General features: G+C 40.6%; 1 protein-coding gene across 8 annotated transcripts; it reads right to left on the bottom strand.

The window, feature by feature from the left end:
- Nucleotides 1-35,092: 35,092 nt before the first annotated feature.
- TBC1D1 (TBC1 domain family member 1) lies at nucleotides 35,093-142,994 on the bottom strand. Of its 8 annotated transcripts, none has more exons than XM_063401759.1 (22): nucleotides 142,715-142,994; nucleotides 134,428-134,950; nucleotides 87,786-88,319; nucleotides 84,641-84,730; nucleotides 83,547-83,651; nucleotides 82,789-82,921; nucleotides 81,288-81,379; nucleotides 79,582-79,692; nucleotides 77,791-77,919; nucleotides 75,654-75,740; nucleotides 74,274-74,563; nucleotides 72,430-72,558; nucleotides 69,951-70,070; nucleotides 68,666-68,805; nucleotides 58,179-58,364; nucleotides 54,268-54,429; nucleotides 52,284-52,442; nucleotides 47,570-47,814; nucleotides 46,965-47,124; nucleotides 42,637-42,806; nucleotides 39,821-39,991; nucleotides 35,093-36,873 (listed from the first exon to the last, which is right to left on the bottom strand). In XM_063401759.1, exons 2-22 carry the CDS (start codon nucleotides 134,842-134,844, stop codon nucleotides 36,676-36,678), a joined length of 3,828 nt encoding a protein of 1,275 aa, XP_063257829.1. In that variant the 5' UTR covers nucleotides 134,845-134,950; nucleotides 142,715-142,994; the 3' UTR covers nucleotides 35,093-36,675. The 8 variants fall into 8 exon arrangements, with proteins under 8 accessions (XP_063257829.1, XP_063257828.1, XP_063257827.1 ...); XM_063401758.1 differs by lacking the exon at nucleotides 142,715-142,994 and adding an exon at nucleotides 142,331-142,598; XM_063401757.1 differs by lacking the exon at nucleotides 142,715-142,994 and adding an exon at nucleotides 141,655-142,252.
- Between the last annotated feature and the right edge of the window lie 1,185 nt (nucleotides 142,995-144,179).

Here is a 144,179-nt window from a genome sequence, read left to right as displayed (position 1 = left end):
AGGGGTCACCGTGATGTTCCTTCCAGAAGGGGCCAGGAGCCATTCCAGTGGCTCTGGAGAAGAGGTTCTCTCTGTAAGCAGGCTGGGCTGAGGGTGAAGGGCAGACACATGGTGCTCCACTCCTTCAGGTGCTGAGAGTGGCTTCCCCTCCCTCCTGGCACCCAAGCATGCATGTGCCTCACAAGTGAGGAATCTGTGTCCTCGGGTAAGTCCCTGCCTTAGGCAGGGGCAGGGAGCAGTGGAGCGGGAGCAGTGCCCTGCAAAGGCACCCATACCTCAGCCCGGGGCTGCCTGGGAGTGAGGCAGCAGCAGGGCTGCCAGGAGGGGCCACGAATGGGAGAGGCAGGGAAATTCCAGAGGGTAAAAGTTATGTTGAGAAGATGTGGGGACACCTGAGGAAAAGACTTGGGAAAAGAGCATGGCTCTCCCAGAAATCATTATTACTATTTATTAGCTCAAGAGCAAAGAGCAAAGGCTCCTCTGTGCCTCTTTTCTTATTTCAATGTTAAGGAGCCACAAAAAGCCGAATTAATCTTTAACAAAGAACACTTCCTCCTATTTTTCCTGGTAACTATCATAATAATGGTGTGGCTGTGTGTCCCCTGAGCAAGTACAAAGAGGGAGGTGTAAGTCTTTCCTCACCAGCCCTAGATATACAGTCAGAATAGCCTTTGGACATAGAGCCTGCCATGCAATGTGGTAAGAGGAAACACTCCACTTTCCTGGACCCCCTGTGTTTGCAAGAGTTCAGATCTTGCCAGATAAGAGGAACTGATATTTCATAGACTCACAGAATGGTTTGGGTTGCAAGTGGCCTTAAAGATCATCTATCAACCCTCCTGCTATGGGCAGGGAACCTTCCACTAGGCTGGGTAGCTCAGAGCCCCATCCAGTCTAGTGTTGAACATCTCCGGGGGTGGGGAGTCCACAAACTCTCTGGGCAATATTTTACTTGAAAATGGAAGTGTAAAGCCTTTGCAGAGCTTTTAATTACAAAACAAAAGTTGCAGGCTTTTTGTCAGAAGTGGGCTCTAAACAATTTTCCCAATGTGAATGGCACAAAGCTCACCTCCTCAGAGTCCCCCTGAGGTTCTGCTTCTCTGCACACACTATAGCAGGATTTCTCTGTTTGAGATTTTGTAGTCTTCAACCTGGAGACAAGATTTTCATTTCTTTAAATACACTGGCAAATTTTATAATCAGAATAGGGAGGATGCTTAAAGTAAGGTTGGGAAAATCCTTATTTTATGTGCAAAAATATTATTATGCCATATACACATTATGCAGATACATATCTCCAGCTGTGGGGTGGTTCATTATTCCTTTGAGCATGTGGACCATGGTCTAGTACTATTGTTATTCTAACACCATATTAAGCATTAATTTAACTGGCAGCAATGGAAGTGAATGTAGTTTCGTGAAAGGCTGACTGCCTGGCATTCATACTGTCCTTGAAAAGCCCTTCATCAGCAGACAAAGGGTGGCAGGGCTGACAGAGCAGAGGAGGATTCCTTTACTACATTTGGGTGTGTGCCATGGAAAGCACCCATGTACCAGCAGGGAAGTACCAGTGCTGGCCCTGGGGCACACTAGAGAGAAAGTGCTCCAGGGAGAGCAGAGTCCAGGTATTGGTCACTGCAGATATGTGCAATAGTAAGATCTGGTAAGAATACGGCTGAACATGGGATTATGTGTTTTATCCTTAAATAGCTACATTAATAAAGATGTAGGCCTCATTAGAATGGGAAAACATGTGATAGATAATCAGATTATAATTTTCAAATAAATCTTATTCTGACTTCATGCACTGTGCCTTTTATATTCTGCACTGTATTTTATTTAGGTAATGTTTAAGAGCTCCTGTAAAAGGCTGGGCATCTCTTTTACACAAACATAAACTCACAAGATTACCTCCCTGGGCTCTGGGACATTTTTTCTCCTGCATATTTTCTACTCCAGTCTCCAGGAAGGATACACATGCAAAAGATGCTATTTGGTATGTAACAGGGTATGATAAGCGGTATAAGGTATAAGGTAATTGATAAGCGGTATGATGAAAATTCATGAAAATTTAGGTCTGAGATAATGTTAGAGTGTATATAGTTATTATCCACAGTGAATTTAAAAGTGTAAAGGCAAGGATTATCTGGCTTTATTGCAATTGCACTTCTGGCACGTTAATAATTTTGCATACATGATGGTGTAAATAGTGCATAGTAGCAGCAAGCATATAACCTGTGCTAGAAAGTAAATGATGGCACGGAAAGAGCAAAAAACCAGCAGGTAATTCCTCAGTTCACCATGGACACTGTCCTTCCCACACAGTGACAGTCCCTCAAACTTGGCTGAAGTGTAGCTCAAGCTTATTATTATAAAGATATAAAATCTTAATTGGAAGCAAATTTTGGTTCCTCATTTATTCTGCTGACAAAAAATAGTTGTAAAAGTCCATTATTCTTTTAACCATGGTCGATAAATACTTTTAATTACATCACCTTTCATGCTATGACCTTAATTACAGATATTTAAGTGCTGTACATGGCTCAGGCATCACAGAAAACAGTTTCTCCTGAAGTGTTATTAATAAAAGCATACATGATAGAGCTAAAGGTTTATGGCAAATAAATGCTAATTTTACTTTTGCTAGACATTATATTTTCCCTATTACTGTTATGGATAGTGCCCCACACACATGACCAGTGCTGGGCAGAAATATGTAAATCCATCTGAACTCTCTTGTATAATATAACTGTCTCTCCTTTCCTTGTAGATCAGGTTTAAACTGGGTATAATCAGGTTACCTGTGAGAAAATAAGAACCATCCGTACATGGCCATTTGGAGGAAGTAAAATACTGAAAGTGCTTTTCTTGCATGTTTGTGACAGTAAGATTATTCTAAGTCTAATTAATGATAAGGAATTATATCACGGGAATAATTTCTCGTAGTCACAACCGTCCTAAAATTAACATAAAAAATTATGAAAAATATCAAAATGATCCCTTCCAAGTAATATCCAGTAAGAATATTTTTGAGATTTCCCTTTTGCAATAGCTGTTTTGGCAACAGAAAACACTGGGTTTTGTGTTACAGTGCTTATAAAATGGGAAAAATTTTGATTTAATTGTTGTGCTGGTTTGAAAGCAAAACCAGTGAGACTCCAAGTCAGAAATACAATTTAATAGAGCAAGAACAAACAACAAGAAAGATAAAAATAAAATAAAAATAATATAAGATAAATGCAATAGTACAAAGGACCACTGACAGAGTCAGAATGCAAACCTGACACCCTGTTGGTCAGGGTGTTGGAAGCAGCCCGAAGTCCTCCCATAGTGACAGCTGTGGCTCCGTTGAAGTAGTGATGATCCTCAAGAAAGGATCCAGTCATCCTCTGGGAATCCAGGGGAAACAGGCTCCCTTGGTGTTTGGGATTGCAGGTTTTATCCTGGTGGAAAGGCTTTGGCTCCTCCCACTGGGTGGAGCATCTCCCAATGGAATGAGGTGATGTTATCAGTCATGTGAGAGGCCTTCAATGGCCCATTCACAGGGGATGTCCCTCGGAGGAGGATGGGTGGAGGAAGAGATAAGGAGGCACTGCCTTATCTGGTGTTATCAGATGTCCCATTAATAGAAGGCATCCACCCTTTTTCCACCCCTAGAGTTACAAGAGATAAGGAACAATATCTCTCAACAGATGAAAATAGAATACACATTTTTGGTCACATTTTTCAACCCAAGACAATTGTTCATTTAGAAGTGGTCTTGGAAGCAATTTTCAAGCAGCTGTATTCCTGTAGATTATTCCCTCAGAGTTGTTCATGACATACAGCATTACTAAATGTCACAAATCGTCCTGGGACACCACGTATTGTGCAGTGCAGGTTATTTATTTTGCCAAGTCCAGGTTTTTCTTTCTTAGATTTAGAATTTGGAAACAATTTCAAAGGTAATAGGGAAGTTTGAGAACCTTCTCTTAAATATGCCTCTTGGCTGGCTCCCTTTCCTGTTTTCTTCTCCTCTCCAGGGACACATAATCAGTGCTACTCATGCAGTCCTTATGAAGTTGCCTACAGGCCTTCTACACTTCTTGCATTTCAGAAAAAAAATAAAATTGAGCAGACTGTTTTGAAAACTAGGCTTTTTCTTTTAATTTCCAAAGTCTAGCTGCTTTGTGCAGCTAGTGCTGGATAATGAAGCTTCATGTGACTGCTCCCAGCTCTCTTACACCTGCAGTGTGAGGGGTTATAAATCAAATGCAGTAGTTTGCCTTGTTTTGCTTCTGACCGGGTCAACCTCCCCCAAAACAAAATTCCAGAAAGCAAAGAACCATAACAATTTGTTGCTGCACATAATGCTTCTCTATCATTACATAAAGAATGTAATGATAATTACATTATCTTCATACTAATCATAAAAAGCTGGACTGGTTAGTCAGGGATTTCACAACTGGAGATAACCTGAGGTATCTCAGTTTGTCTGCTCTTGGATGCTCCTTTCACATATTTACCTTTTATGATTTTGGTATAAAAAGGGTTGGTTTTTTTCATATCCCTTCATTTACTAAATCAAACTCAGGCCAAAAGGCATCCATGAAGTCCAGTATAAGATTTGGATTGATTTATTTGTTTATAGTCAAGAGAGAGAATGAAAGCTGAATTCCAGCAACAGCTATGTGTTTACGTGAATTTGAATCTAGCAAAATGAATGGCTGCCTTCCAATTTAAAAATTCACCTCTCTTAAATCTTCCAGGCTTAAAACTCATTTGTCAATAATCTTATTTTATTTATGAATATGTGTTATAAGAGAAGAACCGTCATTCTTTCTGTTTCTGGAGTTGTTTGGATTTCAAAATCTCACCTCTGTTGGTTTTACAGCTGAAATAAGCACCCTTTGCCTGGATGTCAGATGATGTCTTCCCTCACATCCTGCCTTTCACACCCTCTCCCCACTAATATTGTGCAATACCAATCTTGAAAAGAATCAGCTTTGCTTTGAATGGAGCAGAAACCCTCTTGAAAAGTAGTATGTGGTCAGGTAGTGAAAGTGTTATTACATGATATATGCCAAAGATGTGACTCAAAGACATTTAGGCCTTTTGCTAACTTATTAGACACCTCCTAAGCAAGGTTTGGGGCTTTGATCTTCCAGCCTTAGTTGCCTTTTACCACTGTTTAATCTAATTATATGAAACCTCCCTGGAGCCATCACTGTGAATGCCATGGTCACAGTTCTGGATATGTAGAAGTGTTACAGAATAACATAAAATTTAATAGAGGATGAGAGCCTCAGTCCAATCCTGCCAGATGAGCATCCTTCTGGTGACACCCTGCAGAGATACACGAGTTACTTAGGTAACTGCAAACAGGCAGTGCTTCTGGCCTCTGCAGAAGGACTCTCTATTCCTTCAGAGCTTGTATTGTGCTGTCAAGTGACTGTAAAGAAAGGAATTATCTCCCTGGGGCTTTGTTGCCAAATCATGTTCAGCTCTAACAAAAGAAAGCCATGAGGAGAGAAAGTCTGAGGTGCTGGAGTGCAGGGATGTGTGGGAGGTGCCTGGGAAGGATATCCTACAACCCAGGGAGATGTAGCAGGCTCAGACAAACATTAGCTTTGGTTTGGAAGGGGGTTGTTGTTATCCAGAGAAAAGGGCATTAGACATTGTCAGGAGGCCTGGATTACTCATGCTCTGCATTGCTGCCAAGTGCTGTTGCTGTCATACTGTGTATTTCCTTGGGTCATCCCTCACAATTCTGTTTCCCATCCCAAAGTCTGGCAACCTGATCTGGCTCTTAGGGCTCTCCTGATGCCCTGGTTGCCTTTGCACAGAGCAGTCCTGACCCCAGCCTATGCTTCCACAGCAAACAAGGGTGATTCATGCCCTTCTGAAGGTTGGAACTCACCTATGGTAAACGTGGGCATTTGCAATGCCTTTTCATTGCTGTTTTAAATCAATTTCTCTTCTAGGAATAGAAGTGTTTATCAAATAAAAGCAAAAATAGAAAGCAAAATAGAAAAAGTAATTAATTTTCTAGATTCATGGTGGAATTCATAGCCATCAGAGAAATGAGCACAATAACTAATAGATGTGTTTAAATTTTTTTAAGATTTTGAAGCTTTTAAGTAATTTTGCTGACACTATGTAGTAAGGAAATCTTCAGTGATTCAGGAATTCCTTTAAAATTCTTAAGCAATTGATAAGTTGAACTGAACTGATGAATCTGTTACACTCATAATATTGTTCATGGACACAGAAGAAGCATACCTTATGTAAGGAAATCCAAAAATTGTTAGTATAGTGGAGAATGTATCAATCTAATTCTAGAATTGTTATTAGTCTAGATCTATTTGTTGCTGAAATAGAATGATAATTCTTTTAGACAAAATCTCAGTTATAGCAATTGGTCCATCTCTTCTCTCAGCCAACCAGCAGTAGGACAAGAAGACTGTCTAAAGCTGCTCCAGGGGAGGTTTAGGGTGGACATTTAGGAAGAATTCTTCACAGGCAGGGTGACTGGGCCTTGGACTGGGCTGCCCAGGGAGGTGGTGGAGTCACCATCCGTGGAGGTGTTGAAGGAAAGACGGGATGTGGCACTCGGTGCCATGGTCTGGCTGACCAGGTGGTGTTGGGTCGTAGGTTGGACTCGATGATCTCAAAGGTTTTTTCCAACCTTGTAGTTTCTGTCATACAACTGAAAGCACAACACGTGCAGTTCTTAGTAGACATCCTTATTTCTCAGGGTTACAGAAATGGTCACCCTTGCACTGCAGCTTTGAGTCTTGAAGTCAGCAGCTCTGGGCTACTGAAGAGGGTGACACAGTAAGTCATCAGCCTCGGAAGTGCCTCTTTGGGAGGAGGGTTGTACTGATGCAATTGATTTCTTCTTGCTCCTTCTGGGATCCACCTGAGGTACTTTTGTTAGTTTGCTAACATTCTTATACACTTTTATTTTTCTTCTTTGGTCTATACTATCACATTACATCAGGATTTAATATCTATGATACCTTCTACATAGGTGAGTTACTGTTTCTTTGCTCTGCTTTCCCTAAATACAGGGAACTGTACTTTATCATCCCACATCTGTCTTTCTCTATGCCATCAACCTGTATCTCTGCTTCTCTGGGCTCTGCTATTGTATCAGACCTATGTTTCTCTCCATCATTGTATTAGAGTTGTTAATTAAGATTTTATTCTACAGGAAACAACTGCTTATCGTGGCTACCAATATAAAACTGAGATTATGCCCTGCAATGATAGACAAATAAATTATCTGTAGATACTGGGTTAGTTAGAAAAATTGCTGCAACAGTAAAACCCAGTAAAACAAAGCTTCAGGCAGATGAGGGAGAGAGCAACCTGACAAGGCTCAGGCCCAAGGCTGTGCAAACTCATTGCAAAAGTGGTCGCCTGTCTGTAGCAATGACATGGCCACATTATGGAGTTACAGGGTTACCAGGGCCCTAAAGTCTTTTGCTCACAGGTAGTAAGTCTGTCCATCTCACTGCAGCAGCAGTGCTTCTTATGCAGTTGTTTAGATCAAAAGGCACCTCTGGGCATCATCTGGTCCAACTCCCAGCTCAAAGCAGGGCCAGCTTCGGTGGCCTTCAGGAGAAGCAATGGCGCTGCTCTTCAGGGCTGTTCTTAACAGTGGCTTTTCTCACCAATTAAGATCCAAGGTGTGACACGGTTGTGATTTAACCCCAGCTAGCAACTAAGCACCACATAATCACTGACACCTGTCTCTTCTTCCCTGGCCAGATGGGGGAAGAAATAGGAAGGATGAAAGTGAGAAAACTCGTGGGTTGATATAAAAACAGTCTAATAATTAAAATAAAAATAATTGTAATAATAATTAATAGTAATGAAATCAATATTAATAAATGAGGGCCAGCAGGGCAGAGTGGGAGGATAACAAAGAGATAGAAAAGTAAAACCCGAGAAAGACGAGATAAAAATTAAAACATTCATTGGAGGTGAAATTCCTCACCACCAATCAAATTATGCCCAGCCCAGCCAGTCATCAAAGGGCAGTCCCCCCTCCTACATTATTGCTGAGCATGATGCCATAGGGTATGGAATATCCCTTTGGTCAGCTGTGTCCCCTCCCAAGTTTTTGTGCACTCCTAGCCTGCTTGCTGGTGTGGCGCTGTAAGAAGCAGAGAAGGCCTTGGCTCTGTGTCAGCACTGCTCAACAGGAACTAAAACTTCCCTCTGTTATCAGCACTTCTCAGCACAAATCCAAAACACAGCCCTATACCAGTTACTGTGAAGAAAATTAACTCTACCCCAGCCACAACCAGCACAGGTGCCATAAGGTAAAGAAGCCAGAGTCAATGGGCTTAATTTTCTATATGAAATAAAATAAACCCCTCAAGCGTCCCCAAACTATTACTCTCAAAACAGATCCTACTGAATAGTCATGACTTTAAAATAATCAATTTCAACTTTCACCTTTCTTTACGCTACATGGTTGGTCTAACATTATTTTAGTTGAGCAAGATGGTGAAATAAGAGCCTGGGCAAGGTATTGCTGGCACACCTCTCTAACTCAAGTTCATCCAGCAAGCTTGCCAATCAATAGAGAGGCCATATCTCTGATGACACCTATTCCTGTGCAGAGAAGGAATTCCTTGTGACATGGGGGGTTCCCAGAAGCTGGAGTGTGTCTGCCTGGGAGAAGTGTGGAGCCCAGCAGCCTGGGGGAGAGCAGGGTGGGGGAAGTGTACAAGGAAGGGGATACTGACCTTTTGCTCCCTAGGACCCTTGGTGAGCTGGGAAAAAATCTGTTGGTGAAAGGTGCTGTATGTCCAGGATCACCAGAAGCAGCTGTATTTATATGCTTATCTTGGAAGTACATGTTTTAAAAGAATTTTCTCAATGTGTCAATCTACTCAGATGGAAATAATCTGCAGGGGTAGTGTGTTTTATTTAAACGCTCTCCTTGGTTATATTTCATGGGGATTTATATCCTTAAATAAGTCATAGAGGGGTTACTTGAGTGAGCCAGCCAGTGGCTGATGCCAGAGCTGAAAAAGAGCAGAGACATCCTGCAACCCTGCATATTGAGCTGACACTAGGTCAGCGTGCCCTTCTCACTGTCCCAAGGAGAGTACTCTGTATTTCCAAAAGGAAAGTGAGTTCAATGTGGCAAAAGTAAGATAAAGTTCAAAGGCTGTGAGTTGTAGTAGAGCAAATACAGCCCAGAAATATATAAAGGGAGGGTGCCCAGGGGATGGAGCCAGGCTTTTATTTGTGGTGCCAAGCAATAGGACAAGAGGCAAAGGGCAGAAACTGAAGCACAGGAAGCTGTGCGGGAATATGAGGAAGAGTTTCTTTACTGTATGGCTGACCAAGCACTGGAACAGATTGGCCAGAGAGGCTGTGGAGTTCACTAGAGATATTCAAGAACCATCTGGACACAATCCTGTGCCCTGTGCTCTGGGATGACCCTGCTTGAGCAGGGAGCCTGGACCAGATGACCCACCATGATCCCTTCCAACCTTGCCCATTCTGTGAAATTAATTTCCAAGCAGCGATAGCAATTAATCATGGAAAGGATTTAGATGTCATAAGCTCTCCATCTCTCATTTCTAAATAAAATTCCCTGCTTAAAAACATAACCATTTGGAAAAGAAATCATTCAGGCAAAGCTTTGACCTGTCTTGTTTACAATGTAAAATGAAAACTTCCCTGATAAACAGTCTATAAATTGATTGATACATTTCCCTCTAGTGGCAAAGAGACACAGTAACTATTTGATCTCAGGCTAGGAATTACCTGATGTTGTTTTGACTCATGGCAGTTTTTCTTGTAATTTATCCCCATAATTGAAATTACCATGTTCCGGATCACTATTTATGATATTCTAGGAAGTGAAATTACTCCCTTTCTCATTCCTTTTTTTTTTTTTTTTTTTTTCAGTAAAGCATCAACCTTATTCACTTATTGTCCCTAATGACCTTGTTAAATTTTCCTATTTCAGATTTCCTGTAAGAAAAACAGTAAATGAATAAATGTTAGCTATCAGCTCTATGAATCTTAGCCAAAATTGAGTGTGTGGACAAAGTCCTGATTGATTTATGGTAATGAAGACATTTTTCATAATCCCAAATAAATCTAATCTTTCTTCTTAACAAAATTCTTTATTGTTGTATCCTTAAATAACCTGCTAGTAAATAATTATATGTTTGTCTATATAAAAAAGTTCTTAGTAAGATATTAGCCAGACATTTTTTTCTCAGCTTGCTCCTTAGCCAGTTTATTCTCAGTTATCCAGTGCTCTGCACTAGAGATGACTGACCAAAATGTTGATAATAGGCCAGACAACAGGTCCTAATGTTCCACCATTCAGTCGTGTTGCTTTTAAGAATTCGAGATTTTTGTTGAAAATTATGTAGATATTCTAATATTTTTGCTCCCCAAAGCCTTATCATTCCAACACTTTTTTTTTCTGATGTAAATAGCGACACATGCATTTTTCAAATACTCTTACTCAGTTTTGACTGGACCAGAATAGAACTAAGTGATTAGGGTTACTTGTGACTGTACCACTGGACTGGATATGGGTGGAACATGTGTGGACTGAACTGACAGGAAGCAAGAGTATGTAATGAGATTCAAACTAGGAAAACCAGGAATTCATTTGACTGGGTTGGGAACAAGGTAGAGAGTGGCCAGTTGATGGATGTTGATGGAGGGGGTATAGAAAGATGCAACTGGGCAACGTTAGCTCAGTGGGAGGGAGTAATGGGTCTCTTGCCCTCCAGGCTTGGGTCCAGATTTGCAAAGTCTCTTTTGTTTAATTCCCACCATTTCTTCTACACATACTTCTGAAAGCCTTTCCTTGTCATTGGAAGTGGTGATATATATCACACATTTGACTTGTGAAGTAATTATCCCCTTCTTTATGCCTGCCTTGCAGGGCTCCTCCAAGAACAAGCTCAGTCATATCTGCTGATGATCTATTTGAGAAAAAGGTTTCCCAGTCCCACCCTTCTGGGTGTTGATAGGGCAGCAAATTAAAAATTCAAAGCCTCTGGCGTAGGGGTGGCTGTTTCAGATACAGCAGAAACTGAGGATACCTCCTCCTATCTGTCTTTGATGTTAATCAGTTATCAAGACAAGAGTGCAGCTTCCAGCACTCTGTCTAAACCAATGATGTCATTTCTACAAGTAGGCTTGAAGCCCTTGGCAAACCAGCCCTGTTTGTTTCCCCATCCGTAAGAGCTCTGTTATTGCTATTCCTGGTTGAAATTCAAGGCCTTTGGAAATTCAGCTGATGCTAGAACCAAACTCAGAACTCTGAAGCTCTCCATTCCTGGCCACCTCTTGGGGCAGGGGCCTGAGCATACTTCCTGTGCTTAGAGCTGGCTTGCCTAAACACCACAGGCAGCATCTGAGTGATCAGAAACTTTTCCTGGAGGGTCACCTTGTCCTTGGCTAAACCATAAAATCTTTGTAAGAGATTATACAACAAAATGTGACTGTAGTTGAAATACCAAGAACAGGCATGATTAGTGGGTCAAGAATCTCTCACTTTTCTCCCTTTTCTTCTCTCACAAAATGCTCCTACATTTAGAAGTCCTAAAGCCACTTTCATCTGCTCTCCATGTGAAAGAGCTTCTCATTTCCTGCCTTGTCCAGTGCCACATAAATTTTTTCAGGCATATGATTTTATAAATGAACATTTATCAATCAATTAATCATCTCTATTATACAGTACCTTACCATGACCAGAGACACTGAAATGAAGAAAAACATGTCTAATTCATACTTGCTCAGAGACCCCACCTGCTCTTCAGTGACTCCCTCTATGCAGCTTTTTTTTTCATATGTGCTGTCAGTTTTGTACCCAAGGTAGTGAGAGGCATTCCTCTCCCAGGGCACAGTCACAGGAATTCCCAGGGTGCTCACTGCTCAGAAATGGCAGGCATGGCAGAGGCTTACACAAAAGACCAAGATGGAAGTAAATGGAAAACTTAACATAGCTATAAATAGGCAGAGCTCTTATTTAAGCTTCCACATATAGGAATTAGCTGCTTTAAGGAAGATCTTTGGTATGAAAATTCTCTAGAGAGGATAACTGGAGAGGCCCCAAATAATCTTATTTATGTTTGCCAAGTGACAAAAGCCAGTAGTTTGCTGTTTAAGATTACTGCTGAAGTACAGTTGCAGAGGAGGTTCTTGAGGCCTCCAACCTCCAGTTGGGCAGGAAAGGACAGGCTGGGTTGAGTTTCTCAAATATATGGGGACACTTAACTAGTAACATTGACTGCTGACTTTTACCATCAGATTATATATATTTGACTGAAGCTTTCATTCTTTGCCATTTTAAAGACAAGGGGAAGTTTAGCCATTCATTTCTGCAGAAATAAGGTTTGGCTCTTCAAATATGTGTAGAAATGGAAAACTGAGCTTGATCCTGCTTTCTCTGGCATTCCTTTAAGAGTAGGACTTTAGGCTCAGTAGAAAGGTTTCCTGGATAAAAAAAAAGTAAGAACCTGGTCCTGTGCTTTAGGTTCAGTTCTGAAACCATCATAACAGAAGTAAAAGCTGTACTATTTTCTGGGATTGGACAAAGACTGGGAAAGCAACCCCATCCAAAACAAACAATGTAATTACAAAGGCAGAAGAAGGCAGGTGAATAAAGCAAACTGGATCCACCAAATGAAAACACAGAGATGCTGTAACACTACCTTCCTTCACTGATGTCACCCTGTCCAATGTTCACATAAATCAGGCAGGGGTGTGCCTGAGAGCCTTAGTTCACTGAAGACATCTGACCCAGGTCAGAGACTGCACGATAAACTGGAGCATGGCTCCAGGCACTCGCCCTGGGATTGAGCAGCAAGCTGCACAAATATGCCCTGCTGAAATGCATCCAGGTGATCTGGTTCACCAGGTCAAAATGATCCCAGCTTCCCACCCCACCCTGTGTCCCACCTGGCTAATCCATAAGCAAGGCTCACCAATCCTGCAGGCTCCTGGTGGCACAGGGCTGAGGTGAGCTGGCAGAAGGCTGCTGGGCAGCTCTTTCACAGGCACACGCTCCATTTCACACAAGGCAGCAAAGTCCACACACCCGTGGCATTGTCAGGAAATCTGCTCCCTGGGTCAACACGAGAGTCCCGGCTGATGTCAACAGGGCAGGCGTAGGTCACTGCTCGGTGCTTTTGTGCTGTCCCCCGTCCTCGTGGGTGGCAGAGCAGGACACCCCGGCACACACACATTCATCGCTGTGACACTGGTGACACAGACATCAGTGCCAGCCCTCAGCTTTAGCAGTTCACCCCCAAAACAAAGCTATGGAACCAGAATCTGCCCAGCTGGGTACTGAGGGAAAGTGACCTCCAAAAGGTGCTAACAGCCTGGCCACACTGTCTTGATGGGAGGAGACTCTTCCTGGGAGATTCCCCAGGGACAAATGCCTCAGAAGAAGCTCAGGTCCTGAGCACTTAGAAAAATTGGGTGAAGATCCATTTGTCTTCATATAATGGACGGCTATTTTTACCAATAATTGAAATCCATTTTCATACATTTTCTAAATTAACACATACAGTGAGCAGAGCCTTTTCCTTGTGAACATCCCCTTACATTTCCTTGGCAGCCAGTCAATCCACATCCTTTAAATAAAAACATTAAAGTTGCAACCAGCAGTGTCTTTACATGTGTTTTCTCACAGGGCACAGACAAAAACCTCTGCTAGAGCTAGCTTGGGCTGTTTAGGATGGAAATAGTAGTTGGGATAGGTATATACCAGAGCTCTACCTTGCATTAGTCATGCTTTCTTCCTCACCTTTCTCATGCTCTGGGGAAGCCTCTCTGCTGCCTCCTCTGCTCCCACACCTCCCCCAAATCCTCACACTCCATCCCCTGACATGATGCCACATCCCACACCCATGCATGCTTCCCTCCCCTTACACAGCTGTGGGGAAGGAGCTGTGGTGTGGCTGCAGACATGCCAGGCTGGAAGTCTCTCTGCAGAGCAAGCTTAGCTTGAGATAAGCGCTGTAGCAATATCTCAGGTTGTCTTGCTTTGGAAAGACAGGTATCTGTCAGGGAAATACTGAAGTTTCCTTTGGAATGGAGAATGTGAAAACCCCACTCCCTCCAAATTATTATAATTTTGCAATTAGGAGCTTTCAGACAAAAATATGGGAATAGGAGTAACAGTTCTTTACTAGGAATATTTAAAAAAAAAGAAAAATACAAAATACAGTAGTACAAAAAACAAACAAAAGTCCTAGAAAACCTTGACAGAGTCAGAAATACGACCTGACACCCTGGTGTCAGGGTGTTGGAAGCAGTGCAAATAAGTCTTCCTGGAGTAACGTATCTTGTTCTGTGGAGTAGAGATGATCCGGTAGAACAAAGGGTCCAGTGCTGGCGAGATGGGTCTGGTCTTCCTCTGAGAATTCAATAGAAAACCAGCTGAATTAGTGTTTGGGATTGCAGGTTTTATGCTGGTGGAAAGGCTTTGGCTCCTCCTTTGGGTGGAGCACCTCACAATGGAATGAAGTCACGTTATCAGTCCTGTGAGAGGCCTTGAATGGCCCACTCACAGGTGATATCCCTTGGAGGAGGATGGGTAGAGGAAGAGGGATGGGATGGGTGCAAGAGGAGAGAAGAACAATATCTACCAACAAGTTTCAGCAGATGAAAATAGAATACAAATTTTTGGTTACATTTTTCAACCCAAGACACAGGTGAAATCTGCTCTTTGCTTGCAATGGTCCCTTGTGGTCACCTCTGAAAAGGAGATTCCTGTCTTTCTGAGGAACACCCACCAGATATTTGTGTAAAGATCTGGCTGCTCTTATCCACACTGAGAGATAGCTCAGGGAAGAGGTGGTTCTCCCAGCCAGTCTTCCTCATGCAGCTTCAGACTGTGATGAGGTGTGAAATCCAGTCCTGAGAGGGGCACTTAATGAGAAAAACCATGTGCTTAAAAATCTTTCAGACTTCACAAAAATAAGGGCAGTCACTTAAGTTATTGGCATAGATTAACTCTGCTGATGGTCCCTGGAAATTCCTGCATATCCATCTTGTCAGTGGAGAACACTCAAAGCAATTTCACCTGAAATCTCCCTCAGACTAAAAAGGAAAAATAAGACTCTGGCAAATGCATTGGCAGATGGATGGGGTGTGAGGAAGTTATCATAACTGTAGACACTGGAGCATAAGAAAACACCTTTGAACACAGTATTACAAAGAAATTTCAGCAAGGTATGTGATGCCAACCAGCATTGCCCAGAAGCTGTCATTGCAGCACCTGGTATGGTGCCTGGTGGGGAGCGCTGTGAGATGTTGGATTTCTCTAATAATTAAGAGCTTGCTCCTTCCAGCTCCAGAGCACTGCCCATCTTGTGTCCCTCTGGCTGAAGGTAAGGACAGTCAAAGCTGCATGACAAGGAGTTTTGGCAGGATAACAGGCTTTGAGGGCCAAAATTTTATCAATAAGATCACATTAAACATTTACATGGTAAAACAATAAAATCTGAACTAAAATAAAAAATCAACAGCTCTCTCTACCAATACACAAACCTCTTCATTTTCGTGCCTTTCTCTTGATTTGGGTTTAAAAACATGGTGAATTGTGGGAAGCTGTTCCAGACCTGCATAATGAAAATGCACTCTGTGGAACTGATGAATTGCAGCTTAGCTGTTAAATCCAGGACATCCAACCTTTACTGCTGCCACAAACAAACTTCTTGGCAAAATTTGGAGAAAATAGAAAATTGTACATGAGTAGAAGGATGTATCTTTATTAAATATCTGAAGGAGATAGCTTATCTCTATATCATGCATGTTCTTGTCAAGAACAGTCTGGAGAATTTGAGACAATCAATAGATTTCTAATTTTGAAATTATGTCAAATTCAGAATACAGAAATAGTAATAGGATGGTAAGATCATGTTATGGTCATCTACTGTACAGAGCATCCTGTGGTATTCAAATAAAGACATACATTTTATAATGCCTGAGAACACATTTGCTCTGTGGAGAGTTGGACAGTTTAAGGTTTTGTTAATAGCTCAGAATGTTTTTTATGCTGCAATTGAGAAAGCAGCTTTTAAGCAGAGACTACTTTGAGATAAGCAGGTTTTTGAACACTCTTCCTATTTCTTCCATTCATTGACTGAGGAATATCATTGGCAGGGATATGGTGAACTTCAGTCAAAATCCTGGAAGACCGAGGTTTCGCAGTGATATCTGAATCATTGACCAGACATGATGGCATGTTATTGCAGAGACCAACAATGGGAGGAAACTGAAACACACCAACCAACAGAGCAGGAAGCTGATAGAGCAGGGAAGATAAAAAGGATATTGAATAATGTGGCAAAACACACAGACTGCAGAAGTAGAGTCATTCAGGCCAAAAACTTTGTGAGTTTGATTCTATGACATAAAAGGAGATAATAGTACCGGGACTGGAGGGGAACCAGTTGTTTTTACTGTTTCAAAGTGATGTGTAAATTAAGATTAATGGAGAATAAACTTCAATTCTAAACAGAAATGTAAAGGAAATTTTATTGAAGAGGTCAGAGACACTGGGGACCACAAAGGAACTGAAGAGAATACTTCTAAACATTGCTATGCCTCCACATTTTAGACAGTAATGGATGGTTGGATGGATGACAAATGAGCGCATGGTACAAGGGAGACACATCAAAGCTACTATTAAAGAAAGTGGAAATGGATTAGCCACTGTCTGAAGAAATCAGATATCAGAGCTAGCAGTCAAACCATGGAGTGGAGTCTACAGGGAACAGAGAAAAAAGGAGGACCATAAAGCTTTGTGCTGAAGATTTGTCTGGCTTGGAAAGATATCAAACAGCACTCTAAGAAAAAGATGAGTTATGGATCCTCTCAGAGGCCCTAAGTGTCTCCTAGAAAAGTAATATTTAGAGGAGACTTGTCGAGTATGCCTTCAGACAAGTCTCTGTGTATTGCATTGGAAAATGGAGCTGTGTTAAACAGGTGGTTTACATGTATTCTCATGAGAGTGACACTTGACTGTGTCTTAGACTTAGCTGTTCTGGCAGTTTCCTGATGACACACTGGCTGCTTAATCGATATCTGGTTGAAAAGAAATGGCAACTGTAATTTAGGACATTAAAAAAAGACAATTTTTATTTTTTGTTCTGTACTACTACAGTGCTGATGGCTGCTAACGTCCAAAGCAGTTGTTGTGACAGAGACACATTTCAACTTTTACTTACCCTGCCACAGCAGTGACCTCACTCAGCTTTCTTCCCTTCTCTCCACTCAATGATTCTCCTGTTTCTCACTTAGTTCCACACCAGCCAGAATTTTTTCTCAGCCACTTGTTTCCCCTTTACCATAACCAATGTTTTCTCTCACTGCCTTTACATAAATTTTGTTGTGACAAAAAAAGCAAGAACCACAAAGTGGACTTCAAGTTATATGGAGGGGAGGAACAGACACAAGTGGGGACTAGACACAAGGGCCTGTATCTTCACACATGTTTTGTGGAAAATACAAGTCACTTTCCTTCATGGAGGGGCCAAGCTTCCCTCTTAGGAGTCTAGAGCAGAAATTGCTTTCAGAGGAAAAGAGAGAGAAATGTTTTGTGTTCCATATTGGCACAAAGTTAGCTAGTATTTAGGTGGGGTGAGCTAACCAAAACATCAAAAGGAACTGTACAGAGCCCACACACAGCTTTCATGTCAAGAACCTTGCAGAGTGATTGCCCTGTGCCTAGTGCTTATGAGGCCAGGAAACTATCCATCTAACCAAAATACAATCTTTCATCAGGCAGGCTACTGGAACTAGGCAGATTTGGAATTATTGACATTTAGAAACTCATTTTCAGAGACAGGCATCAGCCAACAAATGGGAAATACCTAAGCCAAAGAGACTATTGTAATGTGCAAAATAAATAATGCACACACTGAATTATTTATTAATTAATTAATGTTGTCATAAACAAACTTTTACTGCCTAGCCTTTCAAAAAGTGTAATCTCATCTAAGTAAAAGACAATTCAAGCTAAAAGGAAGGGAAAATTATTCTGGATAATGAAAGCAGTGAAGGTAAAAATCCTAAAGAACATTTTTTCTAAACTTCCTATCTTGGGGTTCACATAGACTGGAGCTACCAAAATACTAAAAGAGATGGTGTCTGTAGTGTATTGATTTATCAAAATGCTTCACAAAGTTCTAAACATACATTGTTAAAACCACAAATTCCTCAAAGTCATTTCAAACTAGTTATCCTAATATCCACTCATCTTTAATTGCCAGTGATTTCATTCAGGACCTGTCTCAAAAAGTAGCAGTGGCACAAATATTTGCTAATGCAAACCTTTTTTCATTTAAACACACCATTATTAAAACAAGTTTATATAGTGTACAGTTTTCTTAGCTTGGACTCTTAAAGAGAGTTAAGATCTTTATCTCCTTGTCTGCTAAACTCACAGTCCAAATGATTCCCAACCCAATCTCAAAGAGAAATATCCTTCAGCTCAATTTTTTGGAATCATGGGTTTTGGCTGAAAATGCTTTAGGGAATGCTATTCTATTACAAACTCACACAGTGATGCAGGCAAAATATGAAAAACCGTGAAGTGAAGTAGACCAAACCATTCCTTGACCCCACTAAAAATAAGCTTGACACAAGAAGACTTAGCTGGTTTGGCAGTTTCCTTGGCTGCTTCCTACCATATTTTCTGAGGAATAGTATCTGGTGGAAAATAGTTTTTTCCTCCCACAAAACTTCAAGACTTTGAAATCTTTCCTACTCCAAGTTGGACAAAACTCAAGACTTTTTGAAGCACTTTGTAGAAACCAGCCAAGAGCCTTGTCTGAGGTGTCCATCACTGACTGTCCTTCTCCCTGGGCTAGCAAACCTTTTGTTCCACCTGCCCCAAGGTGAGAGGAACCATTATTCAAGAAAAGAAACAATTATGTCTGCAAAATGAGCAATTTTCTATAACAAGCATAGGAGCTTTCAGAGAAACCACCAAAACACATTCCTTATCACTCCCCAACAGAGAAAACACTTGGGAAGGAAAACAGTGAATGTTCCCTTGGCCTGGAGCTGGCAGGTTATGTATCTAGCCTGGGGCTTTTTTCTCATTCCAGGAGAGGGCTGTAATCTCAACCAAATGGGATGTTATAACCAAATAGCCTGTTCTGTCCTTCCAAACACTCCTCTTTCTCTCCCTTAAAATAAAAATGAAGAAAAAGAAAGGGGGGAGAGGAGAGGAGAGGTTCGGAGAGGAGAGGTTCGGAGAGGAGAGGTTCGGAGAGGAGAGGTTCGGAGAGGAGAGGTTCGGAGAGGAGAGGTTCGGAGAGGAGAGGAGAGGAGAGGTTCGGAGAGGAGAGGAGAGGTTCGGAGAGGAGAGGTTCGGAGAGGAGAGGTTCGGAGAGGAGAGGAGAGGTTCGGAGAGGAGAGGAGAGGAGAGGAGAGGAGAGGATTTGTTTGATACATACGTATCCTAGTGAAAAATTGTCAAGCCTGACCAGAGCAGGCATTATCTGATCAAAAGCATTTGGCTGCAAAATTCATGACCAACTCTGTTTGAAAACTGCTATTCAGAGGCAGCTTTAACCATCACCACTGCTCTCTCCAGTATCCACCAAGTTTATTTTTCCACGTGCCCTGGTAAATTTGCACAAGGGTTCAAGGTCTGCTGCAGTGCGTGCACCCCTTGCCAGCCTTGTTTCTGTGCCGTGCGCGGGGAGCTGCGGGTGACCCTTGCAGGATGACCTCTGCAGGGTGACCTTTGCAGGGTGACCCTTGCAGGGTGACCTTTGCAGGGTGACCTTTGCAGGGTGTCCCTTGCAGGATGACCTCTGCAGGGTGACCTTTGCGGGGTGACCCTTGCAGGGTGACCCTTGTGGGGTGACCCTTGCAGCCCCCCTTCCGCAGCCCGGCCGGGGCAGCGGAGCAGGGTGCGGACGGTGCCAAGTGCCCGCCAGTCTCACGGAGCCATGCGGAGCCGCTGGGGCTGCCTGACACTCCGGGACAATTCCTGTCACTTGGCTGCCAGCACGCAGCTCTGGGCGGATACAGTTTCTTGGCTTTGTCCCCAGCGCGCCCTTCCTGCCAATTTCTCCGCATTTGCATTCTGCTGGTGCTCCCAATAGAAAAGGCGCTGCTGCCACCAGCGCCAGCCACACCTGCTGCTGGGTCACAGCGGCCCAATTTACAGCGCAAACCTTCCAAAACTTCAGCCTCCCCTGCTGCACCTTCTGCAGCTGCCTTGAGGAGTCCTGTGCGGTGATCTCTCCCAGAATAGGAGCCTATTCCCTTCGCCCCTCTCCCCACTGCACATTGCATAACCCAGCATGTCAGCAAAAAGCTCTCCAGAAGAATAATTTTAAAGTCTGCATTAGTTACTGTTCTAAATGTAAAGGGGACAGCAAAGGAAAAAAAATTCTACTTAACTTTCAGATCCTTGGTCAAAAACTTCGTTGAGTCTACAACTAAAATATTAGGGAAATACCATCAATAAATGAGATTTCTTTGGATGAGGAGGAAGCTCTGCAGCAAAAACCCAAATGAGACAAAATTAGAGTGGGGTAAAATCAAACAATCAGAGTGAGGTGAAAACCACAGTCGTTGGCAGTGACTAAATTAAGAAGACAGAGCTGAAGAAACATGATATTTTAGGCTTGATACAAGCAAGTATGCATGGAAAGTAATCCAAACTCATTGTGCATCAACTGCTCTGAGTAAGTGCAGTGAGGACAGCCCAGGCACTGGTACAAGTTGTACACAGCCCTAGGGCACAGTCTATCCACAAGCCACTTCTGGCTGCACTTCTTCACACCACAAAGGCAATGCAATTACATGTGCTCTTGCTTTTCCTCATCTCATTTTTGGTTTTGTGTCTCATTTTCCCTAAATTCTCAATCTATAACTTAAGAAAAGGATTACATAACTTAGTACAATGTAATTAGCCTAAACAAGGGAAATTGAGTATATTAGGAGGAAATCCTGGTTTTGCTCTAATGCTTCCTGCTTGTTCTGGATATTAGGCTCAAAAGGATCAGAGGGAGACTAACTGTTTCATCATCAATATGTTTTTCCTTAAAATCTCTGGACATCAAATGTGTGCATTTACTTTCCTAATCATCATAGGTATTTATTCATAGCCTTACTGACTGGCATCTAATGACATCAAAAAGTCAACTTACAGCACATGACATACGTGGTTTAGCGCTTTTCCGTTCATCTGCAGGAGGTTTGCCCCAATGGCCTACACCAATTTCAGCAGTGCTGCCCTGCTTCATTAGCCCCCCTTTTTCCCGTACAAGCTTTCTTCCCTCAGTGCTGCTCACATTTCAAAGCACAGGGGTGCTACAGGTGGGGTATTCAGCTCAGCTTCCCCTCCTTTACCAACTGCAGGGGTTCACCTTGCTGAAGAGGCTCAAAACAGGTGAAGCAAGGATGCACTGGGGATAAGAACTGAGGGAGCAATTTCTCAGCATCTTTTGTAGAAACATGTTGCATTGGGGTGCAGCTTGCAGCTGGCCGGCTGTGCTGCTTCAGTGACCCATGGGGACTTGGGATGTGCTTATCTATCTCACACCAGTGATGGGAGTGCAAGTAGACTCCCCTATGCTGTTTTTTTTTTAAGTTTATGTATGGGCAGCAAGGCAGAGAGCTCTGCTCCAGCTGCAGAGTTGTCCAGAAACAGGTGTTTAGCCTGTGGGAAGCCAAGACATGAGGTTGTGTTAGGCCATGGTTCCTTTGCCAATTCCATGAATGGCCCAAGTAACTTTGTTGGTGTCACCCTCTCCCTGAATGCTGCATGGTTGCTTGTAGAGAGGCAGCACAGGATCTCACCTCACTTGTTCTCAGGCAAAGGGATCTCAACTCTGTCAGTCTGCCTTTTCCAGAGGTGTTTCCTGCTTCACCTCACCTCATGTGTTTTGTTCTGCACAGACTGTGACAGGATGTATCCCATCACCCACTCAGTCTGTCACACTGTGCTCCAAGGCACTGTCCCACCAAGATGGACAGGCAGTGCCACAGGAGAATTGAAACAGCCTGTTTCAATCACTGTCAGCCAAGTCCCAGTGGTGACCAGTGGCTCCCACATGTTGATGCTTTTCTCAAGGTTCCCTTTTGTCTTATGATTCACTCTCCTCTGGATCTGTCCCCCTGCTCACACTGAATACAAAGCTAGGGAATTTTGGAGGGCACTGCTCAACAAAGTTGGGCTCCTGCCACACCTTGCTCCAGCCCTGCCCTGTTCACACACCCCTGGCCAGTCACAGTGGCCCCACAGCAGGCGAGGGGTGTTTGCTGTCCAGGGGTGCCCTGCCCAGCCTCTCATTGCTCGCTGGTGCTGCATATATTTCTCTTGTTGCATGGGAAAAAGCATTAGTCTTGGTGTCCTTGGGTGTTTTTTAATGGAAATACATTAATTTGGACAAAGGAAGTTAATCACCTTTCAGTAAAAATAGGGATGACTGCAGTGCAGATCTAGCAGCAATATAAATCTGTGGTGATTTAATATTAGGGCCCACTCTTGGAAGAACAGCTAAATATTCCAGCTTTCTAAAGGTTAAGATACATGTCTAATCATGACCTATTTAGAGAAAAGAGTTCAGACATCTAATACATAGCCAAAAGTGAAAGGTACTTCTTAAAGTCCTGGGTGGCAAGTAGACTGCTGCCTATCCCTATGTCCTAGCACTACTCACAGCCCCCCCAGCCCAGCAATAACTTTCAACATTTTCTGCCTCTACAGCTGAGGTTCTTTGTCCTGGCTCAGTGCCACCATGCTCTGCACTTTGACAAGTTTATGCCCAGGAAAGGCAGGGCTATTTCAGGGTGAGAGCGTCTGAGTGGGGCTAAGGACTCTCCAGCACCCATCTCCCTTCTGCCTCTGCTTTTGCAGAGCATGGTGAGCCCAAACACAGTTAAGCTCATTATGTTTCCACCACTGTGCTTACAAAGAGAGAAAAAATGGGACATCCTCTTCAAGGCACTTGAAAAATCTGCAGATGAAAAATTCTACAGAAGAGCAGAAAAATGGAATAATGCTTTCTAACTAGCTCTTTGGTACCAGAGATGTAAAATTGCTGGATTTTAATTTGAAGTGTTAAGTTGATAACATGAATTTTTTTTCTAGGTAAAATTTTTTAAAATTTGTTACATTACAATATGAAGTATTAAATTTCATAATATTGAAAGATTATGAGCATAATAAGATGCAATATGAGACAAACATGTTACTCATGTCAAATTAAACAAAAAAAATCTGTGTTTTCAGATCTTTTTCTCTGCATGTCTCTACAAACTGAGCAGTGACCTGGCAGCTATGCCATGTGTCAACAATGTGAAAGAGGTTCTGCCCCTCACACCTGATTCAGAAGAAGATTGTGAGGTCAAGTATTGCTTTACCTCTGGGAGTCTGGCATCCAAGACATTCTGATACCCAGAATTACATAGAACAGGTGCAAATTAGAAAAAAAAAGCAAGGGAAAAAAAAATATTTTCCAGCTCTCTTGTGTGTTTTCTCTGGAAAAAGCACATTTAGGTTGCTCTGCCAACAGTCAGACACGTGCATTGTGTAAGGCCTGTGTGGGTCTCACAGGTTGCTGTCATCAAGTATGGAAGGAAATTTGTATTGTGTATAGAAGATGGGCTGCCCAGGGATTTTCTTAAGGGCTTGTTCTGCAAAGCATGTCAGAGATGCTGCTCTCTTTCTGTGTCCACAAGATGACAACATGGAGAAATTTCTGCTCTGCATAGCTAGAGGCTCAAGAGGGTTGTAAAGTTCTTAACAATATAATGTGAATCTTAAATTATCTTGTTATGTTTCAGAGTAGCTGTTTGTGACAGAATATTGTGATAAAATCAGCATATATTCTGTGGTGTGGTACAGACTAAGCACAATGTACTCATCCTTATTCTTGGTCTTTAGACTTCAGAGGCAGTTTTGGCAGCCAGCACCATTTAGCATCTTTAGAAATAGCACCACCTTTGCCTTTTTAAACGGAGGTCTTTCTGACTTGTGTGAAAGTCCCCTCAGCTGGGGACTGAAACAGACACAGCCACAAGAAGGTGTCCTTGGTGGGTAAGCCGGCAAAAGCAACCAGAGTGGAACGCATGGGATGCCTAACCTCCTTTTAGTTCCGATGTTGCAGCTTCCTGCCTGGATAAATGAATACAGTCTGAGCCCGGAAGGAGATCAGATGTGTTAGCTCTGATTAAAACGATTACCTCTCTTTGTAAATGTTGCCTCTCCAGATAAGGCACAGGCACAGCAATGGGACAGTGCCCATAGAAGAGCCTGCAAAGCCTTCCCTGAGTGTGAGATTCATCTCATGTCTCTTGAGAGAGGGTTAAACTTGTTTCTCTGATTTAAAGCAAAACTGACAGTTATCCATTATTCCATCTAGAAAAGAATAAGGAATACAACCCCAAACTTGAAGTAGAGGCATTACATTTTTCTCTTCCAAACCAAATGGTGACTTTCCATAACTGTCTAACAGTCATAACATAGCCGAGGCTGGATTAATTTGTTAGCAACAATTAATGGAATCACATTGCAGAACTATCAAAATCCAAAACTGCTACTTTAAACTGAACCTCTCTTGAATTTTCCTGGGTGGTACCTTTCTTAATCTCTTGTTCCAAGTGAAAGGTGAAAAGTCTTTTTTTAAACTTCTCTTTATTACTAAAAATAAAACTAGCACAGATGAACTTTGAAGTATATGTGATTGAGTCTCATGTGATCAGAGGATCCAGTGTTGACAGGGATTCTTACTTTACGTAAGTTAAATGATGTTCTCAGCCAGTGCTAGTGGAGAGCAGGTTATTGTTTGCAAACAGCATAAACCTGCTTTTGATTTGTAACACCGGGGGGTCACCTCGAAGAAACAGACTGAGCTAATTTTAGGTTTGTGTTTGTCGTACATCAGTTTAGATCTGTCAGCATATTACAGTAAAATTTAATGTTAAGGATTTCACTGAATTTTGTGACAAATCTTAATACAGAAGCTGGAAACCTTGGGTTTCCAAGGTGGAAGTGGTGTTTAGCTTTAGTGCTTTGTGCTATTTAAAGACTATTAAACACATTTTCCAGAGCTGTAGTGGCCTGTGATATTGCCTGGGAGCGAGCCTGCAGCTGTTTACTTGCAGCACACACTGGAACTGTGTTTCTTCTTGTGGGGCAAGCTGGCGCCTTTTTGTGTCATAGTGGTTGTGTTTTGCTGAACGCAAATAAATCACGTTTGTGAGACAGGGGCCGCCTTTGGTCCTGAGTGCAGCCCGCGTTCTCCGTGCGGAGCCAGGACCCTGTCTGCTGACCCGCCGTGTGCTGCACTGGGCCGGCGCTGCGGGGAGCTCGGCCCGGACCTCTGCCCTGCCCTGCCCGGAGCTCTGCCCTGCCCGGAGCTCTGCCCTGCCCGGAGCTCTGCTCTGCCCGGAGCTCTGCCCTGCCCGGAGCTCTGCCCTGCCCGGAGCTCTGCCCTGCCTGGAGCTCTGCCCTGCCCTGCCCTGCCCTGCCCTGCCCGGAGCTCTGCCCTGCCCGGAGCTCTGCCCTGCCCGGAGCTCTGCTGTGCTCTGCCCTGCCCTGCCCGGAGCTCTGCCCTGCCTGGAGCTCTGCCCTGCCCTGCCCTGCCCTGCCCGGAGCTCTGCTCTGCCCTGCCCTGCCCGGAGCTCTGCTGTGCTCTGCCCTGCCCGGAGCTCTGCCCTGCCCGGAGCTCTGCCCTGCCCTGCCCGGAGCTCTGCTGTGCTCTGCCCTGCCCGGAGCTCTGCTGTGCTCTGCCCTGCCCTGCCCGGAGCTCTGCCCTGCCCTGCCCGGAGCTCTGCTGTGCTCTGCCCTGCCCTGCCCGGAGCTCTGCTGTGCTCTGCCCTGCCCTGCCCGGAGCTCTGCCCTGCCCAGAGCTCTGCCCTGCGCTCCCCTCTCACAGCGCCGGCTGTGCCCAGCTGTGCCCAGCTGCAGGGCTGCCCTCGGCCCTGCTGCAGCTGCACCGGGGCCTTCAGCCGGAGGTGCCAGCCTGCCAAAGCCAGCCCCGCGGAGCAGGTCAGAGCAGCACGGTGGCTGTTTTGCCCCACATCCCGATGGTGCAGAGAGGTTTTCTGGTACCATTGCAGAAGTGGGTTTTAGCTCCTCTGTCTCCATTGCCATAAAAGGAGGAGAAGAGCACTTTGCTACTCCCCAGAAAAACTGTGGCTAAAAACAAATGGAGGATTTTGAGTCACTCACTAACAACGATGGGTACGCTTGTCTCCTGTATTCTCTGTCAATTGATTCATTGCTTTCAGACCTTTTCCAACTTTTTTCATGAGCTAAGACTTCAATGATCCTAGTAATTACAGCACATACAAAGTTTTCATCAAAACCTTTTAAACACAAAAATTAATTATAATAACTAGAAACTTTTTTCTTCTTCAAGTCATCCGAAGATAATTTCTTGGACATATCTCATGGCTTCTACTTTCTTTTGGAGTTATTGGCAAGGAAGCTCCTTTAAATACAAACTATTTGAAACAACATTACCATCTAGTGGAGAATATCATCCAGCACTGATGTGAATTCCTTAATGCAGAAATATACACTGTATGACTGTTGCACAAATGCTGAATTGGGAAGTAAATTAAATATTCATTTTGAAAATCAATTCTTGAAGTTAGCTGACTGGTTTAACAGAGGAGTAAAAGGGTCTTTGAGTCATACTGTACATCAGTAGTATTAGAAATACAGGAAATCAGTATAAGAATCTCTAGGTTAGTTTTAATTCCCTAAGGTTTTAAGAAGAAAACTTTGATATTCATTCTGACAAAGCAGCAACATCTTTATCTGAAGAAGAGATAGCAAAATGTAATTACTCTCTCTAGAAAAAAAATTATGTAAAAATTAGAGCCTGAATTTAATCAATACAAATCAAACCCAAACTCTCATCTTTTGGGCTGGTGTAAATGGAAATCTTGGGGCAGACTCAGCCACATGGCTTGTTCTGGAAACTTCCTTAGGCCTGACCAGCTGTCCTTTCCCTGTGCATCCCCCTGTGTGCAGGCAGCTCAGTGTCTGTGGTGCTGAACGCTGTGCAGCACTTCCAGTGTGCAGGACAGGAGCTGGCAGAGGACAGCACTGCTGGTCACAGGGCTTTCAGTTCCTGCACCTCCACCCTGCCCTCCCTACACTTTCTCTCCGATGCTCAGTTTGTTTATTGGGTTTCTTCAATGTGTCCCACCAGTTGCTTTCCCTGCACAGGCTTTGGTAAAACAGCCAGCATTCAGTGGGGCCTCCACAGTGAAGCACAGCTCAAGGAGCGTGCAGGACATGGAACAAATCTCTTCAATCTGTCTGATCTCGTCTGTGTCGTTCCTGACCTACCACGCTTCTTCCCTCATTGCCACATTTACTTCAGCACTGTAGCTGAAACCAGTTTGCAGTTCTAGACTTGGCTAGCTTGTCAGTCCTCTGTGGCCCAAACCCCTCTGATTTAGGCAAAAGTTAACTGTTAGGAAAACATACCATCCTCTGGGGACACCAACTTTATACAGTGCTCAAATGCCAAAGCAGAAAGCTTTACAGAAAAATCAAGGCCAACGGGTGGTTTGAAACCCACCCAGGATGAGGGCCACACTTTCACTCGTAGAAAGTTGCCTAGAGCCACAGGCACATGTGTGAAAAGTCATACTAGGAGCTTGGTTCAGCTCCTCTACTTTCCCTGCCGCTCTGCACAAGCCCTGGTATCACTGAGGAAAGCTCATCTGGTGGGAGTTGCTGTCTGGAGCAGGCGGAAGCGCCCTGTGCAGCACGGCCGCAGGGGTTGCACAATGCGCAATAACAGTGTTACAGCACCTCCTTTGCTTGGGGTCACAGTCGCTGCTTTGCTTTGGAGATTACAGGCTTAGGTCTTAAACTCCAAGGGTAATAAACACATTAAAAAATAACCCAGCAGCAACAGAGCCCCTCCCCCAGAGGCAGTTTGTTGTCTGAGGTAGGAGTAATCAGGGTGTCATCCTGTTCCTGTTGGTATCGATGACCAAATTCCTCCCTAGGGGTAAATTTGGCTACTTTAATATCAGGCATTAAAAGGAAAGTAAAAAGAGACTAAAATATCTGCCAAAAGTTTTGTGAGTTTTCTTTTGAGAATCAAATTTCTTCCCTTCTGATAAGATGCAGCTGGGTAATACTTCACAATTGTTTGTGTTTCTTCACTTCCATAGCCAGAACATGCTAGATCTGAGAGACAGAAAGTCCTTAAAACTTGTAATTAAGAAGATCATTACAGTCTGGCCAGGGTAAGGCTATAGTGAAATCAGCCTGACTTTTGTGATGGGCCTTGGTATGAGACCTGTTTAATTTTTAAACCTTCTCCAGTAACAGCAATGGCTACATACTCAGGCTAATTGCCTGAAGCTTTACAATCCTTTTGCAAAAGATGGTTGGAGAGAGCTGGAAAAAGCTCTTTCATTACAGTCAGAAAATAGGAAAAATTAATTAAGGCAAAGGAATGAACTTGGCATTTTCTTTGTGGAATATGCAGTACATCTTTTCACAATTCTATCTAACCTCCAGTGAGACTCATAACTGCTTCTTTTTGCTTCCAAATTAGGCCAGTTTGGTATCCAGTGAGAGCATTAGACTGGATGTCCAGGGGCTTGGTAAACTAACACAGCTAACAATTCACGAGTGCTTGCTTTTAAATGTTGCTCCTATCTTCAAAAAATGCAACCACAATCTGGTCTCAGACTAGTGGGGACTGGAAACAGGGGAAGCTGAGTGGTCCTGAGGTACATAATTCCAGACTGGGAACTTCAGTGAAACTTGCAAACCTCCCTAGGGGAAAAAGAAATGCAGGTATAGAAGATTTTTTGCACAGATGATGTTTCAGAAGAACAAGTTTAGGAAAATGCACAGGACTGGTGTTAGTACAGAGCCGGTGACTCTCATGGACCTCACAGCTCACAGAGGAAAGTACCTTAGTCCTCAGTGATGTCATTTTTGCCTCATCAGGACAGGGTGTTCAAGTGACAGACAACAGAGCTAGCAGATATTTGGCTTATGTCTGTGTTGTGTGCATGTCCCACCTTTATGTTGCAAGATAGAGTAGCTGGTGGGAGGGGAATACAGAAGAGGAAAAGTATAGTATAACCTGCTCTCTGAGAGAATTTTTAGCCACTGCAGTAACTCAAAATTCCTAAAATTTGTAGCCCACAGCAGTGAGTTGCATGTTTTTTGCTGGGATCTCTCTGGGGGTCATACAAAGGGTTTGGGTAAATCCCTGCTGTCAGCTTTTTGCTTCTGAAACTCTCATTTCCTCCTTTTCTCACATACACTTATGTTCCTTTAATCATAGAACTTCCTACATCTTTTTTAAGCAAAAGCTGACAATGGAAGTTTTTATCTTTTGTTGAGGCATGAGGTTTTTTAAAAGGGGAAACAAGAATTTACTGTACTTGCAACACAAAACTCAGCAAATAATAATTAGCACAGATCCACTCAAATGTCCAAATATATATTCTTTAATTTAAGAATTACAATTTTAAGCGCCCATTGACTTAATCTGTACCTATTTAGTCATGTCTTTTAAACATTGGCCCCAGTTAATATGGTATTGCTTTCTGGAACTGAGATGCTGGAACAAATAAGGACAGCATGTGAAATGCCTTTTTCTTTTCAAACAAATGCTAATAATTTTGGATGCCTAAAATGCTCTGAGGATAGAAGACACTGTTTATGCCTGCTTGATTTAGGCTAAAACTGACTTATTTTTCCTACCCTATATAGAACTTGGCAGCTACCAGAGTATGGGTAGTGGCTTGCTATGGCACCTTTCATCCCAGCTTGTATATCTAAGCCAGCAGTGACACTGAAGTCAGCAGTTATATATGACTCCACCACTCTATCCCGTTAAATCCTGCAGGAGCTGACTGGGCCACCTGGAGTTTCTGCAGCTATAGTTTCTGTTCAGGCATGGTAAAACACCTACATATGTTCTGTCTCACCACCCTTTTTCTTGTTTTCCTGCAAAGTCACTGCATTAAAGCAATCTTTCTACTCCTTTGATGCAGTTTAGCAGTTAAATGCCAAACAGTGAAGTTAAGGTGAGAAACCTGACAGTCAAACAATAACCCCCAAATCTGTGGGCAAATAACTTTCTCATTAAATGTAAGGTAAGGTGGCAAGTATCACCAAAAAATGGCTCCACTGGGGGCTGTGTAATTATAGATCAGCATAATGGACTGCCTTTGTATAGGCTCCAGCAAAGTTACATATTCTAAGTGTCTGTGGCTGAACTTGCTACTTAAATTATTTGATTTCTAGGTGCAATGGAAGTTTGTTCTCAGCATAATGAAGATGTCAGTGCATCCCAGAGATATGCCAACTCTTGGAAGATGTGGAAGATATTTTAGTATTAACGAGTCTTATTTTATTTTCCATTCTAGCAGGTCATTCTGACCAGATGACTATGTTATGTAATCAGGTCTTACTTGACTTTCTCCACTGTTTGAAAAGAACAGAACATTTTTTTTTATCAGAAAAACCCTGCTGACACTGAAGCCTGCCTTAGGAGCTCCATCAGGAATTGCAAAAAACCTGAAGGTTTTCTGAGGCTTATTGCAATTATTTCACTTTGCTCAGATTCATACTGCCTCTCAGTTCAATGGATATTTGCACTCACATCTCTTCATGGTACATCAGTCATCCCACTGCAGGTCTTGAAAATGTCATGGCTTTATCCTGTCTGGCCCTACATGCCTTCTTAACAGTCCATCTCTTTCCATTTTTTTATAAGCATCTTGGGGTTTTTTTTCTCTCAAAATGAGCTTAATATCTATTAACAACTTGCTGAACATGTTTACTGTATACAGTGCACTTCAAAGGCTCTAGAATGATTCTGTACTTCCATACTAATTACATTGCTATTTTGCCATTTCCAAGGTTCACTGCTGCTCTGTATCTGCCTGTTACCTCAGTCTCTAACCACTGAAACCACCATTTAAGATTCCTTATCAAAAAATACTAGAGACAATTGGTATACCCTGCCCTTAAACACTAAATAGCAACCACATTTCAGGTTTTGTTTGTTTTGCAATCAGACTTTTTGTGGTATGCCCTAAGAGAAAACTACAAATGATGAGCTGGGAAGACACACATGTACCACTAATCCCACCAAGAATCCATGGCTCCATGAGCTCAAAGTCCCAGCCAGCAGCTGACTCGTGAAGCTACTCAGCTAATCTTAACTAGTACATGGAAGAAATGCTCTTTAAGACAATCATGGCCTTGGCAATTTCAAATCTGCAACATTACAACAAGTGTCACTAGCTACAGAGCTAATAACAAACATCCTGTACATCAAATGCTGGAAACATGGAAAAAAGAGACTGTACATAGGAGTGTTATTAGTATTCACTCATTCTTTAACAACTTACAAAAAAAAATCTGACAAAACGGAACTTGAAATTTCTTAATGCTGGTTAAACAGTCAACCCCTGCCCCTCCTTCTCCATCCCTCACTTCCAAAAGAAATAGGACAAACAAAACTGTAGCAAGACTTTTTTTTCCTGAGGACCATCTTGATTAGAATGACTTGCAAATAACTATTGAGAAATGAAAATTTGCTGCCTCACTAGTAACAGAGGAGCAGACAGATACAAAAGATGATTACCATATTCTGCTTTTGGCTAGAAAATGAAAAATGCATTTCTATCTCCTTTGCACACAAGCAATCTAGTCTGAAATGTTAACAAAAGGAAAGGTACTACAGAAGAGTGCTTGAGAGTGAAAGAAAGAAATAGCCATCTGGTTGAACCTAGGATTAATGGCTGTTGTCAGAACATTTTTGTCAGTTGCTCCTCATCAAAAAAGGAAATGTAATGAAATTTTCCTAAAATCTCTTTGATTCTGAAATTGTGCATGAGAAAAGTCAGGGATGGGGAGCTAGTACAAGCTTTTCCAGAAGACCTGTTTTAATCATCTCTGTTCTGTCTGCATGAGGAGTTTCATCATCTTTCAGCATCTATAGCCCCAACACTTTTCTAGCACCATGAAAATATATGATACAATTAGAGAGAGGGAAAAATGCATTTATACAAAAGAATAACTAGAGTCTTACACATAATGAAAACTTTCTTGATTTGCTTTGGGTTATGCCGAAAAAGCCTACTTTGAGGCACAGCATTCTTGCAGCCTCAGGTTTGTCCAGATGAAAGGAACATCTTCTGGCAGCTATATGAGCAAATGAGTACCTAGTGATCCATCCTAATTTAGGTTATGTAAAACTTAGTGGGTGTAAGCTGCACATGTGCCTTCTGAAGGCAATGCCTGGATCACACTCCCAATGATTGGCCTGGCTGCCAGCACTCTTCTCCCTCCCACACACCTGTTCTTGTAAAGCTCTGTTGAAGAAAATGGGTGTGACATCACAGAAATGCTGTGCAATGATCTAAGGTGCCTCAAGCAACCATGGCGTTCATCCAGCTATGGTCAAAATGTATTCTTTTCATTTCAGGCACTTTTTCTGGTGTCATCAACACCAATTCTGTTTTTGCAAATATGGTGCAGTGTTTGATGTGGAAAAGAATGTGAACATAGAATTTTGAAACAGATGGGATACTAGTAAGGGCTGTGTCACAGAGAGCAACCATTGTGCTGGAGGTGCCTAAGCAGGCTCTGAGAGAACAGGCTGGCTTGTTCAGGGAAGAGCAGTGGCAGGCACAGACACCTAAACAAGCCCTGCCCAGCCCAGCCCCGCAAACAGCAGCAGTGTGGATAAGAAACCTGAGCTATGTGTTGGGGAGCAGCAAGGGCAGCGCTGCTCTGAAGGGGGCAGTGAGCCAGGAGCTCTGGGTGACAGGCAGGCAAAGGGGACAACTTACTGACAAGGGGCATGCCCCACAATACCCAAAACACAAGCAAGGCAGGTCGACAGTTCAGATCACCGGGCAAGGCTGAGCTCAAGCAGGAAGGCCAAGCCCATAGGCCAGGATCAACAAGGGTACATAGCCAGATGGAAGTGTGGCTGTAACATAGCTCAGGCAAGGACCAAGCACAAGGGACTCAGTTTAAATGCATCTCCTAAAAGGTGGTGGCAGTGTGGGAAGCACCTGGCTTCTTCCAGCTTTCTGTTGAATGGTTGCAAGGCCAGCAGGCGCTGAGGCCCAAAGCTCGAGGCTTGAAGTGCATCTAAGCCAGATGTCTGCATTATATAATTGATCAGCCAAGTCTTCAGGAGACACAGGAAAGTATTGAGGGCACTGACAGTATCCCACTGACTTGGCTAAGAAGTGGTTGCTCTGTCATTTTGACATACCAGGCTGTTTTATTACAGTGGAATTGCAGCATCTATTGTAGTGGGGTGAAATAAAAAAAAAAAAAATGGCTCCAGTTCCTTGCTCCACTGAATGATGGAGTAAGATCTCAAAGGAGAAAAAGCACCAGCTATCTTGTCTTCTTTGCCATGCAGAGACTACTGTCCTTCCTTCAGAGTCCTACTAGCTGCAGTTTTTTGACTTAGTCCTAAATAATGCAATTCTTATCAGATGTTTGGAAAAAATCCCAAGAACATTGATTGAGTGCTATAATACAGTCCTTGTTGCTCAGGATTGCTGGCAGTGCCTCCACTCCAGCAGGTGTCAAGCAAGAGCTGGTAGGTGCTGGGTACCTGCAGAAGAGGTACCTGGTAAGGACACAACAAGTTTTAGTGGGATAGAGAGAGTTACTTTTGGGAGGGAGGAATAGCTACCAGTAAAGGACACGGTTCCAAGGGCTGCATTTCCCATTTTGCATTGTTTTGCCAGAGCACTGCTTGACATACCAAGTACATGTTACAAACCTTCTGGAACCATCTTTCAGAAAACCAGTAAGACAGTTTGATACTACTCAGAAGGTCTGGATTGCACTGGATGCCAGTGCAACCAGTGAGAAAGTGTAATATTTGGTGCAAGTCATCACACTTTTTTGTGACTCAATTCTGACTCTGAACAAGGGAATTTGTGCCTTTATGAAAGTGCTGTGATCTTCCCACAACAGGCACTGTATCGTTTCTCAGATTCTCTATTAAATAACGATCTCTGGCAATAAACAACAGGGCAAAATACAGAAGTACATCAAACAGCCAGAAGCATGGAGAGTCCCAGGTACTTACCACAGTCACTCACACTAGATGGAAGAAAACCAAAGCAGAACTGGGTTACCACAACACACTGCAGTTGGTCCTCCATTCATGTGGCGCTGTTCACTGCAGAGGTTTCAGAGATCCTGCCTTTTTCTTGTTGCACATGTCAACAAGAGTCCTTTCCACATTTCTGGCTAACTTCTCTCTGGACTACTGCATCCATGTAATTCACTAGCATGCTTACACTGCATCCCTTGCTGCCTTTGTCACGCACCTTTGGAAGCCTAAGTTGCACATACCAATGAACTCCGTCCTTTCTTCTTCACTGTTTTTTCTTTTCTTCAAAGATTAAGCATCACTGCCGGGGATTTTTATATGTAGAAGTGAATTGGAGGAAATGTTGATTATTTCCAGGAGTGGTTCATTTGCTATTTCTGCTGAGGGATTCAATGTATGGATTTTCAGGTGGCTTTTTAGAAAAATATTCTCTGAATCAGAAATTACTGTTCATATAGAAGACAGTACATGATGACAATTTCTGGCAATGGCAAACTCAGAAAATAGGAGATCTAATTTTACACATTCTTAAGGATGCTCAGCTCCAGCATAGTTGGAATATCAAGTATCCAGGACTAGCTCTAGGCTCTGTTATTTCTTTGTCATACTTCTGAAGGGAAAAGCTCCGAGGTTTTACAAAGTTGGGAACTTGGTAAGTGGCATTGCTTCCCTTTAACTTCTAGTCCAAAGCTTTTTACTGAGAATTTGTGTAAGTCCACTACTAAGTGCACTTAGATGAGAACTAGAGCTACTGTTCTCAGAAAGCATGACTGGTAAATAGGTAACAAGTAACTTTACACCTTTTTAACTCGATAGAAGCAACTGTTTCATTGTACCAGGGAGCTGAATGGAAATTAACAACCACTGTGGACAGTACTGTACTTCCAGAAGTCTCATCTTATGTGGTTCTGAATTGGCAACCCACCAATTATGGTTTTGTTTTTCAATGTCAAAAAATGTAACAACATAGATGTAGGCATAGATTATTATTTTTTTTATTGCTCTTGTTAAAAAGTCAGTGTATGAACTATGGTACTGTGCTGTAAAAATGCAACATTACTGAGTGATCTAACAGTATGACGTCCATTATGACAAGCTTTTAAACATGAAGTGTAAGCTTCACCATGGATTTCCAAATAAGAAAACCAATCTTAAGAGGTAAATGGATTAATAATAACTGATGTATGTGTAATTTCAATACTAAGTGAATACAAAGTGGACTTGCAAAAACCAAACATATAAAAATCACATCCTGGGTGAATCTCCACTATAACAAAACTCCAGTGCCTATTAACTCAGAGCTTAGGGACTGAAAAAAACTATGGCAATATTCTTAATTCTGAAGCAAACACAAACAGCATATCCATGGGTATTATTGCACAGTGTTGCTTTAACTGGCCTGCAAACTACTTTTACATTAAGGAAAGTGAAACTTACTTTTTTAGATATGTAATCTTATTTGAAAGAGGCATTGCAAAAAGAATGGTGTCCTAATTAGAACTTATATACCCTTTATGAAACAGTTTAAATACATCTGCACACCATGAAGCTCTTGAAATGACTCCACTTCTTCAGAAGAAGTCTTTACATTTCCCAGAGGATAGGTGTGCACAGAGTAGCAAACAAAGGGAAAAGAAAAATGACAGTGGACATTAGTTTCCCAGCAAAAATATGTCTTACATCACATAGTTGATCAGAAATAAATAAGATGAAATTTGAGGAGTCTGAATATAAATCCTTGAATGATCCTGCAAGAGTCACAGGCTTCACCAAATTAATATCAGCATATTTTGTTAGGAATAATGCAATTACTATATACAGTATGTTTATCTGATAATGCTAACTAACAAAACACTAAATTAATAGTAGTTAAACAAGAATATACTAAACCAACATACTTAAAAAAAGGAAGGCAACCCCAGTTATGCATAGTTACATATGATAATGTCCAGCTCCCTGGAGTCTGATGGATTGACACCTTCAAGCATCAGGAAACAGTTTTCTGAGGTGTAAACAACATAATTAACAGAACAGCCAAACTGTAGGGGAATTACACTGTCAAAAATCTCAAGTCACCTGTAAATGTTACCACTGCATAGCTGCAATGGGGCAGTCATCCATTCAAAGGTTTTACACTGACATATTTCTTCAAAAGACCTTCTAAAGGATGTGCTATTTAACATATTGGTGATCCAGACGCAAACAAAAATGTGACAAACCCAAAGCACTTAGGGTTTAGAAGCACTTATTGAAGAATCCATACCATATTTACGGTGAATTGTGTATGACTGCATGCACTAGTAAGTTTCTCCTGTTTACTATTTCTTGCGTGGCATCTTACTCTTCACAGTATTTCTACACACTAAGAAGAGCAGTCTTTTCCCCAAGAAAAGCTTCTCTGACATGGAAAGCCAGCATGCCTGTATCCTGCTTCGCAACAGCAAGGCAGGTACAATGAACACGACAATGTCAAATCCCCATGGATCATGACAAAATGACTCAGTTCTTTCCTTTGTTCTTGCTCAGCTTCTCTGCTCCCTTACAACTGTGCAGGTCAGTCAGCATCCAGTTCTTGTCTAGTAAGCAGAGGCTTCCCATCTGTATCACCTATCTTTTTTCGCATCTCTTCCACAGCTTTCAGCAGAGCTGCTCGCTCCTGCTCAAGAGTGAGAATGGACTGCTTCAGTTTGCCTTCATTGGTCAGTAAAAGCTCTACTGTAGCTTCAAGGTTTTGGATTTTTCCATTAGCCACCTATCAAAGTAAAAAGACAGGAGGGGAGAAAGGATGGGAAGGGAAAAAATGTTAAATTCATGAAGAACTGAAACCATCTTTAAACTATTTTTTGAGATACATTAATACACATAAAATACTTAAGAAATTATGAAAAATTAAACTCAGAATATAATGCAAAGTAATGAAATTAAAAAGTTAGCAAATCTGCAAATTTTATACCAAAGAACTGCAGGTTAAGATAAGCTTCTGTATTGGTCAGTTGGGAGATATTTTTGGCCAGCACTTGTTCCTTTGCAAAACAAAGACAACTCAACACGTCAGCAGCATCCTCATTTCATCTCAACTTTGAGTCCAATGAATACCAGGTTTGAAGATAAAGGAGAAGAAGAGAATTTAGAGCAATGTGTAAACGGAAAACACATTGTGAAAAATTTCAAAAATTCTCCCTCAAAAGGCTGCACATACTGGTATTCTACTTCATGGTGAAACAAAGTATTAGATTTTTCAAACTCATTATGTGAGACCTGCAGGTACTTTGACGACATCAGATACCTGTTTGGAAGTTTCAGCACTGGATAACATTTGGAGACATGAGTACAGGCTGGTCTTTGCTTTCAGGGAAGTATTTGCCTTTCTGATGAGCTCACTACCCATCATGTAATTATGATGGGTTAAAAAGTTCAGCCTTTGGGGAAAAAATATAGACAAATAATACTGACCCACATTATCTGGTGATGCATTTTCCTCCTATCAGCAATGGGTCACCTTCCACACTATGAAACAAAGTGTGATGAAGCCCAACTCCAAGACAAAGGGATTGCTCCAACACTACAGTGTCAAGATAGTTAAGTTCTTGCTGTGACTCTAGCTGCTGACTTGCCAGCCCTCAAGTGGAGATGAGCTTTGTAATAAATTGCTTAAGCTGTCAAGAATATAGGGACAGGAGTGGGTGGAAGATCACAGATCACAGAGTGGATAGGGTTGGAAGGGATCACTAGAGGTCATCCAGTTCCAACCTCCCTGATTAACCATGGTCCCCTAGAGCATGTCACTCAGGACTGTGTCCTGACTGCTTTTGAGTATCTCCAGTGAGGGAGACTCCACAACCCCTCTAGGCCACCTGTGCCAGTGCTCAGTCGAGCACATGTAAAGTTCTTTCTCATGTTAAAGTGGAACTTCCTATGCATCAGTTTCTGCCCATTCCCTCTTTTCCTACTGCTCTGCACCCTTTGAGTGGAGCCTGGCTCCATCCACTTCACACCTTCTCTTCATATCCTGATGACCTGCACCAGGGGCTCCCTGTCTCTCTTGTCTTCAGGAGCCCAGAGCTGGACACAGCACTGCTGATGTGCCTCACCAGGGCTGAGCAGAGGGGCAGGATCACTCCCTCAGCCTGCTGGCAATGCTCTTCCTGGTGCAGCCCAGGACACCATTGCCCTTCTCATCCACACGGGCACACTGCTGGCCATGGACAGCTTGTTGTCCACCAGGACCCACAGGTCCTTCTCCTCAGAGCTGCTCCCCAGCAGGTCAGCCCCAGCCTGTGCTGGTGGTTATTCCTCCCCAGCTGCAGGACCCTGCACTTGCCCTTGCTGAATTTCTGACGGTTCTTCTCTGCCCATCTCTCCAGCCTGCTGAGGCCCTTCTGCAGGGCTGCACAGCACTCTGGGGTATTGGCTGATCTTCCCAGCTTTGTGTCATCACTGACTTGCTGGGGAGGCACCTGCCCCTTCATGCAAGTCCCTGATGGATAAGATAAATAATACCGGGCCCACTACTGAACCTTGAGCAACACTGCTAGTCATAGGCCTCCAACTAGACTCTGTGCCACTGATCACAACCCTTTGAGACCTGTCATTCAGCCAGTTTTCAATCCACCACACTGTCCAGCCCATACCTCCCGAGCTTAAGATCCTTGATATGGGTTTTTATAGGACACCACATCTTAATTATCATCCCAGGAATCCATCTTCCCCTCACTATATTCAACAATTTCCTTCTCTATGTTGCCCAAAACTTTATGAAAATATCTTGCAGAAGAGTGCCTCTCCTTCTGATTTCTCTAAAGCTCAACCTAGAACCTAAAACAGGATCAGATCTCACAGGATCAGAATGCACAGCTGAAGCAAAATTTTTTAGGAGGGGCAATCTAAATCTGTATGATTGACTAGCTTTAGTCAGGATAAAGAACCAATGTCTGAGAAACCTTAACTTCCCTCATCAATTATCTTACAAAGTTTATGTCTTTAACAATAATCAGGAGGTTTGAAATGTCTGCTTCTTGCCCTTGAAGTCCCTTTCTCCATCAAACTTAATGCACAGTCAAAAGTTTTATAGCAAACATCCTGTTATAAAGCAGCCAGAAAGCTGACTTCTTGCTCAGATAATCAGAGAATAAGCCCTTACACAGAACAGGTGCATTGCCTCTGAAAATGCTGCAGACTGAACAGGCATTGAGCATATATTAGAAATTATTGTTTCACATAATGTTTAAATAATCTCGATAATAGTTAAAAAATTATAATAGAAAGTATATCTTTATAAACAAGCTATCCTTTCTCTAACATGTCCCTAAATTGTGACATTGCATTTAGTTGACCTATTTTTGACAGAGTAGTATCGCTGCTGAAATAAAGCAGTGACTGAAAATGTAAAAATGAAGTTGAAAAAGCACTTTTAGTTATCTTCTACAAATATGATTTTAATTACAATAGAAGAGGCACTGTGTTGAATCAACTTTTCATTAACTACAAGTATAACTCTAACCATCGCTCTTTTAGAATTTCTTCTGCATGTAAACTTTGAGGGCTAAACTTAATAAAACTAAAAAAAAAAGTGGCTACCTCTTAAATTCACTAGACCAAACATCAATCCCTCCTGTGATGTGGTGTAGGACAGTCTCTTCTGAAAAGGTGTATAAATTAGAAAATTAGAATGTTAATCATATATGAAATATAAATTGTACCTGCAGTTCTTCCAGGAGATCGAAGTTTTGTTTGCGCAAGCTACTGTTTGCCTTTTCTAATTTATCCAGTCTCTGATTGTCATTTAAAGATGAATCTATAAGCTCATCCTGAAGCACATGGTATTCAACTTCATAAGCTTGCAACTGCTTGGCAATATCCATTTCAAACACCTGTTGTATAAAAAAGTATTATTAGGTGCTATGCAGATCAAAAACATTTCTCTTTCAAGGCTTTAAAATCTATTGATCTAGATCTAGACTTAGATATTTAATCAATGCATACAAAAAAAAGCCTTATTTTTTGGCATTGACATTTCCTATTGGGGAAATGGCAAGCCTGAGTCAGTAGAGTGTGATACATTGGCATTAGATCTGCTTACAAACTTTGCTACTGATTTTCTGCCTGACTTCAGCAAAACTACTTACACTAAAGGTTTCAAGGCTGTGGACTTTGTAGGGTATCCCCTTTTTCAAATTTAATACAGCTCAGTTTGGCATAAACCCTCCTAGTCATACCCAGAATCAGTTGTTAGTTCAGAAAAAGTGTGATCCAAACTCACCAGCAACATTTACAAGTCTAAGGCTAAGTAAAATGAAAGCTTTAAATGAAAACCAGTAGACTTTGCTATCTTTATTTATCATTCTGTAGTATTTTTACAGATTGAAAGAAAATGAAATAATCTATCCTTACACACTTAACAAAAACATTATGTAACATCAAAATAGATTTCTCTTATCATTAACTACAAATCACTGAAATGAATGCTCAGTCTTATCCACGAACATCAAGAAAATCTTTTATTTTAAAAGCAGATAAATAAATTGAGATGCAGTGACCCAAAGGAAAAAACTTATTTTCTTTTCCTTTTTCTAGGTTTTGGCAAGTATCTGCCTTCAAATTATTCATAACTATGACTCCAGTCTCCTCTAGAAGCAGTGAAGAAGGTAGTAAATTAAAAGGACAAGTGTGCCAATCACAGAACACAGAAGAAATAAAAGTTGATTTTTAAAGTGTGTTTGAAAAATAGCCCAAAAAGGGAAGTTCCAGGGTCTTCTTAAACCTCTTGTACTTTATTCTTTTTGAAAATAAGTCAAATGTCAAATCCCATCTTAAATACCTTAAAGTAACAGGAACTTTTGCCTATTTTATTTATCTGCTCTGTCTACAAAACTTTAACTGTGGGTTAAGAAAACATCAGTTTATGAAATGTTTGTCACAAATCCAAAAAAAAATTATCTCATAGTTAAATGGCAGCACAAACATGTATACCGAGCATCTAAGCACAGAAGGCTGAAATGCAATTTTAATTTGAGTTTGATTACACATAGGGAGATTTCATTTTCTCTGAATTTGAGCATCTCTGGAGAAGACACCCTGTTGAAATTTCAATAAAACAAGCAGGGCAATTCAGCAGGGCAGAATGTTAGTTCCTCTCATGACCTCTGCCACTTCTAGCCTCTGTGCTCCTGAGGAGGGATGGAAATCCCTGCTGTCATAACCAGAGTATCAAATCTGAAAGAAGGGAGACATGAAGCAATAAAAAGTTTGATTTGAAACCTAGCCAACTGAAGGCACACTAAGGCACAGAACCAAAGGCCATGCTGCAGAAGGATGAGGAGCATGGGGATTAACCCAGGAGCTGTATATGGACTGTGGGCTTGTCAAACAGCTGCTCTCTTTAAAGTCAGCCCTGATCAAAGTAGGGGAACTGCTCTTCCTTCTACTCACTTCTACCTACCCACTTCAAATTTAAAGCCTAAACAGTGCATCCCTCCCTGCTTCCACCCAAAGCACATGATTTTCTGCAGGTCACCTAAGAACTGCAAATCTTTCAGCCTGGTAGATAACATACAATCCCCTTCGACCCTTGGAAACTCCTTGCTTTCCTTCCCCCTGCACAGACTTTCTGATTCTCATTTCCTTCCATTGACAGTAAGCACTAGATGCCATTTTTCTGGCCCCCATGTGAGCTGTGTCCCGAGAAGCTTTGCTGCCAGGGCTCGGACGGAGCCCCTCTGCAGAGCCCTGTGCTGCTGCTTTCTTTATCAGCCCATGGGCTTTGACACCCGGCAGCCTTGGGGGGCTGTCAGCTCTGCAGTTCTGCACAGTACAGCCCCTATGTTCTGGACCACAAAAGGCCTTCAGAAAAACTGGCTAAAGCCCATCTTCTATTTGCCTGCTGCAGTTCAGATGTCAAGTGTAAAAACACAGGGTTTTTAAACAGGCAAGCCTTAATTGAAATTATTTCCTATTTTTTCATATTCCATAAGTATCATGTGGAGCATTCTGCCAACTTAGCAATATTGCATCATTTTCCTTGTCTGCTGTTTAAAAGAATTGTATCAAGGATTCCAAGTTTTGCTGTCTAGAGTCATTACTCACTGCAAGAGTCTGCACTGCCCCAAGTACTCCTGAGACAATTACAAAGGTGCTGTTGTTACACACTAGGCCAGCACCATAAAAACCAGCAGAGACAGAGTCAGTGTGGGGAGGCTTCTAACTTCATTAAATGAGGTTAACATTTGTGAGGCTCTTGTAAGTCAATTTTTGCTTCTGATATGAGGCTTGGAAGATAAGATTCTTTGCTGAAAAAAAATTTATTTTTGCTTCATAAAGTGACAATAATCAGTGGTTACAATGCCATACAAAGCTACTAAGTCATCTTAGTTTACAAGTCATCTGCTTCCAAAAGTTTTCAACATCTTCCAAACTACAAGAGAGTTCTCAGCTTGAAGTAGCTGTTCTGGTTTTTCTGTCGAGAACTTAACAGGAGCATTCCTTTGCACACCTCTCATGTGTTCAGTTTGTTTCATACCTGACTAATGGTCTTTTCCATCTGTACCAAACCCAAGTTGGGGAGAGTGCTTTTAATAAAATCAACAATAGTTTCTAGATTCTCATGCTGCAGAATCAAGGGCTTGTGGCTTCCCAAAAGGCTTAAAGCCACTTTAAATATAGCCTCTGATCCTTGAAGAAAGAGCATATCTGTGAAAACAAGGAAAAAATAGGTTATATCAAGCAACCACATCTTTTGACAAAAATATCAAAACAATAAACTGTCCGAGGAAAACAACTTCTGACAGGAGTGATATGGAGGTTAGACACACTGTGGTGGACATGTGCTTTTGGCTATGGCTTTAGAAGTTTTATAGGATCAAGATTATTACCGTGAATAGCATATTTGACTAACACAATCACTTAGTGATTTGTTTGGTGAGTTTTCACAAAAAAAAAAAAAGGCAACTCAAGTTTAAGCTAAGTCTCCAATAAACTAGGTAGTCAAGTTTATCAAGTTTATCAATGTTGCCACTTTTTGTGCATGTAATAGTTTAGTGGGCTGTTTTGGTGTTTGTAGGAATATAAATTTGAACAGGAATCTAATCCCAATGGCCTTTAAAAATTGTAATACAACAGGGGAAAAAACCTATACCTGAAGACACAACTGAAGATCTGAAATTCTGTTTTTCTCTCCTGTGGTGGAAGAAGCCACAAAACCACAATTGAGCACATGAGGCTAAATGCACAATTTCCAGTAGCCTCAAGTTTCAGGTGTGTGTGTTTATTTTTAGTATGTGTCTTAACCACTTCTATTAATAAGCTAATAACAATATTAATAAGTACCCTGAAATTTTAGTCATGCAGCTTAAGTGTAAATATTGCAGGTGGCCCTGCAATGACAGCACCTGGCACACCAAGCACACTGAAACCACAGTATAGTGACCTTTCAAAGTAACATCCTTTCCTTTATTTTCTTTTACATTGCCTATGTATTTATAGAATAAAGAAATATAAGTCTGCAATAAAGGCATCAGACAAGAAACCCAATCTGTATAAACAGCACTGCCCTGCATTTCCTGCTACTGTAACTCAGAATCTGCTCCTGGTTTCATTGAAGGACTCATAGAAGATACTGTGGGGTTTTTGTTGTATTTCCTAAATATAAATTTACTTTGAAAGGGCTTCTCTCTCGTTCTTTTCCTGTTTTGTATTTGAAGCTGTGAATGCAGCCACAATCAATCACATACAAAGTAGTACAGTGACATAAAAAAGAAAGGTATGTCTTGATACTAAAAAAATAAAGAAAAGAAAAGAAGACTAAAGCAAAGAGAGAGAAAAAATCCACCATGCTGTAAGAGAAACAATTGCTAGCAAAACTACAGTTATTCAGTTATCTCTGATGTAGTGAAGAACCTATGAAAGCACTGGCTAACAGCCTTTCTTAGTAAAATCATATTCCATTTCCAAATTTGTGTCATAATAAAATTCCCCTCTTTCACTCTTTAGCTTGCAATGTTGAAGCCGTAACTCATTTCACTCTCTCTCTCCAAGAAAGAAATCACAAGTAAAAACTAACCACAAATCTCATACTTTCTTGCCGTTTGTCCTAAAAGACCTAACATTTTTCAGGTCTGTGTTGAGCTGAATGTGAACTCCAGTGGCAGAAATGATTAAAAAGTGGTACCAGAGCAGGCATCTGCCTCAATTCTCTATTGAAACTCAAAACTATGGGAAAATGATTCATAGGGAAAGCTCTATGTTAGGACAGGAAATACTGAAGAACAGCTAGAAACACAAAGTGAAAAAAGCAGAGCTAAAAAGAATGTGTTCTTATGATTCAGCACCTGCCCCATAATGACATGCAGATTAACTCAAGGTGACCTAAAAGTTGTTAATGAACATCTGTATGACTGAGCTGGTAATACATGGCTGAAATCCCTCTCTCATTTAAAACAGCAAGTACTTAACAAAGACCTATTTGTTATCCACCCCCCATGCTTCACATTAAGTGGGGTCCCAGCCAACAACATTACAGTGAGGGTACCCAAATTAATGTCAGCGTGACTGGCAGCCTACAGGATTAAAAAAAAAAAAAGTTTTATCTATACTCCTAAAACAAAATAAATACTATTCCATTAGATCTCCTCTATTAATAAGTAAGCAGGGGTACTAGAGAACACATCTTTCTTAACACTGTACTTTCATCAACTCCTGCTCAGGATAAGTGTCAGAAGTTTGGAGAGATAAATAAAAACTCAAAGAGAGTTTTGCTATTTGGTTCACAAAACAGTCTAACCCACTTCTTTTACATATTGCCTATTAGATATCTGTAAAAAGCACACTCTATGGAAATTCAAGGGAATGGTCTTCAGTAGCAATTGTGTAATTAAATAGGAGTGGGCTAATTTCAAATACTAGTTCAGAGAAAATATGTTAGAAAATAGCAATACATTCTGAGACTCTTAGTAACCTATAAATCAGTTACTTCACCATCAACATTCTTTCCTCCCAAGGGTTCTAATAAGTGAGCAATGAAAATCTATATACATATGTTCTGCCAAAGTGTGTGAAGACACAGGTAAAAAATGATTGGATTTTAGCTTGCCATGCTGCTAATGACAACCACTGGCAGAGTGACAGCTCTAGTCTTTTGTTTAAAGTTGTGTTTCAGAGTCTTTAGTATGGGTGAGGATGAGATTTTACTTTCTAACGTAAGACAATGTCCAGTGTTCCTAACCTACATAGCTCCAGTAAATACTGTTTGAAGGAAATTACTAAATACAAAGGAAATGCTGAATTTAAGGGAAATACTGAATACAAAACTGCGGGTGTTGGTCACATTGAACTTTCTCTCTAAAAATCATCAGAGGTTTTTTAAGAAACAACAGCTGCTGTCACACATGCTTTTCTCTTCTTGACCCAAAATCAGATGTGTGAAGATCTGTGCCTTCTATTCTAATGCAAAGTCTTTGTTTTCTACAGGCCTACAATCCTTCAATGACAGAGAAAATACTAATCCGTGTATTAAGGCAGAAATCCAAATATACTGGATGCACAGACCCTTTATAACCTCACTGCAGTCAATTGCCCCATTCAAGTGCTTCTTACCATGTAGAATACTATGAAAGATTAAGAATAACAAAATGGTGAGGTGATTATAAACTCAGTACATGACACTTGTATACAGCACTTTATTTGATTCCTACTGTCAGCTACATACTTGTTGATGTACACTAATCTGCTTTGAACTCTTCCAGGAAAAAAACATGATGTTTTCCCTGGAGTTTGCATGCTAATTATGGGATATATAGTTCTACCCTATGCACCATCCTTTTCACTGTGAATTTTTCTAGCATTACTTTTAGCATGCCCTTAAACAGAAATTGTTGTTGGTTCTTCTTGAGCTCTATATTACTATTTGTGGTAAACAGGACCATATTGTTTTTAAAGCAGGAAAGTGTCAATATTAATCCACTAATAGATAATTTCTACATTGCATCTCTTAAATGAGACAGACTGAGGAAAATCAAACTAGCTTCTCACTAGAAGAGAAAAACTGTGGAGAAAGCTCCAATCCACCCCACTCATTATGGACAATCCAGTACCACATAATGAAAAATAGACAACTGAAAAGGAAACAAAGCATCTTCTCAAACACCAAACGATCTATAAAATATATATCCAGAAGATAGCATCAAGGTAAATTCTTAATTGGAATTTAATTTGAAAACGAGAGCTTCTATAGCTTCTAAAAATAGGCAACAGAAGTGACTTTAGAAACTAAACCCCAGATGATTCCAAACATTTTTGGAACTAAAATTGTCAGGATAAGAAACACTAGTTTAAATGTCTTGCATTTCTGCAGAGTAAATCCATGACTATACTGAAAGGGCCATCTCTGTGTGTGTTTTAAAACATAACCCTCAAGCTAATTTTCTGCTGACACTGCTGGAAATTATGATAATGGAATAAATGGATATATTTCTCAGATGATGCCTTTGTTATCTCTTTTCAGCTTGCAAATAACTAATTGTTGTTGTTGAAGTGTCTTTGTCATACTAAAATGGCTGCCTTCATGGCATCAAACTTTACATTCTCTCTAAAAGTGCTTACAAGGTAGGAAAAGGCAGCAGTGAGGATGAAAAGACTTTAGGGACTGTTGTTTACTTTCCTCCTCTCTCTTCCAGTTTTACTGATATACTGCACACTCCACAGGATGACATCTTTAGTTTTTCTTCTGTTCACAGTAAGCAAAGTATTTCTCCTGGGTGTCTTAAACAGGTTGGAGAGCAATGCTGTTCCTAATAACAAGATTCCAAATATAAGACTTCAGAAAGAACAGAGAGAAGTTTTATGGAGAATTACCAAACACTCTGGATACGAATCCAAGGGGAAACTGGGAGGCAAACATGGTGAGAAACCAGGGAGCAGCATAGAGGCTGGGGCCAATCTCATGTTCCTCCAGGTGGTTATAGAGGTCTCGATGGTAGTCATGGAGAAGTCGAGACAATTGGTACATCTGGATCTGCATGGAATGAGAATAAGAGACTAAAGACCAAAGTGTTTTAACATGTGTAAAAGCAAAGTTCATGCTTCATACTTATCAGAAACAGAGAAAGGTATTTGGTATTGATGTTTGGATGAAATTGTGTGGAAGCAAGAAATACTCGGAAGCAACCTACGAGACACAGGATGGGTCACCTGTGAGCCTACAACAGGCTCATTTGCAGGGTCATTTGAACCTCATTTGGAAACAACAGAAGCCTTCTTATTTATGGTTTCCATAGCTTCCCCAGAAGTATTTTGATTTCAAAAATCATGTATTTAAGATGATGTATGCTTTTCCTAGATTATCCTTCCCTATTTTTAACAACTCAATTTAAGTTCAGGTTTTGACAATACAGCTACCTGTATTGCATTGTTATTATTTAACATTAGCATCCTTTACTTAAAAAAAAATGAAATCATACCTGTAAAATTGTCATGTCAGGACGATATTGTTTTCTTAGGCCCATGTCAAACATAAGAAACTTCAGCATTTTAAAAGCATCTTCTTCACTCATATGGAGTAGTAAAACTCCCGCTACAAAGCTAAGGCCCTGGCAATATCCTACTTCCTGGTCCAGAAGTGAATAGGCCTTCAAAATATTGTAGAGTGACAGCTGCCCAGCTCCCAGCTGTGCTGAGAAGTACGGATGTGTTGGAAATGTGCGCCCTGTGAAAAGTGCTGAAGTTAGTGACTTAAACTAAAAAATAAACAACAAAACCCCCAAAACCTTGTCATGTTGTCAAATTAAACAGTCTTTCAAAAATGTAGATTCTTTTGAGAACTAGATTTGGAACAACTGACTCTTATACTCTACCACTGTTTTCTTGCAGTCATTGCAAAGTTAATTTAGAAACTGTCAGGGTGTGGGGAAAACCTGTTGTTTGGAACAGCTGAATACCTGATTCTTAATACTGGCCTCTGAACAGTTTATTAAAGGATAATAAATTATTATAAGGACTATTACAAGTTGTCCTAATAAGGACAACTATTAGAATCCAGATTTAGAACATCTGATCTACTCAGGCTGAGGCCCCTTCCCTTTACTTTTAGATTCTGTCTTTTTCATGTAAATATATCTCTTGTCACAACCATGCCTTGCTTCCTCTCAGTCTCTATTTGCCTTTTTTTTTTCCTGCAGCCTGTACAATGCCAACAATTGTGTAGCTGTATATAAGCTATATGCTATACACCTATTATGTGAGAGCACAGCTAATCAAGGCAGCCAGCAGACACAGCATTTTGTGCAGCCATTTCTGGGCTTTGTTCCCTTGAGCTTTGAGCATACAGATGCTCAAAGGATCAGCAGGGGACTCCTGGAAGCATGAGGGTACTGCTGCTGGCTGGAAAGGCTGATGCTGGTAAAGCTGATGCTAACCAACACTTGCCAGTTGCCCTGGGTAACAGAGTGTCTGGAGCCTTTGTTCCAGCTGATCCTTTATAAGGGCAGGTCCCTAATGGCCTGGGCAATGGGGCAGAGCACACCCTCAGCAAGCCTGAAGGTAATACAAAACTGAGAGGAGTGACAGACAGACCTGTTACCATTCACAGGGTACTCAGCAGGCTAGCCAAATGAGTTGCCAGGAACTTCATAAAGTTCAACAAAGTTAAGTGCAAAATTCCTGCACTTGGAGGGAACAAACCCATGCAGTATTTGCCACTCATCTGGAAAGCAGCTTTGCAGAAAAGGACCTGAGGGTTCTGGTGGCCGCCAGGTCGAACTTGAGCCAGGAATTTGCCCTTGCAGCAAAGAAGGCTGATGGTATCCTGGGGTGCATTAGGAGTGCCACCAGCAGCTGCAGGCAGCTGATCCTTCCTCTCTACTCTGCACTGGTGAGGCCACACCTGGAGTGCTGTGCCCAGTTCTCTGTTCCCACTGCGAAAGAGACACAGCCATACTGGAGAGAGTCCAGCAAAGGGCCACTGGGATAACAGAGGTACTGAAGCACCTCTTCTAGGAAGAGAGGTTGAGAGAACTGGGACTGTTCAGCCCAGAAAAGAAAAGGCTCAGGAGGATGTTACCAGTGTGCACAAATACCTAGTGGAAGGGAATGAAGAAGGAGGAGACAAGCTCTTCTCAGTAGTGCTCACTAACAGACCAGGATGCAATGGGCACACATTGAAAAACAGGAAAATCCACTTCCTTTTTTTTTTTTTTTTTTACTTGTAAGAGTTGATAAACATTGGCACAGGCTACCCTAAGAGGTTGTGAAGTCTCCATCTGTGGACAAATTGAAAGTCTGAGCAAACATGATCCTAGGCAGCCTGGGAACACCTTGTTTTGAGCAAGGGGGATTTGGATTAAATGATCGCAAGAGCTCCTTTCCAATCTCAACCACTCTGTGATTCTGTGAACAAAGACATTAAAGACTTAACCTTTACAGATTTTTTAAAAAAGCTTCCAAAGGCAAATTTTTCACTTTTAAGAAAAATCCTCCCACTATCAAACTTTCTCTGTGAAATACCTCAGCAGAGGAGAAATTTGAATACCTCTTTTGTTCTAGTATTAAGTGGAGCTTGTTTTCTGGTTGCCCACTTGTTAAATACCACCCCACCCTTTAGCTCCTGGAATGCTGCTGTGCTGCCAGATAATATCAGAACTCCTGTTTCCAGACAAAGCCCGGGGCAGAGTCCCTCTGCCATCTGGTAGCTGCTCTAACCTGTCACATGGGACATGGCACTCAGTTCTGATTAGGTCTCCCTGACCGGGGTGTAAGAGTAGAATGTTACAGAATAAGTATTTCTACCTTTCAAATGAGAAGGAGCTTGCATTCCTTTGCTTGAAGGATAAATTGCTACAGCAGAGCTTAAAGGCATACATGCACTGCCTCGATCAGGCAGCGACGCTCATTTCAGTTAAATCATGAAACAGGGTTACAAGCTTAGCAAGAATAAAAACGCTAAGAAGTTCTAAAAAACAGTAAATGGATGAGGAAAAGAACTGCTAAACTCACAAGCTGATGTGTTTCTGAGTGCTCTGATGTTGGCTTAACTAAGAATTTTAGCCTTTATTTTGGAGCAAAGATCTCTGGCTCTGCCAGAAAGAGACTAAATTAACTGATACCTCTATAGCCCCAGAATGTGAACGTAAGTATCCATTACTTTATTTTATAAAATGTAATAAAACAAAACCTAATTTTTTTACCATGTTCAGCAAACATCCAGTGATGGATGGTTTCCTACACTGATAGTACTGTGACATGTATACTGGGCCAGCAAAGCAGCTGCTATACCTTAGCTCTGCATCCACATGCACACTCCTGGCCTCAGGAAGCACTATTTACGTCTGAGGATGCATCAATTCAACTAAGTGCAAGCAATACTATTACAGCTTTGGCTCATACTGTGTTAACATGACCTATTTAGCCTAATTTGGGAAAGTATTTTAAATATTACAATCACTATGTTGCGAGAACATAGTATTTTTCTTTCAAGGTGTAAGTGCATGCTCTCAGAAGGATTCTTAAAGATTTGAGAGAAAATGCTTCTGATAGCCTGAGGGAACACGAGTAAGTCAGAACATGCAGATCCCTTCAAGCTGCCTATCCGGTTATGCTCTTACTGTCCAGCACAGCTCTATTTCAATGTGAATCACTAGGAAGTCTTCAGCTTCCTAATTCACCTCATGGTTATGACAGGGCCCAATCCCTCTTTCAGTTCATGGGCTGGCAAATAGCACCCTGGCAGAAACAACACCTTGCATGAAAACCACCGTGAAGTTACCAATTTGCCAACACATGCAGTCATTTGTTTCTACAAGAAGAGCACATGGATGAGAGAGTATTTGTGTGCAGAACCATGTAGAAAATATGAACAGCTTGCCGAGCCAGTAAGCCCCAGTCTGCTTTTTGAGACAACCAAGCTCAGACTGACTGTGTTCCCTACTGTCCAGGACTCATCCCAGCACCATCCCTCTGCTAAGGTGTTCAATTATTAAGCCAGCACAAAACTGTTCTGTTCTCTTACTGAACCACTTCAGTGTCCCACCCTTCACTGCCAGGGCTATCAACACCAGGTATGCTGGACCAATAGGTATTTGCTAGTAAATCATCTATGGCTGCATGGAAATGTCTCTCTCTAACACAAGAGATTGTTGTCTGGCACTGCTCAGTCCAGGGGAATTCCTAGACTGTTCTGCAAAGTCTGAAGGGAGATAATTTACACACACTGCCACTGCCTATTCCCAGCTGGCATTAAAGCTCCTTAGACTGTTACTTTCCCAGGTCTGCCAAGTAGGGGAAAGTGAAGGTGACATCCACCACCACCCTTTCCCACCTCTGGTCATGCCCCTTTCTGCAGAAACACACCTGTTCCTTCACATTCCTATGTATTTTCTATGCACTGCTTTCGTATTTTGACTCACTTTACCAAGTGTTGCAAAAAAGGAGAAAATAGCCTCTTTATAATCTAAAGCTTAGGTCACCAGTTAAACTTGACAAATGTCACAGTTTAGTACCCACTGAAGACAGTCAGCACATTAATTTTTTAAAAATAAAATAATAAATGGGTGCTCCCAGGCAGCTCTGGGTATAGGTAATCCTTCCTCATGAGGCAAGAAAGGTTCATTTGCAGTGAAAAATGCTTAAATACTGTGCAAGTAGTTATAAAGGGCAGAATTATAATGGGACAATTCTGTACCACTGCTTTGGAGAAAAGATGTAAGAAAAAATAACGCAGTGGGTATTAATCATTCAGATCAGTCCAAGTACAACTTTTCCCATAATTTTTTATCATTCTTTCACATGACATTCAGTTACTTGCAGTGCATAATTTCCCTTGGTGGAGATTTTCATTGCAAATTCTTTTTATCAAATGCAGTGATAATGGACTTCTTAAATTGACCCACACAGCTCCTCAGAACCAAAGTGTCAGTGTTATGCTCTGGAAGACATTGATTTTTTGCCTTTATTAGGGAAGAGCATAATGAATAGTGAGTTCAGTGTGGGATTATCCCACACACAAGAGCTGTGATCCTCTTGGAAAAACATCAGTTCCTGGTTTCTCACACCAGATTAAATGCAGTTCTTACCAACAATCTATTATTAAATAGTGAAAGGCATTTTGTGTGTTACCTTATTTAAATATCTTACAGAGATCATAAACCCCTTGTTTTAATTTCAGACCACTACTGTACTTACCAAGATCAATAAGAATTGCATGCTGTTGGGAAGTTAGTTGTTTTAGGAGTTCTTTATAAGGTGTGTCCTTTGGTGGTTGTTTACTTGGAAACTGATGTTTAAGATGGTATTGCTCAGCTAGAAACTTCCAGATCTCCCCACGGTGGTGACGTGGTACTCCTGAGCAGAGGAAACAATTAAATCAGTAATTTGTACTCCTACTGAGGGCTCTGCCATGCTTGAGCTAACAGGATTGAGGAACTGAAGGTGGCTATCTGCTACACAGGCAGGCAGATCCCAACTGGCTACCTCCAATGGAGCATGGAAGTAGATGAAACTACAGTGCTTGTACTTCCTCAACCAATAAAAGACAACAGCACCTCAATAGGAGTGATTTAAAGCACAAAGATTAACTATGAACTGCCTAAGGTTAATGCTTACATCCAGTCTGAGAAGCACTAGAAGAGGCATCAAGAATTGCAATACTTGTCTCTGAAAAGTTATATGCTTATCTCCCATTTTTCCATGGGAAAAAGTGCACAATAAAGCACTGCAATAGAACTAATTCACACTTTTCACTAATATAGCATGGACTCTGATGTTAGGAGTATGTTTTAGGAAGGTGGGATGCACTCATACCAAAAATATAAATAGGTACAAATGAGATGTGATCTAGAGATGACAACACAAGGCAGATAATCAGATAGCAAATACTGTATTTCTAGTTTTGCAATTGGCTTGCTTAATGACTGGTGCACATAAATATATTTTAAAGCTTGAATTTATTTCTCTTTACAATGGGCAGATGCTACATAACTATTTCACATAAGTAATGATAGCCTTCATTTTTAAACTGTATGTAAAGCTCTGAGAGTAAAATTAATTCAGCACAAGACTATTACTCACTATTAAATCATCTACACAGGAAATCAATGCACTTTCACTTGGGGAAGTCTTCTGTCTAATCCATAATGCAGTGGAACCAGATACTACAGTTTGAAGTAACCTACAGCTTGAGGTTTTTAGGACTTTTTCTTTTGGTATATGTGTAACATATGTAGGACAATAAAAATAGGAGAAATCAAGACTTACTTAAGCATACAATTTACATGGAAAGATAACAAAACATATTAGAATTGGATACTGTTAGAAATCTAGACTCACTCAGTTATTTTAAATGGGCAATTTGGTTTAACTTGCTTGTACAATTGCACATAGTTAGGTGCAATATTTAAAATATTAAACTTCTGACAGTGGTTAAATCTTGATACTTCCTTTACATGTTGGAAAGCTTTGTAAAGCACTACATAAAGCTCCTTGGAGTAGCCATCTTCACTATTGGTCCATACAGCACTCAGCCTAAGGCTTTTGGATAGAACCATGGCAAATGTAACATTGAGTAATAGCCCAATTTCTTAGAACATTTAAAAAACATCCTTAGGTTATATTACTTTTGCTGGAGTGAAGATAGGGGTGGTTGCTCAGCTCTGCAGTTGTGAGGAAGACTGTAAGTGGTGTTTGCAGGGACAAAGTGTTCCTGAACTCAGAGAAAAGGCAGTTCTGCAAAGATACCCATGTCTACTGTTTGTGCACAGACATAGTATACAGGCTGGAACAGAGAATTTCCAGGAAACAGTGCAGATGGCTTCTTCACATAGTCATTTATTGGCATGATCCATGCTTTTTTTTTCTTTAATTGTAACTTTTTATTTATAAAATCAGATTGCAAAAATTGTAATATTTTACATACAGCTCTCCTGGTAAGGGCAAATGTTACTCAAAAATGTATGCTGTAGCTCCAGGGATACAACTGCAGCTACCCCTGAAAGGGACTGGTCCTTGCATTTGCATAAGCATGATGGTACCAAAAGTTACTTGTTTTGTCAGCAGCCTGAGGAACAGCACTAGACAGAATATGGTTACAAGGAGTGGTTAAGTGGCCACACTATTCCTTTTCAGATACAATTTACATGTATTTCAATAACTCAAAAACCAAACTGTTTACCTTGTCCAACAGCAGAGTGTATTTTTTCCACATCAAATTTAATCTTTGACCTTCCAGGTGTACTCAACATTTTTTCCCAAATCAAAGTTACGTCTTTCAAGCATGGTGTGATTTCTTCGTAGTCAAGTTTCAGGCGTCTGTTCTGCAAATTGTTTTCAGATGCTAAAAAGTGATATAATGAATGTAGCAGTTAATATTGTTTACTATTTGTAAAATGGATTAATTTAACTTACAACTCTCTAGTGCTACCCACCTGAAACATTTCATATCTAAAATTTCATGATTCTGGGGTTGGATCAGTTTGTTTGGTTTTTTAAAGAAATTATATGCAATATTAATTGTGTTTGGCCAGTTAAACTGAATTCCCTGCTCCTAATAAAGAGATGATTGCCTCCTAAATATGAAGAAACATGAGAGATGATGACTAATGAAATAAACATAAGATTTTCATAATAGGAATTTTCATTTTCCCAGCTCTTCAGTGCAGAAGACTTTCAGCAAATAAAAACACAAACCAAATTGAGTTATCTATTCATTATGCATACAGCCCACTAACAGTAATGACAAAGTAAAAACAATAGCTGGGAAAGCATCAAAAAACCATGGCAGAAATGAAAATGATTTTTGCTGCTGAGCGTAATTCCAAAGTTTAGAAGTAGAGTGAGAATTTCAAAAGGAGTACTGGTAAGTATTTTTTTTTCTGTGGGGCATTTTAGTACTATAATGTGCTTGGAAAACAGGATTTATTAATGTTAACCATGTAAACTAAACAATAAAGCATGTTTTGTGACAGTGGATGGATTTCTGCAGGTAATAAGACTGAAAAAATAGAAGAGGAGAAAAAGAGGAGTAGTTCATATGAGACAGAAATATGTCAGTCATCCTAAAAGGATGAAATGATGAAAGAAAATACTATAAGGAAACCAAGATGAAACTACAAAGATAGCACTAAGGAGAGACAAACAGTGGGAAATTTATGGAGAAATTAACAAAAAGGGTTTCAATTTTTTAAACTAGGCTGTAATGTGGCTGAGTATTCAATGCACCCAATTGCAGGACAAGAGCAGCTCTCTACTAGCAAAAATGAGCAGAGCCAAAGTTCAAAATACATAAAAGTCTGGAAAGGTTCTACAGTATTAAGCAAAAATTAAAAGGTAATTCTCCTACAAATAATATGATTTGAAACTATGTTTATGAAACAGTGTATCATGAAATGACCATGTTTTTTAATTCATTTTCCCTGATGTATTTACAGTACTTCTTTGTTGTGATGATGCATTACTGTAATGGTAACAGGATACTCTTATTTTGAGGACATTCTGCCATATATCATAAGCCTGCTGCTACTTTTGAGGATTTCGCAGTATGAACGCATAGAATCACTCCTACCCATTTCAGTCTTGAGACAATCTATGCTAAAATATTAATATATTATCTCTTGTAAATCTAACTCTCTATTATTTGTATTTTCAACTCCTTTATATAAACTTAATAAACAAACATTGCCTGACATTTACATTGCATAATGACACTATCAACACTCTAAACTCAACTTGTTCTGAGATCTGTATCTGCAATTAAGGATTCTTAGATTATTGAATTCTGACAGTGAAAAAGGGTTATCTTGTCCTGTACTCCCACTCACTACACAAGCATCTAGATTTTAAAAACTGAAAAGAAAAGAACTGTTTATATTTGAGAAGTGTACCTCCTCATCCTCTAGTGACTTTCACATGTGAATGACTTTATTCAATGAGGTTATTCATCTGAGTTGTGAGGTTACCTAAGTGTTTGCAAGATATGGACCTCAGAATGTTTAATTCAGTGATTAAATACAGATACATGAAATACATGACCTCAGTTTGATTATAGCTGTGTGTTCACACTGAAAGTAATTCAGTCTATCTAAGCAATTTGTCAACTTCTTCACATTTTTGTCAGGTCAAACCCAACACATTTATAAATCAGAATATTAAAAACCTTAAAATATAGGTGGTATTGCATGAATATAACTAAAAAAAGGGCATTCGAATTTCAGCTTTACTTTCAAAGAAAGTCGGAGAAATCTTTTAATGTTTCATCTCCTGTGAATAGAAGTTTTCTGGTGCTTGGCAACTTTTCAGACTTTTATGCTGTATTCAGTGTTCCTGTGCTATGTGCAAAAATGTGACATGTGAGGACTGAGGTGAGACTATGCCTTTATCAACAAGCTTATTTAGATACTGACATGCCCAGTTCCCAATATCACACATAAGCACCACTAGTGAAGATGCTGCGCTCACTGCAGCACAGTCATCTCTTGTTTTCAAGTACTGTCTTACCATCAGAGCTCTTCATGCAGCAGCTACCTAGGACAACTTCCTCAGACCCCAGGGCATACAGCACAGCTGGGCCTTCAGTTCTGCCAACAGCCACCTCATTCATTCACTAACTAGCTTTCTACACATGCTCATCTTAACGTATGTGTGATGGTTTTGCAATTTTCTTTTGGGCAGACAAAACTGGAGCATCTAGTTAAACTTGCTAAAATATGTATGGATATTAATGACCTGCACTTGCCAAAAATTTGACTTCAGGCTGTAGATTCAGATAATTTGAATACAAGAGATTTTTTTTTTAAAAAAACCAGGAGTATAAATACACAAAACAGAGAAAATTTATTTCTAAATGCCATATAAAAGTTACAGAAGCTCATTTACAACAGCACTGTTCCAAGCTTGAAGAGATTGTATAAATCCTTTCTCTAAGTACCTCTTCTCCAGATGGTCTCAGCCTCTGGCCAAGGACACTATATCTGGTATCCATTGCCATATTTAATTTTCCTGGATTAGCTAGCACATTGCTGGGAACATGCTTGTCACCTGTGGGGTTCTTAGGAAACTCGGGTGTCAGGTGTTCCTCAGATAGGGTTGAAACAGGAGAGCTACAGTGCTGGGAATAAACAGCCTACAGGTGGGTCAAGTCCTTTGGCAGGCCATATCCAATGTCCAAGAGGTATTTTGTCTTTCCAGCCATGTGCCTTAGACTGAGTTTAAAGAAGGATTTCATGTGTGGTGTACTGAACTTTTCCTACAGCTAGTCCTCTCTCTACACGCAGTCAATCCTTCCTGAAGTTTACACAAGAAAAATAAATATTGCCATTTTCATGCCAGGTGCCTCCCCTTTTGAGGGTTCAGGTGCCTACTCCCTTCCTGCACATCTAAAATCACCCAGACAAAAATTTCTGTCGTCATCATTCATATCTTCAAAGGAGCAGCTCCCAAAAGCAACCACTTGTGATTCTGCATAAAGCTGTTCTTCATCTGTAAAAATTGCCACCAAAATGGATTTGTTACAGCTAGGTCATTCACAGGAAAATTGTGGTTAAGAACAACTGCAAATGACAGTTTCTCAAGTTCCTTCTCATCACACTTTGGACTGATCTAAGTCATTACCACTCTACAGAAACCTTGCCTGCACAGTGTGGGTACTACTACAGGAACCCATAGCTCCAAGTCCACAACAACCTCTTCAAGAACTTCCTTTGAGCCTGAAGACCAGCTAAACACAATGTTGGAATGATGAATACTTGGACAAGGACCTGTGGATGTGAATGCAGAAAAGAATTCACTTCATGATACTGATCAGGCTGAACTCCTTGTGAGAGCTTCTAGACATCAGCCTAAAAAGCCCCAGCCATGGTAAAGAGAGTGTCCCTTCAGATCAAGTAAACAAATAATAAGGTGAAGTAATAAAAAAATTATCATCCATTGTCACCTACACTAATGAGGGCTAAGGGAGATGTTACTAATCTAATTTACCTGTGTGTTCCTTGAATGTTTCATTAAGGCTTGGTGCAGTCCACAACCAAGGCCACAGAGAAAACCAAAAGGTGAATTTGTATTGCAGTAGTACTCAAGAACTTCACCAACCTTGTAACTTCTGGTTTTCTTTCTCCATTCTGAGGAGCAGTATCTGCTGAATAATGGCTTTCTTCCACAGTTCACGAAGCTCATGGGGCGTCCGTTTCCTTTCCTCTTTCACTGGCCCAAAGGGGCCATCTTCACACACTGGTTCCAACGGGGATCTGGGTGGAAGATCTCCCAGTTCACAGTAATCTTCAGAAAAGAGAAGCTGTTGTTAACTGCTGGGATGTCATGAACAGGTGAATGAAGGTACACAGTTTGAAAGACTGCACATATATAGATGCACACATATACACACTAACTCATGTATCCATAGATAGATAGATAGATAGACAGATAGATAGATAAGAGGTAGCAATACCAAGGAAGGTTTCCCAAATGACAGTTTCAAGCAGACTTGAAAGCTGCTTTAGAATAAGAATCATACAGGCTAAAGCCTAGAACATTTTTTTCCACAACCTGGTAAAAACATTGTACCACACACCAAGACCACATCTTGCTAATTATACAACTTTGCACACAGAGAACTGAAAGGAAAAGGCAAGTCTGAGAAATTACGAAAACATAACTTACAGCTGAAATGTGGCATGACTCAAACAGCAGATAAAATCAAATACAGCACCCACATAATTTGAAGAATAATCTCTAAAGCATGTTTAACAAAGAAAACACACGCCCTTAGCTGCACAAATACACCACCACCTAAGGCCATGCAATGGGATGATTACCAGTTCTCAAAGTAAATAGGCAGAAAGAGAGACAGGCCCTTAAGACATTTCACTTCTCATTTTTAACCATATCATAACCTTCTGCACTTTTTCTTTCGGCTTCAGCTGGCCTACCACAAAATGTATCATTTTGTCAAGCACGCAAGGCAATTCTAAGACTGAAAACATTACAAAAGAAAGTGAACATTAAATAAGTCTCAGGCAAATTGAAAAATAACTTATTTTTAGGGAAAGGGTATATAACATTGCTTTAAATTAAGTAATGTAAGAAGCACAAGCGGTTATACTTTGTTTTCTTAATACCTGCTGTAGCATCACTTAATTTGATTGTTTTATACAGCTTCTCTGAAGACTCAGTAGTATTTGACACAACCTGTATCTAGAAGAAAAATTACTCAATTTGCCAGCTTTAAAATGAATGGTCAAAACAACCAATCTCTTCCTACCAAATCTCAAATGGAAGGCCATCACAACAGCACTTCTTCACCAACCCAAAATGGCTATGAAATGGCTCCCTGAGCTATACAGGCAGGACAGTGCTTTAAAGTTAGTGCAACAAAATCCACTCACAGACTTGCCAGCCAAGGACAAGTACATTTGTGTGTGCTATTTCAAACAGCTCCTGCAGAAGGAGCATTCCTGAAGCAATTTTTCTGATTGCAGCTCTGTAGTCCACTTCTTTATCATTGCCTAGCATGGTGGTAAAGATATAAGATCAAACACACACATCATCTCATCTCTTCAAAACTAACAAAATAGGAAGGTTTTCCCCCCTTTGAGTTCTGCCCAGACTGTCACTCTCCTTTGACTCATGCAGCTCATATGCAGCTATTCTTTCCTTGTTTGAAGGCACTCGCACAACTGAGCTCAGATGACTAAGAATGGAAATGTTCACAGCTGTTCACTTCTGCTTTTTTAAGTCTTGCCACTGTCAATCTTCTCCTCTCAGAGAGTCAGAGAGAAGTAGAGTGGCTCCAAATACCACCCGTTTCCTTATATAACATTTATTTGCTTGACACCACAAAGTCTAGGGCTAAAGTACACATATAAAAAATAGTTCAACATTTTCAGCTAGCAGAACAATTTAAACATTTACATCCTTGCACTCTGGATATAGATGTGGATACCCACACTTCTGTTATCTGCAGCATTTCAAAGAACAATGAACATCATGGGAACAAGAATTACGCAAAGGTCAAATATTTGATGCTTCAATTGGCAAACCATTTTTGCAAAGAAAATAGGAAAACTGACACTGACATGAAAACTGACAGATGCACTCAGAAATACGCCAAGTATCAATACAATGAAGAGACTGTATTATATTCATTAAAAGAAAGTGGGAAATACTAATCTTTTTTCTTTACAGGTAAATGGAAAGACTTCAATGGGCTAGGATCTGCAATTATGAAAGAGATACAGGCAAATGACAGCACATAGAGAGGATACACACATTCAATAATTTTCAGCTTGTATTGACCATGAAAGGAAAATTATTTTTATTTGATTGCTGGTTTTGATGCAATGGTTAGTTTTGATGCACATGCTATACTGTCACCAATGTTCTGTACATTTTTATGTAGAATTTCTAAATATGGTAGCTTTGATCCCCATTTTCCTTAGTGCATATTAAGAAATATTTAAGGGAAATGCTCTTAAAGATAATACTGGTAAAATTCACTTACTTTGCTTGAATAAAATAAAAAAGAAATAAAAATACAATCTTCAAGGGAAGCTGTTGATTTCCAAGGCTGTATACAATAATGACACCATAAGAAAGAGGAATCAACAGAAGCAGTCACCATATACTAATGCAAAAAAGTACAAGTGATCCAGATAGGAAACCCCTCATCTATTGTACACTGTCTGTGGTCTATTCTCATCTTACATTCACTTTCCATTCTCACAGCATCCAATATGGAATGCAGGCACATCTTGGAGGAAACAAGTCTCTTCTACACATCTTCACAGTGGTTTATGGATCTCTTTTAGAGTCAGATGTGAGTTCTCATTTTATGTATGCATAAAATAATAACACTAATATGTTATAAAATAACACTTTATGGCTACCTACTTGCTAAAAAAGCCCTAAACCCAAAAACACCCAGGCTGGCAAAACACATGCAAGGAAATGGATTAAACACGTAGCATTCCTAAAGCAAGAATGAACACATTCCATATCGAGAATCTTCTGTCTTCAATGTACACAGCCTGCTTCCTCAGGACAAATTTTAGGGATTGGTCTTCAAGTAGTTTATCAGAGACATTACTCACTTGTTGTTCTCCAGTGATCAAAATGTGGCAACCCCTGAACTGCTGCAGATCATTAGTTGTTGAAGACCATGGTGCTGCTTCCATTTAGGCTAAAGATTTCCCATCTGTTGCTGACTAATCTGATAAACTCAGTACTCACTAAAAGCAATAATGTTTAAGACTATAAATAAAACCAAAACGTTACAAAATTCTGTAAGCTGAACAATTATGATTATCAACCCTACCTCTAGTGCTTCTGTGAAGAATCCTAGGATTGATTTTGCCTTCCGAACAGCAGCTCCTTTTCTGTTTTTTCTATTGCTTCTTATCACTTGTGGACATTTAACAGAAAGTCTAAAGTCTACTCTGATAAAGTGCAACACATTCAAAAGCTACCTTCCTTCCTGTCTGCACACTGGCATGAGGCAAGATTTACAGAATGAACCTGTTTAACTGCTCAGGTGGCCTGTCAGAAGTCTGCAGGGTTGCATCAGCTGTTTGGCTGCCAAAGGAGGGAGGAAGGTGGAACGTGAAGGTAATCCCTCAAAGCAAAATCAAAAACACAGACATTTGGTAAGTCAGCACTAACCCACGTCCATGAACATACAAGGTGATAGATTGACATGCCACCCAGCTTCCAGATCCAGAAGAGACAAGAGCAGAAATACTGTGACAAGGAACTGAGTATTGCATTGTTACCCAACAAGGATCTGGAGGATAGCAGAGAAAGCAAAGATAAACAGCAGGGCGATTCAACTGCGTGTAACTGAGAGCTCACGTTCCACTGAACCAAACTGCCATGTGTTAAAACCCAAGCAATGTGCAGCCTTCAGAACTTTTATGAGATTAGTAGGTGCACTCAAACAGGATCTGAATGCTTCAGCACACACTGAAAGACTGCTTCCCTGTTCATCTGCCAACTTAGTCAGCTTTTGTTGACTCCTATTCCACGTTTGACCTGACCCTAACTCCTTTCAAATATATTGCTTCCTTTGCTTCTGTGTAAAATTCTACCTCTATACATGCTACTCCTACAAGCCCATTCCACTTCTGTTCTCTAAGGTTCAGGATTTGGCAAGTTGACTCAGTAACTATTAGTGTATTTGATCAATGGTAATTTTATGGTAATTTTCCATTTGAGGTTCATACTTGGACTACACTTCAGAACTATTCTTTGGCACAGTGGAGTTTCACAAGTTTGTGGGCCAAACCCAAAGATTCCCAGAGAAAGTGCACTTCACTGGGAAAACCACTATCTTTCCTGTGCTTGTGAGAACTTCTTCAAGGTACTGAATTGCAGATGACATTGCTCATGAACCAGATGGGAATGTTGCTCAGATATTTTAGTGCATCCCTATGCATCTCAAAAGCCCTCCTTTTCTGCTTCTACCACTTATAATACCAGCAAAGGACAAGGCCAGTAAGAACAATGGACTGAAATGGAATTTGTACAGCTCATCTATTCATTTATACTCAGCTGTTGGCTTCACATGGCAGTGCTTCAACCCTAAGGTGCAGAGTATATTCCTACACTCCAAAAGGATCAACAAATGCATTACGCATATAGTCTTATGTGGAAAGAGGACACAAAAAACAAAGTACAAAAGATTAGAAAGGAAGTATCATGATATATTACTACCAGAGACCACACTAAAGAAAGTCTGTACATGGAAAGATGGTGAATTACCTCAGTAGTAATTAAAACAGACAATATCTGATCAGAAATGATATGAACAGGGATATTTCATTTGTAAATTACTAAGAAAAAATTAGTTTATCAAATATTTTCTAATCAATCTACCTTAGTATTTAACAAGGTTTAAGTGATAAACCAACCTAAAAGCCTAAATTTAAAAAACATTCTTTCAGAAGCTCTTAGTCTAACCAACCTCAACTATCAAAATCAAGACAACAAGATTCATCTTTGACTAGAAACTCCAATGCTTCAAGTAGAAAGGAAGGGCTGATAGGGAGGAGGCTCAATAATAATGCCACCATCCTCACTATGGAATTGTTTACACATGGCTCTCTACATGTAGTGTTTACCACTCACATCCACTCTCTGGGGTTAAAAAGTCAGATCAGATATGGTAAGAATGTGGACAGAAGAATCCATTAAGCCTTTTATTTACTGCATGATGCCATTTTTCTTTGTTGCATTTGAAACTTTTCAAAATTCATCTTGGCAAACAACAAGAGAATTTCACAGTCATTTAAGATTCCATTGCCAAAAGAAAAGACGTCAACAACATCTTTAGTTCTCTTCAGGTTTTCCATTCAGGTAGTACAATATGTTCTTTCACACATGGTACAGAAATAAGGAGGAATGAAATCTTCTATAACCAGGGATGCAACAGATTTTACACAGCTGCCTGGAATATTTACCTTCATAACCAGATTGGTAAAATGACCAGGAACCCTCTGTAATCAAAAAGTTCCAGATGCAGAATCACAAGAAGCAACAAGTTCTTCTAATGTGACATACAACTTAAAGCAATGGCTGAATGAGGAATTACTGAAATACTGTGTGTTTCAACACTGTTGATTAAAATAAGCCCTTAGCTTTTCTTTTAAAGCCAAGACTTCTTAAAAAGTACTCACTACCTCCAAATTAATCTCATTTGCTAATATCATCAGTTCCTGAGAAAGGAATGCTCTGGTATTTCAATGGCCACAGCAGCCACCAAATGTTAATTTGGTACAAGACTGGTTGTAGCCAAACTTCTGTGCTGCAAATCAAGACTGAGCACATATTTGCTCTGAAAGGAGCAGAACTGAGTGATCAGTTATAACCAACTGGCTTTAATTAATAATAACTGTGTTGCTAAAACAGTATCGGCAAACACATTAAAAGTAATTTACATCCCATAAACACTCTAAGCAGAGAATGCTAAAGCAACGGTTTATAGTATTTGCAATGCTACTACAAAATGATTTTTAAATAATCAAGAGATATAGCCCACACCACAAAACACATAAACAGCTAGGCAGGTGTTAACTACAGCTGGTTTCAAGAATAACAGTTCTTCAAATTCAAACTTTTCTTCACTTAGGATGTGCTTAGGATTTAACAGTTTGCCACCTCTATCTGACAGAGGCTGAAACCAAATTAATTTTAATTAATGAATCAAGTTAATTTTCCTGTACAGAGATACTTGTGCTTTCTAAACCATTTTTTTTCTGTAACTCAAGCTCTAAAATAAAATGTAGTCGATTTTTTAATCTGAATTTATTTGCTGACTACTGCTAAGTAATACAAGGATCTCATTGCTCTGAATTTCTACTTTGTCCACAGTTCAACAGGTAATGTCATCACACATTGCCTACATTAAAACAAATCACCCATTCTCCAACCTAAAACTGACATAGCTGTAACAAAAATCTTGTTGTCTACTTCCAACACACCTCCCTCAGCAAGAAAGCTCCGACAAGCACCACCACTTTCCCACCATTTCCTTCAAAAACTGTTCACATCCCCTTTAAATCCAGCACTTGACTGTGCTGGGTGTTTCTGACAGTCTGCAAAACAGTTCTGCTACTATGACCAATTCTGAACAGTCAATATGTGAAAACTGTAGTGAAAATTGTCCACAGAGATTTGTAGATGGTGAATAAATGTAAGTGAATATCTTGCTGCACTACAGTGCAAGGTGAACTTTCATTATCAGTCTACGCTGATTTAAGGATGTCCTGCTCCTGAGTAGAGTAAGGGCACCCACCCTCACCTTCCAGACACCCGTCCCTGCCTGCTCTATTGCTTGTGTAATACTGTGAGTGGGACTAGAAAACTGACCCAACTGAAAATTAGGGCCTTTGAGTGTGTCCATGCTTCATCTGGTTTAAAATGACCTCTGAGTTGTTGTTCTCTTCAACCTTTTACCAGTGAACAGAGAACTGAAGAGTCCTAGACCACTAGCATAGCCAAAAAGATGTGGCTCTTGAGTGATGCTAGAGAAGTAGGAGCATCTGCCTGCACGTAGGGTAGGGAGGTATAAAGGTAAAAATCAAATAACTGAGGAAACACATATATTACATAGAATGTTTAAGACAGTGACTAGGAGAGACAGAGCTTTAGAAAAAGAATAGTAAAAACCTTCTTTCAAAATAAATGTAGTATTGTAAAAGATCAAGCATGATCCATTTTGTAAGGAGACTCTGCTTCCCTTTTTCTATCTCTCCACTTTGCAGGATTCCGCGATCATTACACGCCCACAAATAAACAAGAAAAACAAAATTCCGAGGATGAGACACTGTGTATGAAGGTGCCAGTGAGAGAAACGTTGCCTCCTGGTGCTCCACACCACTCAAAGCATCTCAGCCGTTCAGGGGAAGCAGCGAGAGTTTGAACTGCAGTGTGCTACAATGGAACTAACATAATTTAACACTCCATCCTCCAGCTGCCAGCTGTAAAGTATTAGAAGTCTCTACAGATCATTTCAACCATATAGAAGATTCTTTCTAGGTTTTCAAACTGGAGATCAGCCTCATCTTCAGGCTCACCAGGGATCACCTGGCTCTCCTGTCAGGCAGCAAATTGCATAATAGTTCTCTGATGTGCTTGATTGTAAAGTTATGTACAGAAGGAGGGAAAAATACTAGGGGAAGGGGAAAGTGGCAGCACCAACAAGCAGGAAGTGGCTGGAAAAGGGTGTGTACATGGGGCTTCACTCCCACAACATACAAAAGTAATGGTTTCTCTACAAGGCTTTGTGTTTTCTCAGAGTGCTTGCCTTGCTGAGCATGGCTACATTAGTTCAATTATCAGGCAAGGCAGGAGTCTTAACTGACAAGAAAAAATGGCTTTCCAGCATATCTATTTGCAGTATTTTTCTTCTGATTTAGGACTGAATACCCTCCTTAATGTACAGTAAATCCTTCCTTTTAAATAATGGTATCTGCAAAGCAAGCTGTGCTTTCTGCTTGGTAATTCATGATGCAACCCCCAAAGCACAGGCAGCAACCATTTTGCTCCACCTGAACAACAGAAAATGAAGTTTTAGATCAAACTATTTATGAGCACTTCTTAAAGAAATAAAGGATTCAGAAGTGCAAGACAGTGGGAATCAGTGCTGTTTAAGCTGTTCAAGATTCATGTGGAAACTCAGGATATCAGACTTTTATCAAGTTCGGTACCTCGAAAGAGTGAGATCAAAATTTCAGCAAAAGCTATGTACCAGTTGTCTGGCGTTTCTTTTTTTGTTTGTTCCTTTAAACTTTTAGTAAATACACCTTCATATCCTGCTGTCTTAACCACACAGAGAGCAGCAATGAACATGATGCATGTTGAGATTCAGCTCAGCCACCACAAATGTCAGAGCCAAGGTTTTTCTGTGAGTATAAAGCTTTAAGCTGTCTCTAATTCTTGTGACAACTTATACATTCTTATGTGCAATTTACTCACTAAAACCCAGAGAAATTACTGCCACAGAGCAGCTTCATTTTGTTGACAATGCCTGCCCACGTGTGGTCAAAGCAATGCACAGTTCAGGCACCCTGGTGGATTTTACCTTTAACACAAAGTTTAGTAAAGCAGCCTAGGCTAAACTTGAAAAACTGTATCATCTCTGAGTCTGGGTCTCTTGGCTGACTGACTTACTAGCTTTTAAACACATCCCTTTCCCAAATTTTTTTCTTACTCCTCTCCAGCAGATTACCCTATAGGAGGGTGTTGACCATGGCACCTAAAGGGAGAAACTGGTCAGTGGAGTCTGTGTCTATAAAGGGAAACCCACAAATCACAGATATTCCATTATTTCCCTCCTTTCATGCTTACTTTTGCAGAACATGACAAAACATGTTATCTTTAAAACCTTCTTTGTCCTGTGTCCAATTTGGCTGAAATTGATCTTTTGGTGATACATCAGCTGTTTGTACAAATTAAAGGAAATCAGTCTAAAAAGAGTGAGAAAGACTTAAAAAAAGACAGAATATGAAGGAAAAACAAGACGATGAATGACAGGTAGTTACATTTACTTTGGAATTAGAGGGGTTTCTTAGTTAACTGTGGTGGTGGGTCCAATGTAAGACCAGCTGTACAAAAGCTCTCTTCAAGGCTACAGAGACTGGATAAGAAGTGTGCATTCTTCACTGCCAGAAATATGCCAGATGCATAAAAAGTCCAAATAGAAAAACCCAGTATTTGCTCTACATAATTAAAAAAACCCACTGACTGAGTTTTCTTCTGTTCATAAATTGAGTATGTACAATGAAACAAAAAAGAAAATGAATGGCCAAATATTTTAAATTGCTGCTCCTATTAATAGCACATCCTGTTTTCCATTTGGGCCTCACTTGTTTCCCAAACTATTCTGCTTACCCAGCTGTAGGTTGTTAAGATTGTATCTTGCAGCTATTATGTCTCAGAGGAAATGCTTGGGTAGGCAATTTAGGTGGACTTTATTTTCCTATTTAATACGGGAAGGTTTTGTGGCTTTCAAAAACAAGTAGGACTATTTCCAGACACAAAGAGATGCATCAAACCTGTAAAAATAGAAGTTTCATATAACAGCCCTTCACATGCCTTTAAGTACAACAGAGCATTTCCCATGTATGTTCACATGACATGCTCCTGAGATCACTTCACTTTGACATACACTAAATTTGAGAGGCATCTGTACCCATATGCAGCTTACCTCACTGTCAGTCCAATTACATTGCAAGGACTGTATTAATGATAGAAACACTTGCGTTCTGTGCCTACTCCAGTTAATCACGGTCTCACTTTAAGATGCAAGAAAAACATTTCCGTGACATTAGGATGGTTACTTTTACTAGATTTACTATAAGATACTGTTCCTTGTTTTCTTACACTTTTTCTTATTTCTCATATAATGGCCTTAGAGGTATGCTAGAAGTTATAGCTTACAAACCTCATGCTGTGAAGCTCAAACTTCAGCAAGCCAGAGGATTTTCTCAGGCATTCTTGGCCCCAGCATGTCCTATATCATCTGGCTTACATAAAGTGAATGCACAAAATGATGCACCTGGCATGCTTATGCATAGTGGTTTTCTTCTAGTCTGTGGTTCTTCAGCTCTAAAGAATTTCACAAAATAATTACGGCAAATGTCATAGACTGGAGCAGCATACATGAGGACAAAGTATGCACTACAGAACTCAACTGAGATCATAAAAGAAGTGCAATTCCTGCTGGTACATCTGGATTTTTCTAGTCTATACTCTAACGCAGAAAGATGAAATAGAAGCATTCTCTTTTCTTCAGAGCAATACTTGGGGATGTATTTTTTCCCCAGAACTCTTTAAAATAGTACACATAAAAATAATTTCTTCTCTGGCTAGTTAACATGAGATAATAGGAACTGTTTACACGTGAAGCTGAGAAGTAAAAATTCAACAGCTAATGAGCTGAGTGTTACCAAAAAGTAGGTGGCAAACTGCAATGACAGTACAAACAGAACACCAGGCAAATACATCCCCTTGGCAGACACAGTGATTCACACTTCACACACTACGTATAGGAATAAGTTCCAGAAGCAAACAAACCCAGATTTTACCATCATATCTGCTGGGAGAATCACAGGCTTTCTGAGGGGTGGCCACCCGCAGGAATATCTGCTGCCTCCAAGAATGCCTTCGTGTCCTCACGGGGCTGTCCGCATCGAGGGGCTGCTGGCCGTGCTTGGGTTCGTAGTCGCTAAAACGGCAGAACACAGGACAGTTTGTGAGGAGGTCACCTGAAACAGTGACACAGCCCTCAGTGAGCACATGGACCACACCTCGGGAGTGCAGTGGGCTGTGCACATGCAGGGCAAGCTCTCAGCGTTAGGAAGGTGAAACTTGCTTTGTGGCAGAAGCTTACACATGGCTGCAAACAGCACTGAGGTTCACAAACAGGGGCTGGCAGCTCTGTACAGTCTACTCCTTCCAGTTTTTAATTATTTTCAATTTTTTTTTGCAGCAGTATATTAATCAGAACATATTAAAGATACATACACAATAATGTATAACTATTTACATGCCATCCACAAAACTTAGCAGTTATTCACAGGAGACACAAAGACTTGCTCATGCAAGTACTCATCAAGGAGCTTTATAAACACCAACTAAACTTCCAACCATCTGTGCACTGGGTATGCAATATATTCCCTCCCAACACAGACTGGGAGAAAAGCTTTAACCTTTCTGTTAGCAAGTCTCCCTCTGAAATATGCAACAAACTTGGGAACAGAATCCAAGAACCTTCGGTATTACTCCTTTGATGTCATTCACACATGCCATACAGAGGTTCTTATTCAGAATACAAAATGAAATAGTGAGGAACAATGATGTTTTCCTATTAAAAATATACTAATAACTTTCAGCTGTTAGAACTCTATACTATTCATTGCTTTATTCCAGCCATTGGCTAAATGGCTACATGAGTCTTTGTAGAAACTGAAAGGGATAAATGACATTCAGATAGCTCTCTCTGGCAGCAACAGGCAGGAGCATTTTACAGGTCCTCCCGTCCTTCCAGTTTGAGGACACGGACATTGCTTAGGACGAATCATATATTCTCTTAACTGAAAACTCTCCTATGTCAGGAATAATCACAGAAGTACATAGATGGAGTTGCATGACCATTGCAACATCATAAATGACTGAGATCTGCAGTCCTGGGACTGGGATGGGAGAGTAGTCTGGAATAGCTTCATCCTTTTGACAGCAATTACATGCAGCATACACACAGGTGAACTGTTGCACAAACAGGTTTTGCAAGTGCAAGAAGCATGTGAAATTTCAGACAAAGAAATCTTTGAAAATACAGTTTTACCCCCAGGCTTTAAGACAGAACCCTACCTTGTTGTGCTCCTAAAGTCAGAGGTGTTATTTTCATCTACAGGAGCCAGAAATTTTAAGAAATTTGGCACAGAAGAGGAAGAATGAAGCTTTTTCCTTAAGGCAGTACGGTAGGAGATGCTGAGAGTGCAGTTGGGAAAAGTATAGTTTAGAACAAAGAAATATAAATCCACAGAATAAAAATAATACACATTCCTAGAGTTTCAAACAAAGGGCAGCTAAATCCTGAAGGTCTGCATATCAAGGAAGCCAAAGACAAAACTAAAACAGCTAAAAATATCCTACTTTGAGATACATATTTGTTTGGGCAAACTAAAATGTTCCAATGTATATAAATGTACTTCCAGTAAAGTTATTATTCTTTGCTATATCCCAAGATTTTTAGTCCATGTTTTAAATAAATTCCTTTAATTTAATAAGAACCAATGCCAACTTTATCTCATTTTCTTAAATATCATTTTCAATGACCGACTAAGTTTAGGGGAAAAGGTTAGGAAAAGTTGACACTGACAATCATTGTGCTGGCAAATGAAAAATAAGACTTTGGCAAAAGCTATTTTGTAAAGCATTAACAGGGTTTTATTCAGACAAACTTGTAACTTTTAAGTTAAAGGCTAAGCCTTCTGACTGATCATTCAGGATTGTGCCTCTATTTATGCAACAGACAGGAGCACTTATCACATCAAGAGTTTTCTGGCCAACATAATTCGTTTAAAAGACATTATTTTAATTTAAAAGAATTATTTGTCTTTTAAAATAACAAGTCTGAAACATACTCAGAAGAAGGTTAATAGAATGAAGTAAGAACAACTCAGGTAATGAAAAGTTTTTCATGGAGTGAAAATATAGAAAACTACTTGGCTGATGATACTAGACCTTTTCTCAGACGAGTACACAAAATCACACGAGTAGGAGAATTTACTCCTGAAAAAGTTTAACAAAGAATTGTTTCTGATAAACCATAATGTTCTATCTGGATGGCATTTAGCACTGTTTCCTGAAGCTGTGAATGGAAGGGGGGGAGGGGGGCAGACAATCACTAGCATGAAGTGAAGCAGGTTCTTTAGTAGCTGGCATTGAGATAAAGAAGATAAGGCTATAGCATGGTGTGCCCTGCAAACAAGGTTGACTTACAATCACATTGTAAATCCATTGCAATTACATGGTAATTCCATTTACAGAATTGAGAAGCTTAACGGTATTGATTTAAACTTATTAACCTATTTGACACCCCTATCAACTTCCATTTTCAGTCTTGTTGCTTAGGTGTTCAATATGGCATATCCTTAAGAGACAGGGAAAGGAAAGGAGAAGTTGCAACTGCATGTAAAGAATCATTAGCAAATCACTTGGAAACATTTGCCTTGAGAATTTAACCATCAGAATTCAAGTAAGTCTTATTAAATTGAAGAGTGAAGAATTCTGAAGACTGACATTTCCTGCTCTGAGCTATGTCCTACTTCTGAGGTAAAGCTGAATTAACAGATGCAAGCCAGTACTCAGCAAGTACAACTGAAGAAGCTGGTGAAACAGTGTTCTCAGTTGAGTATTTTCTCAGGTTTAGAAAAATCAGCACCTTTGGGAAACAGGAAACTTTCACACGAGAGCACAAAAATGAAAAATAAACAGCAACAGCAATAAAAATTGCTTGCCAATGGCCAGTGACTGTTGACAGTGCTTCTGAGGACATTTGGTCTCATTAGCCTTTTGAGCTAAGATAAGCAGTTTTAGCTCAAGGGGTTAAAAAAGAGTTTCACAGTTTATGATTTTTATGGAGCCACTTAGTTTCAGGTTCTCAGGGAAACAAAGTGTTCATGTCCTTTTCTTCAATGCTCTCTCTATATATTTTGATTCTAAGAAAGAAGGCATGGAAAAGTATAATTTGATACTGCTGCAAGTAACCAAGACAAACAATGGGTTGATGGGTTGGGGTTTTTGTTGGTTTGTTCTTGGGTTTTTGTTTTGTGAGGAGTGGGGATGGTGCTGGGGCTGTACATGGTGAGGTTTCTTTCCTATTAGCCCTCCATATTCCTGCTGCCTCTTGCTCCATGAAGTTAACTTGGTCAACTTGCCTTTAATGTCAGGCACAACAAACATTAGTATGTTTTTGTGTTATCATGAACAAAGGACAGAACCAAATGCTTCAGGAAGGACAGAGTGAGCTCTCAGGTTCTTGGCAGCTTATCAATCATAAAATTTAAGGAGTGCTGCTGTCTGCTGCATAACAACAAATTGCTTTCAAACAACTGGCTCTAAAGAAAGAGCCAGTGTCTGAAAGAATTTGATTGATTAAAACAATAAATTATGTAAGTACCAGCTCTACATTCAGTAGTGGAGCAGTTGAAGAGCTCCCTCTCCCATAAAAATCTACTACTTTTGGTCTATATTAAATTATTTTAATTATTTATGCTATAGAGTTTCATATTTATGACATAGGAAAACAAACGCTACCCCAAACTATTTGCAGGTACTAGCTCACCTTTTTTGTGCAAAATGCCCACTTGGTTCTCCACTTGAATTATGCCTCAGATATTTTAAGAAGTTGGGTGAAGAGGCCGAGGGATTAAGACGAGCTAGAGTAGGAGAACGTGCAAGTTGACCAGAAGAACTTTTAAATTTGCCGACAGATTCGTTCACACCACATGGTGCGGGTTCCAACCAGAGCCATGGAGTTGAGGCAGCACAGAGAACAAAACAGAAAGAAAGGAAAGGAGGAAAAAAAAATGAAATCCCTTCTCTAATCTTTGAAAGGGAGCTGCCATATATAAATGAGGCATTTCCTATGTTTTTCATGGTTAATGCAGGAACTGTAAGAACACAAACTTTTTTTAACCCAATCAGCAAAGTCCCAAATTCATGTTTCCAATTCAGGCTTCAGCAAAGCATTTCAGAATATGACTGATTATAACTCATCAAAAAATGGCACTAAAACCTCCATTTCTTTTTCTTTATATGTACTTCCCCTTGATTTCTGTGATAAAGTCAAGTGTATGATCAAGAGTTCCAGTAAATGAGAAGTGAAATGCTGTACAGGATGAACTTAGTTCATCCTATAGAAATGCTATAGGATGAATTTAGTTCTACTTTGAAAACCATTTTTTACTTGAGGTAAGCTGCTCAAGAATACTCACAAAGCAGGACTTGTCAGAAGTCTATAACAAACATGATGTTTGAGAACTTTTAAGTATACTTGTCTCGTAAGTTTTCCATTTCCTCTGTTTCTTTACATTTGCTATGAAATGGAAGCAATAGGGATTTCTTTTGGGTTTGAGTTACATGAGGGAGCAAGCACCTCAGGCCTTACTAAAATTTACATGACCAAACCCAAACCCAAACCCAAACTAAGGAAATAAAAAAATATACTTAATTTCTAGCTGCATTCCTATAGTAAGATAATAACTGATTGAACAAGCAGCTACAAGTTCCAGGGCAGCTCTTGTGAAGATAACAGACCATCAACAAGTCCTAAATTGCACTGCAAAAATATTCTAGTACTTTAGAATTAAAATGGTTCAAAAAATGGACAAAAAGGCAATGCAGCTTATGTTTCCTTTCAAATACTGTAATTCTCTTTTTTTTCCACTGTCATCATCCATTTCAGGCGTGTTCACTTACTGCCCTGTCTACTGAAGAAAAAAAATGGGCTTGAATACATAGAGATTTCCTACTAATTTGTGTAAACGAGCAGTAAAACAGAAGCCTATGGACAGAAGTGTTTCAACAGCAATTGGAAAAAGCCAGGTAGAAGGATGGGAGAAAACTGCCATAAAGTTAAGAGGGGACTAGAGATGCAGAGGCAGGCCTTTGAAGGAGGACAGCTTGAAGAATATTCATATTAAAAGAAGTAGTAGTTTGTTTTTGTGAGTAAAATCTAGATAGGCTCATTGAAAAGCTAGCCCCACCTCTACCATTAACTAGGTGCTTTAGGTCACTTTTGTGTGCTATTTCAAAGCTACATATGAAATCACTAACTAGTACGGTTTTCAGGATCACAGAAGCTACTGGATTTCTCTCTGTAAACAGAAAACAAGAAGTAGCATTTATTTATACTGCTCACAGATCAAAACAACAAAAACAATTGCCTGGACAAATATAACTGAATCAAGTAGTTTTGTGACATATACCGGAACTACACATCTCATGTCTTCTGTCCCCTGTGAAGCACACAGGGCTAAAGGTGTTTTAAAAATGAATACCTACAAACCTCCAAGGAGTGACACATTGCATCTCTTACCCATTAAGAGGACATACCTGGTATGCAATTATCATCCCCAAATATGCCCTCAACAAACAAAATCACAGCCTGCTTTTAATAAGGCTTACTTTCTTTTGTGAGGAGTCTCTGTGCTCACTGAGTGATACCTCATAAGTTTCCTCTGAGGAACAGAAGGTGATGTTTCAACAGGTCCCAGAGACTCCTGGCTGTCTGTCGGTAAATGGCTGAGTGTGTTTGCTCGCCTCCGAAAGCTCTGCTGGGGCAACGCAACAGAGCGCTCCAGAGAGGAATCCTCTGTGTCACTGCAGAGATCATCCACTGATCCACTGGTCTTGACAGCACTTTCTGCAGGAAGCGTAGCAGGTCTGTCTTTCTCCTTTTCACACAATGGTGGCTCCTGGCAGTGCAAGAAATAAGGTTATCAATATGTGGGCTTCGACTCCTTCTTTGAGATTACCATGGCATTATTCACATCCCACAGACCTCTGCTTCAAACACACACATTTTTATCAAGTTAGGTCAAAAAAAGGTGTTTGATATTTTATGTCCTTGTTATTCATCACTTGGGCCAATAAAGCAGAGTCTTTATTTTGAATTGAAAATTTTGAGTGATTTTGAGAGTAATTGTATTTTATAGTATGTTGAATACAACACAGAAGAAATAGGGTCAGAACAAAAGGGTGAGGTTTGGCAAACAGTGAAAAGGATGGCACTGCAGAATGCTGTATCTTTAGCAATCCATCCAACCATGTAATATTCCTCTTGTCTACCTGCAGATTTACATGAAGAACTTAAGCCTTTGACTAGATGCCTGTTTCAATCCCAAGCCATGCATTTTCTTTATTCCTGACCTTGTGTGTTTCCTGCAGAATCAGCCATTCTTTCAAAAACATAACCAGAAAGAGCAGACCCTTGTTTACACAACATCAGGAGTCTGCTGGTGAGCAGGCATTACAGCAGAATCAATAGCTGTATATCTAAGCCTGCAGAGTGCTACGCTGCCTCCAGGGAAGAAGACTGGCTTCTCCCATGCTGTTTGTTTGTATTGATTTTATACAGACTAAAAGCTTTCCAACCACACAAACAGGGAAATTGCTCTACTTCTTGCTTTAGTTTTATGTTTCTTATGAATACAGTCCTGCATTCATGATATGAACTTTCAGGGCTAAAACCAGTCACATTACGATAGGCAGCATGGTCATTATAGCACTTGTTACATTGCACACTGTTGTAAAATTCAGATAATGTTATATAATATTTTATTTCACATATATTCACATAGTCATACAAAATACATGTTACATACAGTACAAGGCATTTCTAATTCAATAGCACTTCTCTGGCTTGTAACACAGGGAACAGAATGAAAAGTTTGAAAGCAAACTTGAAACACTTCACATCTGACCATATTTCATACTTGCTTTGTTGTTTCAGGGAATATTTTTTGAAGTGTCTAAATATGTACAATTATCCCAGGCTTTACTTACTCTATTTGTGCTGCTTAAGGTACTGGACATAGAGCTGTCCAAATCCACAGAACCAGAACTGTCCAGTGGACCTCTGGCTTTACTGCCCTGCAAAAATAAAGCACATCAGCAGTCAAGATTATGATATATGGGGCACACCAAAGAGATGTGGGTAACACAGCTGGGATCTGTAATTTTCACAGAGAGTATCAAATTTAATTTCCTGAAATGCCTAAAAGTATCCTCTTTCCCTATGGGAAACAGAAGCTTTAATCAGGATAGTCTCTGTCAACTTGAAGGATCCTGTAGAATTAAGGAATTCTCATAGGGAATGATGTGGTTTCCATGATATGTACATGATCACTTGTTTCACATGTACTAGAACTACTGCTGAAGTACCTTCTGTATTAGGTACTTATAAGGATACAGAGAAATGAAAAGAACATATCCTACAAAGGACTAAACCCATATAAATTTAATACACAGGAAAACATTATTTCTGGTATTACCATTTCAGTGCCTACAAATCAGAAAGCATAAATATTTCTGTAGAATGTGTGAACAATATTTTTGTACAATTTGTTTGACTAGTGTTTCTGTGTAACCAAGAAAAATATCTGATGAATCCTGATGTGCTAACACAATTATGGAACCTGTATCTTCCTAACCTTAAATCACATAATGTTTTAATGTTCTGAAGTTAAAGCTCGTGTTCTCTTTGAAGTTTTATTCCAGGTAAAATATAAAATGGTGTAATTATTCACAACTTCTTTTTGAAGTTCAGCCAAAACTTCCGGCTTCAGATCTAATCAAAATCAAGAGTTTCCATCAAAGCAACAATGCCAGTGAAAATGCAACCAATATACAGCTATGCTTATGTGAAGGCAGCTTATACTAGTCAGGACAAACTGAAAAAAATTAGAACAGTACTTCAGCTAATGTAACAACATTAACACTGTGTTTCAATATCCTGAGCACAGCTGCAGTAGGATTTTATAGGGATGAATTCTAGAAATGCTGTCTGGGAAGTAATGAGAGGAGATACAAAACTAAAAATCATCTCTATATGTACAATTGTAACAGGAAAACCATGCATTTGTCTTAAGAGAATGGGTTAGATATAATGTCTGAAACCAGCTTGGAACAAACCCAGTTTTGTCACTACCAGTTGCTTGTCTGTGAACTAATAAATTGTACTACATACTGCTTCAATGTAACTTTTTGCTGACTAGCAATAAGACTGTTAAGTTTCTGGTCCTGAATATTGTTTAGCATTCTGTCACAACTCTTTTGTTTTAAGGGAGAAGGTCTCATTTTTTAAATCTTGCCAAGCAGAAGTCCTTCCAAGCCTCCTATTAATTTCCTCAGACTTTTGCCATGAGGTGCAAAATGAAGTATATTTGAATGAGAAGACACCCCACAGATTTAAATTGTGATTCAACTTGACATCTAATTTAATTTGAAACTGCTGCTAGTTACTTTTGGCAGCTAATTTCAGTGATCTGGGCATGATAAACATTTTCACAGAATCACAGAATTAACTAGGTTGGAAAAGAATCACTATCACATAGAAGCTCAAGTTTTTTTCCATTAATCAGTATTTCCAGACATTGTCTACAGAGAATTTTACAAGATGTAGTATTGCATAGATGCTTTCACATTCTTAGTGCCAGTCTTTATATTCCTCACCTTCAAATAATCTACAGGATTTAAAAGTTCAGATATTCCACTATTCATAATTTCTGTGTTATTAATAAACACATCTCATTAGAAATGCTTAGTCAGCTCCATAGTAGTTTCCTTCTACATAAAGAGCGCTGAGCAATTACAATTACGGTTTTAATTTTCTAAATCCAAATGAGAAATAAAACTATTGTTGCTTTTCAAAAGTCCTCATTTAAACTTCATATTAATTTTTTGAAATGCGTATATAGTACGCACTTTCTTATCTAGGAATTAGCTTAATTGTCCAGGACTTAGTATTCTCTCTACCAAAGCCCTGCTTTTTTTGTCTTCTAAAATGTACACTCAAATATTTTTGTCATTGTGACTTTAATAACCTTTGGGCTACAGCTGAATGATAACAAGTAAGACTTTTCTATCAAATAAACAAAGCAATGACATTATGTTCAAAGACAATAAGCATGAAGATACTTACACGTGACAAAATGCTTTCAAAAGATTCTGTAAGAGATCTTTTTGCTTTGTTCTTTAACATGTCTAATCTGAATCTTGGAGCACTGCTGGACACTTCATTTACAGCATTCTCAGCAGGAGGTTGTGAAGCCTGCAAGTGTTTAAAAACAGAAATGGGAAATACTCAACAGCATGAAGAAAAATCTCAGTGAACAGTTTGAAGACTTCTGTAATCTGAATCAATAGTTTTTCCTCGTGTGCTCAGCTTGTCATGCCTTTTTCTCTAGTGATACTTGTACTGAAGTTTAAGAAACTCTCCTGTAAGAAATCGCTTACAGCAAACATGTTGAGTGAACTAGCACGCTCCAGAAGAATTGCTGTTTTACAGATTTACAGCTCTGTTGACAAATTTTCATTTACGCAGTGTAGAATTGTACAAATTCTAAATGTTTAAGTGTAACAGATTAGAGACTTCTCATGGATTTCCTTTTCTTCAACCAAGAAATGAATCAAAATCTCTTCATTCACAGAAACTCTCAGGTTTCTCCATTATAGTAAAATGGGTCTTTCTAAGGGCCACAAAGGTGTGTAACAATCTAACAGTTCTATATATTTCAATAGTAGAAACATTTTCACCTTAAAACTAACAGTCAATTGAGGGTTTTGCATCTTGAATTAATATTTCAGTCCATTTTTAGTGCTGGTGAATACTAATGTAGCAAACATAAAAATGATATTATGATGCAAATATATCCAAACCCAATATATGCAGTAGAAACCACAGCTCAGTTTTCAATACTGTTTTGGGAGGTTCATCTTGAAGCTGACAGGCACCACAGCCCCCTCTACTTGTCTCTAAATTCAGAGATCTCAATGCTTGATCTGTGTAATTACTACTGCTGGGCAGCTGAGTGACATGTTATAACCATCACCAAATTGTCCTGCCTAGATGTAATTTTAAAGCATCTATTTCTAGTATGACAACTTTACAGGCTCCTGTATTTTCTTTTTACCTTCTGTCCTGGTTATGTCAGGACAAGGTTAATTTTCGCAGTAGCCAGGAGGGGGCATGGCCAGGACCTGAAGGGTATTTTATACCATCTGTCCTTGCTGGAGGTAAGGGGAAGAGAAGGGGCTCCCTCCAGTCAAAAAAATGTGTCAGGAGGGAGCCTTCCAGTACTGTCTGTCATTGGGGGGTGCATCCAAAATCACTAATCCCTTTGGAAAAACCTTAATGTACTGTATAAATAGCCAGTTCAACAGCATTGACAGAAACTGATAGAGAATAAAAGGTAGCTCATCTCCTTGGACATGGATGAGAGCCTCAGCTGCCGTTTCTGCAGCAATCCTCCTCATCTTAAGACCACTTCAACTGATTATTTGCACACAAGAAATAACTTTCAGTCTTGAGTAAATGCAATAGGCTTTATCAATGATCAAATCCAATGTGTTGTCATTACACTGACAGCGAGATGGCAAATGCCACAGATCAGCTGAGAGCAATCATAAATTCATTATACATTCTCTCACATATGTTGAATTTTCATTGCAGTGAGAACAAATAAACAATTTAGTAGTCTGCCTTGTTTATACCTCTGTCTCCTAGGCCTGAAATCACACTGTACCTCAAAGTCTGTTTTGGTGCATGACAATAGTTTATAAACCATAAGCAAACCTACTATTCACCACTGCTTACACGTTGATGTTTCAAATTGCAAACAATGGACAATTGCCTTTGGAAAAATATAAAACCCAAATGTGAAATTTTTGCCTGGCTTCTCCTTACATGAACTAAATTTGAATGATTACTTACCTGTTTTGCTTCTCCAACATGAACATGGTCCTTCTGTTTTTCTTCATACATGTTTCTCAAAAGAGAGATAACCAGCTCATTCTCTTTTTGTTCATTTCGTGGTCTTATTTTCTGTAATTGAAAACACCACAAGCACAGTAATTATACATTTGTGTAACAGTTAGCAAACAGCTACTCTTTTCATTTGTCACTGTAATAAAGCAGCAATGTAGGAACGAGTTTAGTCTGCTAATGCTACTACTCCAGTCCACCAGAGGACACCAGTGTCCCAGGCAAAGCACCAATACAGCCACAAAAACACCTCACCTCACTCCATACAGGACAGAATTTACACCTAAGACAGAGGACAACTGTACAGATACCACACTGCCACAAGCAAATAAAGGCTTTAAAAATATTTTTGCTCATTTTCTTTTGATCTAAAGAAAATTGAACCACTGTAGTTCTGAATTTGTAGCACAGATGGAGTACTGTCCAAGAGGTAGGATTCACAACACTTCTCCTAGAAATCCTTCACGCTGGACATCAAATTTTTGGGAAATGACCTAGGTTTTTTATAAATTGCTCCACAAGGTGAACATATTTATCTGTGCTGCATTTTATTTAGATCTGAGTTAGTGTAAGGGAAGATTTTAAAATAATTTTTTAAAGAATTTAATCCCAGAAATTTAAGTTTTGAAAAATATATGCTGCCTTAAGCCTATTGATATAATGCAGAGGATATAGTATGATTTAATGCCAAGGTAGCACATTACATTAATAAAAGTACTACAGGAAGAAAGTTACCTAAAAATGCAAATCATGGTAACAATACATGGATCTGCAGGAATGCAACATTCCAGGCTGTCCAACTGAAAAAGTTAGCTGAGAAAGATGGGCAGGAGATTTGTACTTTACCCTCAGTTTTACCAAGTTAATCGTTTGCAGAGCCTCACCAGAAGCAATTAGCAGTTTCCTGTGACTACTGGAAGCTTTAGACTGTGTACAGAACACTAAAAGGCACCAGTGCTGCTAAGAAATTACTTAGCTCATGGAATTGGTCCCACAGAGTAACTTCCAAATTTGGCATTGAGTGATAAACTGCCACGTGGAAACACACAAAGAGACTGAAATGACTCAGGAGAGGAAGGAAACATTACTTTTTAAAAAGTCTGAAATTTCCTAATCTTCAACAGTGTGCCAATCCCAGTGACATTTCCTACAATGCACATCATCTGTTTTAAATCCAGCTATGCTTTCCTCTGTCCTAAAATAGATTTAATTAAGAAGATATAAAGTTTAACTTCTTTAGTTAGTTTGACAAGAAGTAAGATCTAGGATGAATTTCAGGCAAGAAGTTTTCTGATCTGGGAATATTCCAGTAATTTGTTTTGGTCAAAGTAACAGTTTGAATGCCCTCATGGTACAAATTATTGCCTTCACCCATGAAATATATGTTCAGTTTTACTCAGTGGAGAAGGCAACATCTTCATGGAAAGCAAGGAGTATTAGCAGAAGAAAAATGAGTGAAACAGTAATTTTCATCAAAAGATAAGTTTTTAACAGCTCTAGAAAAACAACTGAAATTAAAGCACAAGCTGGCTAACAGTCTAGTAAGTGAAAATAATGAATGATTCACATAAAAATGAAAATAACTTCTATGTTTTACACAGATGCTAGAAAAAAACCACCAATTGCTTTAAACTCTTCTAGGAAACAAAGCTTACCTGAACCTCTTCAAAAACAGAGGCCTGCTCCTGGTTATTTAGTGTGGTTAGATGCTTTTGTAGTTCTAGTTTAGTCTTAGAAGGATGCAACCCTACCAAGAGGAACAAAAAAGAACAAATTACAGGGTCAAATTTTTCAGAATTAATCAATCGCATAAATATGCTTACTATTTAAGCTAAAGCTTGTCAATTATTTGAGCTGGCCCATTCCATGATTTCATAAGAGGGCATTAGAAAGAACTCTAGGTTAATTTAAAGCTAATACTGAACTCATGTCTTTAAAATGAGGGACATGAACTCTGCAATGAGGAGATTTACTGAGCATAGACCAGGATTATACTCTTAGCTGAAGATTCCATTATCACACAAGATAAAATAAACCCACAATCTACTGCATTTTAGCAGACTTTTGCTGGTGTTTTGTGCAGTACTGCTTGGATTTTGTTTATGGTATGAATAGAATTCCCTTTCATTTTCTCCAATTTCTATGTTGTGGGCTCTTCTGAAAACAAGTAAATGCATTGCTTGTTAGTGAAGGTCTTTGCCTCTTGATGAAAACATTTATTGACAGTCTAAAGCAGACTACCCTTTCATTCAGATTATTTTTTCTGTTCTCATCCTGGATTAAATTCCTTTCCTCTATTTTCTGTGGAAAAACAACAAACCATCAACAGTACTGTGCATTTCAGTTTCTGATCATGGAATATCTTCTTCAGAAGCAGATGATACTGCTAACAAGATGGCATGATTGAAGGCATTAAGGAACATCTGCTTTTAAGAAACTTCCCAAAAATCACAGCTAGCTGAAAACCAGAACAGAGTGAAAGCAGTTTTGGAGGTTCTCCAATTTCATCAAATTAACACTAGGCAGGTTTTAGTCCAACAAGCCACTGTCACGTGATTTGACAAGCTGCTGTTGCCCTTTATTCACCCCAGACATCACTTGAATGAACAAAATCTAACTGAAATGTGCTGAAACGTAAAGAGGTTTTTTACATCTTGAACTTCTGTTCTGGGTGACAACTACAATTCTAATTTCTGCATTTTTATGAAGGAGCATAGATCAGCACCACAAACACACATATTAAAAGCATGCTGTTCAGTTCCTGCTTAGTGATAGCATAATGACAGTTTCTAAGTGGATTCAACAGGACAGCAGGTCATAGCTATGGCAGCATCTATGCTTCAGAGGTTCCTTATCTACAGCTTTCTGCATTTATAGGCTAATAGAGCCAAACAAGCTGCAACTCACTAATGTTTACACTTGCAAATAGTTTTCAAAAGTTCAAATACAATAAAGGAGCTTAACTCTTTCTAGAAAATTCTTATTACTTTACAGAAAACCTGACACTACAGTCCTCTAAATAAAAGTAGTGGCTTTCAGCTTTCCACCCCAAGTCCCAAGTTCTTTTTCAGCATTAATTTCCTTAGGATTTTACATACTGTGCCCCAATGAAACTGCCAGAAAAAATATTCAACCAGAAAACTCTTTCAACCTCACCTTCTATCTTTTCGCAGAGTTTATGCAAACTTTGCATAGGACACCCTTCACAGAGCTGGGGCTGTGCCTTGGAAGTTTGTTGCACAGCAGCCACAGTGAAAGCCTGTTTCAATGTCATCATGATTTCATCAACCTGAAAAGAACAGCATGCAAAAGAACAGAATTTCACTCTTCCACTGTTTTCCTTAACACAAACACAACAGTCTTTTAGAATGATACTGCCCCTTGCTTGGGAATGTGCTTATGATTAAGAAGACAAGCTGTTCCTATGTTGGCTCTGTGCACAAACACAAGCATGGTAAAACTCATTCATGAACTCCTGTCTCTTCCAGGCCACCCAGTTTTATTACTGTGGTCTAATGAAAGATCCTACTCTCTGCCTCAAATCCCTTTCTTATCTATGATAAAAAAAGCTTACTGCAGTTGTGATGCACTGGTCTTACTTAGAGCACAGGAGTGTAGTCCTTATTTTCACAACAGGTGCCCTGAGAGAAAAGGTGCCCAAAAAAGAGGCATAATGTCTAACTTAGTTTGTGAAATGAAAGGAAGATTTAGTGGATTTTAAAGAGGCTTTTAACTTCTGCCCTCAAAACAAATGAAAAAATCTCTTGCAGATTGGTATATTAGTTACATTTTTGAAATATTTGTATTTCTGAGTGGAACAGAATTTGAAGATATTCAGCAAAATACAGAGCATGGAGCAATAGAAGACTTTTAGGGCCTAATATTCTATTTGGCTATTCTTTTCTTTCACTTACCAGTGCTTCATCTGTACACTGAAACACATAGCAAACAAAGTGGAAGCCTCCATTTTCTGAAGACTCTCTACAGATGAACCCAAAGTGATCCACATGTCTAATTCCCTAGCAAGGAAACAACAGCAATGAAACAGTCATATCTGCTTTCAATGTTTTGTACCTGTATTTCTTGGAAGAAAAGAACAAATTAGCATTACATATAGGTCACTTATCTCTGTTAGAGCTACATTAAAGACATCTGGCCATTAAAAGTCTGTCCTGTTATAGAATCTAATACTTCAAGAATCTTTTGAATTTAATTTAAGTCAGATATTGTTTCGGTTTTTGTTTTGTTTTTAATGGATGAAGTATAAAAGAGCCATACAGCAGACCCAGAGATTGATAAATTCTATTAAAAATGTATTTTACTCTGAAATTTTCAGAATATGTGGTTGTATGTTGAGTGATGAAAACTATTGTCATCAAATGAAAAACCAAAGTAATTTATGGAAAACAAAACCTACAAAACAAACAAACAACTCAGGCAGAAGGACAGAGAAGCAAACTCTGTGGCACAAGGAATAGGGATTAATAGTGAATGAGGAGGCTCTGACACAGGCCTGCCCTCAGTGCATCACATACACTACCTCTGCATGGCAGACGACTGTCCTCATTTAAACACATGCAACTTATATTCTTGAAAAGAACATATTTTTAAAGTATTTTTCAGATAACTTTTAAATATAATTTTTTCTCCTTTCATTCTCACTTCTTGAAAAATATGGCTCAGAGATCCCAAGATTTGCACAATCGTGAATCATGCTCACTGCAATCTCAAACAAGAGTGTGTTCCTGACTAGCATATTCCTTCTAGTTGATATTATTCATCCACTGTACACAGCAGTGACTCTTTATCTCAGAAATCACAATGCAAAGCATGAAAGAAGAATGATGATATTATAACATTACTGATTAATTAGCAGCTTTTCTATAGCAATCACTAAAACTGCTGTTGAAAAAATCCATGTGGAGTGAAGGGAGAGAGGATTACCTGAGCATTCACAAGTAGAGAATATTTAAACAATTAAAAAAAAAAGAATACACTCCAATCTTACCTGAGAACAAAAGGATATTTCTTTAAAGCTTTTCTCAATTGCGACTTTTTTTGTGTCAGGACTGATAAGGTAAACTTCAGACTGGCCAATCTAAAAAGAGCAGAATAAATTGCAAGGTGCTAACAAGTAACATTACACTTCCTTTTGTCCCATTATAAAAATGTTTCCTGAATACAGATCTCTTTTTTTTTTCTGCCTGCATATTTATACGAATGAGCATATTACTACCAGAAGGAATACTGAAACAACACTGATTTGGCATTGAGAGCTCTGCACATGATGGCACCAAGGTTTAATGAAACAAGAGACTGAAAATAATGTTTAAACAGATGAGAGCAATGTTGTATCATAAGTAACCTACTTTGCACTGAGAAAAATATATTCATGCTCCCTTTTCTTATTTTCTGCAGACTTGGAATGTACCAGAAGTCACAGAAGCTTGAGATTAATGAGATTGCTCTAAAATTTAAATCTAAGTGTGTGCCTCTTCCTGTATGCCACCTAATAATTTTCTAGATATTTATTTATTTATTTATGGTACAAAGAACATTTAATTTGAAGTGCTTAACTCAAAAACTACTCAAATAAATTTACTGGAGTATATTTTCTAATGTCATTTAATCTGTAGGCCATTTGTACATTCAAAAGATGATGCTAAGTATTGAGGGGCAAAGGGCATTTTTAAGGTGAAACTATTGTTTCATTTTTTCAGCTTCTGGCAACATCTTTGTAAGATAGTAACAGAAAATTTGAATTCCTTATATTTTCTAGCATGTTAGAAACTGCTAAAAACAAGTCTCATATTAGATTTTAGGCAGGTGGAATTTGGATCCACTCGAGCATGACTTAGAGAAACCTGCTTCAATCACTACCAAATCCCAAAAGATGTACATAAAAATAGCAGCACCACCAATATAACTGCACTTTCTTAAGTAAGAGGGAAGGGGCAAATCCTGTGTGTGAATAGATTGAGTCAGATGTGCCACCTCTGTATGTCTAAAAATGGTCCTGTGCATTCACCTTCCACCACTTCTTTCACTTCAACCAGTCACAGTGGTTTTCCCCAGATGCCGGCTGGTTTCCTTCTATTGTCCCTGGGGCTGACCTTGCATGTGTTCATGGAGCTATTCCTTCCAACACCTCCTCAGCAGCCTCCTGATTGCTGCTGTCTTCCCCTCCCTGCAGCAAGAGGCTCCTTCTTACTGCTCAGTCCCACATAATTCTTGCACATTTGGCCCCTGGGCAGTAGTGATCATTTGAAGTCAACTGAACAAGGGGAAAAAACCCAAACCAATGAACCTCTTTTCTCTCACCTCCAATACACAGCCAGGAGAAAAACCTAAAAATACCCCCTCCTCTCCCCCAAATCCTAAGAAACTGGCTAGGAAAGCAGTTCTTCAGGAAGATATATGAAAATCAGGACTGTTTGAATCAGGTGAGGAGAGCTGGCAGATAACCAAACTGAATATTTTTCACACCTCATGCATCAACCAACCTTTGCTTCAGTCCTGGGGAAAATCTAAGTAACTAACTGAGAATATACTAACCATTTTTTCCCCTCTGGATATGAAGTTACTTTTAAGTGTTTTATATGTAGCCACACACTAACTGAAGAGACCTGAGCATGCTGCCTGCATTCCCTGACTCAGAACCTGCTGAACACAAGGGACAGCTAACCAACAAACTCAGCTCTGCCATGAGCTGCTGCCTGTGGATACTGAAGGCACAAACTAGAGTTACCTCACTTCCTTATATTCAGCTGAATTTAGACTGGCTGACCAGGAAAAAAATACAGCTGTGCATACTAAACAACATTTTCCCAGGCAAAAAGCAACCCAAGACACAAAGCCAGATGAGCAAAGCCTCACAATTTGGGAATGTGCCTGCTAGCAGATGACTGACATTATTGTCAGGCTGAAGCTGCAGGTGTCTTTGACAGCTGTTGCATCTATTTAATATACATTAAAATGCACTCACTGGAGTAAGAGCATCTGGACCTACCCAGCCCAATTATCTCTCTATTTCTAAAATATGTGCCATGAATCAACAATGGAGTCATGATTTATTTAAAACTAGGCATTATTATTACCAAGGGTACCTATATTTTCTATGTGAAATATGTTCAGGGGAAGAAGGTGAACATGGCCTTCTTTTTACTAGGGAAGAAACATCTCTCCACCTTCTTGCACTGTCTGTTTGATGTCAGCCACAACCGAACCGAACCTTTAATTCAGGTACAGCTGACTACAATGTTTTCTCCATGCTACTTTAGACAGATATAACACAGTGGCAATCCTTCTTAAAGATTTTTTTGCACGCTTTAAAAAACCTGTTATAATTGCACACACTCCATTACTGGTGTTAAGAATGCCCAAATCCAACAGCAGCTGATGGATCCAAGATGACCCTAGGAGAGTCAGTCCTTGTACTACCAGCTCCAAGTTTGTATTCTGCTCAGAAGACACAAGCTAAGTAAAATATGTAACATATCTTATCTATCATGAGGATTGTAAGAGGAGCACACACCACATTCTTGACTTGCTTCTCAGTTCTTGGAAAATAGTTTTGCTGCTCACCTATCAAGGCAAGGGCATTGCTAGCCACACCAAAGCAGGGCAGGAGTGGAGGCGTGTGTGGAGTAGTGTAGGAAGCTATTACACCACTACTCCATCCTTACACAGACATGTTGGCAGCAGGAGCACCTTCATCAATTACACTGCTTGTCATGGGACAAAGTCTACTAGCTCTCAGTCATGGTTTGGTCCTTCTGCTCCAGTTACGCGTAATTCATTCCCCTGGAAATTTATTTCTGCTGTTATTAGCTACTGTAAGTGTACATACCATTCTGCAACTCCACAACTACCTACTAACTTGCAGAAGCTATCTAAAAGCTCCTTTAGAAGCCCAAGGTTTCAGGCAGTACTGTTTTAAATTATTTAATATAAACTTATTTAGAATATGTAAACCAATTTGCACTAACAAGTAATGCTCTCCAGAGAAATAGGCAAGTTTAAATCAAGCTTTGGTAATTGCAATTAAGTTATCAGAGAAGTAACCGCCATCTGTCAGAACATCTGCTTTGGGGTCTGCCACTCCAAACTCTGGGATGTGACAATGCCACCAGAAGCTGCAAATCTTGCTTTACCGTAAACAACATAGTCCGGTTTTCTGCCATGTCAGTTGGCTGCACAACACTGTGTCCACAGATGAGCTGACTTTTTAGGTTCAGTGAAATTGCATCTTCTTCAAAAGACCTGACAAAGCTGTTACTCCTAAGGCTTCTCTCCTGGAAATCCTTCTTAAAAGCAAAGGAACGAAGTCCAGGTTGAGAAAAGGATTTCCTAATTGGCCTTTTTTCCTCCTCTTCATTGACCAAGGGCTGGAATACAGACTGCAATTTGCTGCTGAAAGAGAAGCCTCCAAAGTTATTGGCAGTTTCCTGTTGTTGGGATGATGAGTTGAAATCCGAATTTTTTGCACAGCTTGCACGATTAAATTTCTCAATGCATTCATCTATGAGTGCTGGAGGTGCATTTTTATGGGCTACCGTTACCCGTCCACAGAACAGCACCTCAAACTTTTTGGCAAAAGGGTCTTCAACATCTGAGAGATTATTCTGAAACTCTTCTTGACGGGCAATTTTTCCAGCTTGTCGAATAGAGCTTATAATCTCAGGCACCTACAGGAAGGTAAAAAAGTACACGTTAGCATCCGGTGCCTTATGACAAACAAACTGCAGAACTAAGAGGCTCCCTGTTGTGATTTACCTGGAAGGATACTTTGTTTTAGTTTCAAAAATAAAAGACCAGTTGAAATGATCTTGTATTTATTCAAGAGACACATTATAGCAGTTAAACACTGAGAAGAGGAATTTCTCATTTGTCTCCTTGCCAGGAGTTCACCATCATCAACACTTTGTCAAAAGAGCTTTGTCCCTTGCAATGCTCTTTGTCTCCAGTAAAACTTTTGCTGCTGAAGCAACCAGTATAACATGACAAATTACAAATTCCAATGCAAAATGAAAGATAGAAGTACTTCAGAAAGCATACAAGAAGCCATGGACTAATTAATTGGTAAAGTTATTTAATCTCTGTTATTTTTCACTCCCTTCACTTACTCAAACACTCATGTCACATAAGTTAATGAGTCTCTTGCAAATTTGTTTTCCTCTTCATAATAGCATATTACATTGTTATGGCAATGGGTGGGGAGCTTTGTTAAATGTAAATAGCTGTATTTTTAAATAACTACATTCATTATTTTACATGTTCATTTTTATTCTACCATCCTAGAGCACGCTCTTAAATAATATTACCTCACATAGAGTATGACTTGCAGGGCATCTGTATGAGCCAGCAGTGTGCTACAGATCACAGACGTTGCAATTAGAACCCAAACTGCCATGTGACACCTTTTGAGTGACAGTAAACAGTCTCAAATGCTGATATGGTGAGACAATAGTGATACACATATGCTCTCTGCTGAGAGGCCACTGCTTGGTTACAACACACTGCTTTGACTGACCTAGGAGATTAAGGTTCTTCTGCAGTCTGTGCTGCTCCTGCTGTAACGAAAAATGCGAGGCCACCATCTATGATTACAACTGCTAATTCTGCCAGCTTTTTTAATTACCAAAGTTAGTTTGAAAAAAGTCCATGGAAAGTGTGCTAATTCCCTGGCAAAACAAATTTCCCCTGTCAAGCATCACATAGAACTCACTTTACTTACAAGTACTTGGTTGCAGATAGTACAGAAAGAAGTCTGGGAGCAGCAGACTAAAATAGCAGCCCAGAAGAACCATGAGAAAAGGCATCCCTAAACCTATTTTGGAGACCTGGCCTCTGTTTTTGTTCAGACATTTTCATGGTTATCTATTGCTTAATCATAATGCAGTAATGTGCATAAACCAACTGAGACACTTTGAGCGAAAAAAAATCAAATAGTGAAAATTGAATGAATATTCTGGGTGCTCACAAAGATCTCAGTTGGATGCCTTTTATACATAAGGAAACAAAGATAAAGATATGGACAGATAGGTAGGTAGATAGGTAGACAGACAGGCAGATAGGCAGATATTCACATATAGCTAGTGGTTTAAAACAGTACGTAACACATTACAAAATAGGAACTCAGGAAGCATTACTTCACCCTTCAGTGCAAGGCATGAGTCATCAGCTAATCATTCAGCAAAGACAGTAGGGAAGAATGGGCAAGAAAAGCAGGATCAGGAATTCATAAGTCCGTTCTCTGATATGTCACAAACCAGTCAGCAAGCCTTGACCTCAGGCAGCTTTGTGCCTAACTTCTTAACCATACACAAGAACAGTAAGGGTAGAACAAATCTTTAGTACTTCAACAATATGCATTTGCTCTACAGGGAGCTCAAGGTCTACCTCAGTTTTATTTATTCAACACACCTCCAGAGAAACAATTTTGAGTGGCGTAAAGTATCAGAATTACAGTAAAACATAAAGCTTCATTCTATCCATATTTGAAGCTGCAACTACTTTAGCAAGCTTTCATAAACATGTTTCACTCTTGTGGGAGTGTCTGGACTCACCAGCCATAAGCAATTTTACTGGTAAACTACCCAGGATACATGCAGAGACCAGCAATCCCACCTCCACTTTTGCTGAGGCTGCAGAGGCAAAGGACTGAGGCATTTTCTGAACTTTGCTCACTTTGGTAAAGCCAGGAACATCAGCTCTCACCCAGGTAAAGAGGGCACTATCTCGACCACAGTTAAGCTCCCCCAGCAACATACACATCAATGACTGTAAGGACAGTTCCCAGCAGTGCAGGTGCTGCAAGGGTTACAGCTGAGCTAAAGCCCTGACAAAGCATTAGGGATCCAGCACATGTATGCAGTTACTGAATTTAACTTCTTCCATGTTTTGTGTTAGCAAACACCTTGGACATTGACAAAATAGCGATTCTACAGTGGCTATACTTGATATACAGACAGTGGTCAGGGAAAGACACTACATCACACAGAAGGACTCTGCAGTAGTTAATAAACTTTGTGTCTGAGGAGAGTCAGCAGGCCTGTTGATGAAAAATCAAGGGAAGCATTTATTTATTTATTTTCACACATGCTAGGGCTTGAATCATGTCATTGATAAGTAACAGCTGGCTTCCGTGCTGCACTAACTAAAAAACACAGTCTCTTCTGTTCTCACTTACAGACCTAAAAAAATCTTCAGCCTACTAATAAAATTTTATTACTTATGATTAGGCAATTGATGCAGCAGCAGAAGCAGCAAATCACCACTTCACCTTAATGTATGTTAAACATTTATCTATTTTCATTAGTAAAGACAAGATCCATGATGAATGAAAAAAAATCCAAAATACTTATTTCCCTGGAACTGCTCTTTGCCTGATCAAGATTTGTGCTCTTTTGATCTACCTGTACCACTCCAGACTTTTTATGCAAGTATGGAAAATGAACAATCCACTTGCCCTCTTATCCTCTGACACCAGCTCTCTGAAGAAACAGACCTGGACGATGAGTAAACAAATATGAAGTAAACAGCAGTTAAAAAGAATTATTTCATGTTATTAGAATAAAGATGTAGGCTCTATCTTGGCAAACGTTTATTAACCACAGCTGGAACATTCCCAGATTAAGCAGCATGCCACTCGGTGATCAGTAACCACATCTCTTGCAAACCTCCCAAAATTAATTAGGATGTAAACAGAATCAGGTTTTATGGCTCTTCAATTTGTATCGAAAAGTAGCAAGGACTAAGTCCCTCCTGAATTAAGTTAATGCTGCTTGAAGTCTTTTAAAGGTTGTGGGCTCTTGCTGAACATGAGAAAAACATTTCTTTCACTGCAAAGGTGGCCAGAAGCTGGTACGGGTTACCCAGAGAGATTGCAGAGTCTCCATCGTTGTGGATATGCAAACTCTGACTGGCCATGGGCTGAGCAGCCTGCTCTAGGTGACCCTGCTTTGAGCAGGGGGCTGAACTAGATGATCTCCTGAGGGGCCACCCTGTGTCACCCTGGTGATATAGATACCAACTGCTTTTATACAGAGCTATTGGTAATTGTGCCTACTAATCTGAACTTGCTAAGACAGTGGAGGAAGACTGTTGCACACAGCTAGGATTTCTTCCTGCCACGCAAATCCTCTTTGCTAGCATACTTCCATGCTTAAGGGTTTTCTGACTTGTTTCTTAATATAAATATATAATTAGTGGATAAATATTATTTCTGTAATTAGAAAAACCACCACGGCTGACCTAAAATTATTTTCCTAAACCCACAAAACTATGTACAGAACATCAGTGTAAGCAACAATGAACCTTTACCAAACACAGCATTACCTTCTTATCACTTCAGGCCAAACAAGCCTGCTGAACTGAAGACACAACTGAAATGTACTGGGGAAAAGGTTTTGTGTTTAGAGTGTCTGAATTAGATACAGAAAAAGATCATGTATCTATAACCATTAAAAATAACACTGGAGTTGTGTTTTTTTTTAATGAACACCACATTATTTCTGCTATAATGAGAACTTTTACTTTGCAGAGACAAAGCAGGGAACTGAAATGCTGAGTATTCTTGTGACTTGGCTTGTAGGTATTCAAGCAAAATACAAACCAACACCTAGGACTTCCTAGTGCATGTTAGTTACAAGACAAATAGCTACAGCCTCTGTGCCATGCACCAAATCATGACAAAAGGCAGTACATTTTAAGCATGCACAGGTTTGCTGCATCTGAAGAGCAAAGAACAGTTCTTCCCTCTCACATAAACTGTAGTTGCATTTTTGCCCCTTGAACTAGCAGTCACCCTGTAAGTTTACATACAAGCATGTAAGAGGTCAAGGTCTTTATCCTGCCAGTAGGTGTATGAAAGAGTTAGAAACTATTTTAATGAAAAGAGCCCAGTAACAGCTGAATGCAACAGCTGACTTTTGGTAAGTAAGACCAGACTGAAAAAAAAGATTTGTTTCTTTTATACATAGTAGCTAAGAAAGCAAAATGTGCCACAGAGAAAGAACTAACACATCAGCTGGGACGACTAGGTGAAAAAGAAGGATAATTTATTATTCTAGGTGTTATGCAATGTTTATACCTGCAGTACAAATCCACCTGTTTATACCTACAAGTCTCTGCATAAGGCTGCAGGTCAGTGAAGGGCTCAAGCACTGGCTTAATTATTTCAAGGACATAGGGGGGTTTGTTTAGCCTAAGACAGACCTGTGCTGACAGGAACTGGTCTTATGCAACAGACTCCAGGAATTGCTGGAAACTGAAAAACATTAGGATCAGATTCTTAGACTGAACCTCAGAAGGTCTCACACCACCCCAGCCAGAATCAAGCCTTGAAAATCTTTCACAAAGCTCTTGAAACAAATAGATGTTTTGATTGAATTTTGCAAGCTTACTCAAGTGAGAGAGGACATCTGAATTATTTTAAGTGCTTTTACTTGCTTCTTTTTCCTGATCAATAGAGCAAGCTCAATAAAATATGCCAAGAGAAATCTAATACTGTTTGCTGCTAATATCTTTCCTTTATTTTAGTAGAGAGTACTGCTACAGAAAAGATAGAGCTATTTAACCATGGAAGAAGCTATCTAATTGTGTCAGGACAGAGAGCAATATATTTGTCACCCATAAGTTATTTATGAGAATGGAGTATTTTATAAAAGTAGTAGAATGAAGAAATTAAAATAATTTTAAACATATACAACACATATCAAAAGTAATACAGCATAGTATTTATTTGAATTTTTTAAAAGACTGCATAAAAGTTTTTATTTCAGTAGTTTGATATGAAATAAAAAGCAGCTGGTCTGTTTTCAGTACACTGGTGGCAAAATAGCTGTCCAGAATCAATGCAGATCAGGTTTTCCTATCCTTATCACTCCTTAACCTGCAGTGATGGTCAACTGACTTCTCAAACACTTTTCTCCACTCATAGGATTTAAAGTTTGGCATTTTTAAACCAAAAGCATTTTCATTAATATATTTTACAGATACTCTTCTTCTTTTAAATTGAGATACTGCACGTTTTCTCCTTCCATAATCACAGAATAATTAAATTTGGAAGTGACCTCTGATGTTTCCCACATAAAGCAAGGCAAAGTTTCCAAGTTAGATACAACTTCAAACTTTGATGAGATGCTGGGGGTCACATCCACCTAAGTTCCAAGTCGGAATGTCAAGACAGAATTTTCTTACACTCTGGCATTAGCAGAAATTCAAGGTAGAAAAGAGTTATAAACTTTTGCAGTTAATTTCTATTTCAGTGAAATGCCTTTTATATTCAGGTCTTATCTCAAGTGTCTTCACAGGGCATTTTTTTATTGTTTTCTTGCTTTAGAGACTGGTCTACAGTCTCCTACACCTCCCTGACTTTTTCCAGTCATTAACTTCAATTCTTGTTTTAAAACCTTTTTACTCATTGACCCGTAATAAACAGATTTGATTTGATTTTTATTCCTCCCACAAAGCCACTTGAAAACCCAGATTTAATTCAGGGAACAACAAAGTTTACAGCTCTTCTAGTCCCTGGCTGGCCACTGTTCTTGCAAGCTCCTGTCAGTTTTTCTGTGCACAGCCAATGTACCAGGGGTAGAACTGGAGTGACATTCTTACCAACAGCTTCCCAGCTACTGAAGACTAGCAGATGCACAGAGAGACAAGTCACCTTTACTCAGTGACTTCAGTTCTCAACACATAGGATCCAAAATTTTGCTCGTGTATCCTCACTATCCATAGAACAGCTATAAACTGTGCCCCTCTTAGCAGCTTCACCAGCCACACACGTTGGCCAAGCACATTTCTCCCCATAGTGCACAAGATGCACTGGGTGTCTCACTTAACCAGGGAACTCATGAATGTCTTGAAAAGGAGAACAATTTGGAGCACAACCAGAGGGCTGGGAGGGGTAGCCAGCAGCACTAACCAGAGTGCAGGTGTGCTGCTCAGGAAGGGCTGTGAAACCTATGAAAGCAAGACAGAGGGGGTGTTTCAGCCTTAATAAGGGAGAGTTCAACAGCTGAGTATCACCACGGGCCCATGAGAGGAAATAATCGTACACATGCCTACTTGTGGGCATGGCTTTTTAGGTTTTGAATGGCATTATACAGAGAAAGGGATAAGTGAAGGTGATAAGGCTAAAACTCAAATTTTGCAGGGATGCATGTAAGAAGCTGATGAATCTACTCTAAAATTCAAAGGATGTTCTGTGTGGGGCAGAAGAGAGTCCTCTGTTTAAACCTAGTTCTTTTTGACCTAGATGAGTGGATAAATGCTACTAGCGTTGTCTAAGATGACTGACACAGTAAGCACCATGAGTAGAGCTCCATGTAGCCAACACATACTCCTAACAGTTTACACATTATCATAAAAAGCTGTAAAGGGGACTAGACTTCCCACACACATCAAGTGCTACCTCCAGAAGATTGTAAGAGTACTGCAGACTGATGTCATGAGTACTGTATGCCACTTTCACAGTATCACATTCCTTTTAATATTACAGGCAAACCTCAGCTCGAGAACATTCCTCACGATTCCTTAGCCAGACAGAAAAGAGTACACTTTCTGCAAAATCACGTGAGTTTGAGAGCACTCCATGTAATTTAAAGAGACATAAAAAGGTTTTAATTCCTTTTGAAAAAAATCCCAAAGCAATACTTGCAGAATCTGTTCATACAGTATTGTAGACAGAAATAGGACTTAAGTGTACTCAGTATTCTGATGAAATTGGACTGTTCTGTTTTGTGATGGTGCTTTCTCCCCAAGAGAGATGCATCATGTTGCTGGTACACTTAAAGGGTTTCTTACACATGCTTTTAAGACGTAATTTATTTGAAGCCTGAAATACAACAAAAGCTCTCTCAACTCTCCATAAATAAACTGTCATGTCCCAGATTGCTTCTTACTTTTGGACCCTTCCCCACGAAAATGCATGACCCAAAAGCAAACTGCAGTTGGCAAAGTCTCCATATGCTTTTAGAATACCTCCAAATGCAACAGCACCTGACTGGTTCTGAAAGGGCTATTCCTACAAATTGTGCTTTTGGTAAGAATATAGGCATACTCTGCCATATACCTGCTGGACTTATTACATGGTGTTCACTAATTCATATCTGCCTAGTCCTCTCCGTCCTTACAATAAAAACCATTTCTTTTCATCCTGCACAGCTTTACCAGCTCCTCCATTCAGTACCATAAACTTATACAGAACAAGAACAACTGTGGAATAAATCAGAAGGTATTTCAAATAAGGCATTAACACCTTCATATGTATTTTCTCCATATTTTGTTTCAAAGGTTTCTTTTCACACAATTTCACAAATGAAAACAGCATTTCAAGACATAGAAATAGTTGCTGGTCATACCTCCAGGGTTCCTGGCTCACAATTTACAAGGTGAGTACTGAACAACCTGTTGTAAAGCAATAACCAGAAATATCTGTGTTCATTCATTATCAACAGATATTAAATCCTTTTTTTTTTTTTGGGAGAGGTGCAAAATGGAACAGCAAGCAGCTCCCTTCACAGGGTTGAGACAGGCTTAGGACTTTGCTGGAGGCTATGGGGTGGGAAACAGAAGGGAAGCCTATTCTTAAAAGCTATAAAAGGAAAAAGACAGCAATGGTATTTTAAAGCTTTCAGGACAAGAGTTCTTTTCTGTTTTGATTTTTTTTGAGGCAGAGCAGAAAATTTGTCTTTTATAACTTACAGGCAGTAACAGGACTTAAAACAGGAAATTAGGTAGTAATTTCTTTTTAAATTATTAATCAGATTAAATTTAATTCGTACAATAGGATACAGGCTCTCTCCTGGCCTCCTTTGCTCTTGGGCTTCTGGCAGTTATCAAAATTGGTACAACTGGCAAAACAGGGGTTAGCAAAACAGACAGAAGTGAATATAATTTCTTTACAAATTAAAAAAAAAAGCCTGAAATTCTTCTGTCCTTTTTACCAATATCCAACTCCAAACAAAAAAGGAGGAAAACTCCATGTGTAGGCTCATTACAGCTAAGGTTATTTCTGACATAACCTTCTTGACAGCTGACCTAAATGTGTGTTGAAATCTCCCTCCCCTCAAAATTTATTTTGATGTTTTCACAAAGGAAGGTAGTGGGGGTAAGTCAACCTATGAATGCTTTTGATTGAGATGATGTGTAAGTTTTATCTCAGCAGAGTGAAACACCATCTCTAACTCTGACAACAGAGTTGACAGACTTCCAAAGGAAACAGACAGCAACACAGTCCTTCTTCCTAGGGCTGCTGGTGGGAGGCACAGGGACAGATGATGGTTTTAATTGGAATCTTACTTGAACATTAAACTTATAAAGGCCCCAGGGGAACCAGAGCAAAGAAGCTGATCAGCTTTTTCCAGTATTCTGCCCAGCTGATACAAAATCCTGGTGAACTGATTTGCTTGTGGATGAGAACTTTTGCTGCTTTGTCATACACTAACAGATTTCAGCTGCCTCAGGTCAACTTACAGGACAACAGATGGAAAGTAATGACTAAACATCCCATGAACACTACTCTAACTTTCATTTAAAAGAGCAGTTAGTTCACCAGTTTTAATCCTTCTCTGCTGTAAAACAGAAGAAAAAAATGCTGATGGAATTACAACAAGCTACAATAAATAATTTTTATATGGTTCCACATTTCCTAAACAAAACCACATCAGCTGCATGAACTGTATTTGCATATTAAAAATATGCTTTAGTCTAAAAAGGTCAGCCTTCAATGACTATATGTCAAGCAGAAATGTTGCTTTCACAGAATGATAAACTCTGTAGGTTATATTCCAATGGGACATACCCAAATCTGAAATTCCAAAACATATTACAGGTAAGTATTCTGGGTAAGTAATACCAGTTTTAAAGACAGGCCCCTTGTACATAATTGTCTAAAACTCCAAAGTACTTCTACAGATTTTCTTTTCCATGACTTGCATTTGAGGAGATTAGAAGCTATAAAAAGCTTCACAGAAACAAAACCCGCATGAAACATTTAGTGCCAACCATCCAAATTTCCATGACAATGGCTTCAGTGAGCTCACCTCATTGGTACTACAGCAGCAGACCAATAGTTCAGTAAATATAGAGAGGCAATGGTTAAGATCAGGTAAAAGTATATTTGGCCACACAGGTCCTTGAGAAAAACACATAAATCCCCCCAAATGGTTCACTGAAAAAAAAAAAGGAGCTGTTTAGTTCAGCTTTGCCATTTTCAGTAGCAGGGAGTGTGCCTGTGCAACTATGCATAAGCAGCCTCTTTTCCCCAAACCTGCAATCTCACAGAATATCTGTACCTGAAAATCCTGTTTGGTAGCTGCATATCAAAGGTTTCCCCTGGAAAAAAAAACATGCTTTTGATTTTAGTGATGGTGCTGCAAATGTATAAAGATAAGCATTTGCATGTCTACAGCTAGCAGATTTTGAGTTGGAAAGAAGCTTCCAGATATTCCAGAATAATGTTTGGTTTGGTTTTAAAATGTGACCATCAACATGTGTGCTTACATACACAGCCCTGAGAATGGAAGACAACAAACATTTTTACACTCCTTTTACAGTTCTTCAGTTAGTAACAGACAGAAGTCTAGGGCACAGAAATTCCAGATAACCTCTTCAGGCCTGACATTTTCACTAAGCACTAGCCAAAGGGTCAACCTCCCAATAAAACAATAATTCCCTGATGGGCCTCTAGCTCCTCCATCAGGGCCATCCACTGTGCCACAGTGTGTCCACACAGCCAAAGCCATGTGTATGCTGTTTGTCCAGCTTTTCTAACTGGACTCTTAAGTATAATCTGGTGTGAGTACTTCACTATTTTATTTTGAACAAAGAATGTGTTTGAGAGTGGATTCTCCCATTCCACTTCTTGTGTGACAGACTACATTGTGGGGGTGTCTCAAAACACCAGAACTGTCACCCATCTAAACGAACTAAACTTTCATTTTGTGATACATTTCACTGCAAACAGGCATTTGGTTCACAGCACCAAATTAAGGCCAATTCAAAGTAAAAGTCACTTCCAAGAATGAGGTACAGAACCTATCCTCAGCACCAGTGGCCACCCTTGAAGGACATGTTGCTGTGTGGCACTTACTAATGTAGATGCAACCTCCAGGGCATTTTATCCAGGCTAAGAACAGCAGCTTTCGTGCACCTGGCCAGCTGATCCAGGAATACTGGCCTGGCCTTTTGGGAACTTGAAAGCACAAGGGAAAAAAGCAGCAAAAACCCTGCTGTTATGCTCTAGTCCACTGAAACAGAGTAAAGGTGCCTGGACCTCCCTCTTGCTTCTCTCAGTAAGAAAACCATGCTTTTCAGAACGATTATACATTAAAAAAGGGATACTAAGCAAGCCTGCAGATGATAGAAAATTGGGAGGAGCTGTGAGTCTCTCAAAGGCAGGGAGGCCCTGCAGAGCCACCTTGATAAACTAGCAGACTGAGCAATCACCAAACGTAGAAGCTCAGCAAGGGAAAGTGCCAGATTCTACACCTAGGACAGAGCAACCCTGCGTGTACGGACAGACTGGGAATGAGATGCTGGAAAGCAGTGACATGGAAAGGGACCTGGGGGTCCTGGGCCATGGCAAGTTGAACATGAGCCAGCAGTGCCCTGGCAGCCAGGAGGGACAACCCTGTCCTGGGGTGCATCAGGCACAGCATGGCCAGCCAGGCAAGGGAGGGGACTGTCCTGCTCTGCTCTGAGCTGGGGCAGCCTCACCCTAAGTGCTGGGGGCAGTTTTAGTTGCCACAATATAAGAAGGATCTAAAGCTGTTAGAGAGTGTCCAAAGGAGGACAACAAAGATGGTGAAGGGCCTTGAGGGGAAGATGTGTGAGGAGTGGCTGAGGGCACTCGGTCAATTCAGCCTAAAGAAGAGGAGACTGAGGGGAGACCTCACTGCAGTTACAACTTCCTTGTGAGGGGAAGAGGAGGGGCAAATACTGATCTCTTCTCTGTGGTAATTAGTGACAGGACATGAAGGAATGGCCTGAAGTTGTGTCAGGGCGGCTTAGGCTGGATATTAAAAAAAGGAGAAAGGAGCTTTGCCCAGAGGGTGGCTGGGCACTGGACTAGCTCCCCAGGGAAGTGGTCACAGCACCAAGCCTGACAGAGTTCAAGCAGAGTTTGGATGATGCACGTGCTGTGACTCTTGGGGATGTTTTGTACTGGGCCAGGAAGCTGGGCTTCATCCTAGTGGGTCCCTTCCAACTCAGCGTATCCTGTGATTCTGTGAAAACACTCCTATTAAAATTCTATATTTATGCATTAATGCATCTCATGATTTGTTATTGTAACTTGGTTAAAAAGCAAGAATAACTGAAAACAGTTCAAATACAATTCAGTAGAGTTAAGCCAGTGATGAAACCAATACACAGTAGCTAGAGTCATTCCCCTGCCTCAGCTTCTGCTCTCTGAGTTCTGGCTGCTTTTCCCAGCTCTGCTGCCTCACCTCCCCATAAAAATTAGTAAGCCTCTCTTGACATATTTTGTGTATCTGAGCTGATATGTAAAATACTACCAAAGCAGACACTGAGAATATTTTTCCTCTGAGTCACTGCCATCCATAAGTATTTCAGCTTGAACAGTTGAGCTGCAAAGGCTTCTAATAATAATAATAAAAAAGCCATCCTGTAATTCCATTAATTGAATAATAATTGAATAATTCCATTAAGGATTTACTTGTTAAGTCATTAGTCAACCTCTGTACACCACACACAACCTTCAAATTTAAAATAAAATGGTTAGAAGTTCTTAAAGTATTTACAGCTTTTACTAAATAGCACAGTAAAACAGTTCCAACAACCCCTTAAAGCAAAACTTTCTCAGATACACTACAGCTTCTACATTCAGGATGATGGGAAGTTACAAACTGTAAAGAGGTTCTTAACCTGACCTTTTCCTAAGGATATTTCTATTTATGGGACCCAGGGTGGAACTGCTGCTTTGGTGTTCTCATGAACACCTCTAGTAAACATAAAAGACTGCTTCATTACAGTAGCCTTTCAAAAAGGCCATGATGTGAAAGAGTATTTTAAATCATCAAATGTAAGGCAAATAAAGGTAAACTGCAGCGCTGCAGACATATGTATATATGGCAAAAAAAAGTCAAACAAACCCTTAGCTGTATTATCGCTCTTTGATACGACCTGGGGTTTTCCCTGATCCAGCAGGATTTGCCAGTAGTTTTGCTACTGGTTGGCTCAGAACATGTTAACCACGTGAAGACAGCTAGCACCAACTTCCAGAGTGCCCCTCAGCAAAGAAAAGCAGTGTTTGACTAGAAGCTAAAAGTTCTGTTTTGAATTGCAGAGGACAGAACCTGTACAAAAGAGCAAGCTCAGCTACCTTATCAGGCTTGGCTTGTTAAATCTGAAGGTCAACATGAACCTGAAAGAAGATACTCATGAGAAATTAATTCAGAAAGGCATAAATGATTCAAGAGAAAAACCTTGCTAAACTGCAATCTACATGGCCAGGAATTTCTCTGTGGAAAGCTCTACTCCTTACTAAGCATCCCTAATGTACCTAATGTATAAATGCAGAGGACACTGCCCTTACTACACCTGCGCACCACACAAATGCCACGTGAACGATGACATTCCGGCCCTCTCCCATCAAACGGGCAGCATCTAAGCAGAGCAGGTGCAATTCCAGCCTGGCATGCAGAAAAAGAAGTGGAAGGATGAATAAAAGCAAATTGTTCCAAAGGGAACTTAACTGCTGAGTAACTGAGGGGTTTCACCACAGGACTGACTTCATTTCAAATGCTGAGCGCATATTCCTCAGTCATCACCCAGGCCCCCGCAGGGGAAGGCGGGGAGTGACTGGCATACAGAAAACAGTGCATTTGAACTGCTTGGTATTTTGTGATAATCTGCATTTATCTGAAAGCTGTCAATTGGCAACAACATTTTACATCAACATAAACTGACCTGGAGAATCACACTGAGCAGAAACGTAGTGTTCTCTGACAAGGGCATTGTGCAAGCATGGGCACCAAAACAGAGCTCTGGCAGAAATCTGCACTTTCTCTTTGCTACATTGCTGGCATCCAGCCTGGGAGACAAGCGAGGGTCTGTCCTTTCAGCCCTACCCACAGCGTCAGTGGCTTCAAGGAGATTCTTCCACAAGTAAAAATACGACTTTTGAGCCTTCCTTCCTCAGCGATTCCCAATTCTTCCCTGGCACTAGTTCTTTATTAACTACTTGATTCTTGATACAGTATGCAAGTATTCAAATTCCTTTACAGTAAGGGTTATCAGGGATAAATGCACTAGCACAAACAAGACTTGTACAGGATAGAATACCACCACCACTTACTCACCTACCCAAATAATTTATCCTAAGTAAGATGGGCTTAGAAGTAAGACAGGTTTAACAAACATGTAAGTATTTTGGCTTTAGACAGTTTTAAAATGCCTGGTTATGAGGGCTTCTGAAGAGACTAAAACTTGATTTGTTTGGCTAAAATACTAAGTAAGTCATTCACTGAGGGATTAAAGATGTCCAAAGGTGCTCAACTTTGCTGGATGCTGTGGTGAATAAAAGAAAGAGGCATGTCAGTTACACTGGAGCAAAACATCCTCATAAATGAGTGTGATATACCCTAGAACAGACCAGCAAAAAAGCCAAAATCATCCTTTCAGAACACTCTTAAAAAGGAGAAAACAAAAAAATGCAGTAGGGGATTTCTTGACCAACCTTATTTTCAGTCTCTCAATCCTTTTCATTCCTTTGCAAAAGGCAAATTAATTTCATTTGTAGCTTCTGACCTAAACTAAGAAGTATATTGTTACTCCCATGCATGCCCCTCCAGAGGTCTACTAGGCACTCTGTTATATAGGAAATAGCAGGAATGATGGCAAAACAGCAGCAAGATCAATTCTAATAGAGCATATAAAGCTATATTAGGATTACAAGAAATATAAGTGGCATTTCCAATATTATTATGATTATTTCTTCAGTTATGTTTCATGGCACAAGCCAAGTAACCACATCTTGCTGCACTGAATAGGATAGAAACTTCCTTTGTTGATGTCTTGAGAGCTTCCCAAACTGAGGAAAGCTTATAGGTCCTTCTGACTCAAAGCCTTGAAAAAAACCCAAACCATACAAAAATTTACTTCTTGTTATGCTGTTGAGAATTTCAGAGCATCTGTTGTGAATACACCCTAAAATCTGATTTTCATATCAGAAGGAATCCAAACAATTGGCTTTCTCAACTCAAGGTCCAACGTGAGCCAACCCAGCTGGGGACAGCTACCCTGTAAACCCACCCTTTTCTTCCACTGCTGGTGGCACATAAGTGGGGGTTCCTCAGGCTTCAGCAGTACACTCTACCACTCTCAGCTCCCCTCAGGAGGGAGGATCTCTTTCCCACCTGCTGTCCTGCAGGTTGGAGGCAGCTGCTCAAGGTGGATTGATCCTTACCAACAAAATCATTATAGAAGAAACCTTGAATTAAACGGCGTAACTTTTATCTTAATTATTTTCTTTACTGGTTCCTTGTTGGTTTATAATCCTTCAGACAAAATAAGTTGAAGTTAACACAGCTTTTAAGTTATATACAGCACCTTTTTTTGTAACTAGAAAGACAAACTGTATAAATTTCATAGCTTGCTGAGATTTTGAGGACATATTTAATGAAAATTCTCTATTTATACAATTTCTTGCACTAAGAACTGTTTCTGTTTCTTCAGCAATCAGTTCTCTAATTCTGGCTGCTGTAAAGCTGCTTCTGAATAGAAATTTGCATTATAAAATTAAGCAATTTGTAAAGAACTAAGACAAATCTCTTTTAACTAAATCTGTATTAAGTATTATAGGAACTGAAATAAAATTACTTTTTACTTAATTACTTGTCACTGCATTATTATCTTCTACTAATGAATTATAATGTGCCAGTTTACCACTAAAACTCTGCATGTGTTTTTTTCGAGACTGAGAGCTTTGACATTTTTCAACCCCACAATGATTACTTTTAGAAACAGCTACTTCAGTGATCTAAACTGAATATGAATAGTCTGTTTATCTACAAAAGCAACTGTATTTTCTACTCAGAACAGTGCAAACATCGTTTACACTTTCAAGAGACTTTTAGGTGTTTAGTCAAAGTGCTTTTATGTGTTTAGTCAAAGGTTTCCCTTAAGTCAGTTGTCTAACTTTGTATCAAACCAGGCAGGAGAAACAGGTATAACTATTCTTTTTTATTTAAATAATTTTAGGGGACTAAACAAGTCAGTACTTTAGAATTCATTATCCACAGAGCCATCATTCAGGGGTTTAGCAAGCATCCATACGGCCAATGGGGGCAACAACAATTCACACATGACTCAGGTAGGGCTTTATCCTCCAGCCCAGAATGGGCCCCATGGCTGAGCCTGGCACCACTGCAAAACTCATCCCTGAGGAGCCTGTGTGTAGGTGAGGTACCAGCTGGGTAAAACTGCATGTAAAAATGTGTAAACAACATATATTAAAAGGTGATGTTTATAGAAACACCAGGGAAATCAATTTTATAGCACATAGGAGTAACTTGCTTCACATGTAACATCATCTGCAGGCCTGGTGACTTGCCTGGTGGGACTAAATACTTACGTTACTTAAGTGGAGTGGTCACTTGATTTTAAGTAATAGATGCAAGGGGACAGCTTTCCTTCGATGGGGGCAGTTTCCTCCTCCCCCCATCCCACAGTCCTTCCCTGTTCTGGAATGGGCCACCATCTTATAAAAACTGGAAAGGCTTGCATTTGTATTGAAAGCCCACAGCAAGAGCTCCTACACTTTTACTGATCAGATTTTGGCAGGCAGGAAAGCTTTCTCTATTAACAAGCCTCATTTTATATTTCTAAGTACACTGCCTTCCTTTCCCTCCCAAATTATTGCTGACAATTAATGGCCATCAAAAGAATAAAACTAAGTAGTTGTGAGGAACTAGCATTGAAGTAATGAGTTTTGAAAGCGCAGAAAGCACTCCTAGAAGCAGTCAGAAGTGTGTTTGTGCGAGAGTCGTTTGTATAAAAACACAGTGAACTCCGCCTGCAAGACGTTCTGACCTCCTCCGACACCAAGTCCTCTGCGACCAGCTGCCTGGCCCAGCTGCCAAGTAAACAGTGAGAGACGGAATGAGCCATCCCTCGGGGCATCCCTGAAGCACCTACTCAATGGCATCACTCATCTTTGACACCAGCCACACACATAGGAGACCGGCACATGTGTAAGAGTCGGGACGGGCATCAGCCGGAGTCATTCCTTCAGATAACACGGCAACCCCGGTCTCATGCATGAGACAGAGCCTGGGGAGTGACAGGCGCGGGAACTACACGTGCTCCACCCAACAGGTCTTCACCCAGAGGGAAAAAAAAAAGGCAAGGGGAAAGAGAGAATGATACATTTCGGCTTTTCAGGGCGTGTCTAAAAGTCAGCAGTCTCCTTTCAAAAGAGAATAGAGCAAAGCCTTCTATCTGAGAACCTGAACAAAGGCAACAGTCACGTATCAAGCACCTCCCTCTTTGTATCACCCGAGGGTAGGTATTTCTCCTGTTAAATATTCAAGCACAGGGATGCAGAAGTAATTAAGCAACTGACCATCTACCCCTGACAACACAGAAGGGAGAATCGGGTTTTCTGTGGTCTGCCTAGCAGCCCACGCTGTTTGTTGAATTTCAGGATACAGGGTTTTTTTCCCCAGTTAATTTATTCAAGGAACCTACAATTCTTGACTGCCATACAGCTGTTTCACACACTTGTCCTCTTCTACATGTTAAACTATGCCTTGAGACAGAGTATCACTTGCAGCTCATTTTTAATTCATAATGACTGTTACTTTAGAATTTTTTTAAACATCAGCTCAAAACTATAGAGATCTTTAACCATCTTTACTACTTCACATCTATATGTAATTTCAGTTACAGTGGAAAATCGTACTGAAGCCCTAGACACACAGAAGAAGCAGCCAGCACGACACAGGCATTGTCATAGCTAAACATGTAAGAGTCCAACTAAAACCCAACTTCTATTTTCATAAATTCAGAGCACGACAAAAACCATGGGGAAAAAAAAATACTCCAAAACAAACAGTGGGAGCGCTGTTACACATTCCCCAGAGTGCAAAAGTAGCGTTAGACTTCCACAGGCAGTAAGATCAGGCCTTCTGTGCAGTTTCAATTACAGCTCTCCCCTTCTGCAGACCCGCAGCTTCGCTTTGAGCCCCTAAACCCAAGCCATGTCTGACAGCAGGTTGACTTTACTGGGCACTTTGAGCACTCCTCCTTTCCGTGCCTGAACAATACAGCAGGGCTCTGCTCCCTTCCCAGAGACGACTGACTTGCCTTGAAATCACACGCGAACATCTGCAAGCCTAAGGCTGGACTTTACTTCCCGAGCGCGGAGGGCGGCGGGCGCCGCGCCGCCTACCTTGGCCACCCAGCTGAACAATGGTGACATCCTAGGGGCTCCGGCGCGGCGATCCCCGGCTCCGGCCGCTCCTCTCCGTCTCTCATGCGCCGGGAGCGGCCCGGCCGGGCGCACTCCCGGAGCGTCCCCGCCGCCGAGCGCCGGCACCGCGAGCTCTCCGCGCCGGGACGCTGCCCGTGCGGTGCCGGCTGCAGCCGCGGGGCTGCGGGGCGGGAAGGGAAAGGAAGGGAAGGGCCGCGGCCGCGTCCCGCCCCCGCCGCGCTCCGCCTCCGGCGGGGCTCCCCTCGCCGGGCTGCGGGAGGGAGCAGGCTCGGGAAGGGACAGGGCTCGGCAAGGGAGAGGGCTCGGGAAGGAGCGGGCTCGCCCTCCGGCAGCGCGCCCGGCACCGCAGACAGCCGCCGGCCGCCGCCTCGCGCTGCCCGGCCACGTAATTCAGCACTGGCGACGGGATTGGTAACTAAAACTTTCTGGGAACATCCAGGCATCGAAGCCATTCCTAACATTAAAGGATCGAGCGAAAAATCATCTGTTTGAAACCACTGTGAAATGTTACACTTCCAGTCTGTCTTGCCATTCGTGTTAGCTAATGGCATTTGACATCACACGCTAGCAGCTCAACTTCCAGAAATCAGACTATCGTGGAAGGCCAGACAGTCGTGTTCATGTTTCCGGCAGGTCCAGGGATGTTACTGGCCACTCAGCCAGGAATGCTCATTCCTGTCGTTGCTCCGGCTGAGCTGGCTTTGAACACCCTCCTCCCCTACTCAGTGGCCGTAGGGCTGCCTGAAACAACTCATTTTCCTGAGTTTGGAGGAAGGGCACAGAACCAGGAAAGGAAAAAAGGCTTGGAGTTCACAGGAAATAATCCACTGGGCTCAAAACAAAAAGCCCTTTATTTTCCACCACGTCACAGAAACAACACCAAGAACTAGATTTGCACAAGTGTAATGGGAAAGCATTGCTGCTTTCTATGCACTTCTCGATAAAATTCAACTGGTCAAAGTTAGATGATGAAGTGCCAAATTCAGCTCTTCGTTTTGCCCAAAGACACTCTCACTGAGACAGCTACTCTGCTGTGAGAGTGCCTTGCAGATGCTTCCATTGCACACTTATGCCCAATGGAATGATCTCTGGGTTAGAGCTGACACTGCTCCAGTTGCTTGAGTTATTAAATGAAAACAGAAGGGAAACAATGACATCCACGCACATGAGCCGGGGAGAACCAGAGCCAATCTCGCTGCTCACTGAGGCAGAAAAAGGGTAATTTTGGTGCCTGCCCCAGACTGCATGACCCTGCAGCCCTGGATTTGATTCATGCAAAGCAAACAAGAGCTGCTAGAAAGCTCTATCACCTCCTAAGGTTGTGCTGGTGAGTGCCCTAGCACTGGTGCATGTCTGGAATGGGCCACAGAGGGATGAGGGGGCAACACAAAAGCAGTTCTTCCAAGGCTGTACCTAAGATACAGCTTCTGAAATGAAAACCTTAACAAATACATTTCATATCTTCATAAAAGGAGAATAGAGTTCCATTTGCTAATAGTTCTACAGATCAGAGATAACTCACAAAGATGGCCAGTAATGGTTCTCTCTGTCAATTGTACAGATGTTTTTAGCCACAAGCCCAATAAATTACTAAATATGACCAGTAACCTTTCTGGTAGCAGTCTCTAAAGGCTTACCGGCATGATAGAGGGAGACATTTTTACTGCTGCTACTGTTCATGATGTACAGAGCACATACATGAAAAAATAACATCTGTTCTCAGGGCTTTAAACTCAGAGTCTGACAAGAATTCTAAAAATCATACTATCTGAGGTATGCAACCAGGTCTGCTTTTATTTCATAAAGTAACTGAGTGCATAAGCAAGGCAGAATGCTCCTCATTATGTGCTGCTCATAGTAGTACAGTATAACCACTATATTTGATGGTAGCATGAGAGTCTCAAGAGTCTCATTTCTCTTAATGCTGAGTGTGAACAATATTACTGGTAAATAATTATTTCTTCCCCTTTCTCCAAGGAGGTCCTGCCAGCTTGGGAGCTTTTCCAGCTTCCCCTTCCTGACTGACATCTTTACACAATTTTAAACTAACAATACACACATCTGCCCCCAAGTCCACACTAAACACTGATGTCAGTCAGGATATCTGGCTTCTCGCCCTGTCTGCAACTGGCTCAAACAGCCATCTCCAGTGTGTCACTTGACACTACTTAACTTCGAGCTTGTTGCATGTAGTTGTTACAGTGACATTTGTATGATTTTAAATGCACTCTGAAAACTTCTACATGCTTCTACAGGATTAGGAAGAAGAGTGGTCTCATGGTGAAGATACTGAATTAGGAGATAGAGTAACAATGAATGAATTTCAGCTTCTGCTGTTAACATGACTTTCGGGCATGCTACATAACTGCTCTCTCTGCTTTAGTTCATATGTTAAACAAAGATGATAGAGGCTGGCCTTGAAAGAAGGAGAAGTGGGCATACTTTGGCATTTGGGAAACAGCTGGATGTGAGGCTTAAGTGTTCAGCTATAAAAACTTTTAGTAACATATGAAATTCTTCAGTGTAAATGAAAAGGTCACTGTGTTGCTTACCTTCCAAAATCATGCATTTAGTAATGTAGTGGGAACAACAACTGCCTTCATTTTTCAGGATGTTCAAATTTCTAAAAAGAGCACCTCTGTATTTTAGTATTTTAAGTTTGTATTGTGTAGATAACTGTCTCTCCAAAAATATTACATATCCATTTTGGGGAAATGGAAAAAAATCAGGGCCAGGAAATAACATCTGTACTGCATAAATAGTAAGTAGCACTTGACACCATCTTATCCAAGTGTATGATCTCTTAAAAATCAAAACAAACCCCTCAGTCCTATAAGCTGTTCCATGTTATCATGGAAAGTATTAGCAAGATACTTGTGGCTGTTTTTAAAATAGCAACAATTAAAATACTTCAAAGCCACAACTTAAAGCTTACATCGTCAGAAAGGTGATCTTTCTGTTTTACAGATGGTCCTGTATAAATTTACACATACACAAACACCCTCATTATTTTTTCTCCAACAAACTTTTCTCCATTAAAAGAAGCCATGTGGAGAATGAATGAGCTATAAAAGAGAAGGGAGACATTAAGAAGGAAGAAGGGTGCAGTTGACCTTTCAACTCAAAAAAAATGAGTATTTCTGGCTCATCTTCCTCTGATTTCAGTTTCTCTAGATTTAATGGCCATAAATATTTTCGTGTTGTTCAGTGTGTCATCACTGAATGTCATCTCTCAACAACTTGCACTAAGGGTATAGCCAAAGCTGTGGTACCTGAGAACTGGCCTCTCCTGGTGCTCTTTTGTTACAACTAGTGGTGATTATAAAGCAGATCCTATTCCCATTTAAAGTTTTTCTTCTGAATTGTACTTAAACATATTTTGGAAGTTATTCTACTCATGAATTATCCCCTCTGTCCACACTCACTTGCAACTTTTACTTATCTCCTTCCTTCCTGTACACAAGAAGATCTTGATAAATTCACGTGAAAAAAAATACAAGACAAAAATATGCCTGCCATTAATTATCACTTTTCAATATCTGGTCTTTGTTTAAAACACCCACAATTTTTATCCTTTATCACTTGTTTCTCACCGCTCTTTAGGATTTCCCTGAGTATTGCCTCATCCTTTCCCCTTCCAGGTGTGATGGTTTGTACTTTATCAGAGAAAAAAGAGAGAAAGAGAGCAACTACTGTGAGAGAACTGTTTGTGATGTGAATTCAAAACGTAATCAAAATTTTGGTTCTTAGATGCAGCTGTAATAAATCATACCAAAATAAAGGTGTCTAAGGAAACACCAGACTTTCATGGCACCTTCACACAATGCAAGATGCAAAAAAACTATTTATCTGAATCCATCAATGGAAAAGAGTAATGAATCTTCTAGATTTCATTCTATCTAAAGACTCAATCAAGGCTAACTCAGTGACTTCTGAATACATACTGTGGTGAAGAAAAGAGTAAGCTTTGCTACTTCTTTTGGCTAAATTATAAGCAAACTTTTTTCTCAATACAAAATTAAATATTAATCATAAAACCAAATTACTTCACCAAACCAGATCTGCACCAGCCCCCTGATGAAAGACAATGGCAAGACCCAACACCTAACCACAGACTGCTAGTGGCTGTCCCTTTGAATTAAAGTGCATAGGAGCCCACTGCCCATGCTAAAGATGAAATCCAACTTTCACCAAAGCACCTGGGATGACTTTCTTGGTGCTTTCTAGACACTCAGTGGAAAGAGAATTTACACGGATTTGGATAATCTTCTTGGTACTGTGAGTGAAATTTTCTGGTTATTTGCTAGCCAGTAGCAAATATGAAAAATGCTGACCTTGGGCCGGTGCCCAGAGATAACGTGGAATTCACTCCCCATGTGGCAGACAGAATAGAACAGTTCCTCACCAGACTGCTGGGCACTGATTCAGCAGCAGAGTCCTTCCCAACCTCTCCTGTAGGTTTAGCTTATATATAATTGCCTTTTTCACCACAAATTTTGTAATTGATAAAAATGCTTTGATTCAAGTGATATTAGGATTTCTCACTCAGGAATGAAAAATCATGTTGGTGATGGGCTATCTGTCCTCTTCCCTACCACCACTAGCCCTTCTCTCTCCAACAGTGTCAGAGCATAAGAAGGTTACCATGTGCTGAGGCTCAATTGCACCTCAGCCAAAGGACTGAGGGAAAGCAACACCTGTGAAGGGAAAGGTGACCCACACCTGTAGGAGAGAAGTGTAAGAGCACATGGCCCCTGTTGCTCACTCAGCAGACAGTGGAATTGAAGTCTTCCTTGGGCAAGTAATAACCTAGAAGCAGGGTTACATCAACTGGAGTGAGGTCATGAGAGTATTAGAGGATAAAACACCTCATTAATGTTGAAGCAGCTTTCCTGATTGGCTACCATTATCTTCAGATTCTTCCCCATGGGTCTGTTTTGGACCAAAAAGTATTTAGGCATTCTTTTTTTCATTTGAAAAGTTGTATCTAGAGAAAAGGGTTTGTGCTTTTCTTATGCCCTGTTAGAAGGCAGCTGTGGGTGATAGCAGATGCTGGGATGATCAGTCAGTTACCTTGAATGGAATGGATAATTTCTTAGTATTTGCTCCAGAAAATTCAAAAGTGGAAGGATTTGGTGAAAATTTTAGTCAAACAAGAGACTGGAGAAAATACTACTCACAGCATGTGGAACCCATCATCCTGTAAAGGTAACCAAGGCTATATATAATCAGCATAATAGTAACACCATCTAACTTTAGGGTCCATTGGTGCCCATTCACAAACATTAGGGTCATCTGATGCAAAGAGCACATCTGGACTGAAATCACTGTGCCACTTCAAACACTTCCAAAAACATTGATAAGCAAACTTTGGATTGGCAAGCTTTATGCTGGATGTGTAGTTTTTGTCTTCCCACAGACAGCAAAATAAAGGTTAAAGCTGTCAGGAACTTTGCCATGGGTTCTGACTAATTCCACTCAAGCATAATCATATGTCTGCATTTGACCAAGATGAGTTAATTGTAATCAAATGATCAGATCTGTATAAATGAGTGAAAAAAACCACAGCCTGAATCTACAGATAAGTCCAAGCAAGACTTAAGAAAACCTCTTGTGAGGAGGTCACTTTGATCTGAATAGTTGGATGCTAAAACCCCACAAGGATGATGGGGCAAATGAGCAACAGGGGAAACTCAGAGCACAGCAGGGAATTGCCACAAAGAGACATCAGAGGTTCCATGCCTTTGTTGTGTCTAGTAATGAGGGTTTTCTGGAAGCTGTGGAATGAGCAGGAAGAGCAGAAAATAAGCAGAGAAAACTAGGAAACTGCAGAAGCTCAAAAATGACAGAGCTCAAAATAAATGGGGATGCTCCCAGTGTACAATGACAAACACACAGATCAAGCCATTGAGATCATCAGCTAAGTCTTGACTGTAGCTCAAACAGCTGGAAACCTCCTATTTTTCCTCATTGTAAGGCAGTAGCTTTTGGTCTTCTCAGTGTCACCAAGCTGAGGGATAACTTAGCTGAGCTCCAGAATGCTGAGGTGGCTCTGGGGAGAGAGCTGCAGATGCCACACCTGCACACACACCCTGACACAACTGCATAAACTATAAAATACTAATTATGTAAGACTGCTTATTTTAAAAATCTCCTGGCACTGGGATGCAAAACATGTGAAAATCAAATTGCCGTTAATGTCCCCTAGCACTAGATACATGGCCCTGACAGGACTTTACACCCTTTTCCATCAGCTTACTGCTGCTTCCTTGTGACAAGCACTCATAAATCTCAGGAGGGAAAAAACCTCAACCTCTTAAAGTTGAAAAAACATTTTCAAAATCAATTAGTTAAAAGTTATATTTAAAGTGCTTGTTGATTTTGAAGCTTATATGATTAACTCAGATGGGAAAAAAAGACAATTCCTTTGAAGATAGGCCTCATTTCCTTTGTAAAGAAGCACTACCTCACAGTGGAAAAAAATCCCCCAAACTACTAAGCACTTCTACTTCCACTAATAGATATGTTACAGAGTAAAAAATGTCTAGAAAGTATTGAGGAAAACCTATGAACAGAACATGACACCTCTCATTTGACTGGTTAAAATCAAAACACAATTATAATTTATCCATTCTCCATATGCTATGGGAGACATATATACTATGAATGCCTTTTCATAGTTTTTATGAATTTCCATTACCTGGGACTTCATGTTAGATTAGTTATTTACAGTAGCCTACTGGATTACCATCTTTACTAGATTAGTTATTTACTGTAGCCTACTAGAACACTTTAGTAATGAGTAATATAAAATAAGCAATCATGTAAGTGTTATTTTACAGAGTTATAGCCTAGCTCTTTGTTCACATAATTAATTATAGATACAAAAATAGTCTCACTGTCCTAGGCATATTATTTTGTATACTTCAGTTGCAACAGTAGGAGACTAGGGAAGTATATTGAGTTCCATAGGATAGAGAGCCATGAAAAGTAGCTAGCCTTCTCAGTTCTCCACAATTTACACAATAACTAAATAAATCTATTTCTAACAGCATTGATTTCTTATTATTTAATCCAGCCACATAGACAGTACACAGATTCTACTGGGCTTATACTGTAGTTCACATACTCTAAAGCAACCCCCATTTCAGTTAATTGAAAAAAACCCAATAGTTAAAACTTTAGGTTAACTGTTCTTCCCCCAAACCAAAATATTCTTGGTTTTCCTGGGAATTGCTTAACAAAAAGAACTATCAGTTCAGGTTTATCTCTCAGTAGGTTAGGGTCCAGAACTTACGTACAGTCCATGGAGCTATACTGCACTTCACATATGATGAGCAGCTGAGTATAAAAGCTATTAATTTGAGAATTGTACCCACTAAAGTCATGGCAAAATTGTTACTATATCCTTATGCATCTTAAGCATAGATAACAAAAAGAGGAAACAAATACCATATTATCCTGCTCTTTTCAAGAATCAAGCTGAAGAAATTTTCATGTCAGTAAGGTTGCCCTCATATCATAAGCCTCTTTGCTTGGGTGCTCTTGCAAAAAAACCTGGTGGGAGAACTGCAGCAGCCAGCTGAGAACTACTGTAGCCCCTTGCAACTCATTAAGAAGTGCACTCAACTCCCTGCCCAACCCTTGCTCCGCATCACTTCTCATCACCAGCCTTCCATTTGATTATAAGATGCAGCACAGTCCTTCCCTAGGTATTTCCAGTGTAATGTGAAATTGAGAATACCACTGGAACCTACTAACATAATGTGAAAAAGGCATATTGTGTGTGTGGCTCTACGCAGATATTTACTATATGTAATATGCTAGGTAGAAAAGTTATGCAATATTAACATTTTAAATAATATAGTAAATGTAGTTTTTAACATTGAATCTAAGTAAGAATTGTGTGTAAGGTATTGTCCTTAGCTCAAGAGCAAAGAGAAGATAACCCAGAGGTTTCTACACAGAGAGAACAATTACAACAAGCCAGACTAAAAACCCCTCTTGGATGTTTCAGAGGGAAAGATGCATATCTCCTTGAAACCACCCTGACCACTCCAGACCATGCATATCTCCTTGAATCTACCCTGGTCAAGCGAGACCATTGTATATCTCCTTGAATCCACAAAGCTACCTGGTTAAGCCAGACTCCAGGACGCCAGGGGTTTTGCAAAAGGCTCGTGGCAAACGGGCTTTTCTTAGATAAAGTATGCATATTCATTAAAGTTGGTCCTCAAAAATAGAGAGGCTTCTCTCTAACGGGGCCCTTCTCCTTCTCAGCCTTTGTCTGGGAGGGAGGGGGGACGGTAGACCCGGGCTACCTACTTTGCTCTTATTTGCCTCATTATTTGTCCTGTCTCTGAAAATTTTTTAAACTTTTATTATTGTATTAATTTTTGTAACCAATTTTTATTCTTTATTAAATTTTCATAAATTTCAAAAAGTGAGTTATTGGCATTTATCACAATTTGGTAGCAGAGTACGGTTAAAATACCCCACTGTGGGTGCTGTGAGAGGATTAGAGACCAGGGAGACGCGTCCCGCCTTCATTAGGCGGCCTCGGCTCTGGTCCTCGCAGAGTACCCCAGAAAGGGGTAAGATCCAAGGACAAAAGGAGGCAATAAGGCAAAGAGAAGGGAAAGAATTCCCTAAAAACCGCGGTAACCAGCTCCTAACATCAAAGTGTACACGAAGAATAAAGACCCAAGGACAACGGAGTGGTAAGAATTGCTGGGATTGGGGGGGGCAGCGTTTGGCGCAGAACGGGGGCTGAAAGTGTGTGTCTGAGAGGCGGGCTAGCTTCCCCTCCCCCCTTCCCCTTCCCGGCGGCGGTTCCTCCGCTGTCGGCGTGTAGCGGGCTGGTCCAGTCCCTGGCTGCCTCAGTGGCGATTCCAGCTCCGGTAGTGCTAGGCGACTGCCAGAAGCAGCTGGGGCCGCCAGCATGGGCCATGCAGGAGAGCGCGGCCACATAGAGGAGACCGGAAACTGCTTCCCCTTCGGGAATTCCAGTGGCAGACCCCACCCATGCCCCGTCCTTGGAAGACCAAAAAAATCAGTGGTCAGTCCTCCAGAGCTCCCCACTTCCTGTTAGGGAAGCCGTTCCCTTAGAAACCGCAGTCAATGCAAATCTTCTCAGGAAGAAAGGGAGTAAGCAGAGAGAGACGGTAGCCGAGCGCTTCTCCTGCCGGGAGTAGGAGGACGAGCGAGGCTCTCGTCCCCAGTGGCGGCGGCGGAGAAAGGCAGCCGCCGCATTCCTGCACAGCCGTGCCATAGCAGAAGAGTGCCCGGTAGAGGCGGCGGCGCCGAGCCGCGCGTGGGACGCGCAGCTCCCTGCCCGCCCCTCCTCCAGCTCACTTATCAGCGCCCGCAGCTGCTCTTTTCCTTATGACCGAGTGACTCGGGTCATAGAAGTTTTAAAAATTTTTTTAGTGTTTTTCATGCGCTAGCCTTCAGTTTCTCTCAAATCAGTAGCCTGTAAACTCAGACAACGTGCACACGTGTTCTGGGATGTTTTAGGAAAGACTTGTGGTTTTTTTTTTGAGAGGAAAGGAAACAGTGTCTGAAGCTGTGCTTTTTAAATAACTGCTGCTTGATGTGCTAACATTTTTCAAGCGTTTTTCACTTGATGAGAGAGAACTTGGCCATGTGAAGTCAGTGTTTAATACTTTTTAAGTGTCTCTTCTACAATTGATGAATGGATGTGGAAGGAAGAAGAATAAAAAAAAGGAAGTATTAATGTTCACTGGATAGGAGTGGTTCCAAAAGATGAAATAATTTAGCAAACCAAGAAGCTAAGGTGCAGCAGAGAATGAAGCTAAAAGAGTCATGTTAATATTAACACCAAATAAAGAAAACTAAAAATTCCAGAATTTAGTGAAACAGAGGAAAAAGAATTGAAAGAGATAGGAAGTAAACCAGATGAATCAAAGAAATAGAAACTTCTTGATAGAAGGCAATTACTTAATAAAGTACTTACTAGAAAAATATTAGAAGACATGCATCAGAAAACTCACTGAGGTACCCAAGCTTTGTGTGATTATTTCTTAAAAAACTATGAGTGCATTGAGATTTATGGGGTAGCAAAAAAAGTAACTAAAAGATGTATAACTTGTCAAAAGATAAAATAAAAAGATAATGAAGAGAACTACACTGGAAGGTAAAGAATTAGCCCTTAGACCATTTCAAAGTATCCAAGTAGATTTTACAGAACTTCCTCAAGTTCAACGATAGAAATATATATTAGTAATAACAGACCATTTAACTCATTGGGTGGAAGCAGTTCCCACTGCCAAGGCTACTGCTAATGTGGTAAGTAAAACCCTTTTAGAAAAAAAAAAAAAAAAAATTAGTCCAAGATATAGAATAATTAATAAGAAAGACCTGGGCAAAAGAACACATTTTATGCCAAAAGTGTTACAACAATTAATTCAAAGCTTTGGGGACCCCAGGCCCAGCAGCTCTAGCTCTGTAAGAAAACCCTAGCAGAAGCGAATAAATGTCTTTGTCCCCAAGAGGGAAATCCCAGAAGCCCCAGGGTGTCCTTAGAAAAGTGTTCCTGAGTTCTGCTTCTGTTTATTATTAATGCTAAAGTTAGTGTTGTTTGTTAACCTGTGTATACACACCAGAAAAGAACTATTATTATAGTCCCATATCTTCACCTAAGAGCTCCCTAATTTTCAAAATTACAATAATTCAGAGAGAGAGAGTTAGAATTCTTCATTCCAAGGGTGGCTCCAGCCTTCCCTGGCAGACACCTGTCTTTCAGACAAAGACAAGACCATTTTTTTGTTATCATTTAGAACTTAGTTATAATATACTTATAACCGCATTTTAACATTGTGCAGCTTGTATTCCAAGATTTTGTTAAAACCTATGATCAATTTAATATACTGCCATTTCTGTCAGCTATATAGTGCACACACAGATCGATTATGTTGTGCCAAAATATTATTCAAAAGAATTATAAATTGCACCATATCAAAACTGTTGTGATTAATATCTCTTAACTCCAAAATGAGAAGGTCCTTTTCAAGTATTGCTGGCACTGAAGCTGCGATCTAGACCAGGGAACGAGAGTAGATCCATGCCAGCAAAATCAAAAGACCTGTAGAAAAGCCTAAGGAGTAGACAATATCATCGGAACCGGGTGATACGAAATTAACCCTAAAACGAGAATGAGAAGTGATAAACTAGAGAGATCCACATGATCCAAGAAACATACACAAGATCACACCAGACTAGAAAGCTAGACCGAGTTTACACCAGTAGTTTCAAATACCACCTAGAAAAACTTTGAGACACCTCCGGTACCCTCCCTAGGGAAGAATACTTCCACCACAGACAGGAGGATCAAGATTGTTTCAGACAGAAAACCCCTGTGTTTTTACCTTAGCCTGTGATTTATATAAAGAGGAAGGAGAATTACAACCTCATACATTGCCAAGCCAAATACCCTGTTTGATTCCCCCAAATACTAGACATGCTAGTTAGTGTAAATGTAAGTGTTTGAGCTGTAGGAAAAATTAGTACTGTAATTCACACAAACGACGCTCTCGTTGCATGAAGTGTAGAGTGTCACCTGAGCCCCCTATCCAAAAAGAATTTAAAACAACTAAAATAATAACTTTGTTATGTAGATGAAAATTATTAGTGCCTGTTGAACGAGAGGTGGCTAAAGAAAAGTGGGAGACCACAGTTAAAGAGTGTCAAGAACAATTTGCCTAGAAATTAGCTAAAAGAAAGTGACAATAGAGGAGAGGGCAAGACCAGATTGGCCTCTATAATCGCCACCGAGAAGATCACATACACCTGCTGTGGGCTGCAACCCCATAGGCATGGGAGGTAAGACTATAAGCCATACTGGACCTCTCCTAGTTCTGTCACTCATTTTCTAGCTCTTCCCTTTTGGGATGCCGACCAGGCCATGCTACAAGTGTTACCTAAAACTATGTATAGAAAAACACCGAGGCTCCTTCTTTATTTCTCACACTCATATCAACAGTCACTGTTATAACCCTTCCAGATTAAGAAACTGCATGTACAATTAGAAAAGTATTAGATTGCAGAGAATTTAGGGGGAAGTGAATATGCAAAAGGGGAGAAATGGATGTGTTTCACCCACATTACTAAGAGTAAAGCAAAGGTTTTAGTAAAAGAGAAATTAATAAGCAAAAAGCTAGGCCTGCACCACCACCAAAGCCTGTACCAATCTTGCTAAATAGTTTGTATAAGAAATTAGAACAACAACTAGAGAAAGAAATAGATATTTCACAGATAGGTAAAAATCTGTTTGTGGAATTAGGAGAAAAAATAAGTAAAGAACTTAACGTAACCAATTGTTGGGTCTGTGGAGGGGCTTTGATGTTAGAAGAATGGCCATAGAAAGGCAGCAGCTTAAGCCCAATCGAGCTCCTTAAGTAGAACCAAACAAGTATAAGGGGGAGAAAATCGGCCAAAAAGATAGATTTTAAGTTCAGTAGTCATAGGGGAGGAATGTCTTTAGTGTAAAAGAAAAAAGTTCCTTCATGAAGTAAAAAAAACCCCTTGTAAAAGATACAAAGTTAGTAATAGAACCTCTGTATAGTAGATCCCAGAAGAACCTACCATGTACTGGACCCAGAAAAAAGAAAAAAACAGAAATTGTGAAAATAATAATAAAATCAAGTTTTTTCAATGTAATGATACAGAAAAAAAATCCTTATGTTGATGTCATGGGTTGGCACTGGCCAGATGTTAGTGCACCCATGAATATATGTTTTTTCTCTAACAACTCCTGTGGGATGTGATCAGGAACAGAGCAGAGCAGGCTTAAACCTTGAAAACAAAAAAAAAACCCACCAAAACTTTATTAATTACATAAGAACAGGGACAGAGATACTCTTAAACACACACAGAGACAGAAATAAAAACTTCTTAGAACATTTCTTCTCCCAGTTTCTACCTCCCCACCCATCACTCTTCACAGACCAACCCTTGGGTTTTCGATCAAACAATCACCACTCAAAAACAAACTAACCTTCAATTCAGCAAGGGAGAGAGGAGTCTCTCTCGCACCACAGACTGTTCCTCAGAAAACACGGGTCCACCCCTTATGTGTTTCCATGTCACCCATAGCACCGCCCGGAGAAGTCTGCTAAGGTGACACTCTCTTTTTCCTATGTCCAGCGCTCTCACCGCTGTCTCATAGGCCAAAACTGCATACAGGGCTTTTTAAGGATGCTGCATGCCAAGCTCTCCCCCTTTTCACCCAGGGGCCGGGGTTCCAGGAGCAGGTCTGCCCTGAGGGCAGAGGGTGCCACCTCACCCTCCCCCTCTCTTCTCTGCTCGCTACTCACTTCAAGTGCCAGTCACTGTAGCAAAAGCAAGGGGCAGCTGCATCCACCCAAAAATGCAGTTTATGTTCAAAAGAGACTCAAGTTCAGTCCATGGCTGACATTATGCAAGAAAAGTCCAGCTCCAAGGCTACTCCTCTCATTCTTCCATCGAGTTCTTTCCAATCATGCTTTATCATCTCGGTCCCAGGCCGCTTCCCTCTCTCCGAAAACCACCAGTCATGAGAATCAATGTCTAAGAAAAGTTTCTTTCTGCCAAGCAAGGGTTAACAGTTTCTTCTCGGCAGGGTGCTGCAGACCAGGCTCGGCAACCCCCCACGTGGCTGAGCACCTTCTCCCGGAGTTAGGGGGGAAGGAGGGGGGTGAGCACACACAGCAGGCACTTCCACAGTTTTCCACCCCTCCATCCTGGACGGGGTAGCTCAGTTCCAGTCCTGTCCCTTCTCTTCTCCCCCGCCCCGGGGGGGGCTCCGGCTTACCTGAGCCGACCACGTGTTTCCCCTCCCCCACCCAGCCTCGTGGCCAGGCAGGGGAAGGCCTCACACGTCCCTCTGCTGAAAAACCAGGATCCGAAAAGAGGCCGAGCCCCTCAGACTCCTGCTTTTAACTCTTTGTGTCCTCAGAGGCGTGTCCAAACCTTTGAGTGACCAACCCAGGTGCCAGCAGAAAAGCTGATCACTGATTGGACTGCCCACATCTCCCTGGAAACATTCACCTCCCCCCCCCCAACCACGACAGTTGACATCCCAGAAATTTCTAAATTTTAAGAAAATATAGATAAGCAAAAATTAGACTATGAGAAAGCTCCAGACGGTTTGTTCTAAATATGTGAGAAAAGGGCATATCCAAAACTTCCCTCTCAGTGGAAAGAGAGCTGTATTCTAAAAATCATACAGCCAAGAATTTTTCTTTTTTGCCTAGACCTGAAGGGGATCAGTTTATAAATATTTCCCCCTTATTTAATCCCTTGTTTTATCAGATTAATTACTAGTGTAGTTCAAAGTATGCAATTAGTAACCTTAGATTAAAAGATAAATACAGCAAAAACAGTACAAAAGATTATAGTATTAAAGAAACAAAACAAAGTAGAAGACCCCCTCCAGGAAGCTAGACTAATTTATGAAGAAAATAAACATAGAAGAGATGCAAGAGAGCAGTAAATATCCGCTCGAGCCAATTTTATTATAAAAAGAAAGAGGAGGGATTGTGAAAAAGGCATATTGTGTGTGTGGCTCTACGCAGATATTTACTATATGTAATATGCTAGGTAGAAAAGTTATGCAATATTAACATTTTAAATAATATAGTAAATGTAGTTTTTAACATTGAATCTAAGTAAGAATTGTGTGTAAGGTATTGTCCTTAGCTCAAGAGCAAAGAGAAGATAACCCAGAGGTTTCTACACAGAGAGAACAATTACAACAAGCCAGACTAAAAACCCCTCTTGGATGTTTCAGAGGGAAAGATGCATATCTCCTTGAAACCACCCTGACCACTCCAGACCATGCATATCTCCTTGAATCTACCCTGGTCAAGCGAGACCATTGTATATCTCCTTGAATCCACAAAGCTACCTAGTTAAGCCAGACTCCAGGACGCCAGGGGTTTTGCAAAAGGCTCGTGGCAAACGGGCTTTTCTTAGATAAAGTATGCATATTCATTAAAGTTAGTCCTCAAAAATAGAGAGGCTTCTCTCTAACGGGGCCCTTCTCCTTCTCAGCCTTTGTCTGGGAGGGAGGGGGGACGGTAGACCCGGGCTACCTACTTTGCTCTTATTTGCCTCATTATTTGTCCTGTCTCTGAAAATTTTTTAAACTTTTATTATTGTATTAATTTTTGTAACCAATTTTTATTCTTTATTAAATTTTCATAAATTTCAAAAAGTGAGTTATTAGCATTTATCACACATAATAATTTGCATGTGCAATAATTTTGTATGGAGCATATAAATCTGCCTTTTTATTAAATTATCTGTGATTTTTATTTTGCTATGTTGTGCTGTTGATCATATTCCTTCTCAGCTGTCTTGCAAGTGGAAAACTTTATCAGTAACGTTTACTTGCACATACTTTTAACTTACTGTATCTAATCTCTCCCCTTCTTACCCTCTTCTGCAGGCTTATTAACCCATCAAGTGTATCTTTGCCAGTGATGCCTCTTTTGCTTTTGTATTTTTGGCTAAGTCATACTGTCTTTCAATTATAGTGAAAGCCACAAAAGGGCAATAAACCCTCTTTAGAACCAAGATTAGAACACTGTCTTTACCAATCTCAAAAATCACTTTCCCCATGGTTCAGCTGGCTTTCCATTCAGAAATTTACAAATCCAGGTTTCATTACAAACAACATTCCACATTTAGTTACTTTAAGACAATTCTGCTTTAACTCCTAAAAAACACACTGGAAAATGTTTGTGAAATGTAACACACAATAGAGAGGCTTTTAAAACAGCCAGCAGCAGCAGGATCTGCCCTTATGGCTCTTTTGTGGTTTTGATAAAGCTGTATGGCTTCAAAGGGCTCAGGATATACTACTGCAAGTCACCGCTGCACATTTCACCCACATGTGCTGACTGCGCTTCCGCTCCTCCGCCAGAACAATGGGAGCCTTTGCATGCTGAGTCAGCCACCCAAAAAACCATGGATCCACACAGCCCCTCCCCACAGGTTCTGTTATCCGTCTTAGCACCAACAAGGGGAGACAGCTGCCTCATTTCATGTAAGACAACATGGAGTTGGTAAAATATGGAAATGCGTACATACTTTCAGGAATAAAGTCTAAATCTATTAGTTGACATGCAGTACACTACTGAAATACATAAATAAATACATAATTAATCATGGGTCAGTTCTGCCATTTCTTCCTTTCTGGGTATTCTTAGTACCAATAGGGAACTCTGACATTCCAGGAGAAACCTGCACAAAGATGGATGGATGGGCTAGACAGCTGAATTCTTCTCTGAAGTATATTCACATATACCACTGCGACTTGCAAGCCTGAGCTTGCATATTTGAATAATTTGCAAGTCTTAACTCACATATTTGAATGTGTTCACAGGTGCAAAGACTCAAATGGATAAGTGAACCTCAGAAGTCATTTGAGCAGGTCTTTTAGAATCATAGAATCAATTTAGGTTGGAAAAGACCTGTAAGATCATCAAGTCCAGCCATTAACTCAGCACTGCCCTATTCACCACTAAACCATGTCCTCAAGTGTCACATGCACACATTTTTTGAATGCTTCCAGGGATGGTGATTTTACCAGTTCCCTGAGCAGCCTGATCCAATACCTGAGAACCCTGTTACTGAGGATTTTTTTCCGAATATTCAATTAAAACCTTCCCTGGTGCAATTGAAGCCACTTCCTCGCATCATGTCACTTGTTACCTGGGAAAAGTGGCCAACCTCCCCCTCAATATAACCTCCTTTCAGATTGTTGCAAACAGTGATCCGGTCTCCCCTGAGCCTTCTCCAGGGCTGAGCATCCCCAGCTCCCTCAGCTGCTCCTCACAAGCCTTGTGCTCCAGACCTTTCAGCAGCTCCATTGCCTTTCTGTGGCCCAGCCCCTTAATCTCTTTCCTGTTCTGAAGGGCCCAGAACTGGGCACAGGACTCAAGGTGTGGCCTCACCAGTGCTGAGCCCTGCTCCTGCTGGCCACACTGCTGCTGACACAGGCCAGGATGCCACTGGCCTTCTTGGCCACCTGGGCACAGCTGGCTCATGTTCAGCTGGCTGTGGCCACATTCCAGCCACTCTGCCCCAGCCTGTAGCACGGCCTGGGGGTGTTGTGACCCAAGAGCAGGATCCAGCACTTAGCTATGCTGAACCTCTTGCAGCTGGCCTTGGCCTATTTATCCAGCCTTCCAGATCCCTCTGGATGGCATCTGTGCTCTCCAGCAGACCAACATTCCCACTCAATTTAGTGTCATCAGTGAATTTACCGAGGGTGCCCTCAATCCCCTTGTCCAGATCATTGATAAAGATACAAAACAGGACACTTCATCCAGGGTATACCAAATCCTCAAGTGTCCCATTACTTTCAATTATAATTTATGAGTAGAATGTAGGCCAGTTTTAATCAATCTTCCCAGCTTTTTCTCTTAGCATGTAATATACAGTCAAACAACAAGAACCTAATAACAATCAAGTATTACTTTCTCTCACTGTAGATCCACCATGTCACCCCCACACAAGTCCTTTAATTTTACTCACAACTTCAGTTAAGACAAAACCCTGGAAGTCTAATTCAGCTGATGTTTCAAGCTCTCATCAAGACTTCCAGAACAGGCTGACATGCCTGTGCAAACGTGTGTACTTAAAGTCAGGTCACTGAGGGTTATCAGGCTAAGGAAAATTGGTCATGTATCTAGGTTTTACATGGCTTGTTGGAAGTACATTGTCTCAACATGTGCAAAGGGGTTTATCCTGAAACCTTGACAGTTTCTTTGCTGTAACTTTAACAAGAAATGTAATCAGAAATCTGTGTTTTGTTTGTTTGAGGTTCTTGGGAACTTTTCTGACTCTTTCAAATCTAGCATGCATAGGGATAGTCTATTAAACACAAAAACAGAAAGAGAAGGAAAAAAAAGACAACTCCATTCTAAGGAAAAACTTGAAACATGCCTTCTGCAGTACATTAACTCCCTGCAGAAAGCCCACTGAAAGCCTCCTCCCAGTGAAGAAGAAGCCTGCATACAGGCAATGCAGGCACTCTGAGATGTAAAAGCTACTCATTTGAAAATTTCCCCACCTTAAATCACAGATCAAGTTGCGACTATATCCTTATGTGTCTTAAGGATGTATCTGGTTCTGAACACAGCTAATAACATACATGAAAAGACTATACAGAAGTCCTGCAAGTTTCTAGAAGATAAACTTTTGTCCTAACACACATAAAAACTTATTATAGCAAGCACCTAACATGACTGAGAGCTGTAATATCTTTATATCTATCAGATATTCTACTGAGGGGAGCTGAAACACCCCAGAACAGTGGCTGATTTGAAACACTAACCAATGTTAAGCACGTCTTGCTTTGTGAAATTTAACACACAAGAATAAACTCGAGAAACAGCAGTATATCTGTTCTACAGACTTTACAGAGTAAAATACAAACTCATTCCAATATTTTTAGAGGCATTGCAAAAATATTGAAAAAACACCCCAACGAAAAACAAAAAAACAAAAAAACCCATTAGGAGAACCCAAACAGAACTTCAGTAGGACAACTTGGAAAAAAACGTAAAATGGAAATTACAGTACTGAAACTTTCTTTCTGAAAACCCACCAGCATCTTTCAGCTGATTTCAACCAATTTTAGATTAAGCCTTCGGTACCTCCGCGGTAATGTGAGCGATTCTCCTGCCGGTGGAAAGCAGAAGAGGTGAAAACTGTCCGAGCAATGGCAGTATCTTACATTTGCTCCGGACAGCCACTAAGTGGCACTTAAACACCTCACCTTAAACCCTGCTGAATCTGCGAACTTGTGAAGGGATTGGAGGGACAAAAGGAGTTACGCGCTCCGGGGAGTAATCCCTTTTAAGAACAACGGAGTTCCCTTCCTGCAATTAGAAAAGCTTCCTACGGGCCTGGCTACGACTGAAAGCAGAAATACTGCAGGGAACTCCGCAGAAGTAAGTGGTTTCTCTCCTGAATCCCAGTCCTGGTTCGGAATCAGAGTGCCTCGTTCCAGTGTGTTATAATATGTATTATAGGTGCTAACCAAGCAAATATCTACAAGCATGTTTAAATTCACTGTTGCAAGTATGTCTGCTGTCTTCAAAGGAACTAGCCTGAAGTTAAAGTGCATACAGATTTTCAGCCTCGAAGACTCAGAAATAAGATTTATGTATGATTTGCTTTCTGACTCTCAGAAAAAATCTTCATTTCAGTTAGCCACAGGTTTAGATGCCAATACACCACCAGAAATTCACTGCAAGCTCCAAACGTGCTGAACGTGGCCTCCAAAAATCTCAAATGAGGAGTTATAAAATTTAGCTTTTATTGCCTCTTCCTTTGCAAGTTCTTTACATTATAAGGAGAAGTATAGCATATATGCAACAAAGCAACACAACAAACCACATCACAATCACTAAAAATACAATTCTGAAGCACATTCTGCCTGTGTGAAGCTAGTTTTGTGGGATTCTTTTAAAGGCTGAAACAAGAAGCTTGCAAATGAAAAGCATTTAATCAGTTATGCACAAGGACCAAACTTAACCCAATGCAAGAGGAATCATCATCAGTGAAGCTGTTTTTATGACCAGCAATAGATCTCAATTACTGTCACTCTGGGAAAAGTGGGGGGAGGGTGGGAAAGAAAGGGGAAGTCCACATCAACCAGCAGTTTCATACAAAGGACAAACCAAGTATAAACTGGCATTATCCACTCAATCCTTGTATCAGATCCTCGATGATCAACCTTTAGGGCAAACACACATATCCATTTAAGCCTGTATTTGTCCAGTCACACAAATCATTCTTTAGGAAAATATTTCCCACAGCCCTTCCCATAACTTGATGTCCACAGAGAGGGTAAAAAAAACAGAAATACAGAACAACTGTGTCTACACCAGGCAAGGGAAAGCACTGATTTTACGACAATGAGTTTCTACCATTATTCACTTTGACATATAACAGGATGGGAGATTGTACTGCTAAAGTAAATACAGCAGTTATATATGCCTCCTCTGCTTTGGTTTTCTGCTCCACTACAGCCAAAGAGCCCCCATCTGATGACCTTGAGGGCACAGCATAAATGTCTGCCCAGGAAAGGCAAAACTCTAAATGAAAAGCCAACTGCATGGAAACATAAGGAGATATTTCAGGAAGGTGATTTGCTCAGTATCATGATTTATGAATTAGCATCTTCATATTTTAATGTGGATGGCTTGCATTTATCTTTTAGGGATATTTTAAAATCTGAAAAGAAGAAAATACAACTGAACACGAATGTCCATGCTTAAGGAGCTCCAAGTGAGCTAAAACCCAAGCTTCCTAATGAAACTTTCAAAGCACAGAAAATAGGAGGGTTTAGGTTCACTACTCTTGAGGAAAGAGAACTGATATCAATCAGATATGAGCGAGAACTACTCCTGAGTCTGTCTGTAGAGACTGTACTAACCTACATGACAGATAAGACCTTTGTTTATTCATGTATTTGACAAAAACTATCTCCTCACTTTTGCTAAATAAATCACACTGTCCTCAATATGCTATTGTACTGTGTACCACAAAAACTAACATTCTTTTAGGTAAGCCTAAATTTTAAAATAAATACTGTTATTATCAAAGCAGTTTTTTCTACTCTCTCTAATATACACTTTCTGGCTTTAAATTGCATACAACCATCATTGCACCAAGTATCCATAAAATTAATTTAAGAACTTCATAACTGTGCATACTTTGTATTACTTAAGAGTGTTAAGTAATTAAACAAAAAATAAAACACATCTGTTGAGTCTAGATTAGACTTTCTGACTTGAATTCGGAGATCAATAAGGCAGCATTCACACTTCCAAATTTCTAGTCTTAAGTCAACTTCAGCAAGTGTCAGCAGTAGATAACTCAGGAAATCCATTGGAATTCCTTCATCATTAAGTATTTCTTTGTGTAGTAGTGTGCATGCAGTTTATAGTCAATATTGCTATAAATCAAACAGTATTTTCTGAACTCTTAATTCTGTATACACAGCAGTTTAAGACTGAATGAATTGGAGATCTGAGGCCGGGCCTTCTCTCTGCTCTAGGTGGCAGTGCTCTGACTCTCACAAAGGTGCACATGAAGCTGTTCTGCGGTCATGTTAGGATGCTGATTTCATTGAAACTTCAACACTTTTCCTCCGGAGTATTCAAATTGCTCTGAAACACCTCACTGAGGTGTTTCATACCACAGTATAAAGAATAGGGGGAAAGGTGGGAATATGCGAATCAGCAAACAAGGGAATACAAGGCCACGGAAAGCTGACTCAAACTTGGTTAAGATATTAAGAGTGAGCTTCTCTTTGGAGATATGTAAGGAAGCTTTTCTCTGTGTGGAGAGGAGCTTTTAAAGAAAACTCTACTAGAGCTCTGGAGGATGCTTAGATATTCATGGCTTCAGTTTCCTGTACTGGACATCACAGGCCACAAGTAAAGACAAAAAGAATGGCTAGTAATCACAAGAGAAGCCATCACAAAGCCACTACTTCTGTTTTTGTCTCAGTTCTACTGTTTTGCATTTCTGCTACAATCCTCAACAGTGAAGGAACAGTTAATAGCCTTGAACAATAAATAGCCTTGGCATGAACTTTGACCCTAAAATAAAGTGCATGTAACATCACAACACACTGCTACTTTCAGTACTATTTAAGTTGAAAAATACATGAAAAATGTCAGTTTACTATACAGTTAATGATTACACTAAGATAAGAAATCACAAGAATATATAATTTTTATGTGCTGCTGTCGTAAGAGCAGGAATAGGCAACTCTTTTTAAAAACCTGGTGATTAATTTCATCTTCCTTGATCAGACATTATCTCTGACTAAGTCAGCAGGACTGGTGTTATACAAATTACTTTTTCCATGTGGCAATCACACAAGGTTGAGGGAAATCCCACAATAGCTTTTAGAAAATGAGAGTGAATACACAAGCACTAGCTGATGCAGCATGTCACAAAGTCTGTAAGATTTGACAAGAGCCCCATAAAGGCTTGGAATAATGCTGCTAGGGATAGGGTCACTGGCCACTAAAGTTCCCTGACAGAAGAGCTCACATACATGAATTATTAGAACAGATCCCAGGATAGAACTGGTGTCATCACACTCATGCTCAAGGCTCAAGAAGCCCGTAAAGCTTGATTAATTGTGAGAGTACTGAGAGCACAGCTGGTTGTTTGCATCATACAGGATATTCTGTTAGGATTTACACAGCTAAACTTTGACCTACTTTATAGGCTGAACTGTGTGTGTGCACAGCACAAATATGTATTTGATTTTTCATTTGTTCTGCTGCATTTTTTTCCTTCTGTATTTTACACTTTCTTCAGTTAGTATTTGGGATACAGGTGTCCTAAATCAAAAAGCAGTGCTAGCAGTTCACAATTACACAGGTTCAATAAAAAATCCCAAAAGTGCATAAGGAGGCAGAAAACAGCCAAATTAAGTTCTCACTTGTATTGACATTAGTCCAATTACTTAATTTTGTTTCAGTGTTTTATGTTTTTTGCAAAGGAAGAACCATGTTTTAATCTCCCTAGACTCATCAGGCAGTAAAATACAAAGGAAAAATATCACCTCTATCTTTAAAATTATCTTCCCTGAATTCTTTTAAGAAAGGGAAATGGGGCTATTAAAAATGACATACTTACTGAGGCTATACCTTAGAGTCTAAAGTAAAAACAAGTTGTGTAAGAATCCACAGTCATAAAGCCAAGCCTCACAACAACTGCTTAGGAGTTCACTGGGCCCCTGCCATTCCTTTTATAGATGAATAATGTGAAGTTCAGCTCTGTGCAGCCTCACAGAGAGCTAAGTGTTGATTATCTGAAACCAGCTTCTTCAGCACATAATCAGATCATAAACAACATGTAACAGAGTGCTGCATTCCAGGTAAGACAGCATGATCTACTTAAGTGCATAAGCTATTTTAACTCATGGAAGTGGGTGAAGGTTGCTAAATAGCATAGTAACTGTTAAAGCAATGGCTGGACAAAAAACCTGAAGACTCTGACAACAGAAGACATCACAGTTGTAACCAAAAAGCTCAAAAACAGGCCAAGTGCTACACTTCATAAAGTGCCTCAGTGTAAGGAGATGGGTCCTATCCGTGACTGCCTTGGGGCAGATTTGGCACAGATGAAGTCAAGCAGCAGGCTCAGGTTTCCAGCGGGTGTCCCAGTCTGCTGCAACCACAGAGACACTGCAACTTCTATGGTAACACTGCTGCAGCTGCCCGGGCCAAAGGCTGTCCCTGACTGATGACACTACAGAGAGAAGATTCAGCAGAACCACACAGACTTGTGCGTGTCTTGTGCAGCTGTGATCCTGCTTAAATCACAGGCAACATTTTTCTATTAAGCAGAAAAGCTCAACCCAGTGTTTTGCCCTCACAGCATTAACTGCTCTGGTAAACACAAGCATATATTACAGGCTGTTATGACAACTTGTGTCCAGAGTCGTGGGGACAAAAAAACCCCTAACCTACACAAACAAAAACACCAGTACAAAATGTAACCCTTTAAAAATCTGAACTGAACTTTTTACCTTTCTTTATACTCCAGTTCTGCATTGGTAATGCCACAGAAATATTTTCCTGGCAAGACATCAGGTTCAAGTTTCTAGGCTTTCCTTCAAATTCTATAAACCTCCAGTTCATATCACAGAATAAAAAAAGGGAAACTTCCAAGCATTCTGACCATCTGCTGCTTCACTAAAAAAAAAATGACAGTGCTGTCTGCTGACTTCTACTCTGCATACAGGAATTTATTTTACCCTGTGATCAGAAAGATCAGGTGATGATGCATTCTACAGACAGTTCAGAGTAGCCTCACATTAGCACATCCTGGTCCTGATGAGGGACTTCAACCACTCAAATACCTGCTGTAGGAAAAACACAGCAGGGCATAGTCAACCCAGCCAGTTTCCAGAGAGCCTCAATAAGAACTTGCCAACTCAAGACAGAGACATGATTAGCCAAAAGTCCACCTGGAATTGAATCTAGCAAGGGTTGTCAAAGGCAACAAAAAAGCTCTGTAGGTGACAGGTTTGGGAAAATCTGAGCCTGCTCTGAACGGAGCACAGGACATGGAAAAAGGCTGAGATACTGAATGTCCTCTTGGACTCAGACCTCTGTGAAACCATTAAATTTAGAACTGTTAGTCTTCATTTACAATAAATATACAAGTATGATAAAGGACAGCACAACCTTAACTTGCCTTAAATCTAAACTAGCTCAGGGCATGAGTCAGATAAACTAGTGACCTATGTTCCATTTGCCAGCCCAAACATCCATCAAGTAAGATTAAACATACCTAAATAAAACAAATCATTCGATACACCAAAGAAGGATCAACGTAATGACATCTGGAATTACTTCTCAAAGCTGAAAATAAGAACAGAAATTACTCATCCTCCATAATGTTTTGGGTACTTTGCATCTGCCGGAGGGGGATATCCTGCTACAGTATGCCATTATTTATCTCGTTATTTTTCTCTTTCATTTTTTGGAGTGAATGATGTGCTAAAGCAGATGTCATATAGAAGGAAAACTGGGGAGAATGAGCTCAGGAAGGAAACAGCATACCTCACCTGCAGTTCCAAACAGTTCAGAAATAGCAAATCAAAAATGTAGGACTAAAATGCTAAAATGTTTTAAGTATATAGTTTTCAACAACAGCAGTGATATCAATAGCACCCCATTTCTGTAGTACATAAGCAAATGTCAGCCCAGAGGCCACTGGGGAGATGCAGAAGGTGGAGCATGGTTTCACTGCCATCGCACTCCTACAGTAGCCAAGAACTCTCACCAAGGTGTTCAGCAAGGCTCTGTTCTTATGCTGAAGGGGTTATTCTGCAAACAGATTTAGGGCAGATTTAATTTTCCCCAGCTTCCCCCAGCATTACTCACCTGACCTATAAGTAGCCTTCATAAGCCCTCTGCAGGCAATATAATTGAATCCAGCTCCATTCCTGAGCACCTACAAAGAATATGCATTAATGCTTCAGCCCCACCCTCAGGCAGAAATTAATCATGAGGCCACATCAGAACCTCTGCAGAATGTAAGGATACAAACTCCACTATCTGTAACTGGTAGAAACTTACATGAAGGAAGGAACACTCCAGATCCCATGTCTGACAAACCTACTTGGAAAGAAGACTAATCCATAAGAGAAGCTCTCTCTGGCAGAGTAAACCCATCCTTTAAGCACAAGGTAGAGTGGAATGATCTCCGTATTCACTTTCTTTTTTTTTTTTTTTTTTTCAAGTAATGTCATCTCATCCTTCCCTACTTACTGCTATCCAGCAGGGAAAGTGGGCCACACTGCCATGGTGGTACAATGGAAACAATTATAGAAGATCCTACCCAGGGAAGACAAAAATCAGAATGGGGCACTACCTTTTCTTTCACTGCTAAAGAGAAGCTTGACAAAGAATCCTGACATTATTTAGTGTTAATTACCTGTCTACTAATTTCTTTTTTAAAGTGGATATGTTGGAAATGCAGCAACAATGAACCCAAGAGCCTTGTACTCTTATGCAGGAAAAACATGAATCTCAGGCACCTCCATCAACTCTAGAGCTGAGCTAAATATTACCCAGCAACATTAACAAAGCTCTCATATTAAACAGTAAAATAATCCTTCACTAATCAGTTGTTCTTGCTCAATTTATATTTATAAAGGAGTAAAATTACAGTTAATGAACTGCAGTCTGCAATGCTGATGCTAAAAGCCTGACCATTCCTGGATTTCTGTACTTTCTACCACCTCCACTGGTATGCCTCTGTCTGCATGACTTTCAAGATTCTTGAAGGTTTTAATTGTTTAGTCTCCTACTCAACTGCCTTCCTCTTAACATCCTAATCCTACTGTACTTCTCCCACGGACATACTTCTGCCCCTTTTTATTCTACTTATCTTAAGGTGAGGATGTACACAGAACTTACTTGCAAAGCCACAAAGTACCTTGGATTAAGTCAGACCCGACTTAATCCAAGAACTCCTTGTCAAATGTAACCCTACTACAGATTTATATACGCAGACACAAAGAATTGTGGCTCTTGCAGTTTACAATATTACTGTAATTCATAATTATCACAAAAGTCTGGATGTCCAAGATTGTTGGCTAAAGATTGTTCTGAACATGTACATTCTGTGACTAAACATATCTGGACTGCTGTGATTCTTTTACAGACCTGAAGCAAATAGGAAAAAAAAAGAGTCCTCACAAACAAGAGTGCCAGCACAGGAGTCTGCTGAATTGCACAGGCTGCTAAAGTCCAGTTTCTGTAATTTATTTCTTCTGAAATTGAACATAAACTGCAGTAACAATTCTAAATTCTTCATCCCAAGTCACTAGCTTTTAACAAACAGCTCCTTCAGTTTGTAACAAAGGCATACATGTACTCCCTGTCCTTTCAAGTTGGGCATCTGCGAAACAGGTAACATCAGTTCACTCCTCCTAATAAATACACAAACATCAATCAGCTAGAAGTCATTATATGGCCATATTCAGGGCAAAGTTACAACACCCTACAAAGCACAAAGAACTTACTTAAAATGTGGAAATTGCACAGAATTTAAGTAAAAGAGGCAGGGATTCACTTTGGATGGTAAGAACACTGGCATTTCCATTAACCTTTTGTTAAAACATAGGTCCACAAATGCTTAGATGCCTACCTAGACTGCAAAGAAGTCAAAAGAAACAACTCTTGCATGCAAGGCAAGTTAAGAGACCAAGCAGAAGGTAGTTTTTGAAAGGAAAGATATCTGTGTGAATCTAGAGCTAAATAGTTAAAACAGGTATCCAAAAATTTTGGGTGTTGTCTCCAACGACATGTAGACACAGCTGCAAATTTTACTAGAGACTTAATTTGTTCCTGATCATTTCAAACATGTCTAGGAATTTGATCCAACATGAAGAAAAAGTACTTGAATCTTTTGTTGCAAATGAAAATGCCTAAGAAAATGTACTGGAGGTGATCAGTGCTGTGTCCTCACCATAATCCTGGAAAACCACAAGCACTAGTACATGCATAAGCAAACTGAAAAATGCATTCACCCGCTGCTATCCAGTGCCAAGTTTTGAAGTATCTATTCCTTATTTCTGCTCTTACATACATGAACTTGGTATTCTACATTTAACTTGACATTATTTCTCACTTGAATGCTTATGATTTACAATGTATTTGCCTTTTAATTTACTGGAACTGCCATTTTATCTGGGAGGATTTCACTAAAGCCGTTTCCATATGTTTTGAGCTGTAAGCTTGAGACCACGGATTTGGAACTGTACAATGTTTTGCTATTGGGCAGGTTGGCATAAATCCCATATGTGGTGTATATTCACATAATACCTCCAGGGCTCTTCAGCAGGACACCTCCTATGAGTCAAGTGATCATGCTGTTTTCCAACATTGTGGAGACTAGAGTCAACATTCAAGAGGTGAAGGATATGACATAATTTTGTCCCCAGTAGTTCACAATAACTTTGTTTTAAATCCTACTCATTTTACTCATTCATGAGGTCAGTGTCTCACGTTACTCTCAAACAGAAGAGATAGACAATTTTAATGCTTCCACTTTTTCAGCAAAGACACAGCAGCTTAGGAACTGGTTAGGAAATGCAGACTAAGCCAAATCACCCACTACCAGACATACATACCCAATTCTTGCCTCACACCATGCAGCAGCAAGCCTGCATGTCACAGAAGTGCAGACTGTGCCTTTCTCTCACCCTCTAAACCTGCCTGCCAGGCTCTGTGAATTACAGAGCTAGGAAAAGGTTTCCACAGGGTCCTGTTGTTAGAGATATGATACATATGGAGGTTCCACACTACCCTCTCCTCTTCCTGAGAAAGGAGGTATCTCTGCTTCCCAGTCACATAGGTCTCAACTCAGGCAAACAGAAATTTGAGAGGTCTGAGCACAGGATTAGATAAAGTTCACAGTGACTCGAGAGTGAAATACTAGCCCTAGTGACATCAACAGAAAAGCTCTCACTGACTTGAGGGCCAAGATTTCAGCCCATATCCCAAACTAAAGTTTTTTTTAAGCTGATGAAATTCAGGCCCTGTTCCTGTAGGAGATGCACACACCTATCATTTCACATACTGAGCAGTTCAAATTCCACCAAGCAATTAACATCAAATAAAGTAAGTCAGTAAGTTTTAATGAGATCTAGTCTCTAACTGTAACTACAACCTTAAGGTCTTACAGTGTACTGAAAGGATTCAAACAGCACAAAAGCAACTCCAGGGATGCTTGCTTTGGTTCTTTTTTTTTTTTTTTTTTTTTTTACTTACTTTTGTCTGATCATCAGCTTTAAATACATAGCAGATACTTTGCTGATTTGCTGCTTCATCCTTTATCAGACAAGCAAAGTAGCTCGGATCGTGGCTGTTGTGGATCAGTTTGTGGACCTGCTGTGGCTTGTACTCAAACAAACTGGAACAAATTAAAGGATCCCACTGCTGGGTTTTCCCTGTGTCTGGCTCACATCGCAAACTGGCTGGTGAAACACAAAGTCGGATTTGGCTGACGCTGGGCTCTTCTTTGGAAGACTTTGCACTGAGCAACCGGATCTCGGCCACAATCCAAGGCAGCATTGACATAGTGGTTAGGGAATGCACTGGGAGAGAACCCACGAGCTGGAGACCGAAACTTGCTGAGAAATCACTAGGTGTTTGACACTTTTTAACTTTGAAAGTTATTGGCTCCATTTTGCAGTCCTTTAGAGAACCTGGACTAATTCACTGGTATTTCAGTTCCATGGAATGACATTATCTGGATGTTGGATGGCTCCCTTGATTACGGAACAGAAGAGTTCTGAAAGGAAAAGAAAGAGTTATGTAGGTGCTGGAGCTCTATGAAAAGCAACTCTCAGTAACACAAATAATAATAGCTTAACATCAGAAGAGAGCTACCATGGCCCATCTAGCAAATTCCCCCTCTTTATGTTGGGCCTTACTATTTCAGGTACAAGAAACAAAACTGTAATAAATACACTGCTTGGAAAAGAGTCAGTCCTGATTTAAAATTTACTGTATGACCTTAGCTCAACTATCTAATGAGTAACTAAATTACAATGAACAATCTTCCTAGCCTGTGTCTGTTTCATGGGCAGGCACATGTAGATCACACTGGCCTATTTCAATCCTGTTGTCACAGGAAGAACTCAGCTGAGCTATTCTGACCTTCATGACAGCTGAAGTCACTGACTGCTAAGACACCTTCACATTTGGAAAAAAAAAGTCAGCTTGACAACTTTCTTGTCCATAGGTGGATGACTTTGAATTTGACTACTAACATGGAGTTGTTTCCTCAGGTATAGTTTGCCCAGTGATTATTGGTTGTAACCAAACAGATTTTTCCAATAAATAACACCCTAGAAATAAATCACTGTCATCTAAAAATGCTAGCGGCAGTCAACTGAGTGATTGCTGAAAAACCTGTCAGATAGCAGTCACAAGCAATAATCCTTACAGCATTCTGGGAAGAACCAGATGATGATTACAATTCATGGTTGCATTTTAATGCTGGTCAGCCAGGCAGGAAGAGTTAGTTAAATGTTAGCCAGACTGACATTGTATCATTTTCATTTCTTAAAATATCAAATGGAATATAACCAGTAACACACAACTCTGTTGTAACCCTGCTATACCCAGCATCTACTACCACGACGTAATACTACATAGTAATGAAAGTAGTAATGAAATCCAATAATTACATTTATTTATAAATTCCATTTCACAAAATGGAGTCCATGAAAATACACAGATTGGCATTTGTTACACTAGACTGTTTTAACTCCTCTTGAATTGACCCTAGTTTCAGCTGTTACATTATATTGTGTGAGACTGACACGAGGCTGACAGGCCTGTAATGGCCTGTCTTTAAATACCAGGACAGTAGTTCACCATCAGTCTTTCGAGAGTTTCCCATGATAAGATCTATTAAAAACAACATAAATAGTACCAGGATTATCTTAAAAAACATCTTAATTACATTTGAAAAAGTATTGAATGACATCTGTTTACTGTGGCAATAGTACTTCTTGCCTTTGTTCATCTACAAATATGATCAAAACCAGCACTGTTTTCCTCAGGAGTTTCCATTAAACTTTGTCCTTCATTTGTTCTTGGAATAATATTTTCAGACTGAGTTTCTAACAGCCTTTCACCTTGTTGGAAATGAAAGGAAATTTCAGGATTAAAAAAGCCCCAAAACTTTCTTAAAAATTTCAAGATGGAAATTAATTTTGAGCTGTTTAAAATGCAACCAATCTGTAAATGTCCCAGTGGGGAAAAATGTTTCTGCTGTAACTGGCAAACTGCAAAAACAAGAGAACTGCAGAAGTCATCTTTGGGTACATTTACTTTTTTGAAACTTTTTCATCTTTTGCCAAATGAACACTGGCAACATTACCGGTTCCAAGAATAGCAAATTTAGCAAGAGTGCAAGTTTTCAAGATGCTATTCAATGAATTCACAACAAATATCATTCTAGATGTGTAGATCAATTTTTAAAAGTCTTTTCATAAACCTCTGTGTGTGTAGCTGCACATGGGAGGTGTGGGGAAAAGGGCCATGAAAATCCAGAATTTTTACACCTTATTTCAAGTATACTACAAGTGGGTTGTTTTGGGTTTTTTTCGTGTATTTCACAAATGAGCAAGAAAATAAGCATCTTTTAGATTGATATAAATGCATTACATCCTAAATGAAATGGCATTAAGCTGTGGCAGGGGTGGCTCAGGTTGGACATCAGGAAGAATTTCTTCACTGAAAGAGTGGTAAGGATTGGAAGAGGCTGCCCAGGGATGTGGTGGAGTCACTGTTCCTGGAAGTGCTCAAAAAACAACTGGATAAGGCACTTGGTGCTATGATCTAATTCACATGGCAGTGTTGAGTCAAATGCTGGACATGATGATCTTGAAGATCTTTTCCAACATCAATGACTCTGTAATTCTAAATGGGATAGCAGCTTCAGGAAGTATTTTTACACCTTATCAACACAGACTGCTAAACACAGTTACCATTACAGTATTCCATCAGCCAAGAATTAAAATGGTCTCTTCTTTGACAAACCTATTCCAAATTTTTTCTCTTTAACTGCAACAATGAAAAATAGTTCAGCAATTGCAGGAAAGATTGGATTCATTCATAACTACCATGGTGTGGAGTCTAAACTACATAAAAATCAAAGTTTTAGCTTTTAGTGTTCTTGTCACTTAGTGGCATAGATAATAACTGCAGGATAAGAAAGCCTAAGAAAACTTCATTCTTAGTTGAAAACAGGAGAGCTGGGCTACCACACAGACAAAGATGTATTAGGCATATACTTTTTGTAGCCAATTTATTATTTGTGTTTTCTAAGAACTCTTCTTAAAAAATGTAATTAAAGGCATGTAAAAATACAACAAAGTCACCCTTGCTTCAATCAGCTTCTCAAGTTTCTTTTTGATTACCACCATCTACCATGCTCGGTTACCCCAGATCTATGAGGCAATGCAGCCTCAAAGAGAAATGAATATCACAATATAATACATTATTTTGCATGCTAACTCTAAGGACTGAGCAGTATACAAAAAACGCAAGGCTGATACTCTGTCATACTTAAACAAACTTTGTATTACTGGAATGTATTTAATATAAATGTGAAGCTTCTTGGCATTCATCTCTTTTTTTAAAAAAATAAACACCTTGCAAAGTCAACGGCATAAATACTCAAATGTCTGCATTTGTTATTTCCAAAGAAAAACACTTACTACTAAATCAAAGCAGTCAAAAAGAAGTCAAAATGCTAGGGTTATTTCCTAATGTTATGAGAGGCTGAAAGTGCAGTTTCTCAGAGCACAAATTTAGCAACATCAGAAAGTCTCCTTATCTAACCTGTATGGTTCTGTATGTGTTGTGCATGTTCCATTTCCCTTTCCCAACCCTTCTTTCTTTGTTTTCCCCTCCTGTCACTCAGTGTAAACCAATCCCACCAGAAATTATGCCAATTTCAGGCTGCTGGTGTTAATATCTTTCAAGTTTACACCAAGGACTAGGTTTTACTTCAAAACCATGAAGTATTTATATACATGCTTTAATTCAGACCTAAAAATAGTTTTGTTCTTCTCAACAGACCTATTCCCATCCATAAAATTAAGCACACATTATGGCCAAAGAGTAGCCATGCTCTCAGCCCATCCATGTCTGCCCTGACTCCACCACTTGGAATTTTAGCACCTTTACCCATCTCTGGTTGCCACGTTTCAGTTCATCCCCTTTGAAATTTGGCTCCGCAGATAAGGAGTTTACCATATATATTTGCACAGTAGACTCAAACAAGTTTTCTCTTCCTCCCAAGTGTCTGATTAACTTATGCTTATTAAATGTTTATTTCACCTCTAATCCAAAAGGGAATAGAAAAGATATAAAAATAAAGCTGTCCACTAGTTTCCTTCAACCTCAGCTTTGATGTTTCTTTGGCAGCTCTAAGCATCATTCAGCTTTCATTACTCTGTGCTTTGCTTAGCACACTGGATGTCTCCAGTTGTTCTTCCAGTGCTCACAGACATAACTGGGACAGTTCCTCTTTCTTCTCTCCACCAGCATCTTTTGAAGGATCTTGGTTGCCCTTGCACTCAAAACTGAGCACAGCTTGAGTGGCACTTCTCAGCTGACAGCTTTGCTACTGAGAAAGACGTAGTTTATAGAGATACAGAGAATATGAACCTTACTGTTCCTACTGTTTAGCCTGCTTTGATTCAGCTGTATTTGCTTCATCAGCACAAAAACAGCCGGGCAAATTGTAACGCATATTTACACAAACCACATTAATATATCTATCCCTGCCTTCTATACTAGGGGACACCAGACTGACTCATTAATGTAGAAGATACACATGGGAACATATGTGTGCCCTTTGTCCTCAACTTCTCCTTTGGTCTGATCAATCCAGCCACTTCTCACAAGTGGGGAGCAATACTACACTGATGGTCCTGTTCTAGCAAAATCTGATACTGTGTTTTTTAAAACCCCAACCTAATTTTTAAAAATACATATTAGACTCTTGCTCTCCAAACTCAAGTTACATTCTCACTGTATTATGCCAGCAAGCTAAAAGGGACCCCTTCAGAGAGAAGTCAGGGTGATAGCAAGACAGCATGAAAGGAAGAACTACACAAATTATTATTTCTGCCATTCTAGACCCCATGTTAAGGTATATGTCTAAGCAGCATTGCATCATGCAGGACAGATCTCAAAATTCACCTTCTCTCAAGAGAGCAAAGACTATATCCCAAGGGCAAGGTATTTGCTCCAGGTGCCCGTTGGTTAGATCGGGTCAGGTAAGCTTTGAGGTTAGGAAGGAGAATCTTGTGAGGTTATTGTGTTAGTAACCTGGAAAGTGAGGCACTGAAAATTGGGTTTGTGCATCTGGGGGAACACTAGGCAGATCTGGGATAGACTCAAACTAATACAGAAAAAGTCAGAGAGGAGAGAGAATATTCTAAACCAAAAGAGCGCCACCCCCTCCCCCCCCCCCCCAAAAAAAAAAGGCAGAAACTTTGACAGTGGTGAAGTGTTATCCTTGTTTTGTCCTTTCTTCCTTCTCAATCGGATTAAATTCAATACAGACATGCAGCCAGAAGCTTTAAACTATTGTTCAGAACCTTGGTAACTGCAGACTTTAGCAACCCTTCACTACCCTCCAGCTCCTTCCCTGCTTTGGTGGCAGTTGGAGTGCTGGGACCCACAGCAGAAGTGACGAGCTTACAAGATGGGTCAAGCAAGGAAACAGTCAGAGCTTTCATTCAGCAGTGAATAAAGGGGGTTTGAGGTGCGAGCTGAACAGAAAGAGGCCATCTTCCTCGACCTCTCTAGCTCATCTGAGAGACAACTGTGCAGTTACTACACATCAGGCTCGGGACATGACAACAGCTTTAGTTTATGTAAGTTCCTGTAAGTCAGTTTTTCTCCCTTTCAAGAAGATAAGCAAAAAATGCAACCATACAGCAAGGTCTTACAAAAAACAGCTGGTCTTAAACAGCACAAATTTGTTCAGCTCTTCTCTGCATGGCATTAGCACTGAACCCTGTTGACAAATGGAACCAGAGGCACTGGTACTGACTGCACTCCACCACTGATTATTTTAGCAGAAATATCATACTACTTAAGGATTATGAGGAGCCCTGGCCTGCAGCCAGAACTCTGGAACACTAGCCAGTACTAAATACCACTTGTCTCCCTCTCTTTCTGATCCCTAACTGAAATGTACATTGTCTTTGCTCAAGCTGACAGATTTCTCTATCCACCTGGCAGGATAAACAGAAAAACACAAATGAGAATATATATAAATATATATAAAGTACGTCATGACACGGTCACTGCTGAGAACAGCGTTCAAAAAGGTTTTTTATGCTTTTAAGGGCACTTGGATGCATGACACACCCCTCTTGTTGCAAGGATATTCTTTTTATCTCATAGCTACTTATTATCTGCTGTTTCCTTCTGAAGCTATGGTTTGCTGTGGGCAACAGCATGCACCAGTCCAGAAACCAATATGCCTTAGAAATTAGTTTTAATTTCCATTATTTTTTCATTAAATGCTGACTTTTAAAAGACTTAATGCTTAAATGCTGTCAGCAGGTCCAAACTGGGTGCTGAATAACATTTGACCATATACTCTGCTACTGATGCCAGTAATAAACACACCTAAAATATTTATCAGTACAGACAGCATTTATATCACTCCTCAAATAAGTTTTAAAAATACGCTAATAAAAAAAATTCAACAAAATGGTAGTATGTTCTTGATTACAAACATACACATTTATAATCAACTACCAAATGAAGAAAATAGATGACTGTTCTTGCCCTTAACACCTGTTGCTATTTCCTTAATCAAGTCCATGAAAATCAATATGCTGATGATTGAAGTCTTCTGACTCAGCCTCGTACAGACCTGAGCAAAATATTGAGATGTTCTATGATTGTAATGCACTAAAAAAAAAAATCTGTGTAAAAGAAAGCTTGCTAAGTAAATTATGCTATAAATACAATTCCTTTTTATTCAATTGCATATCCACAGCCAAAACGCCTGCACTCAACTTTGCAGTTTGCCTAATTAAAGTGAAAAAACTGTCAAGTCATCCATATATCACTGAACGTGTTTCACTTTCCTTCCATCTTTTTTTCTGACCTGCAAACATTTCTACTTTTGTGTATTACCTGAATGATTTTCAGCATTCCTATATAACAATTCCTGACAAATTCTATTCCAGCACTTACAAGCGTTAAAAGTATAGTCACGTGCCTCAGCTCAGAGGTATTCGCTACTCAGAACATGTATTATTTATTAATTTTGACCCACGATGTTCCATTCAATCTCTAGGCTTAACGCAGACACAAATCCCACCATCTGCACTACTAAAGGTTCCTACAGCAGATCTGCCATGTTACCCTCTCTCCCAAATAAAACACAGCACACAAAGGCCTCGATCTTTTCAAACTGCGCTATAAATAACCGCATTCGTTTCATACCTCTCGTGAACGCCGTTTCAAGAGCTCATTCCCTTGTTGGCTTAGTTCGCGAATTTAAAGGGCCACAACAAGACCGCGCCGCCGTGGGCGGATTGAAAGTTACATTCGCTGTGCCGCGGCAGGAAAGGCTTTGCCCAGGGCAGAGCCGCGCTGCTGCTCCGAGACGGAGCGGGGTCTGCGAGAGTTATACCCACCGATGTGGGTAAAGGAAACAGCAGACGAGAGAGAAACAGAACTAAAGGCACGACAGGTCACTGACAGATAAAATTCAAGCAGGTCCTTTGGTTATTCTGACGAGGAGCAGCTCTCCCAGAACCCCGCCAGCCGAGAACAGCGGCACGGGCGCCCCACAGCAAGGCTGCTCCCACAGCCAGAGCTGGGAGCCCCGGCAGGAGCCAGGCGCGACCCCGCCGCGGGCCCCAGCCGGACCGGAGCCTCCTCTCCCCTCGCAGAGCGGGTGCAGGCACGGGCCGCCCCGCGCCGGGTTCTGCACTCCTCGCCACAACTCTTCACTTCCTCTGCGCCAAGAGCTGCTCTTCCTCCTTCCCCCACCCTCCCAAAACGCTGCTCGGCCCCGCCAGCGCCGCTCCCCGGGGCCGGCCCACAGCGGGGCACGGCCGGCCCCACCGCCGCCCCCTGACAGCCCTGGGGCTGGGGCTGCCCGGGCGCCGCTTACCGCAGGATGTGCCCGCTGCAGGGAAGTGCCCCCGGCAGCGGCCGGGCGCGGCTGGGCACCTCCCGCGCGGGGGGGCGGGCGGGGCCGGTAACGGGCGCCGGGCCGGGCCAGGGGCTGCCGCCGCCTCCTGCACTGCCCGCCGCCTCCTGAGCTGCCCGTCGCTTCCTGAGCTGCCCGCCGCCTCCTGAGCTGCCCGCTGCCCTCCCGCCGCCTCCTGAGCTGCCCGCTGCCCTCCCGCCGCCTCCTGCGCTGCCCGCCGCCTCCTGCACTGCCCACTGCCCTCCCGCCGCCTCCTGCGCTGCCCGCTGCCCTCCCGCCGCCTCCTGCGCTGCCCGCTGCCCTCCCGCCGCCTCCTGCGGTGCCCGCTGCCCGCCCCGCCCCTACCTGCCGGCGGGCCAGGACGAGGAGGGACCCGCGCCGCACACCCAGCCGGGCCGGGCCGGACCGGGCCGGGCCGCTCTCCAGCGCGGGCGAAAATAGCAACAGGCGGCGGGTCCGGCACGGGGAGCGGACGGCACTGCCGCCTGGCAGGGACGGCGGGCAGCCGGCGACAGCGGGCCGCCCATGTCGCGACAGCGGGCAGGTGAAGCCTCCTCCCCTCGCCCTTTAAGTTCATCTCAAAGAGCATTTCGGCGACGCTGCCCCGTGTGTGTGGCACAGCCTCTGATCTGTCGCGGTAAACGTGTCGTTGTCGCCTTGCGGTAGTGAGCCTGGCGGATGGCAGCGTCAGCTGAAGCGGCGAGAGAAGTTTGATCACAGAACTGGAGCTAGCCCGGCTCACGAGCTCTGGAGCTGTCGAGTCCCCACTCGGCTGTGGGCCCAGCCCTGGCCGAAGGGCAGCCTGTCGAGAGCTCACCTGAGTCACCTCGACGGCTTCCTCCAAGAAACCACACTTGCATATTCATAAAGTCAGTCTAAGAGGACGTGGTCTTCCCGTTGCCAGAAAGGATAAGGCATTGATGGATCCGGGGACTTACTATACCTCTCTGCAAGTGGAGAGGATTAAGGCACCCTACATCACCGCTGTGCAAACCACTTTTGCACTCAGTAATTTCAAGTCTTCTTGGCAGTAGGACCACTGATTTACTTACTTTTAAGCCTGTACACATTTGTAGAATCAGAACTTTCTAAAGGAAATCTGCTCTGTTCTGATGAGGGAAACAGCCAAATTGTTAAATGCAAGCAAAATGTTGTCCCAGATTACAAAAAACAAGTCAGATTTTGGTATCCAAGCACATCCTCTAAGTACAAAGTGTAGATACACACATAGATACAAAGTGCATTGTGTCTCCATGACCTTTGGCATATAGGCGTACTTCCATAGCACTGCTGGCAAAGTGCATTGAGGTATGCAAGCAGCAGTTCACCCACAGAGCTTGTTCCCAGTCTGTGCTCAGGTCATGGTTTGCTGCTTCCACTTCAGATGTGGGAATAAGTACAAGTACCTCTTGCTTTTCAGTGACATCTTTATGGTTCTTGGAAAGAGGAATGTCGTCTCCTTGCAATCAGTGCCTGTCTTAGTTTTTAAACCATCACAGCTAAGGACAATGCTCTTACTCCAGTCATCACCCAATATCAGTACCTTAGTCAAGTATGCCCTTTTGCTCATTGTAAGCCTGGCTGAGCATTATAATGCCTCTGGTGACCATGCTCTAGCAGAAGGTGAACTGCAATTCCCACCCAGACAGCTCTGGCACTTCAGCTGAGGTTCATGCATTCCCAAATTACCACCTGATGATCTTAGGAAGACTTTTTATACTGACTCACTGCTGCCTTTCAAAATGTAATGAAACAGATAAGAATCCTACAAGACTATTTCTTGCTTCTTGGAAAATCCTTGAACAACAAC

This window comes from Prinia subflava, chromosome 7 (assembly GCF_021018805.1).
Source record: "Prinia subflava isolate CZ2003 ecotype Zambia chromosome 7, Cam_Psub_1.2, whole genome shotgun sequence".
Taxonomy (NCBI): Eukaryota; Metazoa; Chordata; class Aves; order Passeriformes; family Cisticolidae; genus Prinia; species Prinia subflava.
The sequence above is the reverse complement of the archived record's forward strand: the minus strand, read 5'-3'. Positions and strand labels throughout refer to the sequence as shown.

Coding starts and splice junctions, on each gene's coding strand:
- TBC1D1 (XM_063401759.1), bottom strand. CDS start 134,844: ATGGAGCCAATAACTTTCAAAGTTAAAAAGTGTCAAACACCTAGTGAT. Junction 83,652..84,640: donor AAATATCCTTTTGTTCTCAG/GTAAGATTGGAG, acceptor TTTCCTTGCTAG/GGAATTAGACATGTGGATCA. Junction 77,920..79,581: donor ATGTTGGAGAAGCAAAACAG/GTAAGTAATCAT, acceptor AAACACTTGCAG/GCTTCACAACCTCCTGCTGA.